At 40.4% G+C, this 113,850-nt stretch overlaps 5 protein-coding genes and 1 pseudogene across 13 annotated transcripts; 3 read left to right on the top strand and 3 right to left on the bottom strand.

The window, feature by feature from the left end:
* Positions 1–2,843: 2,843 nt before the first annotated feature.
* LOC122830278 lies at positions 2,844–8,994 on the bottom strand (annotated as a pseudogene).
* Positions 8,995–17,946: 8,952 nt separating this feature from the next.
* Positions 17,947–22,951, bottom strand: LOC122830279 (beta-1,3-galactosyltransferase 1-like). The gene is made up of 2 exons (XM_044115516.1): positions 22,626–22,951; positions 17,947–19,524 (listed from the first exon to the last, which is right to left on the bottom strand). The coding sequence occupies exons 1-2, from the start codon at positions 22,670–22,672 to the stop codon at positions 18,426–18,428; spliced, it is 1,146 nt and encodes a 381-aa protein (XP_043971451.1). The 5' UTR covers positions 22,673–22,951; the 3' UTR covers positions 17,947–18,425.
* Positions 22,952–29,011: 6,060 nt separating this feature from the next.
* LOC122829939 (zinc finger protein GLIS2-like) lies at positions 29,012–60,509 on the bottom strand. Of its 2 annotated transcripts, none has more exons than XM_044114869.1 (7): positions 60,077–60,509; positions 40,923–41,108; positions 38,630–38,844; positions 36,272–36,457; positions 34,153–34,286; positions 33,739–33,857; positions 29,012–31,460 (listed from the first exon to the last, which is right to left on the bottom strand). In XM_044114869.1, the coding sequence occupies exons 2-7, from the start codon at positions 41,086–41,088 to the stop codon at positions 30,775–30,777; spliced, it is 1,506 nt and encodes a 501-aa protein (XP_043970804.1). In that variant the 5' UTR covers positions 41,089–41,108; positions 60,077–60,509; the 3' UTR covers positions 29,012–30,774. The 2 variants fall into 2 exon arrangements, with proteins under 2 accessions (XP_043970804.1, XP_043970805.1); XM_044114870.1 differs by lacking the exon at positions 60,077–60,509 and adding an exon at positions 45,035–47,202.
* Positions 60,510–62,989: 2,480 nt separating this feature from the next.
* LOC122829475 (B-cell receptor CD22-like) lies at positions 62,990–70,242 on the top strand. Its single transcript, XM_044114047.1, has 11 exons — positions 62,990–63,041; positions 63,139–63,215; positions 63,298–63,600; positions 64,426–64,659; positions 65,767–65,871; positions 65,942–66,154; positions 66,999–67,331; positions 68,357–68,614; positions 68,725–68,821; positions 68,905–68,962; positions 69,038–70,242. Exons 2-11 carry the CDS (start codon positions 63,161–63,163, stop codon positions 69,074–69,076), a joined length of 1,695 nt encoding a protein of 564 aa, XP_043969982.1. The 5' UTR covers positions 62,990–63,041; positions 63,139–63,160; the 3' UTR covers positions 69,077–70,242.
* A 6,727-nt stretch (positions 70,243–76,969) lies between these two features.
* akap8l (A kinase (PRKA) anchor protein 8-like) lies at positions 76,970–86,419 on the top strand. Its single transcript, XM_044114040.1, has 13 exons — positions 76,970–77,152; positions 77,853–77,891; positions 78,265–78,502; positions 80,014–80,605; positions 82,311–82,419; positions 82,517–82,566; positions 83,244–83,274; positions 83,363–83,453; positions 83,657–83,798; positions 83,923–84,028; positions 84,117–84,247; positions 84,536–84,631; positions 85,306–86,419. Exons 1-13 carry the CDS (start codon positions 77,128–77,130, stop codon positions 85,750–85,752), a joined length of 2,097 nt encoding a protein of 698 aa, XP_043969975.1. The 5' UTR covers positions 76,970–77,127; the 3' UTR covers positions 85,753–86,419.
* Positions 86,420–87,453: 1,034 nt separating this feature from the next.
* On the top strand, positions 87,454–107,756 carry LOC122829478 (bromodomain-containing protein 4-like). Of its 8 annotated transcripts, none has more exons than XM_044114054.1 (23): positions 87,458–87,542; positions 90,058–90,129; positions 91,652–91,788; positions 93,491–93,765; positions 93,860–93,952; positions 94,708–94,845; positions 95,144–95,276; positions 96,389–96,948; positions 97,033–97,404; positions 98,330–98,458; positions 100,391–100,612; positions 101,019–101,242; positions 101,320–101,420; positions 101,683–101,922; positions 102,823–102,912; positions 103,022–103,420; positions 103,737–104,363; positions 105,475–105,575; positions 105,656–105,776; positions 106,559–106,692; positions 106,778–106,968; positions 107,276–107,519; positions 107,634–107,756. In XM_044114054.1, the coding sequence occupies exons 3-23, from the start codon at positions 91,743–91,745 to the stop codon at positions 107,700–107,702; spliced, it is 4,509 nt and encodes a 1,502-aa protein (XP_043969989.1). In that variant the 5' UTR covers positions 87,458–87,542; positions 90,058–90,129; positions 91,652–91,742; the 3' UTR covers positions 107,703–107,756. The 8 variants fall into 8 exon arrangements, with proteins under 8 accessions (XP_043969992.1, XP_043969989.1, XP_043969991.1 ...); XM_044114052.1 differs by having other exon boundaries at positions 87,467–87,542; positions 89,978–90,129; XM_044114053.1 differs by lacking the exon at positions 87,458–87,542 and adding an exon at positions 87,575–87,808 and having other exon boundaries at positions 89,978–90,129.
* The last annotated feature ends 6,094 nt before the right edge of the window (positions 107,757–113,850 follow it).

Raw genomic sequence — 113,850 nt, 5'->3', positions numbered from 1 at the left:
TATATATATATATATATATATATATATATGCCTATATATATATATATATATATATATATATATATATATATATATATATATATATGCATATATATATATATCTATATATATATATATAGATATATATATAGATATATATATAGGGCTGCACAGTTGGTAGAGCTGTTGCCTTGCAGCAAGAAGGTCCTGGGTTCGATTCCCGGCCCGGGGTCTTTCTGCATGGAGTTTGCATGTTCTCCCTGTGCATGGTGGGTTCTCTCTGGGTTCTCCGGCTTCCTCCCACAGTCCAAAAACATGACTGTCAGGTTAATTGGTCTCTCTAAATTCTCCCTAGGTGTGAGTGTGTGTGTGTGTGTGTGTGTGTGTGTGTGTGTGTGTGTGTGTGTGTGTGTGTGTGTGAATGGTTGTGTGTCTTGTATGTCTCTGTGTTGCCCTGCGACAGACTGGCAACCTGAGGCTGTCACCGTTTCAGCAGCAGATGTCACCAGTGAGTAATGAATGAAGTATGAATTGATGAACCTTTGGGCAAAGCAAAGGCCTGGAAGGCTCCGTTACTTCTCGAGGCTTCGTTTGGTTATCACTGGCGCATGCGCCTTGAGCCTATGAACAAACTGCACTTCTTGGCAGGGTTGCCAGGTCTGACAGCTTCCTTGGTCCATTTATTAACACTCTTAACTCTCCATAGATTCCGAGTCTTTCTTTAGGTAAGATAAGTTTACCTGTAAATTGTTTATTAAAAAAATGTACAGTAAAGTTTTGTCAAGTGTTTTTTTTGTTTTGTTTTTGATCAATTTTTACATCGATAAGTCAATAGATATCAATTAAATGTTCAATTTAGATTTAATTTCAATGCAAATCATGAACTTCCTGTTGTTCTGATGTTTCTGCTGCAGAAAGCTGGACCAGAACTTTATTTCCTCCTTAGCATCCTGAGTTCTGCAGATCAACACCAACTTCAGCTGTTGTATGTTTGATGGATCTGAATCCAGGTTGATCCACAGTAGATAAACAGCAGTTTACTGACCTTCAGAGCCAGACTTCACCCCAAACAGCATTAGCTTCTGGCTACTCCCTTCTAAAACCTATTGACGACGCTACAAAATATTTAAGGTTTTTTGAGGCAGCATCAGACGCTAACGCTTAGCTGCTGGTCTGTCTCTGAGAGACCCGATGGAGACCTGAGGGAAACGCGTCCAATCGTTAGCGGCGAACGCGTTTCCATCAGCCAGTACGTTTGAAGCTTCCGACAACCCAAATGCGGTTGACTGAGGTCACTGATCAGAACCAGGAATCTCTCTCGTGTGGGACCCACAAGCAGAAGAATGCAAATTCATTTCGTTGGTCAGAAACTGCCCGTTTCCACCGTTGGGTGGGGTTCTGCTGGCTGGTGCGACCCAGCTGACCCTGGGAGGTTGATCTGACCTCATGAGAGGTTACAAACAAAAGCTACGTTGTACTTTGAGGTCCATCAAACTACTGCTTTTTACTTTCAGAGAAGCTGAGGGATGGGTCGGTTAAAAGAAAATCTTAAGATTTAGACTATGTATGATTTAAATACCAGTAATAATAATAATAAAAGAAAGGTAAACCACAACAGCAACCGGTGAGCTCCTTCTCTTCATCTTCATTTTGCAGCTACAATCCAAACCATTTACGTCCAGATTGCATTCCTTCTGTTCAGAGAACAACTTATCGCTGCTTTCCTCTGTGTCTCTCTGTACTGGCTCCAGAGAGAAGCGCATAAACTCTCCCGGTGTTTTCACAAGACAACATCGACTCTTGAAAGTTTTACGCCGTGTTCCAGTTAACTCAGAAGTGGGAACCTGGAGCTGGATTTGTCGTCGGACTCAAGGTAACAGCGTTCTAGTAAAGAAGTCCGAATTTCCACATGGTGAAACATTAGCTCTTACAGACATTTTAAGCTTTACTTTCCATAAGCAAGCACCACGTTAAATTTAAGGTTAGCGTTGTAGGTACTACGTGCAACATTGATTTTTATTTTTTTCTTACCAGTGCGTGTCGATAGCTGAACTTCCTTCTAAGAGTTTCAACTGCTTAAACATCGGTCGACATCCATAATGGCGGATATGAAACTCTCATATCGTTTTTTAGCATGACCCAGTCGAAATCCAGAACAGTTAACACATCTAGAGAACATGTGGAAAATTGTGGCTAAAAAGAAAAACAATCTGAATACAAAACTCACTACTTTTACTTTTACTTGCTAACTTCAAGTAAAAGTCTTTGCCCTTTTTTCATGTGTAACATGTTAGTTATGGAGTTTAACATCCATTACTTGACAAAGTGCCGGCAAGCATTTCTACCATACCATACCATACCAGCTTTATTTATAAAGCACTTTAAAACAACCACAGTTGATACAAAATGCTGTACAATCCAAAAACACAATAAAATAAAAATAATTTTAATTAAAAGTAGTTTAAAACAAAGACATACACTTTAAACTAAATCTCATTTTAAACTAGATCTCACTGGTGTTGAAAGCCAAGTAAAGTAGATGAGTTTTAAGACGAGCTTTAAAAGTGGACAGAGAAGGGGCCTCTCTGACCTGCAAAGGTAAGTCATTCCATAATTTAGGGCCCATAACAGAGAAAGCCCTGTCCCCTCTGAGCTTCCTTTTAGTTCTCATACCTCCAAGAGCAGCTGATTTGCTGACCTGAGAGACTGATGGGGTATGTGGGGATGAAGAAGCTCAGAGAGGTAAGCCGGGGCGAGATTATGCAATGATTTAAAAACAAACATAAGAATTTTTAAATGAATCCTAAAATATACAGGCAGCCAGTGAAGTGAGGCCAGGACAGGGGTCACATGGTCCCTTTTTCGAGTACCTGTCAACAAACGTGCAGCAGCATTTTGTACTAGCTGCAGACGTGAGAGCAGCGCCTGACTGACTCCCAGATAAAGTGCGTTACAGTAGTCCAATCGAGTTGGAATAAAAGCATGGATCATTGTTTCAAAATGCTGTCTGGAAAGAAAAGATTTCACTGACGCCAATCGTCTTAAATGATAAAAGCTGGACTTAACCACAGCTCTAATTTGGCTGTCCATTTTAAAATCACTATCCACCTTAAAACCAAGATCTGTAATAACAGGTTTAAAATATTCCTCCAAAGGTCCCAGGTCAACAGAGGAGGACTCACAGGAGCCACTAGGTCCAAACACCACCACCTCTGTTTTGTTTTCATTAAAGTTTAAGTAGTTCAAGGCCAACCAAGCTTTAATATCTCCTAGACAAGCCAGGAGATGTTTGATTGACTGTACATCCTGCTGCTTTATGGGCAAATAAATCTGACAATCATCAGCGTAACAATGAAAAGAAATCCCATGTTTCCTAAGGATAGAACCCAGAGGCAATATATAAAGAGAGAAAAGCAGTGGGCCAAGAATTGAGCCCTGTGGGACACCATAAGAAATTGAGGCAAGAGATGATTCAGAGCCGCCAATATTCACCGAAAAAGTTCTCTCTTCCAGGTAAGACCTGAACCATTTAAGAACAGTGCCATCAATACCAACAATGTGGTGTAATCGCGATATTAAAATGTTGTGGTCTACTGTATCAAAGGCAGCAGTTAGGTCAAGTTTCTGTTTAAATAACAGTCAGTGCATTCTATGCAATTTCCTTTTTTAAAATATAACAAACCAGCAGAAAAGCTTATGAAACCATTTTACAAAGAATTGCACAACCATTCCAGTGGTGATTCACGTCCTGCAGGATCAAATGTAACATGGAGTACAGCTTCCCTTCAAACGATTTGAAGCATAAACACTCTTTTCTTTATAAAAGTTGATTGCCGTTCCCCTTTTCAACCTGCAGAATATCTAGAAATAAGTTACATGATGAGGGATTTCACGCTGCATCCGTAGCGTGAACGACTTTAGCAGTGAGGTCCAGGTTTCTTATAGTCTGTCCAATAATGGATCAGTTGTTCCGAAGAGCCAAGAATGTACGTAATGACCTTAGAGAATTGACAGCGATCATACTTAGAATTATACGCCTTAAACTGCGAAGGGTCCGGAGGAGACGTCGGTGAAAGTCCGAGTATTTTAATGCACATCCCAATATAAGCATCTTCTATGTTAAAAGGCTTGATAAATTTTGAGGCTTCCACTAATTTAGCGGGAAGGTCGTTGGAAAAGACGTACCCCATGCCCAGGGTGTATGTGGGATACCTGGGCTCAGGGTACAAATCCTCGGGAACGTACCACTTGGAGTTCTTGGACCGGACAACGGGTCTGTTCCACATGAGCATTCCTGTCAGGTAGTTGTTGTGGGGATCCTGGCTTCTTCAACATAATCACCAGGTTATCAACGCCAGGAACATGTCGAGTCCACCTTCATGGCGTAGGCTGCTCCAGGGCAGCGCGTGGCCAGCCAGTCCATGATCACCATGGTTTTGATGGTCAGGTTGTGATACGTGTCCAGGAAGTTACTCTGGATCAGGTCGTCGTGCTCCTGGTTCTCCTGTTGGAGCTTCTCAACGTCGTGACTTTTATCCAGACCCAACACGAACAGAGTGAGTACCGTCTCGCCCTGAACCACTCGGTCTTTGCCCCACGTTGCCCGGATGGCGTCCCGAGCCAAAACGTCTTTCGGCGCCACCGGCACCATCAGGACCAGGAAAGGGGAGTTGACTTCGCAAACCTCGGCGTTCTCCATGACAAACCTGTAGTTGTGCGGATAAGCTTCGTGGTACCGAAGGCCTTCAGGGTTCGGTATCGTCTTTTCCTTCAATTTATTTAGAAAAGCTTTGTGTTTTGGGTGAATCAGATAAGCAGACGGGTGCAGTGGCCTGCTCTGGTTGAAAAAACGCTGGTACTGTTTCTGAAGAGAGAACGTTTCGGGCCACGACAGGGTGGTGTCCGAGAAGGCCAAGAACGCGATGACCACGAGCAGAGACAGCATGAGCAGTCCCTGAAAACAGGAGAGAAACACAGGAGGCTTTTGAGGAGGCAGATGTTTGGCCAACTGTCTGGAAAAAGAAAAACAAAATCTGATTAAAATTCATTAACATTTCATCCCTACATCAATACGATAGGAAATAAATACATCAGCAGCATAATAGCTGTGATGTTGTTTTGCCCCGTTTCATAAAAAGTTTTATCCACTCAAAAAAATGTACACAAACCCAACCCATCAATCCTGATGCTTAAGTTCATTTTCATCAGGATTTCATGCAATCTATCAACACTAAGTAGGGCACAATGGCAAAGTACAAGAAAAGCACACACATTTCACTTTTCTTATTCAAGTAGAACTTTGTCCACTAACCGCGTTCAGTCCCATTTACTTACTAACCTGCTTAACGGCACTTTAACTTCAGAATCACATGTCCTGGGTACGGTTGTCTGACAGACTTTGTTCATTAACACAAATAAATGATCTTCCTCATGCACTTTGTTACTTGTGGAGTGCCACACGGTTCAGTGCTTAGATAAAAAAAAAAAAACAGGATGAAGGGGAACTGCCTTCTCACCACAGGATGTCGTGCCTCACCTGCCATCATAAATATATAATCATAAAGTAATTTAAATTGTTATATTCATCCGGTGGATTGTACTAAAAAATATTTATTTTTCATGTAGCTTCACCAATTTCGATTTCTATTTGTTCAAAATCGCTGAATTTTCTTATTTTCCCATTCAAATGCTTGGAAGCGATGCCGGTGAGGCAGCAGCGAGCTCTGCCTCACCTTGGATTGCGCAACCCCTGGCTCTGCGCTGGCTGCTAAGCGGAGAGAGCATGTTGCTGTACGGCGTCAATAAAATGGTTTAAACAAATTTAATATGTGAACTTATTTCCAATAATTTAACTTATGTATATAATGTACAGTGCTTTTGTCACCGTGTTTGTGTAACGTGTTTCGTGTAATGAGCGATTATAAACGGCAGAGAACAGGTTCGAGGTGAGGCAGGCAGTTCTCTTGCCTCATGGCAGGGGGCGCTCAAGATCCCAGACGTTCGTCTTGTTCACTCCTCAACTGCCGAGTAAGTGACAGCGAGCTAGGCTAAACGATTCGGGAAGCAAGTCAAGTGCAGCGATAGATTATAATAGAGATAGTGATTTTTTAGGTAAGGTAAGACAGTAATAACATTTATTTTGTTTTGTTTTTTAAGGAAATGTGTGTTTTGTGAGCTACAGTTTGTATGTGTAAGGATGCAGAAGTGAAACATAACCTGTAAACTGCTGTCAATCTATGCATCTATTTGCAAATCTGATTCTGATGACGTCAGTGCTGTCGTAATGCGAGGTGTTGGTGGCGGTGAGGCAAAAGCAGCAGACCCAGATGAGGTGTAAAGGATGAGTTTATTGGTGATCAATGTCCAGAAAACAGTCCCAGAACCTGGCAGCACTGCTGAGCGGAGGCTAATGCTCATAACAGGTAGCAACAGGGTAAACAGCGGGGTAAACAGAACAGGCAGACTGAGGGACGCGACAATCAACGTACACAGACTGACACAGACGGACGTAGACGGAGGACCCGACACTACAGACAGAGACAGGTGACTCTAAATCAGGGGTCTCAGACTCGTGGCCCGCGGGCCAACTGCGGCCCTCGGGACGATAGTTTGTGGCCCCCACCTTAATATGAAAGTTTAATGTTAGTGGGGCCGCGAGTTTGATATGATTGGCACTTTTCAGTGTTGTGTGCGGAGCTGAACTAACTTACCAATAACAGTGCTTCAAATGGAGCTCATTGACCCGCAGTGCCACTCTGAACTCAAAGCCAAATTCAGGGAGGTGAGTGGAAAAGCAGACAAGCTTGGGCAATTTTTGAGAGAATTGCCACCCATCTTCCCTGAGCTTTCCCAAATGTTCAAGCGGACCATGTGTCTTTTTGGGAGCACATACTTGTGCGAAAAGCTCTTCTCTACCTTGAACTTCAATAAGTCCAAGTACAGGTCCAGACTTACTGACGAGCATCTTCAAGCTCTACTTAGGGTCTCAACTGCCTCCTCCCTTAAGCCAAATGTGGCTCGGCTATGCGAGAGGAAGCGCTGCCAGACCTCTAGCAGTAAGAAGTAGGCAGAAGAAACAGTTTATAAACTGTTATATTCATAACAGTTCATGTTCAATGTTCCATTCATGTTCAGAAAGTTAAAGGTTAAAGAACTGTTAATACAGCCATTTGAATCTGAATTATAATAATTACATTTATCTAGTCTTCTATAGCTGCTGTGTTATTATTATATTTTATTTATTTATTACTGATTAATTTTTTTTCTTATGAATTGTTAATTTATTTATTTTTTCATCTTATTTTGTGTTTAAAAAATAAAAATAAAGACATTTGATAACATTGGAATGTTTTTGTGAGAGCTTTTCTTGTGGAAAACCCGATGCGGCCCAGCCTCACACAGACTCTACCTCCATCGGCCCCCAGGGAAATTGAGTTTGAGACCCCTGCTCTAAATACACATGAGGTAATCAGGGAACGAGACACACCTGGGAACTAATCACAGGGAGACAGGACAACACAGAGACTCGGACACACAAGAAAACTAGAAATAAATACACAGATAAACATGGAACCTGACAAGTGCCTCACCAGCTATGAACCTCACCGCACGTCACTGCTAACAAGATGAACAAGTTTAATTCAAACCATTTAATAGAGACTTTTCTCTTTGACTCAACACAGCTTGTTACCTCAAACAGTGAAAAAATGTCTTTACTTAATTTGGTTGCAAACTGAAAATAGACATTTGGCAGCTGGGCTCCCTGGTAAGGAAAGTGAAAATACGTCTCCCAGCAGATTGGATTTTCAGTAGATTAAGTGTTCAGGTTTACATTCTAGTCGCAGTCGGATCAGCTGTAACTACGGGACCCAACCGACTTGTTCTTAGACAGCAACAGAGAAAATTCAGCACCAGAGTTTAAATGTTTCCACTCAGTTATGGATGAAGGCATCAAAAGGCATGATGATGACGAACATCAGATTATGGGTTCTGAAATTTGTCCAGCGTTTGAAATAAAGTAGCATTTTTTTTTGATAAACTATCAAAGTACGTGCAGTTTTCTTTGGCTTCATTATGCGTCATGTTTGTGCTGGTAAAGTGCAACAATATCCTTAGATTAGTTAGTTTATGTGAACTAAAGCAGTTGTTCTCAATCAAAAAATGAAAACGTACCAATAAAACATCATACAGTAATTTGATCCGTTCAAAGCAAATGTATTTAGAAGCTAATAAACTTAAAAACAAAGTAAACAAACAAACAAAAAAACATCTAAACAAGAAAAACAGCTAATTATATTTTATTAAATATAGGCTACGTAACTAATATATTAAGGTACACCTTTTGTTTTACATTTGGGTTGAAACTACAACATAGCGACTGAAAGATCAATTCGTTTTCGTTGTTGTTTGTTTCTGTTTTGTGAAAGCCACACTTCTTGAATTCAAAGAAAATTAATAAATCCTTGAAATCGACGTTTAAATGCCGCTTGTACTATAACGGAGCTGGCATGGCCTAAAAATATGTACTTTTTTTTTTATCGCTTCAAAAATATTAAAGTCAGGCAGAGGCGATTTGACCAAGTTAAGATTCACGTCTGATTTGAAACGTAAAGCTGTTTCTGCCAGTGGAAGAGACACAAACTACGATTCCTTCTCCGGGTTTGTTGTCTAAAGGTAAGATTTAGCTTCTGTGTCAGCGCCTTCAATTATTCAGAACCTTTACCTTCTCAGGACAAGTCCTTCATCCGAACCGGCGTTTTGGTCCCCCATGGCTGCTGCTGCTGCTGCGGCGAACCGAACCGAACCGAACCGAACCCACCCGCTCCGACCCTCCGCGAGGCTCCGGGTTCAATTGTCGCCCCTCAGTTTTGTAGCCTCTCACCCGCGGGACTCTAAAGTGACGAGGGCTTGGAAGGACTGAGTAATTTCTACTGCCTGGTGTAAAACTGGCTGTAGTCACCGTGGGAGTGGACTGGTGGAGGGACACTTGTCTTGGGAGGGAACGGGTCTTCAACTTCTGTGAACACGGAAAACAAACAAAAAAAAAAAAAAATGCGAGGGGCGTGATACTGAACAAAAGAATACACCTACAATTGTAATAATAAAATAGGCTTTTCTAAACTAAACTTCCAATTAAATTCGCATTTACCATTGGTATCAGGTTTGTAAAGTTACGCAGTAAATACTTAACATTTGCTTTATTTGGGTGTTCATTTTTCAAAGTCACATTTTAAGGCCCACAGTTAAAAATGCCAGTGGCAAACTTAATATTTAGCCTACTTAAGTAAAATATTTGGCTTTACAAAACAAGTATTTCAAGTTAAGTATCTGCATCTAACTTTAACACCAACAGCGTTCACATCTGTCCACACAAAACAAGTATTTCAAGTTAATTAGTGAAGTTACGTGATGAGCCGAGGCTTCGAGGCGTGTGTCGAGTAATGGTGAGTAAGGTGAACTGAACATTTGCAGATGCATTAGGTTTGCTTATGAGGAACTGTATTTTTCACTGTTTCTTATTTTCTGTAAAGGTGAGGTGTTTATTGTGCACCAAGGAGTTGGGGTACAATAATAACACCTCATCCATGCTAAGACACTACTGTGCCTTGCATGAGAATAGGGAGGAAACTGGAGCTTCACCCAGCCAAGGTATTTCATTACTATACTATATACTATACTATAATCAACTATATACTGTACCCCAATCTGTACAAACTTGCACTTATTTATTTATGCACCCCAGCATTATCTGTGCCATGTGAGCGTGTCTTTTCAAAGGCTGGAGAAGTAGTGTCAAAAAAGAGAAATCCTTTGAAACCTAAAACTGTGGAGAAATTGTTATTTCTTAATAAAAATGAATGAAATCATCCAAGTTACACAAGCATTAGCCTATTCACTACCCCCTCCCTAGTTCCACAAGCACTTTCACTGTCCTCTGCCTGATTAAGCTCATGCCATTTTTCTAGAGTCACAGAAAAACATTATTACACAACATGCCATATCACATGACACTACTATTTTGGGAATAATTACACACAGAGAATACATTCAAACAATATTTTATTGTTCAAACAATATTTTATTGTACACATATGTACACCTTTTGTGAAGTCATTCCCAAGACCCATAATAGACAAAAATTCAATGCATCACATGTGTTAAGATACAGCGGGCTGTGATTGTACACCTGGCCAGCAGGTGGTTTCGTGTGCACATGAAGCCTCAAGAAATGAACCCTTTCTCGAACCAATTGGCTCAAGTGGTACAATGCCTCACGAGGCTTCATCTCACCATCACTAAAGTTAAGTATATCTGCATCTAACTTTAACACCAACAGCGTTCACACCTGTCCACACAACCTGGGGGTAATTAGCATTTGTGAAAGTGTTGCAAAATTTACACTCACTTTTTGTTGTTGTTATTGTTAAATTAACACCAGGCATCGTTTTATATTCAACTACACCGGGTGTCACATTAACGTGACAATGGCGTTGATGTTAAAATACAGTGTTAAAAGTAGCATCAGCGTTTCTCACAAAGCCAAACAAAACTCTGGACTTTTTTGTAAATTCATATTTTGAAGCTTATGAACTTTCCCGTGCGTTTTCTCTCCCCTACTACTTTTTTATTAGTTATTATTGTTTAGCTTCTATTAGTTAGTAGTTTTTAGTTTTAGTTTTTCTTCATACTTTGGTTCATTTTTATTCCAAAGTGTTGCATTGTGATTGACTGGGTAATGAATACTCAGCAGAAGACACTGTTTTCAACAAACAGACTCACTTTTTGACTCTGACTCCTCCCAACTGTCGCCATTTTCCAGACCAGCGTAAGTGGAAGTTGCCGTAGTTTGCAGACAGTAAACTGGTTGACTGGGGAAAGAGGAAAAAAATAAATATATGCATTTTACATCAGTTAAGAAGTCTAATAAATAGATTGAACACAAAACTGCAAAACACGTCTCTCATTTTAGCTAGTTTTATAAACGCACAATATAGTTCCAGTCAGTTGCAGTTTTTACGCTTCAATTACCACTTTTTATTTATTTCAGTTAACAAAACTCTCAATATCAATTTGGGTTATTTTGCTTGTTTTAATCATTTTCTTTTTCTTCATTAATTTGTCTTTTGCTTTTGGGGTGACTGTTAGGATTCAAGTTGGTGTGAGTGCTCTTCTGACAGCCGATCTTCGTGGGAGAGTTTCCGGCAGGCTGGCGCACCTGCAGCGGATTTCCCGTAATCGGCTGCAGGATTCTTAAGAAGCGGTGGAGCAGCTATTCATCGCTCGTTGTTCCCACTTGTTGGTCAGAGTCAACGGCAAGTTCTTGTCATTCCTATGAGCGTTCAACTTAAACTTGTTTCTGTCATCTCGCAGATCTCGATCAGTTGTCTGAATCAAGCCAGGAACCACGCCTATCACAGCGCGCAGCAGCGACTGCTCTTTTGTCACCAGGACTCCACCCGATCGTGCCCCTGTCACTCTCGCAGAACCCCTGTGCCTCTTGGATCCTTTCCCCTTCCTCAGCAACCCTGCATCAGACAAACTGTAAGCAATACTTTCCATTTCCCTGTCAAGATTCCCTCAACCCGGTTCTCACTAACCTGTCCCCTCCCAAGCAGAACCTGAGCCGCCCAACCACTGCCGATTCGGGAGAGTCAACCTGGAGCAAATTTCATTCAGCATTTATTGTTAATAAATAATTTGAATCAAGACTTTCCGGCCTTTGTGGTAGAACCTGCATGTGGGTAAAAAAAACCTCAAATCCAGCATGACAGTGACACTTTCTGCTTAACTGAATGACCTTTCACCCCACAATCAGGTCATGGTTTGCTTACATGCATAAACTGCTTCTGTTATGTTTTGTGCCTAATTTGCACAAATTTCACCAACATATTCTGAGTATATGCATGTTTTGTTTTTGTTTTTACCTGTGAAGTATTAAAGTGGCTCAATAATTATAAAAGCTTCTGGTTCGGAGCTGTCAGGCCTCCTGACGGCTCAGTGACAAATAACTAATATGCTCCTTTGTGGCTCTGACCTGGAGACTTTGATTATTTGCATGAGGGACCAGATGAACATTGACCTAATGGAAATATGATACACTACACAATGAAACTTCAGTACGTTAGTTTAAAAAAAAGGGTCAGATTTCCGGCATTCGTTCCTTTGCCGCGGTGAGGCTGCTGGTGACGCTCGCTAAAGTCTGAACAGCTGTATGTTGCAGCCTTCACAGATGGCTTCTGTCCTTGAAATAACAGAGAAACGGATGTTAGAAAGCAGAAAAGGAACATGCTGGCAAAGAGGAAATTTTGAAAGATAGCAGTGACTCATTTATTGTGCAATAAAGGTAACAAGGGTATTGAGAGATTAATACTAAAACTTCCAGGAAGCTGGAAAGCTTCACCCCAGTAACTGTCAAAGTTTATTTAAAACCTCTTTTAATTGGAGAACACTTTACCAGTAAAGTACTTGATGGTTTCCATAGCCTGGCCCCATAGATTAGTGCCAACAGTGCTAAATCACTTGCATTCGAATATCAACTAAAATTGTATATTTATATCTACAATTGCCTGCAAACTTAAAGGTCACGTACTATTTATACTCCTTGCACAGGTTAGGTCGATGGGCTATACAAAACATGTTTGTTGCATTTTTTAGCACAAAGTAAATCTTAGATAAGAGTTTAGTTGCTCACTTGAGCTCCTTTCAGAAAAAGATGTTTTAGAGCGTGTGTCAACATTTTCAGATTTATCGTTTTCATGGAAAATATGCTGTTTATGCTTTCCAGCAGGACCAGGTTCCCACGCCGAACATGAATTACATTATTCCCATATATCCACCTGAACCAGCTCACCCTGGTCTCTGCTTCTACGAAACAGAGTAGTCCCGATTCTGAAAAGCTTGTTGCAAACACCTGCTTACTTGGTGCTGCACCTTATCAGATTTCTTGCGTTCTTCCCCAGGCAGCGAAAAATTATCCTTCACAACTACAACGCATAAATCATAAAGTCCTTAAAATAATATAACATTTCTCTCTTTGGTGATTCTTATTTGTGTGCATTGTGACTTTACTGAGCGACCAAAGAGACAAAAATATCAAGACAGGTATTGGGTCTGACTGACTGTTAGCACATGCAAATTTTACATCCTCTGAGCAGTAAAATAACTAATATTTACTCTACCTGGGTGGAAATGCCTCAGTAGGATTATGTAGACAATCTCACATATATGGATAAAAATTGGTATATTTTTACTGAAACTTTCAGTTCTAGAACCTGAGACGATCGTTACGGATAATCATGATTGATTCGAGCTGCACATTGTCCGTAAAGGACAAAAACAAAGCATCATCCTCCTAACACTTTCTGTCATCTCATTTGTCGTTTCTGCCAGCACACTGTAAAATGTAATAAGTTCACTTTACTTAAAAAAAGTTAGGAAACCAATTGCCTCAAAATCTCCAAGTAAAGTAGCTAATTAATTTTAAGGTGTTATTGCTATAAATAACTATGTTTAGACAACTCATGCAATGGCAGTAAACTTGAGTGCCGTTAACTCAAAATCATTAATTGGGTTAACTGTAAAATATTCATTCAGACAACTCATGCAATGGCAGTAAACTTGAGTGCCGTTAACTCAAAATCATTAGTAAAGTTGACTATAAAATGTCAATTATGACTACTTCCAATTGTGAGTTATGTCAATTAAGCAGTACTCATAAAAATAAGTTATACTTACACGTTTAAGCGTTCACATTACTTGCAAAATATCAGGAAACCAATTGCCTTGATATGTTCAAGTAAGATGAACCAAAAGTGTTAAGTTATTGGAACGAAGAGCCAACAGACAACAGTTTGAATGGAAAAAAATGTTTAATAATTAAACAAGTTTACCTTAAATACAAGGTTCTCAAGTGTGGTTACATACACAATAACCTGGATACAAAGTTTTCCATAGACTTTTTTAGGGAAAAAAATGACACGACTTTTTTTCTAGGGTAGCCTTCAATCTAATATTGAATCCTTCAAATGGCCCTCAGTCTTTAAAACTTTGAGAATCCCTGCTTAAATGTCTTTGTTGACTGGTGTGAAACAAAAACTCAATTCTCAATACTAGAGCCTAACATTTATCATAACATTGATAAAGTAAATAGTGAAGTAGTGAAGTGAAGTAATGTTTCTCCTCATTAACATAAAACCATTTAGTAGTCTGCAAATGCAATGATGCTCTCTCCAACAAAAAAAAGAATCAAACAAGAAATAAAAATCACTTTTCCAATAAGGGTAAAGGTATCAACGTTGATCCATAATGTCACATCACATTCACTCATTGCATCAGAAGATTTTTGAGTGATTGTATTTTTGGTTTTAGGGATTTATGTCCAAGTGACAGAAGCACCCTTTGGATGAAGTCAAAGGTGTACTTCAGTTGTTGAGGGTACTCCAAATTCAGAGTATAAATAAGTCCAAAGAGCAAACACATGGCATGTGGAAGATTCCCAAGATCATTCATGACAAGACTTCCTTCCAAAATGATGGCAGTACTTGAAGACTGGAGGTGCAGTGAGTCAGTGGAGGCCTGCCTGTCCTCAGGAATGATGGTCAGGATCCCAATGGGGGTGTGAGACACATCTGGGTCTTCGCAGTCCTAACAACAATAAACACCACAATTACATATCAACATAACACTTCTTTAGGGTGACCAGACGTCCTCTTTTTCCCGGACATGTCCTACTTTTCAGTGCTAAAAAAATGTCCGGGGGGAATTTAAAAATCGTCCGGGATTTTGGTCAACTGCCTCAAAACACATTACATAGCTTACAGTGCATTGTGATTACATTGCCACTCCGTTCCACTACTCCATTCCAGGTTTCTTTGTATGGCAAAGAAATCGGTAGCACATGTACACACATGTCCCCCCCCCCACACCCCCGTCTCCCCCATCTCCACCCCCCGTTGGCGCATGTGTGTCCGCCGATTCTTCAGAAACCCAAATCTGGTGACCCTACACTTCTTCATCACGGCTGCTTCTCCTACAGTTTACAGCTGCCCTACCTATGGCAGTCTACTCATCATAAGCCTTCTATAACAGTACAGCGGCTTTTTTAACCCGCCAACATCTTTATCCTTATCCCTTTTCCTTTTTTTCTTTTGCGCCCCGGACAGCTTTTTTGCTCTGCCGCTCCATCTTGTCGCCACTAAATAAACATGATATTTTCGACTAACGTTAGTCCCAGGCATCGCTAAATCATTACACATAAAGTTAACCTCAAAACCTGGACTTACGGATGAATTATACGCCGAGATAACGAATATAAGTTTGCTAAAAAACAGTGGGACTTACCGTGACAAAACTTAGCTGCAGCAACGCCGTATTGTTGACAGTTTGGCGCTTCTTTCAAACACGCCGCCACTCGTCAGTGTCCAATGCGCATGTGCGTTCAACGAGAGCTGCCGAATGATGCCGAGTTTTTTGCTGGTTATGCAGATGCGTTTTGCTCACTCATAACTCCAAGTTCGGGTTACTTGCTGCTGATGAGTTTGATTACTTGCCTCAGTAGAAAGTTGTCTTTGCTAAGTTTAATTTAGTATAGTCAACAGAGTAAGCTGGAATGAGTTCAGGTCACTTTTCTTTTTGAGTAAGATATACTATTACATTTTACAGTGCAGTAACATCCGGCTGTAGATCACGTGATTTGAAAAAAGTGTTTCCATCTCAGTTTCCGTCCGTCCATCCATCTTCTTCTGCTTATCCGGGGTCTAGATATATATATATATATATATATATATATATATATATATATATATATATATATATATATATATATATATATATATATATATATATATATATATATATATATATATATATATATATATATCCATCCATCCATCCATTTTCTTTACACCCTTCTTCCCTAATGGGGTCGGGAGGGTTGCTGGTGCCTATCTCCAGCTGCGTCCCGGGCGAGAGGCGGGGTACACCCTGGACAGGTCGCCAGTCTGTCGCAGGGCAACACAAAGACAAACAAGACAAACAACCATTGACACACACACTCACGCCTAGGGAGAATTTAGAGAAACCAATTAACCTGACAGTCATGTTTTTGGACTGTGGGAGGAAGCCGGAGAACCCGGAGAGAACCCACGCATGCACATAGAGGCTGTCACCGTTTCAGCAGCAGATGTCACCAGTGAGTAATGAATGAAGTATGAATTGATGAACCTTTGGGCAAAGCAAAGGCCTGGAAGGCTCCGTTACTTCTCGAGGCTTCGTTTGGTTATCACTGGCGCATGCGCCTTGAGCCTATGAACAAACTGCACTTCTTGGCAGGGTTGCCAGGTCTGACAGCTTCCTGGGTCCATTTATTAACACTCTTAACTCTCCATAGATTCCGAGTCTTTCTTTAGGTAAGATAAGTTTACCTGTAAATTGCTTATTAAAAAATGTACAGTAAAGTTTTGTCAAGTGTGTGTGTGTTTTTTTTTGTTTGTTTTTGATAAATTTTTACACTAATAAGTCAACAGATATCAATTAAATGTTCAATTTAGATTTAATTTTAATGCAAATCATGAACTTCCTGTTGTTCTGATGTTTCTGCTGCAGAAAGCTGGACCAGAACTTTATTTCCTCCTTAGCATCCTGAGTTCTGCAGATCAACACCAACTTCAGCTGTTGTATGTTTGATGGATCTGAATCCAGGTTGATCCACAGTAGATAAACAGCAGTTTACTGACCTTCAGAGCCAGACTTCACCCCAAACACCATTAGCTTCTGGCTACTCCCTTCTAAAACCTATCGACGACGCTACAAAATATTTAAGGTTATTTGAGGCAGCATCAGACGCTAACGCTTAGCTGCTGGTCTGTCTCTGAGAGACCCGATGGAGACCTGAGGGAAACGCGTCCAATCGTTAGCGGCGAACGTGTTTCCATCAGCCAGTACGTTTGAAGCTTCCGACAACCCAAATGCGGTTGACTGAGGTCACTGATCAGAACCAGGAATCTCTCTCGTGTGGGACCCACAAGCAGAAGAATGCAAATTCATTTCGTTGGTCAGAAACTGCCCGTTTCCACCGTTGGGTGGGGTTCTGCTGGCTGGTGCGACCCAGCTGACCCTGGGAGGTTGATCTGACCTCATGAGAGGTTACAAATAAAAGCTACGTTGTACTTTGAGGTCCATCAAACTACTGCTTTTTACTTTCAGAGAAGCTGAGGGATGGGTCGGTTAAAAGAAAATCTTAAGATTTAGACTATGTATGATTTAAATACCAGTAATAATAATAAAAGAAAGGTAAACCACAACAGCAACCGGTGAGCTCCTTCTCTTCATCTTCATTTTGCAGCTAAAATCCAAACCATTTACGTCCAGATTGCATTCCTTCTGTTCAGAGAACAACTTATCGCTGCTTTCCTCTGTGTCTCTCTGTACTGGCTCCTGAGAGAAGCGCATAAACTCTCCCGGTGTTTTCACAAGACAACATCGACTCTTGAAAGTTTTACGCCGTGTTCCAGTTAACTCAGAAGTGGGAACCTGGAGCTGGATTTGTCGTCGGACTCAAGGTAACAGGGTTCTAGTAAAGAAGTCAGAATTTCCACATGGTGAAACATTAGCTCTTACAAACATTTTAAGCTTTACTTTCCATAAGCAAGCACCACATTAAATTTAAGGTTAGTGTTGTAGGTACTACGTGCAACATTGATTTTTATTTTTTTCTTACCAGTGCGTGTCGATAGCTGAACTTCCTTCTAAGAGTTTCAACTGCTTAAACATCGGTCGACATCCATAATGGCGGATATGAAACTCTCATATCGTTTTTTAGCATGACCCAGTTGAAATCCAGAACAGTTAACACATCTAGAGAACATGTGGAAAATTGTGGCTAAAAAGAAAAACAATCTGAATACAAAACTCACAGAGCTTATTTTATTTAAAAAAATAAGTCATTTAAAATCCATCGACAGGAGCACAGTGGATTTATGTTTTAATTCATTGGACATAGCCAACAAAATGCAACCTTTTCTCTGATAGTCATAGTTGAATTTACTAGTTTATGTTGTGCTAACTTCAAGTAAAAGTCTTTGCCCTTTTTTCATGTGTAACATGTTAGTTATGGAGTTTAACATCCATTACTTGATAAAGTGCCGGCAAGCATTTCTGTTTAAATAACAGTCAGTGCATTCTATGCAATTTCCTTTTTTAAAATATAACAAACCAGCAGAAAAGCTTATGAAACCATTTTACAAAGAATTGCACAACCATTCCAGTGGTGATTCACATCCTGCAGGATCAAATGTAACATGGAGTACAGCTTCCCTTCAAAAGATTTGAAGCATAAACACTCTTTTCTTTATAAAAGTTGATTGCCGTTCCCCTTTTCAACCTGCAGAATATCTAGAAATAAGTTACATGATGAGGGATTTCACGCTGCATCCGTAGCGTGAACGGCTTTAGCAGTGAGGTCCAGGTTTCTTATAGTCTGTCCAATAATGGATCAGTTGTTCCGAAGAGCCAAGAATGTACGTAATGACCTTAGAGAATTCACAGCGATCATACTTAGAATTATACGCCTTAAACTGCGAAGGGTCCGGAGGAGACGTCGGTGAAAGTCCGAGTATTTTAATGCACATCCCAATATAAGCATCTTCTATGTTAAAAGGCTTGATAAATTTTGAGACTTCCACTAATTTAGCGGGAAGGTCATTGGAAAAGACGTACCCCATGCCCAGGGTGTATGTGGGATACCTGGGCTCAGGGTACAAATCCTCGGGAACGTACCACTTGGAGTTCTTGGACCGGACAACGGGTCTGTTCCACATGAGCATTCCTGTCAGGTAGTTGTTGTGGGGGATCCCTGGCTTCTTCAACATAATCACCAGGTTATCAACGTTCAGGAACATGTCGGAGTCCACCTTCATGGCGTAGGCTGCTCCAGGGCAGCGCGTGGCCAGCCAGTCCATGATCACCATGGTTTTGATGGTCAGGTTGTGATACGTGTCCAGGAAGTTACTCTGGATCAGGTCGTCGTGCTCCTGGTTCTCCTGTTGGAGCTTCTCAACGTCGTGACTTTTATCCAGACCCAACACGAACAGAGTGAGTACCGTCTCGCCCTGAACCACTCGGTCTTTGCCCCACGTTGCCCGGATGGCGTCCCGAGCCAAAACGTCTTTCGGCGCCACCGGCACCATCAGGACCAGGAAAGGGGAGTTGACTTCGCAAACCTCGGCGTTCTCCATGACAAACCTGTAGTTGTGCGGATAAGCTTCGTGGTACCGAAGGCCTTCAGGGTTCGGTATCGTCTTTTCCTTCATTTTATTTAGAAAAGCTTTGTGTTTTGGGTGAATCAGATAAGCAGACGGGTGCAGTGGCCTGCTCTGGTTGAAAAAACGCTGGTACTGTTTCTGAAGAGAGAACGTTTCGGGCCACGACAGGGTGGTGTCCGAGAAGGCCAAGAACGCGACGAACACGAGCAGAGACAGCATGAGCAGTCCCTGAAAACAGGAGAGAAACACAGGAGGCTTTTGAGGAGGCAGATGTTTGGCCAACTGTCTGGAAAAAGAAAAACAAAATCTGATTAAAATTCATTAACATTTCATCCCTACATCAATACGATAGGAAATAAATACATCAGCAGCATAATAGCTGTGATGTTGTTTTGCCCCGTTTCATAAGTTTTATCCACTCAAAAAAATTTATCTAACACAAACCCAACCCATCAATCCTGATGCTTAAGTTCATTTTCATCAGGATTTCATGCAATCTATCAACACTAAGTAGGGCACGATGGCAAAGTACAAGAAAAGCACACACATTTCACTTTTCTTATTCAAGTAGAACTTTGTCCACTAACCGCGTTCAGTCCCATTTACTTACTAACCTGCTTAACCGCACTTTAACTTCAGCATCACATGTCCTGGGTAGACTTTGTTCATTAACACAAATAAATGATCTTCCTCATGCACTTTGTTACTTGTGGAGTGCAACACGGTTCAGTGCTTAGATAAAAAAAAAAAAACAGGATGAAGGGGAACTGCCTTCTCACCACAGGATGTCAACACACACAGTCACAGGCTGCTAGATGTTAAGACGGTTTTAACCAGTGGAGAAATGGTTACTCTGGCAGTGTTTCTACACCATAACAGAAGATCTCTGCTTTCGTGTCTTATCTTTTTAGTTTTGTTTTTTTTTAAGCGCAAGCAATCTTACCGCAGATCATCACATGCAGTTTCACAGCATCTGAAAGTTTAGTGCGTCCTTAAACACGCTATAATGGGTTTTGTTTGTTTCCTCAAAAAATACTTGCATGATAGAAACATTTTTTTTTTGTTTATGTGATGAGCGTTAGCCAGACTGAATAGTTGTTCTTTCAGTGGTCATCCCATTCACTGACTCCTTTTGTAACGTCTGCACTGTTCTTTGTGGAAAACTTCAGGACAAATCCCACTTCACTAAATATTAAAATCATGACATTTTAATATTAAAATCACTACAAACACACACACACACAATAATAGCTAAAAAAAAAAAGGAAGTTACAGTACATTAAAAAGCACTTTCAGCATTTTGGAAATGTATGCAGCTTCAGGGCTGTGGTTGGGTTGTGAAACGCCACCATTTGAAGCATACCAGTTGCAGCCGTGATGCTGCAACGGCATGCGAGCTTGACATAATTAAAAAAAAAAAAAAAACAGACAAGTTTTTCTCTAGATATAGTAATAAAAATAATAATAATCTTTTTTTTAAAAGGGGTGATGCAGAAAACGGTTTTCACCTGATTCTCGGCTTCATCGCCAAACGATGCAGCGATTATCTCAAAGTTATATACGACTATTTCCAAACCAAAGTGCAGAAACGCAACTGAACAGGAAGCACGTGAAATATGAACAACTTTGGAGTGGAAATGCCATGTGACTGGCACGATCACCTCCATTATATGCCTGTCTCAAAACCAAAAAAAATAATAATAAAAAATCCAGTTTTCTCTGCTCTAACAAGATGAACAAGTTTAATTCAAACCATTTAATAGAGACTTTTCTCTTTGACTCAACACAGCTTGTTACCTCAAACAGTGAAAAAATGTCTTTACTTAATTTGGTTGCAAACTGAAAATAGACATTTGGCAGCTGGGCTCCCTGGTAAGGAAAGTGAAAATACGTCTCCCAGCAGATTGGATTTTCAGTAGATTAAGTGTTCAGGTTTACATTCTAGTCGCAGTCGGATCAGCTGTAACTACGGGACCCAACCGACTTGTTCTTAGACAGCAACAGAGTTTAAATGTTTCCACTCAGTTATGGATTTTATTTTTATTTTTTTTAAATAAACACCGTCCAAACCACTCTGCCCCTTTGTGGAAAAGCAACTGCTCAATTTTTTTGGTAATTTTTATGTGGAAAATTTGCTCAGTTTCACACGTACATTTATTTTTTTAGGCTGTGGCTGTAGAATCAAGACATGTCTTCTTTTCATAGAAGCCGACTGACAACACGAAGTAGGCACAAAGATCTCAAGAGCCAACAAATTGCGCCCAGATCTTTGGAAATACAAATATCTTTGAGCAGCGAAGTGATTGAGATCCTTTCATCCGTAACGACCAGAAACGTTTTAAAGCCGTTATGGACGACATATAATAGTGGTGAACCTTAACAAAGCTAAGAAAACAGAAAAAAAGTCCCCAGGCTCAATCCTGGAGCCGCTCCTATTATCTGATTCACGGATGAATGAGTCCTTGCTCACTGCTGACCGAACTGAAGGAACCAACTTGAAGTGAGATGAGTTTATGCAGCAATAAAAACATCCACTGCCAATTAGCAATTATGAGTCAGTGGTAATCATCAGAGCCTGTTACTGTTACTCTCATCATTATTTTCTCACCTATCAATATATCTGTCTAAAAGAAAAAGGCATGATGATGACAAACATCAGATTATGGGTTCTGAAATTTGTCCAGCCTTTGAAATAAAGTAGCATTTTTTTGTTGTTGTTGACAAACGATCAAAGTACGTGCAGTTTTCTTTGGCTTCATTAGGCGTCATGTTTGTGCTGGTAAATATCCTTAGATTAGTTAGTTTATGTGAACTAAAGCAGTTGTTCTCAATCAAAAAATGAAAACGTACCAATAAAACATCATACAGTAATTTGGTCCGTTCAAAGCAAATGTATTTAGAAGCTAATAAACCTAAAAACAAAAAAACATCTAAACAAGAAAAACAGCTGATTATATTTTATTAAATATAGGCTACGTAACTAATATATTAAGGTACACTTTTTGTTTTACATTTGGGTTGAAACTACAACATAGCGACTGAAAGATCAATTCGTTTTCGTTGTTGTTTGTTTCTGTTTTGTGAAAGCCATACTTCCTGAATTCAAAGAAAATTAATAAATCCTTGAAATCGACGTTTAAATGCCGCTTGTACTATAACGGAGCTGGCATGGCCTAAAAATATGTACTTTTTATTTTTTTTATCGCTTCAAAAATATTAAAGTCAGGCAGAGGCGATTTGACCAAGTTAAGATTCACGTCTGAATTGAAACGTAAAGCTGTTTCTGCCAGTGGAAGAGACACAAACTACGATTCCTTCTCCGGGTTTGTTGTCTAAAGGTAAGATTTAGCTTCTGTGTCAGCGCCTTCAATTATTCAGAACCTTTACCTTCTCAGGACAAGTCCTTCATCCGAACCGGCGTTTTGGTCCCCCATGGCTGCTGCTGCTGCTGCTGCGGCGAACCGAACCGAACCCACCCGCTCCGACCCTCCGCGAGGCTCCGGGTTCAATTGTCGCCCCTCAGTTTTGTAGCCTCTCACCCGCGGGACTCTAAAGTGACGAGGGCTTGGAAGGACTGAGTAATTTCTACTGCCTGGTGTAAAACTGGCTGCAGTCACCGTGGGAGTGGACTGGTGGAGGGACACCTGTCTTGGGAGGGAACGGGTCTTCAACTTCTGTGAACACGGAAAACAAACAAAAAAAAAAAAAAAAAAAAAAAATGCGAGGGGCGTGATACTGAACAAAAGAACACACCTACAATTGTAATAATAAAATAGGCTTTTCTAAACTAAACTTCCAATTAAATTCGCATTTAGCATTGGTATCAGGTTTGTAAAGTTACGCAGTAAATACTTAACATTTGCTTTATTTGGGTGTTCATTTTTCAAAGTCACATTTTAAGTCCCACGGTTATAAATGCCAGTGGCAAACTTAATATTTACTTAAGTAAAATATTTGGCTTTACAAAACAAATATTTCAAGTTAAGTATATCTGCATCTAACTTTAACACCAACAGCGTTCACACCTGTCCACACAACCTTGGGGGAATTAGCATTTGTGAAAGTGTTGCAAAATTTACACTCACTTTTTGTTGTTGTTATTGTTAAATTAACACCAGGCATCGTTTTATATTCAACTACACCGGGTGTCACATTAACGTGACAATGGCGTTGATGTTAAAATACAGTGTTAAATGTAGCATCAGCGTTTCTCACAAAGCCAAACTAAACTCTGGACTTTTTTGTAAATTCATATTTTGAAGCTTATGAACTTTCCCGTGCGTTTTCTCTCCCCTGCTACTTTTTATTAGTTATTATTGTTTAGCTTCTATTAGTTAGTAGTTTTTAGTTTTAGGTTTTAGTTTTTCTTCATACTTTGGTTCATTTTTATTCCAAAGTGTTGCATTGTGATTGACTGGGTAATGAATACTCAACAGAAGACACTGTTTTCAACAAACAGACTCACTTTTTGACTCTGACTCCTCCCAACTGTCGCCATTTTCCAGACCAGCGTAAGTGTAAGTTGCCGTAGTTTGCAGACAGTAAACTGGTTGACTGGGGAAAGAGGAAAAAAATAAATATATGCATTTTACATCAGTTAAGAAGTCTAATAAATAGATTGAACACAAAACTGCCGGATAACACGTCTCTCATTTTAGCTAGTTTTATAAACGCACAATATAGTTCCAGTCAGTTGCAGTTTTTACGCTTCAATTACCACTTTTTATTTATTTCAGTTAACAAAACTCTCAATATCAGTTTTGGTTATTTTGCTTGTTTTAACCATTTTTTATTCTTCATTAATTTGTCTTTTGCTTTTGGGGTGACACTTTCTGCTTCACTGAATGACCTTTCACCCCACAATCAGGTCATGGTTTGCTTACATGCATAAACTGCTTCTGTTATGTTTTGTGCCTAATTTGCACAAATTTCACCAACATATTCTGAGTATATGCATGTTTTGTTGTTGTTTTTACCTGTGAAGCATTAAAGTGGCTCAATAATTATAAAAGCTTCTGGTTCGGAGCTGTCAGGCCTCCTGACGGCTCAGTGACAAATAACTAATATGCTCCTTTGTGGCTCTGACCTGGAGACTTTGATTATTTGCATGAGGGCCCAGATGAACATTGACCTAATGGAAATATGATACACTACACAATGAAACTTCAGTACGTTAGTTTAAAAAAAGGGTCAGATTTCTTGCATTCTTCCCCAGGCAGCGAAAAATTATCCTTCACAACTACAACGCATAAATCATAAAGTCCTTAAAATAATATAACATTTCTCTCTTTGGTGATTCTTATTTGTGTGCATCGTGACTTTACTGAGCGATCAAAGAGACAAAAATATCAAGACAGGTATTGGGTCTGACTGACTGTTAGCACATGCAAATTTTACATCCTCTGAGCAGTAAAATAACTAATATTTACTCTACCTGGGTGGAAATGCCTCAGTAGGATTATTCCCTGTAAATGCAGCAGTGTTTGCTCTGTCATTTAACCTTTACAAAGTTAAAAGCTCCAAGTCTAGTGAGAATTATATAATCTTCTTAATAAATGTCACAGTAGTGCAGTTAATATAATATACAACTACAAACTTGTTGTTTCACCAACAAGGTTTAGGTGCACAGGTCTGCTTTTAGTGTGAATTTTCTTCAGTCTAATCAGGATTATGTAGACAATCTCACATATATGGATAAAAATTGGTATATTTTTACTGAAACTTTCAGTTCTAGAACCTGAGACGATCGTTACGGATAATCATGATTGATTCGAGCTGCACATTGTCCGTAAAGGACAAAAACAAACCATCATCCTCCTAACACTTTCTGTCATCTCATTTGTCGTTTCTGCCAGCAGTAACATCCGGCTGTAGATCACGTGATTTGAAAAAAGTGTTTCCATCTCAGTTTCCGTCCGTCCTTCCATCTTCTGCTTATCCGGGGTCGGGTCGTGGGGGTAGCAGCTTCAGAAGGGAGGCCCAGACTTCCCTCTCTCCAGCCACTTCCACCAGCTCCTCTGGAGGAATTCCAAGGCGTTCCCAGGCCAGCCGAGAGTCATAGTCCCTCCAGCGTGTCCTGGTCTTCCCCGGGGTCTCCTCCCGGTGGGACGTGGCCGGAACACCTCACCAGGGAGGCGTCCAGGAGGCATCTTGACCAGATGCCCGAGCCACCTCAACTGGCCCCTCTCGACGTGAAGGAGCAGCAGCTCTACTCTGAGTCCCTCCCGGATGACTGAGCTTCTCACCCTATCTCTAAGGAAGAGCCCAGCCACCATACGGAGAAAACCCATTTCGGCCGCTTGTATCCGCGATCTTGTTCTTTCGGTCATGACCCAAAGCTCATGACCATAGATGAGGGTGGGAACGTAGATCGACCGGTAAATCGAGAGCTTCGCTTTTTGGCTCAGCTCTCTCTTCACCACGATGGACCGGTACAGCGCCCACTTGATGGCAGACGCTGCACCAATGCAAAAGTCAACCAGCACAAAGTTAGCAACCATAAAATGCATTTTATTCTAACAGAAACGGATGTCATCATCGTGATACAACCTGAAAACGGGCTTAAATAAAAGACAAAGTCTTTACTTTCAAAGATAGAAAGAGTGGGAAGTCATTGGGCCACACCCGATCTGAGGAGTTTTTATTTCTCCGCTTGTCATTGTGTGTGAGTATAAAGCATCTGGAGTTGACCCAACCGGATTGTTTACACTCTTTGACTTAGACGTTGTGGTGATGAAAAGGTTGTGAAATGTCCCGTGATGCTATGTTAAAACCAGGGCATGTGGTGCACCAATCCAAAATCACACTGAACCATTTCCATACCAGAGAAAACAACAACAATCTAGCAATGACGAGAACAGTGTTCAGTAAAAGTCCAACCTGCAGAAGTCTTTATTTGCTCAGACGATCCGCACCTGTTGAAAGTCTTCACATTTTATTCCCACCACAAATTGATTGTTTGTTTCATTTTCAGTTTTAAATCATGTTACAAAAGCAAACTTTTTTTGTAACATGATTTACAAAACGTTGCTTAAGTACGAATTTTCAGGCACATCTCCATAAAGCTTTTGGCTTCTGGGACTGGAGATATTCTCCATTCATATTTGCAGAGCCCATCAAGTCAGCTGGATTTGTGGAGTGTGTGGTTAGTAGCTCTCTACTCAACAGGTTCTCCCACCCGAGTCTTTGAAGCTCCTAACATCCCACTTTGAACCTCTGGGCTGTCTTGTCAAGTCTTGGCAGATCTGCTGATTTATTTGTTTTTAATTTTTCTTTTAAACATCTCTGTTGGATACGGAGCCAACTCCGGGAAATGCATTCATTGATTACATTGATCGTTTATTCATTTGTTGCCCTTTGGCAGTTTATGCCTAAACATAGTCTGGGTTTTTCAGCAATGTGACAAATTGACAGTTTAAACGAAACTTTGCAGCATTATAGTACGTAGGAAAACTCAGATCGTAGATTAATTTCCTGTTTGAGACCGCATGAGGATCCATCACTTAGAAAAGGGCATAAAAAATTTTTCAGACGTATTGGACCGTGCGCACATTTTTCTTTATCCATTCCAGTTTACGTGAAATAGCTCACAGCTGCCGGTGCCACGTGGACCGCGATGTTTCCGCCCTTCAGATGACATCAGGAGTTTGATACGGAGCCAACTATGGGAAAGGCTTCCTTAGGCAAAGGGAATTTCAGGATGATGACTCCTACAAGTGCGGTCCATCTTCTGAGCGTTGTTTGACTTCAGCTAAACTCGTCTGCGCCAGATAATGCGCGGTGATTATCGGGCACTGAAAGTCACCTAGGCGATCTTAGCCAGACATCAAAACCTTCAATTACCAATCTAATATATATGAAGCCAATGTCTGTGGAACAACACTGACAACTACTTCCAGAGACCAGCTTCAGCAGCAGCAAGTTACTGTAAAAACCTTTCCAGCATAAACATTTGCATGCTCACCCCTCAGTTTGAAGGTTTTTCATATTAGCCTTTGAATTTCAGGATGATGGACTTTTTTTTTCAAGATGCCATTTGTTTTTTAAAAGTTTTTGTTGGCTCTAGTGGCCTTTATTTGAAAGTAAAAGCCACTTTACTTTCAAATAAAGTAAAGGAAACAGGGGAAAGTTATGCTGCAAATGTCGCCAGGCCAGGAATCGAACCTGTAACGATTATGGCCTCAATATGTGGGTTGTGCTTTGCCACTGCGCTGCCACAATACCCAAGGTGCCATTTCTTTTTGAGCCTTTTTTAAAACCATTTGTTGCCATAAAATGTTACCCAATTTAATGACTTCAGTGTCTCAACTTTGGTCGTCCTGGTCAAACAACTTAAAAGTGATGTAGTGAAAACAGAAACTGAGAACTTTGCTCACACCAGTCAATAAGATGTGTGACACACGGACCATGAGACAGCCGTCTTAATGGTTAGCATTAGCTTCTGCTCATTTTCTACGCTGTCTTGCCCCTTTCCGCAGCCGTTGCCAATCACCTGATTGCCTCACCTGCATCCCATTTCATCTTCCACTCTTTCCTCAGTGCACAATGTGGCTCTCTGGTTTTGTTGCTCTTTGCTCTCTGCACATTCTCTGGGATTTCCTTTGTAGGTTCTCGCCTCTGTTATTGTTAAAACTTAGCTTACCGCTCTCCGTCCCTCTCTGTGCTTGGATCCTCTTCATACAACAATAGAGGTTACACTCCCTATCAATATAGACAGAGGAAGTTGTTAAAAGCAACATTTTAAGAATCATTATATCACGTGTGATAAGTGTCTTAAAATCCAAAACAACGTTCCCAAAGAAAGTGGGAACATTTCTAGTTTTATAGTGGGGAAAGAAAAGACAGTTTGAAATATTTTTAAGGCCGTTGAAGTTTAAAGCAGCGCTCTCTTTGGCCCTGTACACATAGAGACGAAGGTAAAGTTTTGTGAAAGATCAAGAAAAAATGTTGGTCATTAGCAAATGCTGTAGTAAGTATGCCGGGACAATGGGTGGCGCTGTAACACCGCCAAAAAAGGACAGAAAAAACAGAATGTTTGGTTTTTATGGCGTTTTGAAATGAATCCACTCTGGAATCGTTTCATTTCTAAAACGATCGTTTCTGCTCTCCCTAGACGCCGAATCCTTCTAGACGCACAGGCTGAACGATAAAAAACCTGAGGGCTGCACCTACACAAATCTTCTTCGAAATTGCACGAGGAACTCAAATGATACCAAAGCAACTTAAAACAAGTTTTGTAAAACAATAAATTAAAGCGGGAGACAGGCCATTTTGATTTTCTTTCTATGTTTTTATTGACAGATCATCAAAACAATTGTTGTCGATGAAAAGTGTTGCAAAGGGCCCTGATGTCTTGATAACATCTGCTGTCAGATTTAAAAAAAAAAAAAAAAGAAACTTCAACACTTGTACACGTGAGTAAATAATTCTCAGTTTATATAATTCAGATGAAACACAAGGCACTTGGAAAACGGTTGATATACTGGTTACCGTAAAATCATGTGCAAACAGGATAAATGAGCGCAGATACTGGCCGCCTGTGGCCATTGTCGAACTGTTCTATTTTTTAAGTTTTAAATTTTTTAAGAAAAAGATCCTTTTAGCATCTTTGGCATTGCATAAGTTGTAACTGGTGCCTCAAATGATTCCCTATATTTGAAAAAAAAAAAAAAAAAAAAAGTAATGATAAATGTACCAATTTCACACAGCAACAGACAAGTAAATAATTGCGATAGTATTAGCAGTACAACTCTGGGCACACCGGCAGTGTGTGCTGGTTTACGTAAAACATCCACATTCCTAACATGCAACTACATGCAGATGGGTTTTAATGTGGTTGTGGATGTTTGTTTGTTTGTTTGGTTTATTTCTTACACTCTGAGGATATTCAAGATATCATTCAGTGTCTTACAATCTGCTTTTCTTCATATTAACAGTCACTTGAAGCAGATGTGCATTTACACACACACACCTTTGTCTTTCTTGATGATCAATCTGTCGTTGAAAAGGTGCTGGGCTGATCCTGCCTAGATCGTTGTCTTTGAATGCAGCGACAAATAAGCTGTCGTTAAAAAAAAAGATCCCTAAATACAGGAGTTCACCATAACCCTACATTCAGTTGCGTCAAATTATTTCATTTTCCTGTTGTGATCTGAAAAAAGAAAGAAAAAACATCGCAATGTCGTCTGTATTCTGACTCGCCGTCATGCACTGTAGTCATGAAAATGTGCCAGTTTGATTCAGAGCTGTAAGAGAAAGTAAGCGACGACGCAGCTGAGATCCACAGTAGGTGGACTGGCAGCAAATCATAAATAATATTTTTAATTAGACCTTTCTGACTCTAATTAGTTTCCTTCCTGCGGGGCGGCGGCAGCGCTAAGGTGAGGTTTTCACACACAGCTGCTTTTGTTGACACGAAAACCAAAGAAGCCCTGTTACCATGGCACAGGTTTTCTGCAACACATTGAAAATTTAGATTTACGAAAGTTGTAAAGCTGTAACCGCACTGACCTCCCAATTAATCTCCAACCTATCTCATAAATATTAAATTTTCACTTTTTAAGAGGACTGTAATTTCTACAGCAGCTGCTTGTTTCGCTCGAACACTGAGATGCAGCTGGTATCTAACCAAAGGGTTTCAAAAGGCTGGACTGCTGCGTGATGAAGAGGACGGCATGAGACGAAACTGACGTTGAGAGCGACTGCAGACTTTTACGGACTTTTTCTTTTGTTTTTCAAAGTTAGTGGCCGTGTCTTTTATTTGGTTGCTCTCAGTGGTCTGGATGTTAAATCAGCTCAATTCGAATGACAAAATAATCAATGATCTTAAGTGACTGATGCTACAAAAGTACATTTTCATCATGTAGTGCGTTTTTGTTTTTTTGTTTTTTTTTCCATACTGTAACTATATTGCAAGTGTTTTTCCACCGTTTTTGTAAGTGCAAAGACGCAGACGATTTGTCAGGCAAAAGTCTAGGATAAATGTAACTGGAAATCACAAGAAAATCAAGTAAAGGGAAGGGATGTACGGTACTGTGCAAATATTGTAGACAGGTTCAGAAAAAGATTTAATTAGAATGTTTTCAAAATATATACATTATTGTTTTTTACAAGCAGAGGCCCAATTTCAAGGTGAGAAATTACAATGTCAAATTTCTTTCAAGTTATAATTTACATATATATCTTTTTTGTAACAACTGAAGTTAACTCAGTTACTTGATTGTGTTATAAAATGGCATTATTTTCATGAACACCATATCACACTGCCCCTTTAAAAACCAGGGTACTTTTGGGAATTGATGCTGCTTTGAAGGTGAACTCAAAGAGAACTCCCTCTTGCATTTTTGAAAACATTCTTGCCCAGGCGTGTCTGAAATGTTTGCACTATACCGTAACCGAGTAAGTTCATCCTAAACTCACAGACGTTCTAATCTGAATGTGCAAGCCATGCCAAGATGTCATTTGGTTGCATTAAAATCTGATGAAATTCTCCACAATGCTCCTCCAGAGCTGCGATGTTCACGGTGGCTCTCACAGCTTAACTAACAGCTGTTGGCTTTAGGAAAAACGTGTTTGAGGGAACAATCACCCAAGACAAAGAATCCCTCGGTCTGGGTCCCTCTCCGACAGACAGGTTTAGAGCCTCGCCCTCTTTATTCCCCTCGTTTGCATTGTCTCCCTCTGACTCCTTTCCTGTCATCTGACCCAGACCTCCCAGAGCCCCCAGCCCCAGCATAGACGCAGCAGAGAGCCTGAGGTGCAACAGCGCAGAATCGGAAAGGCTGAGTGGACTGATCCCACAGCGGCCGCCTCCACTCATGGAGAAGATGGGTGCTCCCTGGTGATCCAAGGCCCTGGAGTGGCAGAGAGCAGAGAGGGGCAAGGACGTTCCAAGGCCGCCAAGAAGAGCTGCCGCTCTTCCTGGAAGGATGACGTGCCCCCCGCCTACAGAGGACAGCTCTGCGGTGTTTTGGTGCCCAGAGAACCCCAGCCCCATTCCAGTCCGCAGCCTGGGAGAAGGACCCTGCTCCTGGGCGACAAAGTGGCCGTGGGCCTTGATGTGTTTCCGCAGTGAGCTGGGATCTGTGTAGCGTTTCAAACAGCCCGCCATCTTGCAGCAGTAAGGCTTGTCCACGTAATGGGTGCGCGTGTGCTTGAAGCGGTCGCTAGAGTTGGAGTAGCGTTTGTTGCAGCCTTCGTACGGACAAATGTAGGGCTTCTCACCTAGAAGCAAGAAGAGAAATAGCAAAACTTTGTAAGTAAAGCCTGGTGACCGGCCAGGCTTACAGTACACTGGGGGAGATCTAGGATTTGTTCAAGAATATTAATAAATGAACAGCAAGAAATTAACCAGACAATTGTGGAGAAGCTTAAAATGGGGGTCGCTTCTATAACAATATGCAAAGCTTTGAACATTTTACAAAGCTAATAGACTGAATAATGAGGAGCATTAATAAGAGAAGCAGACCTATGTTAACTCTAGAGGAGCTGCAAAGATTCACAGCTCAGGTAAGTCTATACATTAACAGTATAACCTATATACCCATATAATATATAGTTTGTTTTGATTGGTTGTTTTGGCCGACACCTGGACTGGGTGGAACATGAAATTGGGGGCTCGTCCGGGATTGAAACCTGGAATCCTGAGCACAATATGTCCAATTGGAAACATTATGGCTGCAGCATCATGCTGTAGGGATCCTTTTCTATAGGGAAGACAGGAAAATTGGTTTGAGTTGATGTGAAGATTGTAGGATCTGAATGCAGGGTAATCCTGGAAGAAAACGTTTAAAAAATTGGATTTTACCTGGAGTGGTGCTTCAGAGAACGGCTCTGAACATATATAAAGTTGCAAAGGAATTATATAGATCTATGCACATTTATGTGTTATAATGACCCAGAGTTAAATGAACAAAGAGGTTATCTGTTCAGTCTTACTGAGCTATTTTGTAAAGAAAACTTGATAAGCATATGGTGTGTAAAACATGTATTATATATATAAATGCAGCAAAAGTTGTTCAACAAAGGGTTGACTCAGGGTGGCTAAAAGAAAATGTATGTATCTTACACATATTCTTTTGTAAACAAACAGAAAGAAAATGTTGCTGTCTCTGATGCTTCTGAAGTCGCATCAGGTAAGTAAGGCAGGCATTTATGATTAGACAAGCAAAAACATATACCCATCATAGAAATAATAAATGGAAATGTTACAACAACTGAGAAAATTGTAACAGCTGGTTATTGTTAAGGTTCAACTCAACAAAAGAAGTTTATGTAGGAGGATGAAGAGAAATATTCTGCAGCTGTCCAGATCAAGATTACAAAGAGTCACTCTTATAAAAACCTGAGCAGCTGAAGGGGTGGCCAACAGGATCAAATTTACTTTAAATATTTACCAAAACAAACTGCTGAAATTCCCTGCTTTTAAGAAATTAAAACAGATGACAGGTTCCAAGAAAATGTACCACCGTTAACATTATTGTTAATAACATTATGAACAAACAATACAGTGTATAGCGATGACAATTTAATGCAATGCCAAGCATTACGGTCAGTGTAATGACAAAGGCTTTGTGGACGCATGTCTAGAGCATGTCAAGAAGTCTCACAGTAAGTCTGACATGGCATGTTTTTGTCTTTTGAGCATCCAACCCGTGTCCAGTGTGTCCAACGCTGGACATAGTGGCCTGTAGTCGGCATCCTGCCAGAAGACCTAGCTACTGATGCCAGTCAGCAGGTTGTCAAGCTGGGCTCTTGTGAGATAAAAATAGTGCTGATTGTGACCCTCATCAGTGTCCAGGTAAGTTGTGAAGCTCACCGAACTAACCACACCTCTGAATTTTCTTGTGTATCCAGACACACAGGCGTCCGATTACAACCTTCTCTTTCTTCCAGTAAATAAAACCAAGACACTTTCTTAGTTGTTCCGCTATTGTACTAAGAGACCGTGAGAAGAAAAAGAACTCATGTGGAACGCATGTCACTTTGCTCAGATAATTTTGATGCTTGATTTCAAGCGTCTGACTTCAAAGTGGACAATTTTTGACACACTGAATGCAGCACAGGGGAGCAGGTCGAAGTTAGTCCCTTCCTGTTCCAACTTAATACTCACCAGTTCACTCAGAAAGATCCAACAAGACATGAATGAATATTGAGTGTAAGACATTGACAGGCCTGCAACCAGATCTCAATTGGCTAAGGCACGTTTAGCATGAATTGGAGTAAGGCCAGACCTTTTTGGTCCAACATCAGTGTCTGACCTCACAATTGCACTTCTGAAAGAATGGTAGAACATTTCTAGAAAGACTCTTCTAAATCTTGTAGACATCCTTTCCCTTGAAGTTTAAGCTGCCGTCAATGCTAAGGGACATAATGAAATATCTTTACAGTGAACGTATGCATAAAGGCAAGCAATCTAATACTTTTGAAATACCATATAACGTTAATTTGAATAGTCTTTCGCCTTTCATATTCAGTTAGTTTAGATGTTAGGGTGAATCACCTGTGTGGGAGCGGGTGTGAATTTTCAGGTTCTCCAGACGTGAAAAGCTCTTGTTGCAGGTGGGACAGTGGTGCGGCTTCTCGTTGGTGTGGGTGCGGATGTGAATCAGCATTTTGTACCTGCAGCACAAACAACATATAGTTACAACCAGCATACGTGTGCTTTGCTGATGCTGTAGGTGTGTGCTTCACCCAGAAAGATTCGGCTTAAAGAATTTCTCTTAACTGGGACGTGACCTCTGGTGAGACACCGTACGTTTGTTTATTCAAACGCTTTCAAATGTTTTTCCTGGACAACTTCTCTTTAAAAACGTCATTAACGTGGAAGATCAGTCCACACCCAATGTATCCTGTTTCCAACAGGACATCTGGTATGAATAGCTTGACCTTTTGTCCCTGTGTTTGTGCGCAGTACCTGGCGTTGAAGCCTCTCCCGTTGCGAGCGCAGCCCTCCCACTGGCAGCAGTACCCAGAGTCTTTCTCAGGCTTGACGTGGAAGTCGTTGATGTGATCTACCAACTCCTGGAGTGAGTCGAAAAGCAGGTGACACTTGAGAGGAGAGAGATGGAGAGGACAGAAATTAGTGAGGGATGTTGTACAAGTCATTATGTGACAATAACTGACTGGTTAAGTCAAGTCCACCGTATTTGTACGGCTCATTTCAGCAGCAAGGGGGTTCAAAGTGCTTTACAGCACAGAAACATAACATGTAGTTATGTTATGAGTCATTTCCTAGTCTCCAGTGTACCAACACACACCATGACAGCTCCAGATTAGAGGACTTTAAAAAACTGGATGCTGTTTCTTCATTTTTGGTTCTGGTTCTGGGCAGCAGTCACCTCTTCTAGCGTTTTCTCAACCAACGATTGTTTTTCATTAAAACTGCATCTTACCCAGGATCCCCAGAGATCAGCTCTCTTCTTCAAGACACATGAAAGTACCAGAAATGGTTTTAACTATATATTTATATTGTATCCATTAGCTTTTATCTCAACGTGTAATCTCAATAATTCACATTTTAAATCAAAACACAATAACGTTTATATATTATTATCTAGGCGTTATCATTTCTAGGCCTTTCTATCTTCGTACTTTGACTCCTAATTTTTCAGTCACGTTTTTTGATATTCACTATTTTATTCCTCCATTTTTATTGATATCAAATATTTGATTACATTTTTTTAGCATTTACTTCCAACTCATTTCACCATGTGCTTTTTAGTGTTTCATGAACTGAAGAGCAATTGTATATAATATAAAATAACTTTCTAACTGTTGAATGAACATATGATGGGTATGTTTATTCAACTTGTGTTAGTGGTTAGACATTGTTATAACAGATATTACAAACACTCTTCTAATTAAATTTCAGTGGCAGGTGTTGGAAAATCCATCCATCCATTTTCCATTCACCCAAATGGGGTCAGGAGGGTTGCTGGTTCCTCTCCAGCTAACGTCCCGGGCGAGAGGCGGGGTTCACCCTGAACAGGTCGCCAGTCTGTCGCAGGGCAACACAGAAAACATACAGGACAAACAACCATTCACACACACACTCACACCTAGGGAGAATTTAGAGAGACCAATTAACCTGACAGTCATGTTTTTTGGACTGTGGGAGGAAACCGGAGAACCCGGAGAGAACCCACCATGCACAGGGAGAACATGCAAACTCCATGCAGAAAGAATCGAACCCAGGACCTTCTTGCTGCAAGGCAACAGCTCTTTCAACTGTGGCACTGTGCAGCCGTGTTGGAAAATCTGCTGGCTGTTTTCTTTAGACGTTTTTTCAAAGCGAGTAAAAGTGCACAGTGTCCCACCCTTAGCAAATAAATATTTCAATCTGTAGAGACTCAGATAGACAAAGGGTAACCATTAGAAAAGTTTAATGACAATATGATTTAAATCTTTAAGGACATTGATCATCGCAAACTTTGCGATGGGCTTGGATGAGCATTCCGTATGCTGAGAGGAACGTCTTCCCCCCGGGACCCGGCACTGGTGGTGGAGGCGATGAAGGATGTGGCCTGATGCTGAGCGAGTGGAGGTGAAGGGGTGGAGGTGGGTTGAGCTCTGCTGGAAAGCGCACGACGCCATGGATGGCGGTCCTTATCAGCTGGGGCTTGGACGGTGATTGGACATGACGAGTCTTCGACCGGCGTTGAGCAATCAACGGTGATGAGCCGGAAGTTCCGGCTGGATGATGCAGGTGGGGCTAAAAGAGTCTTCCAGATTGAATTTACGCCTAGGCTTCATAACTGATTTGACAAAGAGCAAACTTTGCTCAATGTTCTCCAACATGTTCCATATAAGTACCAGTTCAATTTTTCTTTTTCTATTTATTTGACTATTTGATATTCACGTTATTATTATTATTATTATTTGCTTATACCACCACCTAGTGGCCAGAGTTACAGCTGCAGTTTTTTCCCCCATCAAATGTATCAAAGATGACTTATTTCTTTATCATGGTTAAATATTGAAAGATAACTTTGATCAGATCTTGCACAGCTTGTCAAGCTGAGCAGGAATTTTACCTTCTTCCACCGACAGGCCAGCTGAGCTTCCTGTGAGGGCTCGGGGGAAACGGCTTTCTCTCTGTGCTGGCCGATGAACACAGAGGAGGAGAAGCCGTAGCCCCTCTGCAGGCTCCTCATGGGGAAGTAGAATGGAAATCCGGGCTGGGAGGCTCCACCGTCAACACTGTGATGCCACGACGCTTCCTACCAGAGAGAGGTTTGAAAGTTCACACAGACTGTCTGTCAACACGTCACACTAAAAATGAGTCATTATGTGAACAGAGGAGAAGTTTCTAACCTAACCTGTTCCTTTGTACTTTTAAGATGCTTTAAAAAATCTCTTAATACCTCCAAGCACTGTTAAGAATCGGTTGGATTCAGTAGGAACCTTTTTCTTCTTCTTCTTTGTTTTTTTTTGTTTTTTAATCCAAAATGTAACAGCCGAACAACAAAAACCTAAGGAAGAAGTGGAAAAAATCCATTGCTTTCTTTTTGCTAATTTATTTTTATAGTCAAAAAACACTTTTTCTTATTCTGCGGCGTCTACTGCCCCCTACTGTTAGACCTGATGTCTGACAGCGCCAAGAATTGTTTTGAGGCCGTAGAAAACATCCAAAGTAGGAACTAATATCTTAAAAAGAAAAAAAAAAACAGCAAAAATAATTATTCCTTTTGAAAAATTACAGATTGATCAAATTAATTTAAAAACAGAAACTGAGGTTTGGCTTTTGGAGTCAAAAGACAAACAAAGGAATCTGTGGAAAAAACCTCCTAAAGTTGTCAGCTTAAAGTTTAACGGGTCAAAGAATGTTCTTGGGAGAGATTTATGACGTAGTCTTCTGTAAAAATACATGTTTTATAATTCATCTTTGAAGCACGCCTACAGTTTGACAGCAGCTGTTCAGAGATCGGGGATAAATCAGACAAATTAAATTGCATGTTTCCCAATTTAGAAGAAGAAGTCAGCGGTCAACGTGACACACGTCAAGTGGATTTCTGCTCAAGTTTACTGGATCAATCAAATGAGGACATGGATCTGGAGATTGTCGGGTTTTGTGAAACTTTGCAAGGAATATTTTTTTCATTAATGTTTGTGAAACCAAATTAAAGGCAAAATTCATTTAGAAGTTTAAAGATGCGACTCGGACTGCTGTGCAAAAGTGACAATTCAAAACAAAATCCAACCATAGTCTCCAATTGTATAATTTAATGGAAATGAATCAAATAAGACATAACATGGCATGCTTTACTTAGACTAGGACATAAAGTGATGAGCGGCCTGTTTTGGTGTACACGGCTTGCATAACTGTATTTTAAACCACACATGGTGTTCTGTGATCTAAAAACTCTAAATTTTATTGCGTAATCTAAGTGTGTTTTACCTGACTTGATCTTTCCTTTGTTTTTGTGCAGCTCTGCAGAAAGCAGCTGAAGCATTTTCCTGACACTCAAATCCAAGAGATTAGTTTTTGAAACGAGAGATTAACTTTTTCTTTAGGTTTTGTCCATTGGAGCCACATTAAGATTAGTTTTTAAATTTACCTACAGGTGTAAAAAATAATTTTAAAAAAACCCCAGCAAAATGCAGAATCTGCCATTTCATAATTTATCAAACAAAAGATGTATTCACAATGGAAACGTGAGTTTTAATTAAGTGTATGTTTCTTTTAAGCTGATGGTATGCTTGTAAAAAAAGAAGGAAAAAGTTCAAAATGAATCCCTTAAAACCAGTTAACATCCGTTCAAAACCTCAATTAATAGAATTCAGTCTTCAAGTTTTATTTACAAAATTTATTTTTTACATTTTTGCTAAAACTGTCACCAGTTTGAGACAGATGATTTGATGTCCGCTACTACTGCCTTTTGAAGAAATGCACCGCTTCCGATTTGTCCCAAATTAAAAACAACCAATCAGAGCCTGGAGGAGGGCCTTGGTGCTGTCAGTCCGCCTCATGTACGCGCTGCTAAATGTGCTAATGGCCTAGAAACAACTCACTGTTACAGGAAAACCATCACTGGTCCTGCTACCTAGCCTAGCATTCACAACACGCTCTGGCAGCTAGTAGAGAGCAAGTGGGGAGCTGGGAAGGGGGTGAGCAACGCCACACAGATTGTGATTGACAGCAATAAGACCCGCCTAGTTAGCACTGAGAGAAATCAGAGGACACAGTTTCACTATATGTGAAACTACATATAGTGACAGTTTCAACACACATGTAAAAATATACATGTTTTATGGTTTTTTTTTTAAGTTACGTACTGCAGCTTTAAAGTCAACAGTCAGAAGGATTTCAAGGTAATTACACATTCAGTGGTGCTGTCTGATGTGACTCTGTGCACGTTGCTGTGTGTCACTGTGCAACCAGCGCCTCTTACCCGAGAGAAGAGGTGAGGCTGCGGGCTGCTGCTGCTGCTGCTGCTGCTGCTGCTGCTGCTGCGAGGGGACTCCAGGGGCGAGGGAGGGCAGGGCGACGAGGGGGAGGACGGAGAGGGAGACAGGGAGAGGGCCCGCTGAGAAGCCAGGGACATGCTGAGGTCCATGGCTGGAGGGGTGAAGCAGCAGCCGGGTCGCTCCTGAGAAGACTGGGAATCTGGATCGGAAAGTTTAGAGGTTAAAAAAAGATGGCAGCTTTTCATGTTTTACGTCAGACTATACAGCCGCGTGCAGGTGGCTTTGTAATCACATTTACACTAAGTGGTTCCTGCGGGTGCTTTAACTGACCTCTAACTTTTAAGTGTTTTCTGTTTTTTTGTCGTTTTTCTTTCTCACCTCAGCTGACTTTGACTAGTCAAACTAGTCAGATAGAATTTTGTTAAACTTTTCAGATTTTTTTTTTTAGCAGAATTATTCTTGCAGCAGCACTTTTGTTTGACTTTAAATGTATTAATAATCCCAGACAATCAATATCCCATCGAGCCGAACTTAATAATGACGAAAAATATTTTGACTGCCTGAATTCAATTCCAGTTATAAAAATAATGTGTGTTTGGTTGTTGAGCCAATACTAAACTAAGTAGAGATTATTAATTTGAATGTAGCATTTAGTTCTAGTGAACAAATAGAAAAATGAGGAAAATCCTCTGGTATTCTGGTGCATAATAAAATACACTACAAAATATAGAATATGCATATTCAACACTTGGGGGCGCCATATCTCCATAGATTGCACATACATAAAAGTAATAGAAGATTTCTTCATGATTAAACTGACAGATAATTTCTATAATTTTATCTGGAGTTTGTGTAACCCCCATTTCAGGCGTTAGTTGTAATGTAGCACTTGTCAGTAGGGTTAATACTTGAATGTTAACAAGTTGGTCTCTGAAGTTGCTTTGAGTCAATTAGATTCTCATAAGCTCAGAGTTTTGATCCGTCTTCAGACAGTAGACATGTTGGAATTTAGTACTTTAAAATCACATTAACATATTTTTCTTTCCCTTTGGTGGTGTTGGGATAATAGCCCCTATGGGGAAAAAATTAATTCATGATTCTCCACGTATTTCTTTTGCTGATCGGAAGGAGTTCCTTTTTCTTGAACTATAGTACTGATTGTGTGGGCCTTCTGTTTTTAAAAACTATTTATGGTTCCATCTGTTTTGGACCGGAGCACAAACAGCTTGTATGCACATGTGGGGACTTACTTAAGCTAACAAGAAGCACCTGACTGCAATGTGGAGCTGCATAGACCTGCGGCATTTTTTATTTACAAAAGAAAACGAATGAATTGTTTGATTAGAGCATAAATTAAAGCAAAAAAAAGGAAAAGCAAAGTGTCTCTTGTTAAATGTATTTGATAGAATGGTGAAAAGGCTCAAGTACATAATCTGCCATACTTGAATATCATTCTGCCTTTGTCTTTCCAATTTTGAACACTAGATAAGAGAAAGTAACCAGATATCTTTATATTAACATGTTAATATTCTATGGATATCAATAAAACTTCCTCAGTATCAAATTCATTACATTGTTTAAATATATTGAATAACGCTGAAAAAATTATGCTTTAATACATAATGAAGAAAAGTTATTTCACAGTACTATTGGTGATAAAAAACCTAAACTTTAAAGAAATAGACATAGATTAGCTGTATGTCTGCCCCAGTAAGAATATTAACATTAATCCTAGATATAACCCTACATCCTTATTTAATAAGGATTAATTCCACATAAAACACTTATAGAAATATCTACACAAATCTCTTTTTTTAGCCTTACATTTTGTTCACGTGTCACAGCTGCAGTCTGACAAAGTTTTTCCACTTCTTCCTAATTAGCTTGAAAACGACATTTTAACAAAAGCCATTCTCCGGTTCGGCTTCCACCTCTGCCCAGGGTGTAATCTGGACGTGCCTCGGTGCTTAGTGGGACGCCTGGTTTGGAGACGAACACATGATTCTGTCTGCCTCAGCCGCAGTTTTCTTTGGGCCGCTTCATGTCGGTGTCACGCTTGGCTCGTTAGAGCCGACGCTTCCAAATCTGCTGACAATCCACCTCTGTGTGAGGACAGAGAGGAGCGAACTTCTATTGGATTTACAATATTGGGTTACCGGAGAAGTGAGAACACAGAATCGGTTTTGTTAAAGACTCACGGTGCCACGCGGGCGCCTGACTTGACCCAATCTTTCTATTAACTGAGCTTGTAGAGCTCCAGCCGTCCTGGTTGGTTACCTGGTGAGGAGGGTGGCGATGGGAAGGTGGTGCACTGCAGGCGTGGCCGCGAGGCGTGGATGGGAGCACAGATCGATGAGGGACAGGACCGCTTTCCAAACTTCACAGGACCGCCTGTTCGTCCGGAGGGAAGCTTCAGGTCCAGCGGCTCGTCCAGGGAAAGCATGGCTGCTGAAGACTGGTGCCCTGAGACGGGAGAAACAGGGGCTCGTTTTACAAAGCACTCAACGCAAAACAAAGGTAATTAATTAAGTATTACTCAGTGAGAAATACTTTGAAATACTTTCAGCTGAGGCATCAACAACATGGTGGTGTCTGAATCTTGTTTTGATATTTTAATGGTTGAGGCCTTGTTTTCCTCCACATCTGTATCGTGTGTGTGTCAACAGGTTAGTTTTCCACGTTAAGAACATTTTCTGTCTGCAACAATGGATTTCAGATCTCATGATGTGCAGAAGTAGCTGCGTTTCCATTGACCATGTAATTGTCCAATTTGACATTTCAAAAATAAATTGGATTAATGGAAACACGGCAATTTCGCAAAACTTTTTTCAATAAAAATCTCGGCACTAAGACATATCAAAGTTGGTTTGTTTAGCAGAACTGCATTGGAAACACTTTTTTTTCCCTCGCATCAGACGAGACACGTGATCAACAACTGGATGTTGAAGACGACAAGGAAGAGGTAGGAACCAGGTTGTAGCTGTTTGTGTCTGGGATCTTGCTCTTTTAGTCACAAACCATATCTCATGAACATAGACTATGGTCAGAAAATAGGCAGAACGGAGCAAACCCTCACTCCCTCTGTCCATCGTCAAAGGAGGGAACCCTTTGGTAGCCCACACCATCCTACAGCCCATGAACAAGACACTACAATCTACTAACTGAGGTTGAGACTAACTTCCCAGCAGCAAGGAGCAGTCCCCCTTTCTCCAGTTGATCACAACATCCTCATCCCTCCTCAGGTTCTGCTGCAAACCACCGTAGGGCACCCTGAAGGTCATGACTTAAAGATCCCAACAGAACTACTTCATCTGCTGATGGCTCATTTTAAACCTTGAGGTCACCAGATACCCTCCTCTCCACGGCAAGTGCTGAGATCTCGTCCATAAAAACCACAAACAGGATTTGGACATAAGCTCCAGTTTACATCACGAATGCAGCCGCAGAATTTGCCTTGCTTAGACAAGGACCTGATAGTCCTTAAAGGCATCGCCCCGAATGCCCCATACTACTACAGCCTCCCCACAAAATACCTTGGGGGGGGGGGGCAGGATTGAAGGCATTTCTCCAGAACCACAAAGTGTGTGTGGACCGGAGAGCTGAGCTCCTGTGACGCCGTCGGCAGCTTTGCAAGCGATAATTATCTTGTCCACCCGAGTCGCTCGGATTCAACCAGATGCTAAAGCTTCCTTCCTCAGCCCGAGAGCCATGTTAACACAGAAACCCTAAAACACAGGCAAATTAACTTACACAGCTTCCAAAAACGTTTTACTTTCCAAATAAAGGGAGTATAATTGTGTAAATGTTGATAGATTTTCTCCTCCTTCCAGATCTGAAGGTTTAAGCGTGCGTGTTAACGTTTATCCGAGGTCAGTCTCTCATTCAGCAGGATGAGGAAAATCTGATTCATAGGTCAAGCTACATGTCTGGTGAGCAGCTATCAAAACAACTTCATTCTCACACTCAGGGATGTTGGCCAATCACAGGGTTAGTTGTGTCAGATTTGTGCTAAAAGGGACAGTCACATCCAAACAGGGATGTTTAGAGAACAAATTATTTATTTAGCATAGTGTTAAAAGTAAATATACTTTCTCATGTTACCGTGATATTAAACTGTTGCTCTGCATTTCTGCGGTCGGCCCTTAAGTGGCTCGACAAGATTTTGCAGTAGTGTTTTTATTTCTTAAGGTTAAACCCTGCGACTGAGGCATGAGTCAATCAAAACAATCTCTTTGCTGCGCTCTAGTGGAACAGAGTGACTCAAGATTCAGAAATCGGCTTCAAAGCAAAAGCGTCGCGGGGAGAAGCCAAAAACGAGAAGAAGCCGTGGTGAGGTGGAAAAATGTAGCAGGAGAGTAAAAATGGTGAGCAGCTGCTGGAAAAGCTGACAGCACCGATGGGTTTATCTTTGCAATTGGTGATAGTTCCCCTGTTAATCCTGTTAGCGGCCATCAGTCGCGTGCATGGAGGAGAAGATGCACTCTGAGCTTTACTTCATGTAATCGAGTTGCACGAACGGTGCAACATCTAATCTTTTGCCTGTTTAAAATGCATCATGAAACTGGAGCTTCCCCAGATTTTAAAGGGGCAATAGTGTGTACTTTCCATTAATATAGTGGCATTTTATAGCACAATCAAGTAATGACATATAGAGCATTTTTATTTCTATAAAAATGCTCTATATGTCAAATATGACTTAAAAGAAATTTGACGTAACTTTAACGCTGTGAAATTGGGCCTCTGTCTCTTTAAAAACTCCTCCTCTTTCTGAAAGCTCACCTTCAGGCAGTCATCACTACATCGCTCCTCTATTAACCTTTCAGCAGCGTTTCAATGGAAGCAGCTCGCATAATGAGCTCAGCTGATGCTCAGTTCCACCAGGCGGTTGCTAATTGCTGCTGGCTAGTCTGAAGGAGCTCAGTGGGTAGAAGCTCAGCTTGGATACTGGAGCTTCGCTGTCGAAGGCGACTCTCGTTTTGCACAGTTGAATTGTTGCTACGGGAGATTAACGTGCGGGAAAGAAGGCATAACACTGCCCTTTTAAAACTTTTGTACTTTTAACTCTGTGCTCATTTCTCCCTTAAGGCGTCAAGTTGAATTAGTTAAACGGTTTTACTGACCACTTCTGGTTGTTATAAAGTCATATTGTGACCATAACAGTTCCGGCAGTGATTGCTTTGGCTGAACAACATATCGACAATATACTGTTGTTTCAGTAGCAGTGTTAAGAACATGGCCAAGGACATCGGCCTGTTTGGAACCTAATATTCACCACCTTTTATATTTAGTGGGTCTTAAATTTGCTTCTGTCCCAAACCCGCATTGGAGCCAGTCTCTGAGCTGCCTGTCGTCATTTATGCAGGGTTCCTTCGCAGCTTTCGTGGAGAAATTCCAGACCCAGTTTTCCGGAGATGATGTTGGAGTGAGGAATAAGAGTTTTGCCTTTACGTTCTTTAGTTATGCAGACAGATGTTTCTAAAAATGTATAGAGGATTGAAAACACATGGAACATGGATGTAATCCGCCTCCCGACCAATCGGCACCAGCCTGAAAAAAATGGCAAATGGATGGATGTCGTGATAAGACTCAAAGTCACAAAGTATCCCGGGGAAGGAGATTTTTACTCATTCTGAGAGTTTGAGAGATATGGGGTAAGTTCAACCTAGACATAAAAAAAACCAAACATATTTTAATGTTAGCAACTTCCCCTATAATTTGGATTGAACTGAATTGTCCTTCAGGATGAAACCTCAATAAAAACATAATCTGAAGCTGCAGAACACTGTAATTCATTCCCCGTCAGAATTTCCATGTAATCTCTCCCATGCCACAAAGGTGAGTGAATGCAGGATTTATGAATCCTTGAAATTAAAAAAATACAAAACTCCTCATTATGGTTATAAGTAACCATAGAGAGAGGATACTGCTAAAGGAATCTCTCTCCCAGGTTTTATTATCTTATCGACAGCAGCATTTTTCCCTCCCTCACACACTTTGCAACACTCTGAGCACTCAAGCTGGTACAAACGCAAGAAACAGCCCAGGGGAGATTAAAGATTCTCGGCCGATACTTTTTCTGGGGAGAAATGTTTAAGGTGGCATTCACATTTAGAAAGTTTCCTCCTGTGAACTAAACCCATTCCAGAGCGCTTTACGTTTTCAGGACAAAATGTTACAATGATGGCACCGTTTAAGAAGAAAACTAACTTTGTCATTCTGCAAAAACTGGAAGTTGACCTGCGTTTAAACCCCCATCAGCTATTAGATAAAGAGGAAAACTACAACAAAACAGAGCTCTAAAGAGAGAGAGAGAAAAAAAACTCATTAGTCCACCATTGCTCACATTGTTGACTAATGCAGCCCAGTCCGCCATGCCAACTTTAGATTACCTTCAGATGTTTATTCCAAATTCCATCCTGGAATGTCACAAAAAGACCAACGAGGCAAAGCAGCGGAGCGACACTCCAGCCTTTCTAAAACGCAAAGAAGCAAAGTCAGAATTTGAGCTGTTATTGGTTTGTTTTTTCTTCAAAATTTGCCAGCAAATCTGTCTTGGAAACTTTTTTTTTTCTTTTTCTTTTTACTTTTACTTGAAACCCTGCACCCCAAGTGGAAAAGTTTCAGCAGGCATCTGTTTTTTCTGGACACAAGTTTTTCAGCCTCTTAAATGGCGCCAGACACCTTCGTTTGAACGTAGTTTTATTTTATTTTTTTCAGTTAATTTTTTTTGCGACACAGCTGCTAAACCTCGACTGGGTGTCCCTCTGCACGGCTCACTAATGACAGCTGGCAGCGACGACATTCTTGATTTACGTTTTTTTTTTTATACTGGCTGGATTCAAACCAGCAACCTTCCAGCCACATGCGCGCCTCCTCCCTCGGGCTCCCAGAAACTAGCTGTCGCCACAAATTCTTCCGCAATCACTGACACAATCCCCCGGCAGAATATAAGGCAGAGGCTAAACCACAATGAAGTCAGTGTTTAGGGTCCCGGCTGCTCTCTATGCCAACTTCTTCACCACACTGGTTTGTCGTTCCGCTGCAACCTCGCTGACTTTTCTCATGCGCACACTCGCACACGGGCTGCTGCTTGGGAGCACCGTTGCAGCACGCACATACGCCGTCGGACCTTCGCCACATGCGTCCAGACACGCACGCCCGCCAGAGTCACGCTATGCCGGAAAGACGCTCAGCAATGCCTAAACCTCTAACCTCCAGCAGCTTGCAACATGTCTCACAACTTCCATCCCCAGCAGAGCACAGACTGTGACTACAAGAAAAACTTGCATTTAAGAAGACTGCATTTGGTCCTGCAAATGTGCGCTCTCAAACTCTAAGGCCTGCAAACGTTTAGGTGTGCATGTCTCTAGAAACTTGCGCAAGGTTAGCTTCGAGACACCACATGAGCTTTTTTCTCATGAACTCCTACACAGTTAAAACATACATGACATGTCACACTTAATGGAGTCCTCAGGTACGATGCACACACTCATCAGGCTTTCCTCCTCTCACAGGAAACATTTGCTTCTACAGTCGCCCTGGTCTGGCCTCTCCCTCCCTGTAATTTTTTTCTACTCCCTCCTCTCTTGTCTTCCCTCCCTCTAACTCCTTCCTGTGGTTTTCCTCTCCCAATTCACCAGCAGAGCATACCTCTCCTGTTCCCCGCTCCTCCCACTCCTCTCTCTCCCCCTCGCCTCCCCTCGCCTCTCTCACATACTTTATTCTCCAGTGCATTTTCAACTCCCTTCTTTCATTCCTTTCCAGTTTCTTGGATCATGTGTGTATTTGCAGCTTTGCCTATTGCTTTATGTACACAGCGCCACATGTAATGTTTTATAAGTGTTATGAAACTTAATACATTCTGTTAGAACTCTATAAACGTGCAGGACGAAAATGGTCAAGATTGCTTGATCTGCCAAGCAAGGAAGGGTTGAGGGAGATTGGGATCAACAACAGCTCGTCAAGTCGTTAAAACAAAAAGAAGTCAATGTTCAATTTTTAGAAGTGATGTTCTTTGATCTTTCCAGTGCAAGTCCTTTTAAGGAATTTCGGAATGTCCCCGCAACTGCAAGGATCACGGAGGGAGGCGTGGGGGCTGTGTTACTGTGATCTGAAGGCATAAAGAGGCAAGAAGAAAGAGGGCATTTATAAAGGTCCGAAGTGTCCGCACGAGACTTTGAAATTGGATACCTGCTAGAAGAGTACTGGGCACAAACAAAAGGACTAAATGAGTGGAAATGGGCAGAATCACGATGGGAGTCATGAAGGGGGGGGGGTCAGTCTGCTCACACCACAGAGTGAGGAGAAATAGAGTGAAAACATCATTCAAGCGAGGCATAACTTTTGGAAGCGAGCAAACAGACTAGGAAAGTGGTGTGTTATTTCTTGCGTGAGAAATTTTAACCCAGTGAATAACCTCTGGATGAGTAAGACTAGAGGGTTTTTGTTTTTTTATGGAACAAGTACCATCATCTCAAGCCCAGGTAGTCCATTCACTTAAAACTGATTGGCTGGGCGTGCTGTGGTGGCGTAGGGGATAGCGCGACCCACATTTGGAGGCCTTGAGTCCTCGACGCGGCTGTCGCGGGTTTGATTCCCGTACCCGGCGACATTTGCCGCATGTCTTCCCCCCTTTCCTTCTCCCTTTCCTGTCAGCCTACTGTCATATAAGGGACACTAGAGCCCACAAAAAGACCCCCTGGAGGGCAGAAAAAAAACCTGATTGGCTACATGTCTTGCATTTTTTCAGTTTGTTGTGTTAAGATTCCATCCATCTGTCTATCCGCCCATCTGTCTGTCCGTCCACCCATCCATCCATCCATCCATCCTTCCATCCATCCATCCTTTGCCTCCCTAATGACACTTTCCAATCACTCATTCTGGGGTATTCCAAGATGTTCTCTGTTCAGAAACAAAGTTTAATATCTCTAGAAAGTTCCAGGCCTTGCCCATGATTCCTCTTATGAGTTGATCTCGCATAGAAAACCTCCAGGGGTCGACGTCCAGGACTCATTCCGATCAAATACCCAGACTACCATCGCTGACTCTCTTTGAAGCCGAGTTTTTCTCTGATCTCATCCCTGGCCATCGTACAGAGGAAACTTGGTTCAGCCGCTTATATCCAAGATCATTCTGCCATAATCCATATCCTACAACATGGACTAGTAAAAACAGAGCTTTGCTCTTTGACTCACCAGTGTTTCTCAGCGCTGCATTTGAAGCCCTGATCCTTCAGTTGATCTCTGGCTCCATACTACCCGCACTCGGTAACAAGACTATAAGATACCTGAATGTCTCCACTTGACTCAAACACTCAACATTGACTTGGAGGAAGCAGTCTACCATTTGTCTTGTTAAGAACTATTGCCTCTGCTAGTCAATCTTTAATTGGTGGAAGGTTGCAGTTGAATTATCCACCAAAGCATCGATAGTTTTCCATTTCTCCAAGATTTTTCACAAACCATTTCCAGGGTAAGGAAAGGGTCTTCCCCAGGGTATTATAATTGAGGGGCCTGCTTGGAAAACCTCCTTTTGAGAAGCTGGAGTCCAGACCACCTGACTGATTCCCTTCAAACTAGGGACGCAGTAGCTCCATTTGTAGCTCCCAGAGAGCTTCTCACCCCTCATCTCTATGACTGAATATAACCGCCATTCAGAGGAAGATCGTTTTAGCTGCTGGTCATTCATTCTTTCTGTTATAATCCATATTTCATATTCGTAGGTGAGGATTGGAACCAAAGCAGATTAGTAAATCAAGAGTTTGGAAACAGATCAGAGCAGCACCTGAATCTTCTGATCCATAGTTTGGTCTGAAACTATAGAAGAAGTGACTCTCATCTCACACAGACAAAAAAATCTATTTTAATGTCATAGTATTATAGTATTTTATTGTCATAGCAGAAAACTATTTAATTATCCAGTCCACTCATTTAGAAGCGGAAATTTCCAGAAAGGTCGATAAAATCTGAAATTCCAGTCTGTGGTTTTATCGCCAGCACCATCGTCTGAAAATCCAACATGGCTGACTGCCGATGCATATAAAATGAGCTATAGATGGAAGAGAAAATACACATTTGTTTGCACTCTCCACAACGTGTCACTCATTTAGTTGTTCACAAACTCGGTATGCTTGCAACTTTCCTCTCTAAGCACGTTGATCAAATGTCTAAAAGCAAGAAAATGTTTCTGGTTTAGGATGCTAACAGTAACTAGTGTAGCAACAGCTCCGTGTTTCAAACCTGGAGCTGAAATACTGTTAAGTTGGGTTGAATGTAATTCCCAGATATACAAGTTGACAGTTTAAATCTCTCCCCACTGTGTTTCGCTCTCAAGGTCTTGATAAGGCAAACAGAACCTCCAACGTTTTGGCTCATCCAAGCCCCGGTGTTGGCGAGAACTACGGTGTAAACGGGCTGCCTTCTATTATGTCAGGTCTGTTTCTCAGTATGATGTCAGTGTCAACATCCAGGATGCTGACCTTCCCTCATGACGCAAAACATGGCTGCCACAGGAAAACAAGCGAGAGAGGAGGAGATGAAAACCTCAAACAGAAAACGCAGGACGTGGACTCCCACCCTTTCCTCTCCTCACACTTTTCCCATTATTCGTCTCAGTTCTTCCCTCCCACCCTCTCTCCCTCTGGCTCTCTTGCATCTCGGCAGAGCTAAATGATGCAACTCTGCAGACCGAGTATGCAATAGTCACCAGTAGAGCCTGTAGATTGTCTCGCACTGACACTGGCGTCTTCACCCCTTAAAAAGGGAGTGGCGGAGGTTGTCGGGGCCAGAGGAGTGGGGGAGTAGCCTTACGAGAAGGGGCCTATTTTCCTCTTAAAAACTGTTTTACTGACCTTCTGCGCATTTTTAAGGAAGGTACAGCAACTTAAAACGTTAAACTCATCCAACAAGAGAAGCTATAAAACACAAGCCGAGTCAAATTGAGGGAGAACAAATTCTTTAAATTCAAACTAAACTTAAACAACGATCAACAGGATCATCACAGCTTTTGATTATGAAACAAGCTGAACTTGAAAAATGGTAAATTTTGCACACCTACACATGTTAATGGAAAACAATTTGTTTCAATAGACAAGCTAGCACCAAAGGAACATGGACATATTATGGATGTGTTGAAACTAGTCGAATTGTTCTTTTTCTAGCACGCCACCCTGGTTAACATCACATTTTCTAACTACCACCGTCTTGAGAGACATTTGGAAACAGTGTTGCAACAGGACTTTGAGTGTTTTAGGTTGTCACGTTATGCCATAAAAACAACGGCAAAAACGCTGTGTACTGGCACGGTTTGATTGGTTTAACATGTAGTTTTTACTCAGAAGTTAAAACTTTTCTTTGGACAAATAATAAAAGCACGCCCACATCTCTAGATGCTGGTGTTCTGAGTGGGAAAATTTAATTCTTGACAATCAGAACCTCAAAATGAAACATGGCCGCCTCTACCAAACGAAAGGAGAGACGCAGGCAAAAAAACAAAAAAAAAAAAAACAACGTCTAAATGTTGTTTCTCATTAAAATATTTCAAACTGCAAAATTCATTTTAACAAACACGTCGCTGCGGCGTTTGAAAGTACAAGAGCAATAACTATTAGCTTGTATTGCTAATGGTGGTTAGCCTGGTTGTTGCTCAGAGCAAATAACACTGGCTTCTGAACTTAGAACTAATAAACAGTTGAGTTTATTGCCATTCCCACATTAAAGCCCTGACTTCAGAGGTAAATGGACGACCACACAGGCAGAGACTTTTGATGCTTACCAAAGGAATATAACAGTTTATTTTTTACTGCCACAAAAGGTAGTCCACATGCAACCATTGGAATCTACGACTTTACCTAATGACAACACAGATTGGACCTCTTAGCCACATCAGGACATAAAATTATCTACGCATTTTTATAGAAAACTTCCATCGTGAGCATTTCAGTATTTTTAACCTGTTAAGATGCAAAAGGTTCATGAACTCAGCAAAGGAGCTCAGTGTTCCAGAACGTAACTCTTAAATGGCAGGACATCCAACACCACAACACCACAACAAAGAGAGTGGAGAAAACATCAGAACCAGAGTCAACAGCGTGACGCTAGCCGCTTGGACCTTGGGGACACTCACATGGCCCCATTCGTTCTGTTTTAGCTCAACCAGGCAGCAGCAAACTGAAGTGTTCGGTTTTCAGTAACGCTTCAAATTGGGCACAAAACAAAAGACCCGAATGAAGAAGTAAAGAGATTTCTCACCAGAATATCAAAACATGATGAAGATAATCATCTTTATCGTCAACTAAGCTAAAAAAAAAAACAGCACATGTTGGCTCACTGCTTTTCACATGTTTCTATTCCTGTTCTTCAACTTATCTGACCTGGTATTTTCCCCGTCTGTTGTGTTCTTATCCAAATAAATCCAACACACCTCTATTCATTCTCTTGCTCGGTTTGACCCTGTCATACTCCGTGTATTTCAACAGACCCAAGGTCAGTGTGAGCGCTTTTAAGATGTGCAACGGGTAAGGAAATGAGCAGCGTCAGTCTGGTCAACAATCATTCGTGTGCCTAAGCTGACAGGCGACGGATAGAAAAAAAAAGAAAAACTAGAACTCCCTTTTCACAGGAAGAAACCTCCAGGAGAACCCGACTCGGGAGGGACCCCGTCTTCATCAACCAGCTGCGGCGGCGAGGACAGGAAAGAGACACAGACGAACACAAAAGCAGGGAGCAGACTCAGGAAAGGCGACCATCTGCCTGGACTGACTGGAGGTGAGAGCGCAGGAAAGGGCCACAAAGAGACACAAACACACCAGGATGTGGATGCCAACTGTGAAAAGAGAAAAGTGTTTAAGGTGTGTGGATGGAGAGAGCAGATCAAGGAGTGGTGGCCACTTTGTTATGTAACGTGACGCCGCAGAGCCACACAGCAGCACGAGCCAGAGAGGTTACTTTAAGCCATTCCTAACTATGCTAAATGGTTGATGATCTTACAGTCTACCCACCTCTCAGAGGAAAAACTGGGTTATAAATTGACACTCTTACCTTTTTCTCTATTTTTTATTTTATTTTATTTTATTTTGAAAACCTGACTTTCTAATTATTCTTAGCAGCATAGTAACCGCCACAGTCGGCCCAAGCAGGAACGAACCATTTCATGCAGATCCAGGGGGGTTTCAGGGCAAACATGAATGTGTGTTTTTTTGGTCTGGGAGGGGTAACATTTAATTTTTACTCATAAAAACAATCTTTGAAAATACAATATGATTAATTTTGTAATTGACAGGGCCCCAATTTTTTTATAGATATTTTTTTATTTCTATGAACAAAAAAATAAATAAATAAATTGTGGATTGGCCCCCTGTTGGTCAGGGGCCCTCAGACTTGTCATAACTTTTCCCCCTGCTCTGGTCAAATGAGCCCAAAATGACACTTTGTGGACTCCATGCAAAACACCTCCAAGGTGAAACATGGCGGTGACAGGATTATGATGCGTTTTCCTAGCGACATAAAAACTAATAAGAGTTGGTGGGAAGATGAATGGAGAGAAATACACAGATATACTAAAGTTCAATGTAATCATTTCTTTTCTTCTTCTTTGTTTTGTAAAGTACCTTGAGATGATATGTTGTGAAATGACGCCATTAAATGAACTGAATCAAACTGGCCACAAAGCAAATGAGAACACTTGAAGAATCTGATAAAAATCTGTAAAAGATGATCTCTGCAGGTGTGTGAAGCTCATACAGAGAAAACAGAAACAGTTTTTCCAGATTTTTCTTTCTAAGATGGCTGAAAACGTTGCTTCCATTTTCCTATTGTGCACTAATTTGTGTCCCTCCATCACACAAAATCCCAATAAAGTAAATGAGCCCTTGTGGAAAAAGTGGTGAAAATGTGCAGGAGGCATTAATACGGCTGCTTTCAGCGAAAGTTTAAAACGCAAAGGCTAGAACCTGAATTCTCCTCAGTATCACAGGGTTGCATTTAAAGAGCGGAAAATGATCGCAGATTGCAACAACTCTCACAAAAACACTTCTGTAACCAGTAACAGCAGCAGACCTTTGTTTATTTCTGTTCTTAAAATGAATTTTCTCTTAAAAGGAAAAGAAATCACATTATTGCTGGGTGTTTTTTTACCTCTCTCTCTCAGCAACACATCTAAAAAAGACCATTAATGTTTCTTTGCAACCATTGGTCAGACGGATCAGAAGTCGCCTTCTATCCCCTTCAACTTTTCTAACAATTAGTGGAGCAATAGTTACTGCCGAAAGTTAACCACCGATGATTTTATTCACAGCCACTCCAGGTTTTTTGGGGGAAAGTAACAAAAAATGATATAAAGAAGAGAATGAGGGGAGACAAATAGAAAAGAAAAACACAATCGCTTTGCACGGAAAATGGAAAAGTTACTGAAATAAAAACCGGAATGAGGAACCAAGTGAATCTCTCCACCGATCGATTGGAGCCAGACAAGCCCAGGAATAGCCTAAGAGCCGGACACTGAACGCAGTTTTTGCAATATTTTCTTTCCACTTCCATTCAGATTTGCCTTTGGTTTTTTTCCTCTTTCCGCATTTCTCTCTCTCTCTTTTTTATTTCCTAGTATCCCTCTTTCATTCCTTCTGTCATCCAGACCCAGAACACATAAACACATGTGTCTCACATTCCTCTCTGCAGAGCAGATTCACCCAATTTATTTTCACTGTGTGTGTGTGGGTCTCCTCGCGAGTGTGTGTGTGCCAAGCAAGTAAATAATAACCAATCCCAGCTGCGTACTGTAGCCTGTCCGTCTTGTTTACGGTTAGGAAACGTAGACGAAGGTTAAAGAACAAGACTGGATGGATGGATGGATGGATGGATGGATGGATGGATGGATGGATGGATGGATGGATGGATGGATGGATGGATGGATGGATGGATGGATGGATGGATGGATGGATGGATGGATGGATGGATGGATGGATGGATGGATGGATGGATGGATGGATGGATGGATGGATGGATGGATGGATGGATGGATGGATGGATGGATGGATGGATGGATGGATGGATGGATGGATGGATGGATGGATGGATGGATGGATGGATGGATGGATGGATGGATGGATGGATGGATGGATGGATGGATGGATGGATATTTTTTTTCAATTGTAAAAGAAAAATTTAGGATTACAAAAAATTATTTAACTTTGTAAAGAAAAATGTTTTCTCTAGGACTTTTTCCGAAGTGATTATTTGTAATTCTCTCCAAATACAAAGTTATTATTTTGAAAATGCATCAGTAGTGTTAGTCACTAGGGGTTACTTGATGCCACAATATTTTATTTTTCACCTGCAAAAATCTTCTGCAGTACGGACCGGATATTCCTGAATTGCTTTTTTATCTGTCTGCCATATTGGATTTAACAAAAACATTCTTGCACTTGCAGTGGATGGCCAGTAGTTGGCAGTGTATTGTATGACGCACTGGTTTCCACTTCATTTATAAGATAAAAATCCACAAGAAACACAAGGAAATGGCTTTTAGATATCTGCCCACTGCAGTGGCCACTATGCATGAAAGCGATAAAATCACACATGAATTAGTTTGTTCACGCAACAAGTCATCAAAAACCCTCATAGTCCACCAACTACTTCCTGTCGTCTTCTTAGTTTTTGTGCTCTGCGCCAGTGGCAACATCTGCTTGTGGATCACGACGTGGAAACGTGATAAACCACCTTCAATACGACCAAAAAACCCAAAACTTTTTATGGACAAATGAGTTGTTTTTTTTTTGTTGTTTTTTTAAATTGGTGCGTTTCCATTTAGCAAGTTTATTTTCAGACGGTCAAATCGCGCAATAATATGGCTGATGGAAACGCAGGTACCACATCGCTCAGTTTGGGTTTCCCGTCTTGCAGGCCAGGTCCAGACTGTTTCATAAAAAACCTTGTGAAGGAAGATGGTGTTTTTGATTTTTGATGGGTGAGAAGAAATCTGCCTTGTACTTTCAAAGCTCTCATCACGTCAAGCTTAGGATCTGTGGGAGGTAGAAGTAAGAGCGCTCACTCTGTTCCTTTTGGTAGGTTGCCAAAATGCATCCAGGCATTCTTTTGACAGTTAAAAAAGTGTTTTTTTTTTGGTGACTAAAACGATCCGTTTTCTGTTTTCAGCGATGGTAGTCGCTTGCTGTTGCTCCAGATGACAGACCGTCATCCACATATGGTAGTATAACTTTGCCTTTCTGTGGGGGGAAATCACTTCCAAAGGTCTGAAAAGTGGATTTTCTTATCTGCTTTCAAAACGCTGAAAAGACGGATTGTTATTTTATACTTTAACGTTAAAAGAAGAAGACCAAGACCAACAGGCCAGGAATGGGTGGGGAGTGGAGAGGCAAATATGAAGGGGTGGGAGGAAGAGATGGAGGAAGGGGGGTGTTGAGTTGGGGTTTTTGGAATTCGGTCTGTGTTTGGTTTGGAAGCGAAGACCCCGTCTCTGGGCTCTCTGGAGGATAATGGAAAAGAGAGGGAGAAAAAAAGAGAGGTTTATGGGTGTGTGTGTGTGTGTGTGCGTGTGCGTCTGTGTTCCCTCGCAGGTGGTCGGTACAAGCTGATGGAAGGGGTGGGGTCTCCATGTGTCTCGAAACGTGTGCGTTCGCTGAACCGCGTCGACACGCCGGCGTTCAGGTGCCGCAACAAACAGATGGGAGTTGTGATCGTGTCAGAACGAGAGCGCGGAGACGCACAGAGGAGGTGAATAAGACATTCCTGAGACGGCGGAGGAGGAGGAGGAGGAAAGGGGGGATGCAGGGAGTCAGTGGTTAGTTGGTGGTTTGAAACTAAGAGGAGAAAAATGACTGCCGGGTCCAGGGTTGGGCCCAAAATTGTTACCACAACCAGCCAGCGAGCCAGGGGGAAGCAGAGGAAAACACAGTCGAAAAATTTTTTAAAAAGAGTTATATAGGAGGAGAAGCGAAAAAGGGCCTCCTCCTCCTACAGGAGGGCCTGCAGACTCCGTCCTGTGCCGCAGGGGGAGAAAAAAAGGGGGGAGCGGTGCTTTTATAGCTGGGCTGAACCCACTGAACCCATCATGTACAAACAGCAGAGAAAGTATGGAAACAACAGAGGCCTGAAGGCCGCAGTCACCCAGGGAGCTTCCAACGAGGGGCTGCAGGTTAGGGACCAGGACTGGACATTCGAGAGCGACGACAACAGACTGTCATTGTAGCCAACAACTTACTTCAACTGATAAACTTCATGTTGCTTTGATTTTGTGTTTAAGTCTACCTTCCTTCGTCTGTCAGTGTGTTTCATTGCCTTTTGTCAAATTTTTGGGACTATTTTGCTTTCTTCATATCATTTCAGTACGTGTACTGTCTTGCCAAGGTACACACATCAATATATATATATATATAAACAACTGTTAACTTCAGTTGTTATAAAAATACTGTCCATCAAAAATGACTTAAAAGAAATTTGGCTTGGTAATTTGCACCTTGAAATTGGGTCTCTGTCTCTTTAAGAAGCTCCTGCTCTTTCTGAAACTCCGCCTTCAGGGAGGCATCACAACATGGCTCCTTTAACAACGTTTTTACCAGCGACGAGCTGAGAAGTAGGTCATATAAAGATGCGCAGTTCCTCCAGGCGTTGGCCAATTGGTGCTGGCTAGTCTGAAGGAGCAGAGTGAGGGAGTCGCAGAAGCTCAGAAGCTTCAAAACTTTAGCTCAGAAGAGGGGCTCCATCCTTGAAGGTGAATATCTCAACGGTTGCCGTGGGAGATGAAAGGATTTCTCAACCAAGCATGACAGAATCAAAGCAACATGATGAGAGAATAACATTATACCATAATGTAAAGTTAAAAAAAACTTGATTTTACACGTTCCTTACTTCAACAACACTTCTGCTGTGTTTTAGCTTATCTATTTTCTTCTCTATGTAGATTCTGGAAGAGGTTTACTTAGGAAAAATATTGCAAAATTCCTCGCAAATACTTCTAAGGCAGCACACAAAAAAATCTGTGATTTTGATGTCACTAAAATCCTGGAGGGACTGCTTAGTGAACAAACAGCCTCCTGAAAACCAAGCAGCAAACAAAACAGGGAGAAAGTTTAAAGCAGAAACAAATGCAAAAACCACTAGAAGAGACATGGAAACTCTCAGGTGGAACAACATGCTGACAAACCAGCTGTTACCGTGCTGTCCACAGAGCTGGCTTTCATTGAAGGGTGGTGGAAAAAAAATATAAGAAGTCCCATTTGTAGTTTGCTACAAGCCATGTTGGGGACACAGTGTGATCACATTAGATTAAAAAAATTTAAAAAAAATCACCCCAAACAAACCAGCCCCACCTTGTTCGACCACTACTGTGGGAATGCTTCTCTGCAGCAGTGAAAGGGAGATTGTTGAGAGATGGTTGATGGAGCTAAATACTGTAAATAGAGCTGAGAGAGTCCTGGAGGTTCACCGTCCAGCAGGGCAACAACCCTTCAACATACAGCTCCGGCCATAAAGGAATGGTTTAGAGCAAAGATGATTCTTGTATTCGGTCTCATTGGAAATTTTTGGCATACCTTGGAAGCGTTGCTGTCCCAGAGCGCTTTCCTTCCGATCCGAGGTGGAGATTTTTTAAAAGAAAAATGGGCCAAAACTTTAGTTACTGGATGTGCAAAGCTGGTAGAGAAATACCCCAGGTAAGGGGTATTGCTGTAAAATGTAGTTTTCTAATGTGTAGCAAAAGTTTAAAGACCACATTCAATCATTGGTCTATCACGTGGAATTATGATCAAATATATTGAACTTTGTGGTTGCAACATGATGCAAAATGCAGAAAAAAACACTTATTGGCACAAGATTATGTCACATCTATAAAAATTTATGTTCTGTCTTCTACAACATTTCTTCCCTAAATCCTACATTCCTCTCTCTTTCTTCACTTGTTGACTGACTTCCAAGATCTTCTCTCTTCTTTCTGCCTTCTCCTCTATCTTGTTTTCTGCATTGACCTGACTCTTTACTTGCTGCCAACACATTATCGAACGCACAAAAACAGACCAATCCCATATGTACCCAAACAGGAGTGTTCCTCGCAGTTGGATAAGGGCAGTAAGACAGACAGATGGAGGAATTACAGGAAAGGAGATTGCTTGGCTCTGATTCTTTTAGGAAAATCCACACAACTGTGTCTGGCCCAGCCTTTAAAGAGCTACATGATGCAAGGAGGCTGCAACCTGCACATTTGGGGCTTTACAAGAATCGCCCCCACACAGCCAGCTCTGGCCACCTTGTTGCAAAGTTTGGGGAATTCTGTGGCGCCGATTAACTCATAGGTCATTACCAACAAACGCCCTGCCTTTTGGGAATGAGTACGGATAAAATTCACATGTGTTATGCTCGAGGAGGTGTTAAAATTTTCAGGAGTGATGACGTCAAAGGTTGGGGAAGTCCGTGTTTGCCCATCTGCCGACCTTTATACATACATTAGTGCAGGGGTCTCAAACTCTAGTCCTCGAGGGCCACAGTCCTGCAACTTTTAGATGTGCCTCTGCTGCAGCACACCTGAATAGAATAATTAAGGCTCTGGAGAAATGATCTACACAAGGTGGAGGTAATTAATCCATTTCATTCCAGTGTTTTGTACCTGCGGCACATCTAAAAACTGCAGGACTGCGGCCCTCGAGGACTGGAGTTTGAGACCGCTACATTAGATGCTACCGTTGAAGAAAAACCCTAAGACAGATTGGGTTGGAATCTCAACAAAGGTGTTTACTTCCCAATTTACTTATTGTAAGCCTACTAACAACTTGGTAGCATAACTGTGTCCTTCTGGCTGCATGTTAGTGGTTACTGAGCATTAGTGTCACAACAAAAAATGGGTTACTCAAAGTTACTGCCGCTAACAAGAAGTTTAGTAAGCTGTTGAATCATTGGGTGTATTTACTTCACACACAGTTGTTCAAGTTTGGCTTCATCTCCATTAAGGAAATATTAAGATGCTTGAACGTGGTGTGTGGTTTCATACACTTCGTCTCAGATTTAGCGGAGGCTGGACCAAGCCATTGTTTTGGTAAGTTTCAGGTCTCAAGTCTTTATCCTGAAGTCCTGAGTCAAGTCTCAAGCAAAGACAGCCAACTGTAAGTGTCAAGTCCCAAGTCTGCAACTTGAAATTTCAAGTCCTTTCAAGTCTTTTTTTTAAATCATGTTAAAAGTAAATAATAGACAATGTGTTCTTCTTTTTAAATCTGTGTTTATCTCAAATTATGATGAAACAAGTTCAACTGAACGTACAAAATATCTTTAAAGTCATTCTAAAATGACATCTTTATGTTGTCTAATTAAACTTTATGTTTCCAAATAAAAATGTAATAAAAAATTCTGTGAAAAACTGTCAGTATGATTTCCCAAGGCGGATGTCTTCAGATAAACGACCCGTCCTCTGATGGAACTGGACCCGCTTCGGCGTTATGATGGGGGACCGATAGAGAGAAACTCCTTTCCCTGAGTTCAGGTACAGAACCCGCTTTCTGAAACGGACCTCTGCTCACCATCCACCGGTGATCTTGAGCTAACAAGCTAGCAAGTTTTAAAATGGCGCGACAAAAAGAAGCATACACGTTAGAACTCGGACTTGACTCAAATCCAAGTCATACGACTCGAGTCCACGCCTCTGATAATTAGAACCTGAACAACTCTGAATCCTTCTTATACGTTCATTTAAATAAAATACTAAAACTGAAATCTGTAATCGTATCACAACTGCAACGCGGTTGTTAAGGTGATTCCCACTTTCTGGGGAGCAGGACTCATGGGTAGCATCATTCCTTTCAGTAGAAGTACAAGCAGAAGCACGGAAAAAATGTTGGTTTCCATAAATCAGTATAAAAATTATAACTTATAGAAAAGTCCCAGAAAGGTAGCTTTTAATCAACGCAGGTTTTTTATTTTGTATGACTGAGAAAAGGCTCTGTTTTCAAAACTTTTCCAGTCAGTAAAGTTTTGTTTGTTTTGTTTTATGTTTGAAGGGAAATAAAACATCCCTAATCCTACCCTGCTCTGAAACAACACTAGTGGGCCGGGAATACAAGCTTGTGGAACTCCTTTTTTATGGCGAGCAAGTGTAAAATGTGAACAGTTGCAAATGTATCATTCCCAAAAGAATCTGCACGTTTGACGCCGTTCTCCACAGAAATGTCTTTCTACATCACGAAACTGTACAAAATCAAATAATAGAAAAACAGTACAGAATGGGAACCAAATTTTAACTTTTTTACCTTTATTTTTATTTTTTTGTACTTTTATGTTAACATTTTTTAAAAGAAAGAATGGATTTTCAAGGTGATTTTTTTTCTTTTTCCTTTTTTTTTCATCTTCTAAACAAGTGTAGTAACCTATAAGCCGGATTTACATGTTTACATATTTAAGGGGGAGTAGCCTATACTTTATTAGTGATCGAGTGTTTACCTTTTAGGAGCGCCTCCGTTGCTTTTGTGGTTTGTTAGGAGATGCTGTCGATGTCTTTGAGAACAAAAAAAATAAAAATAAAAATTTAAAAATCAAGCCAGTTTGTGTGGCTCTCCTTGTAACATCTCCCAACCAGTTGCAAACCGGTTCTCTTTAAAGATAAGAAAAAATGTTGGAATTAGTGTCTCTGCAGTGAATAAAGTGGTCAGTTTTCAGGTAGGTAACCAAAAACCTTGTCAAAGAAGTAGTTTCTGTCAAAATTACACTGCCAAAAAGTAGAAGAAGAAGAAGAAAAACGATTCAAAGGAAAACAAACACAAGAAAAACTGTCACTCGGGTTTGAGTGATTTAAATTTGAAGTCGTCCACAGATAATAAGGCGGAGGTTTTTCTAGAGGTGCATCGCCTATTTGCGACGCTGGTCAACTGAAGCAGAGAGGAGCGGGGAGCGGAGAACAGGCTATCCGAGAGGAGGAGGCCTCCAGAGGGCGGAGAAGAGGAGGAGACGCGGCATCTGCCAGCTGTTTTTGACTCGGAGTGGGAGGCAACAATACATACCTTTAAGTTGCATAACGTCTTTCAATCCAAATGATTTGGAAGAATTTTAGAAAAAATATGTTTTATTAAACTTAAACACTTCAATGCTCTAGATGTCAAGGGAATAATTTTCACACGACAAAGATCCATCCCAGACAGACTCCGTTTGTGACAGAAAATATGTAGTTCGGTATCCAAGTAATTGCTTCAGCGCGCGTTGCCACCCCCTAGTGGTTAAAGTACAACACTACACCAAAACACTATAAAATTAACTTTTTTGGTCTGTCCCAAAAGAACAATAACATAAAATTGTGATTTTTTTACTTTAGAGGAATGCTTTTTAAAGACATTATTCGAACGCAGATGGGTTAAGAGATATAAAATCATACTTTTCAGAATTCTACTTTTGGTTTGACTCCAGGTAAACCACGTTTTGCATAAAGCAGACTATTATTCAGTTAAACTGGAAAGGTTTGTGCTATGTATTTTTTGTATATTATTATTATTATTATTATTATTATTATTATTATTATTATTATTATTATTATTATTATTATTATTATTAATTCCAAATAATAGTGTCATTAAGTTGGGGGGAAAGAGGGCTGCCAAAAATTTCTCTTCCTCTTGAAAAGTGACCACACTCTGGCAATAACCTTTTCTTTTAGGCTGAAGTTGAAATCCATCCATCTATCCATTTTCTATACACCCTTCATTCCTAATGGGGTCAGGAGGGTTGCTGGTTCCTCTCCAGCTGCGTTCCGGGCGAGAGGCAGGTTCACCCAGGACAGGTTGCCAGTCTGTCGCAGGGCAACTCAGAGACATACAGGACACACAACCATTCACACACACACTCACACCTATGGAGAATTTAGAGAGACCAATTAACCTGACAGTCATGTTTTTGGACTGTGGGAAGAAGCCGGAGAACCCGGAGAGAACCCACCATGCACAGGGAGAACATGCAAACTCCATGCAGAAAGACCCCGGACTGGGAATCGAACCCAGGACCTTCTTGCTGCAAGGCAACAGCTCTACCAACTGCGCCACTGTGCAGCCCTTGAAGTTGAAATCTTTACTGTTAAATTGGTTTTATCATCCAATTTAACAGAAATAAACACTTGACAGCAATCCAGCCACTTTTCAGACTCATATTACGTGGCTGTTCAGTCACGTCCACTCAGTTCTGAGATCTTTGCAACATTTTGCAGAACATACTGAAACCACTGGTTGCCAAAGAATTTCTAACCTTCTGTAGGTTTCAATGAGCCCATTATGCGGAAGTGGAAATAACACGATGAATAACGTGGATGTTTGTACACAAGTATGAAGATATACAAGGTGAACATTTCCCAAACACATAGCAAAGGAAACTCTAAACTGGTTTTAGAGTAAGACAAATAACTCTTAAACCAGACTGATACAGCTCAGTCCTTCCCTCATCGGCCTTATCTTGCAACCCACTGTCGTAATGGTTGCATGTATCGCAACTTCTGCATAAATACTTGCTGATTGTGGCCACACACACATATCTTTATATACATTTGCAACATTTGCTGAATTGAAGAAGACTTTAGCTGTTTGTTGAATTCAAGCTCAGTTAAAAGGTCGCTCATGCAAACTCTGTTGTCTCCTGGTAGTCTTTAAGTCACTTCAGAATCATCATCATCACTTCAGTTGTTTTGAAAAAAATAGACTGATTGAACTCCGTAAAACAAGAATCAATCTTCTTCCAATTCATGTTCCAAAGTTGTGGTAAAACTAGTGCTGTCAAGCGACTGAAATATTTAATCAGATTAATCAGATTGTTCAGGGGACATATAACAGGAAGATTTTTTTATTTCCTAGTTCTTGGGTGTCCCTCCAAGATGGTAAAGATATATTCATGAAGGTATAGAAAAGTCCTTCTCTGTTCATCAGAGAGACATCTTGGGAATTGAATCTGTGACTGTGGAGGTTTGTTTTACCAAAATAGCACATTGTATTTGCTTGTGTCCAGAATGTGTGGGGTCTGCAGAAATCTTACCTACCTTTTTCTGACACTAAGAAGTCCTGTCAGCATTTTTACAACCATGCTTTATAATCGGCCCAGACTGTTTGCTGCTTCTATGTCGGAATTTCAATATTAAAACAAACAAACACCTTTTTCCCCATAATAGCTCTGCACCAAGAAAAAAATATATTCTGTGTTTACTGACACGTCCAAATAAACACAAGAAAAAGTAACTCTTAGATGCAATCAGAATTTTGAATCTAAAAATATTTTGTTCGCTTAGCAACTCAAGGCGCATACGTAAAACGGGAAGGAAGAGTCACTTCATTATCGTGGTTACATCTGGTTTGTTCGCCTCAATTTCTTCATCAATTGATCCATCGACCGGGAGGAGACCGACCGCATTTTGCAACACAGCTGCTGTCGATGTTGGTTGGTGAGTTGCATTTTACATTTACCGTATCACTGGTTTAAAAAAAATTATTTACTTTGTTTTTTTAAATTTTGTTTGTTGGTGTGTTTTCTCTTACTAGAAATTGAGGGAACACTTTGGCCATGCTGTTTTCAAAAGCTGAACGGATGTTTTTGGGCTTCGTCCTCTGTGTCTCAGGTCTGAAACAGAATCTGCGTGTAGTAAGATGGAGACACAAACTGATTCTCTAGCTGACATCAGTTGTTGTGTGCTTTTAAAGGGGCTCTGGGAGCAGAGAGAAGCATCTGCGTCCTGAAGGGTTCGTCCGTCAGTCTGACTTGCTTTGCTGAAGATCCAGCCGCGCCCAAGACCTGGTACTACCGCAAGGAAAACAAAACTCTGAGTGCCGTGAAAGAGACTTCTGACAACTCTACGAGTGTCAACTACAACATAACTGCGGACGGGACTCTAACTATCAGAAATGTAAACAAGAGTGATGAGCAGAGCTTCTGCTGCCAAGAATCAAACAAGAATCCTAAAGGATTCTTTTGCTTGGAGAACAGTACGAAGCTCCACGTCGCAGGTACAAACAAGGTCTATTTCTTTAATACAGAAGCCTATTGCAGGGTACTTAAGTATATTGATATATAGGTACACCTGAAATCAAATGTTTTTTAAAAGTTTTATAAAAAAGACAGACCCTCTTTCACACCGTCTGATGTTAATTTAGACTAAAGAAATTTTTTGAAGCAGCTATGATTATCAAAAAGATTTTCCTTTTCTAAATGCTGAGAGGTCATTGTTCAGGAGAACTTTTTAAGCAGTCTGACTTGGGTCAAAGGGTTTTTTTTTATTTTTATTAAGGCCATTGTAGATAGAAAAAAAAGGAGAAATACATTATTGTCAATTTTGAGATTAATCTCAGAAATTTTCTTGGAAAAAGAAAAATGCTAGAAATACCTCAGAAATTTTATAGGGGGAAAAAAAACCTTAGAAATGTTTAAGTTTTTTTTTTTTTTTTGAAATAAAAAATTTGCTTAAATATTTTTTTTTTAAATTTTGAGTAAAAAAATGAAAAGTTAAATTTTTCTACTTTTTGAAATGATCACAATGATGTTCCTTAATTCCAAACGTTTAAAAAATATTCCAGAGACTGACCTACAACACTTCCTAGTTTTTTCTAGTAAACTTTTGATTTCTCAAACTCAGAAATTCCCATGTTTGTTTGTTTTTTCAAGCAGTTTGCTGGATTTTTTCGACAATTCCTTCCGACAGAACTAGTGTAACTGAGCTGCGTTTTTAGGATGCCTACCTTATACAAATGTTTGTTTTTTTTATCTCTGTCAGACAAATTTTCTTTTGGACAGACGTGAGAGCTTTGTCATTTGGCCATATGCTGTCATTTCAGACCTCCAGGTAAAGGTGTTTCCTGCCTCAGAGGGACAGAAAGTGACTCTGATGTGCTCAAGCAGCTGTCCTCTGACTGAAAGCCCTGCAGCCTTCATCTGGTACCAGAACGGAGAGTTCCTCTATGAGGACTGGTCCCCCTGGTACCAAGAGCTGGTCAGCAGCGATCAGGCAGTCAGATACTCCTGTGCTATCAAAGGCTACGAGGATCTCAGAGCTCCTGACGTCTCAGTGGGTCAGTGACACCAGAAAACGTGATGAAACGGGTGAAATAAGTAGTAAGTTATGTAAAATGAGACAGGGAAAACGTATTGAGCACACGCAACAAGGAAGGTGGAAAAAGGCATGGAAAGCCAAGACAGCAATCGGAATCGATCCGTGATTGGAAAGTCATCCTGGCCCTTGACAGAGGAGTGAAAAGAATCAACAGAAGAGTTGTCCAAGAGCCAAAAGGTCACATGAGGAGAGTTTGCTCACCACGCAGGACTCAACTTCTAAAAAAAGAGCATGCTGAAGCTTGTTTGCTGCATCTCCACAAATACCACCAGTATTTGTTCTGCTACAAACACTGGAAGAACACAGTCTGGTCAAGATTGAACTCTTTTTTTGGCCTTAACACACACCATGTTTGGAGGCCAAAATGCACTGTACGTCACCCCAAAAAAACACCATACAGAAAGTGAAGTTTGGAGGAGAAATATCACGGTGTGCGGCTGTTTTTCTGCATACAGTACGAGCAAACTTCATGTAAGTGAAAGGAGGATGCATGGAAAGATGTACCCAGACCTTCTAGAGAAAAATCTGCTGCCCGTCTTCCACAATGATGAAGTTGAAACAAGGGTGAACTTTGAACGCTTCAGCAAGACAGTGATCCCAGACCCAGAGAAGAGGAGACTCTCAATAAATCCACTTCAGTCAATCACCTGGTTTAAATTCAGTTGAAAAAAAACTTAAAAATCAGAGTTCACAGAAAGAAACCCATCAGACCTTCAAGATTTAAAGAATCTGGACTCTGTGTTGGAGAATGGATGCGACTATAGTTCCTCCAAACAGGAGGCGTCATGAATCATTACCAACACAAACTTTTGGTTCAAAGTATAAAACCAATCCATCGTGTTCAATACTTTTTCCCCCTGTGCCATTTCACATTAATACACATAAACCTCTGTACTTATTTGTTTTGGTTTCTTTCTATGTCAGGATTACTTTGGTTGTCACCGACACCTGCTGAAAATGTCATATCAGGATTTCCTTCAGGAATATTGTTTACTATGAAGAATTGTGGCGCGTTTAACCGTTGGATTATTTATCCAAGTTGTGTTTTTTGTTTATTTCTCTACAGACCTCATCCATCCAGGATGTTTCAGCGTGACGTATTCAAATGGAGAAATGTGTCAGGAGAAACTGAAACCAGCCGAGGGGCCGTGCTCCATCACGTACCCCAGAGGTGACGATTCCTCGCAGAAACACACCATCCAGTCTGACGTGTAATAAGTTTGTTTATTCCCTCCTGACAGATGTACGTGTTCAAATAGTCGATGAAACGGATTATATCACAGTGACCTGCAGCACCAGCTGCCCCGCCGCTGACGCTCACACTGGCTTTATTTGGTACTGGAACAGAAAGGCTTTCATGGACTGCACCAGTCAGGACATTATGTTATTTAAATCTGAAGACTATGTCTCCTGCGTTGTTAAAAACAATGAATATATTTACTCTGCTGAGATGTGTAAGTAACTTTTTTTTTTGTGCGCCCAGTTGCTTTCTGGATGGTGCATTAGGGCCGATGTAGATAGAAAAAAAGAAAAGAAAAAAGTACTTTTCAGCCAAGAAAGAAGTTCAGAAGTTTTGAGATTTAGCTCAGATATTTTCAACACAATCTTGGAAATGTCTGAGCTCCAAAAGTCGACAATTTGCAAGGAATAATACTCAGACATTTTCTAGAAATTAATATTTGGACATTTTTGAAAAGTCAAAAATTTGCACAAAAAAAAAATCTAACTCAGAAATGTTCAAGAAGTAATCTTGAACATTTCTGCGTTTGAAAAGTGGAGAAATTGCTAGAAAAACATCAAAATTTTCAAGAATAATTTCAAAATTTGTAAAAATAAATCTTGGAAATTTCCAAGCTCTAAAAGTTGACAATTTGTGAGTAACAAAACACAGAAACTTTTAAATTGATCTTAGAAATTTTCTGGAAAAAAAACATAGAAGATTTCTGAATTTCAAAAGTCGAAAGTTCAGATTTTTTTTTTTCTTGCTAAATTGTCGACATTTGACGATCAAAAACTTCACAGATTTTCAAGAAGTTCTGGAAGTTTCAAAAATGTGTAACTTTTGAAAATCAGTTGGAAAAAAAAAAAGTTGAAATTTTTCTAGAAAAATCAAAAATAATTTTTTCCAGAAAAGTTGTTCCTACAAAATGTCTGAGATTGATCTAATAATTTGAGTTTTTTACTCGCAGCCTGTTGCAACTCAAAAATGTTCTTGATTTTTTTTTTTCTGTCGACAACGGCCCTAATACGTCGTTGTAGTGATCACTTTTCACTAAGTATTCTAATTTCATTCTTCAGGCACAAACTCCGGTAACCTGAATTATGTCAGCAGGACCTTGTGCATGCTGGAAGGAGATTCTGTAAGCATTTCCAGCAAATACACAAAGAAGCACTCAGCTCAGGCCAGCTGGTTATCGTGGTATAAAGTAAAGCGAGACATGAAGGAGGAGGCTGACGCCACCCTGATAGAAGCTGGAGGCCGGGTGGAGCAACACAACGTTAATAATTACGAACACACACTCATAATCCACAACCTGATGAAGGATGACTCTGGTGAATACATGTTCACTCTCAATAAGTATCAGAAATGTGAGCGGCCTGACCTGCTGGGAGCGATCCTGGTGGTCACAGGTAGTACTTGTTCTTTTCACAATTTTTCGCTTTTTTATGTATTTGTTTGTGTGTTTAATTTATTTTATATTTAGATCGTATTTAATTTTCTTGTAATTCCCCACTTGTGTAATGAAGGTTAAGGGTAGCATTTATATTTACTGATATTTAACACTTTGGATAGGAGTATCTTCACAACAAATAATCCATTTCCTCAGTTAAAGAGAGAAATCACACTGACAAACAACATCCTGTAGGGTTTTGTTTAACATTTGAAAAACGCTCCATCATGTTCCTTCAACTTCAAGGCCACGTTCCACATGGTGTTGGTCTACCAATTGAAAACGCTGTGGAGCCAAATTGGGGCCATAAAGTTTGTTAAAAAATTTAAAATTGAAACTAAAAAAAAAAAGAATCTGAAACAAAACCTTTAATCTGAAAAGAGGTTTTGAACTTTTTTTCAGTTTCAATTTCTTTTTTTTTCTGAAGAAACTTCATGACCCCTCTTCAGCTCCCATTAAACTCCTGACGTTTGGAGTTGTAACGTGACAAAGTGTCAAGAGCTATGGATGCTTTTTGCTGAATGCTGTAAAGTAGGAGTGCATGATATATCGGCACCAACATCGGTATTGGCCGATGTCGGTCTTTTTTTTTTTTTACATATCGATATCGGTCTGATTAACAAAACTGGGCCAATGCAAACATCCGATATTTATTTTTATCAGTGTCTGGTTGATTTGGTGTTGAAACGGTACTGCAATATATATATATATATATATATATATATATATATATATATATATATATATATATATATATATATATATATATATATATATATATAAATATAACAGTAAATGTCAGTTATCGGTCATAATAGAAATGTTAATATCAGATATTGGATATCGATATCGGCCAAAATTTTCATATAGGTGCATCCTTACTGTAAGGGATATGAAATATTACAATACACCACCCTGCCAAACTTATATGCTTTTGCTTTTTGACCGTTTCTCATTAATCTCCCGTGTCTCGACGTGTTTCAGGTCTGAAGGTGACCATGACTCCCTCTGACGTGGTGACACAAGGTCAGAGAGTCACGCTGACCTGCAGTACCAGCTGCCCTCTGAGTGAGGACATAACCTACATGTGGTTCTTCAATGAGCAACCGCTGCGCCTCGATGGGGGCTACAACAAGCACGTTGTTCTAAACGCAGTCAGAAGACGGCATGCGGGAAACTACTCCTGTGCGATCAGAACCCCCCAGAACATCAACTCGGCCGTGGAGACTCTTACTGTCAGAGGTAATTCAAGGATTGGCCGTGTAAAAAAGTAGATTTCGCAACAATGTGGAATCCATTAAACCAAGTGAGTTGCGCTGAAATCAAGCAGTTTGTATTTATCTTTTCCATAGATGGAGATAAAACTGCGATAGTAGCAATGAATATAACAAGAATAGTGTTTTTATTGCTGCTTCCTCTTGTTGGATGTAAGCTGTACCTGATGCTGAGGTAAAACACCTTCAATTATTCCACGTATTGATGCCTTCTTACCATTACATTAACACATTTAACTTTCATTTTTACGAATTAAGAAAAAGAAAAACTGCAACTCGCACAGCCAAGCCGAGTGAAAAGGTGGAAATGGAAGAGGTGAGGACAAGCTCTCAAAGCAAAATGGCTGCTTTTGTGTCTTTCTCTCGGCTAAGTGTTTTTTTTTTCTCACAGGAGATATCACTATATGAGATAGTCCCGCAAACGGCCTAAAACCCTCGTACTGAAGAACAGCAGGAAGACAGGCAGCAGGGCATTGCGCAACAACGTGACTTTATGGTCTGCGGTGTTTGATACAAGCCCTGAAATTAATTTACAGAGGTCATAGAAAAAGCAACTTTAGATGCCAAAGATAAAGCCTTTTCCGTTGATATCACTTCTTGCTTATGGGTTGGTTGCAACTTTTTTATCTGGAGATACGTTGAAACGGCGATGTTCAGATCAAGAAAGACGATCATTACCTTTCATGAAACAAGATTCCACAAACCGCTGCAAACTAAGTAGTAAAAATAACATCACGTTTACTAAGGTTTTTGCAAACCCTCTTTAAAAGTATCTGAACAATTGAGACTTAAAGAATGGAGGCAATGTTTATCTTCTGCCATTTAATGTGGCATTTCATTAAAGAAACACAAATATGTTAGAAGATAAAGATTAAGAAAAATGAAAAACACACAACAGGCTGATAAAGTAGGTGTGCACACCCTTAAACAAACACTTGTTTAAAGCACTCTTTGTCTCCGTTTTAACCTTTAATTTGCTTTGGCAGAGTTCTCTCTGCATCTCACATCTTGACTTAGTCGTATATTCTCCACCCTCCTGTCATGTTGCGGGTCAAATTGACCCGTTTTAAAGTTTAACATTTTTTTTAAATAGTTGGAAGTACTTTTTTTGCATGAAACTTTCTCTACTTTATGCATAGATACTGTTCTGGTCAATTTGTCAAGTTAAAGTGCAAAAAAAGATAAAAAATGTCCAATTCTATACGTTTTCTTGCAGCTATGAACCATATTTGACCACACACACACGCACACGCACACACACACACACACACACACACACACACACACACACACACACCTTCTAATTGAACTCAATTAGAAGGTGTGTCCAAACTTTTGGTCTGTACTGTGCATGCACACGTCCTCACACACAAGCCCATTTCTCACTATTTTCTTTACTTTACTAGGAAACTGTGAGAAAACAGATGTTCATACAACTTTTGACGGGAATCTTTTCTGTTCCTGTGGACAAACTTCACCCACTCTGAGTGACACTCAGCAGAAGTGGAGGGAAACATAAATACTCTCTGCATGACTCATTTATCTTGATTTTAATCAGCGGGTCAATTTGACCCTGAGCAGTATGTGTGTCTCAAGTTCAATTATAAAGGTCACCCATTGAAAAAAAAAAAGTGTAATATAAATAATTGACCAAAGATCAATTTCAAGGAAATTTTTGTTTTTCTGTGTCCAGGTTTTTATCAGTGGACATAAAAAATGTAAATTCCACTTTTTATGTCCAAATGAGTAAATGAGTTGGTTGTCGTCATTGATTCTTAATTTCTGGGAAATAAAAAAACATCATTGCACAAATATTGATTGAAATGAAATGGTTACTACTGGAGTTAATAATCAGAAGCAAAGTGTTTTGGAGTTATTTTGTGGTTTCTGACACTATTGCATGCTTAAACATTCCCTGGGACAAATTGACCCACGAACATTATTGCTGCACCTCAGAAACGAACATAACAGAAGGGTTTTAATCTAGCTTTCAAAATTTCTCCATCTGAAAAAGAGCAACATGATATCCTGTTCCTACCAGGCATGCAGTGCCTTTGTGTTGTTTCTGTGTAGAAACTTCCAGTTTGGTTCCTCCTATTCCTGAAATCGAACCCTTTTTCTCAGTCCAGTCATGCAGAGCAGATTGTTTTCACGTGTAGAAATCAACCAGAGCTTGTTGGAAATTGCTGCAGCTACTTTAACCGCTTAGCAGGACTGTTGATGTTTGACATTTTTATCAATTCAGAAGAAAAAGAAACAAACAAAATACGTCCAGTGTTTTTAAAAAAAGATTTTCTCCAGTTATTTTTGATTGACTTTACTGTTACATAGTGTATATAGTGGATTGTTACCTGCATCAACAGATGGCAAATATGAAAATGTAAGGAACGTCCTATTAGGATAACTGAGCCTTATTTCATATATCATTGATATAATTGAAGAAAATTCAATCAAACTCTATTTAGTCAAAATGGTGCTTAAACAAAGTACTACTTCAGTTTTTAAATCTCAAAGTTCTTGAGTTTTAACAGGATTGTGTATGCTGATGAAAAACAAAAATAGTTTTCTTGTTAAATTGTCCTTTAAATAATTATGCTTGTGCTTAATAACATTGCCTTTATGTATTAACCTGTTTGATATCAACACATATTTAACTTAGAACCATTTTCAACCGTTTTGCAAGCATTCATTTAATTTTGCTTTGGGATCAATAAAGTATTTTTGAGCTTCACTTAAATTGAATTTTAGGCACAAATCTGCCAGTGTTCCTTCACTGCTTACAGAAAGTATCATGTACAATATTTATATTTATGTATAACTTTTGCACTGCCTTTGAATCAGTCGGCACCAATCAATGATTCTGATAACTGTGTTTTGATTAAATTTGATAATATACAAAACTGATTTACGTGTTGTACTTTCAGAAACAATTATTTCATAACGTTTATTTGAATTTCAAAATGCTTAGAGTATTTGTAATGACTTTTGCCTTACCAAAGCCAATTTCTTGTATAGAAGGTTTTTTTTATTTCATTTTATTTACAATAATATCTACAACAAGTTACACTGAAGAAATCTAAAGTGCCAAAGTGTGCTGGTCGGTTTGGACCCAGCGTTCTGATGCTAAAAATTAGCATCAATGCTAAGCTAAGCTAAAAAAATTACACTGTAGCATGTGGAGAATCACAAGAATGTTGACTAACATGGACTTGCAGCATTGAGTATGATAAAGTAAGTGTATCAGTTGAAATTAGGCAAAATGCTAATGTTAGCGTGAATGTTTTCAGTAGCATTTGGGAATCACTAGCATGCTGTCTTACATTCACTTCCTCCTTTGAGTATACTAAACATAGCTAATGTATAAGAAATATCTAACATGCTTATGTTAGGGAAAAGGCTCATAGTGGGAGGAAGTGAAATGCTAATATTTGTGCTAATGCTAATGCATTGGCTTGCTGTGCAAGGCAGCACATTAACCTGAAAGAACAAGATAATACAGGCTACTACAATATTGAGGCTTTTATTTTGAAATTTTCAGTAAACTTCATTTTAAATGGAAACACTAATCCGATGTGTAACAGTGGTTGGGTTAAATCAGTTATATAACACTCAAAACATTCTGCCGTGTCTGTAGCTCCAACATTCAGTCTTTCTGTAGTAAGTCAGAGTTCCTCCATCTTTGTAGTTTTCTAACTGCCAACTCAGCCCTCCTCTGTAGTAACAGTTATAAAATTATTAAACCAAAATTATTTCTTTGTAGCTCTTCTCCAAGAAGCAAAATTTCTTGTCACATTTTATAATATCAGCAGCAAATGCCTGTAATTAAATTTTACTTTTAAGATATTTTTAAGTCATGATTCAAAATTTTAAGCCTGATAGAATGATTAAAAAAAATCCTAATGGTTTTAATATACCATGGTCAATCTAAACTTTATATTTAACTATTAAAATCCCTGTTTTAATCCCCAGCCTCCTGAAATATAATCTTCCAACATCTCTCATGATTAATCATTCGCCTCCAATGATTGACGCAGTTGCAAAGGGTTAATAGTTTGAGTCATGCAGAACTGACCTGACCGTTTCCATAGCAATGATCAGAAGCAAGACATTCTCCCAGAACTACAGTGAGGTCATTGTAGCTATGACATCTTCTATAACATTGATCTAGGCCTGTTACAATAGCAAATTTTGCTGAGCGATTAATTGTCTCAAAAAAATATTGCAATAGATAATAATATTGTTTGAAGACCTTTGTACACTGAGTTAATGGAAATGACATAATAATGCATGAGATTTCCTGCCAAAGATAGATGCACTTTATTTTCAAAATATCACTTAACACTGGAACTGATAATCAAAACAACCAAAAACAAAAGTGGATTCTCAGTCTCCATTAATAAAAATGTACTTGAATAAAAAACACCAAAGTGTAAATAAATACAGCATTTAACCAAAAGAGTGCAGATTAAGAAGTCTGTATACCATATTGCCTTTCAGTAATCATTAGATTTAAATAGAGAATATGGGCACATCCGACTACCTGATGCAATAGTTCACACTACACGTTAGTTCACACCTACATTTTCCCCTTATGACAATCTTAGAACATTGGGTGTTCTAAGATTGTCTCTTGTGATCATCCTGTAGTGTGTTATGGTAGATCGTTGTGGCGCTCAGATCTAAATCAGGGGTTTTCCCCGACTGGGATCGTTAACGCAGCCTGTTGAATGTGACAGGTAGCCAATCAGAAAGCTCGGATTCTCCTCCTGCTTTCTGAGGGGAAATTACAGAGGGGAATCCCAAACAGCTGAAACAGCGCAACCCGAAGTCCAGCGGACATTGGAGATGATATGTGGAAACAACATTAATGTTTATAAAACATTTCATTCAAAGAATATAGAAATGACGAGGGGAGGAGTTGGAGCGATTTCGCTACCAGTTGATGAACCTGGTAACTTTTCAGCTGTTCTTCGTTAACGTGACATAAATAGATTATAATGATTTTCATTCAGTCAGGACGTTATCCTGACACTAGAGCCACGTGCACTGCAGGTAGATTGCAGTAAAGAATTTATTAATGCCTGGTTTTAAAATTAGTTAGCTGGACTTTTAGCCATTATTTTGTGCTCATTGTTGGACATCACACTGCACATCGAACCCGACATTAACCGACAGGATTTCTGTCGGTTAATGTGTGATCTCTCGGGTTTTGAAAATGGGCCGACAATCGGCCGACAGTTCTAAGATCGTGTAGTGTGAACTGGACGTTACACTGAGGAAATGAAGGGAGGGTCAGTCGAGAGCACCGGAGTTGAGCCTTTTTCATTTAGTGTCAACAGAAAGAGAAAAACGCCGGAAGAGACAATAAAGGCGATAATTAAAATGACGTCAATAGTTTTAATTTATGTATGATTAATTGATTTATCGTTTATCGCCACAGGCCTACATAGATCTATGTCATACATCTAGAGTTATGAATGCCTCCATCTCAAAACATCAGGTATTATACAAGCAGCTCTTCCGCCATTAGCACAGTGTTTTTCAAAGTTTAGTATGGAAAAAGGTTTGGGCACTTTTTTTTCCCCCTCTGACTTTTGCCACTGGATATTTGGTCACCACAGGAGTGAGGAAGGTTTTTAACAAACTACTTCCTGGTATCAAATTTGAAACCAGTAACTATCAGGACGAGTGCACCGAATATGACGAGTTCGATGAATATCTTTCTGTGAGAAAAAACCATGCTCTGAGAAAAATATTAGCTCTCAGAACGAGTGCACTGTCTCTCCTCCAGCTGGGAGGACGTAGCAGGGAAAACGCAGCAGATGTTAGCAGCGAGTTTTCAGAGGACAGTACCTTTGAAGAGACCGCTTTAGTAGGAAATGAGTTCTCCACTCTTTCTGAAGAACAAACTTCCTCAGCTGGGGGAGTTTACTGTGATTTATCAAGCCAATGTGTGAGTTTTCAGGGAGAGTTTTCTGATTTGACAAGTAAGACATTAGGAGACAATAGCCAGGTAGAGACTGCCCTGCTAGGGAACGATTTTTCAGATTTTTCCAAAGAGCAAACTTCTCCGGCTGAGGAAGTTTGCTCTGAAAAGGAGACAGTTGATCCCAAAAACTCAACTTCTCTGACAAAAGTGGCATTACAAGACCGGACCCATGGAAAGACATCTGTCCCAGGGGACGATTTAACCAAACTTCGCCAATCTCCCAAGACAACCAATTTTACCAAGCTGCGACATCTGCACCGAAGGGAAACGACGTCGTGCTGAAATGACCAAAAGTCAACGCAGACATCAGGCTAAAAATCATTGTTGCACCTTATTTTGACTCTCAGCATGTTCCTTCTGTCGCGCTCCTCCTGATTTTTAGTATGGCAGGTTTGCATGTTCTATTTTAACTAAGCTTAATTTTAAATGTCCAAACTAATCCCATGAGTAACAGTGATTGGGTTAAATAACTTATATAATGCTCAACAGAGCAATAACTGTTGTAAAAGCTTTTATTTTGACATTTTTATGAAGATTAATTTAAAATTGCCACACTAACCCTGTGTGTAATAATGGTTCGTTAAAATTAGTTCTATAATGCCCAAAACACAAGTAGTTCTAAAAGCCAGCTCATTCCTCCTCTGTAGTAACTGACAGTTCTGCCATGTTGTAGTTCTAACCTGTATGTTCTGCCATTGTTAGAACTACAGTGATGCGTTTTTGTAGTCCTAATGAGCTGCTCAACTCTGGCTTTGTTCTGTTGTTATGGTAATGAAGCCTGTCTGTCAGGCTTCGATTTCTTTGAGCCAGCCAGTTTGACTGAGAAAAGCAGTCCGAATAACACCTTCCCGTTCGGGAACCGTGCTACGTATTTTAAAATCATTTGACGAGTCTGAGAGGACTATTTGTCGTCTCTGATAGTACCGCGATTCATATCTCTACCTCACTCACAGTCAAAACAGTGATGAGAAAAAGATGGTGTGCGCTGAGCTCAGAAATTTTTCAGAAATACATGGAATTCAATCTGTGACTATCCTCAGAGGGATATTGAGGCTTTTATCTTGAAATTTTAGGTAAGCTTCACATAGAATTGTTGTTAAATGAGTTATTTACTGGCAAAACAGCCAGTAGTTCTAAATGGCAGCTCAGCTCTCTGTTTTAACTGAGTGCTAGTTAGAACTACAGATATGGCGTCTTTGTAGTCCTTTTCATTAGCATTAGGTCAAACCGTTTGAAACGTATGAGGGCTATTTGTCGTCTCCAATAGTACTACATATCAACCCACTGAATTTCTCCTGCAGTGTCTCAAACTCTATTGTCATTTCTTCAAAGAGACAATCCTTCTCAGCTCTCAGTTTGCCCATTTGCTGGAGGTCCTGCTCTGCTCTTTCTGAATTGGCTTTTCTCTCCTGGTCCAAGATGTTCTGATATATTTCCACCTCTTGTTTCAGTCCAGGAACATCTTTTTCATACTTGCGGTTCAGTTCTTTGTATGAAAGTCTAATCTGGTACAGAAGTTTCTGCAAACCTTTCTTGCTGCTTTGCAGGAGTTTGATCTCGCTCAACATTTTGTCAAATACATCATTTGGGATGGGTCTTTGGATCTCAAAGAGCTGCTGTTCCTCGCTAGCCCTCTGTCACAAAACTTCTGCGTCTCGGCCTCCTGCCTCACCAGAGCAATGTCAGCTTCAAACTTAGAGCGAAGCTCCTCGTAGAAAGTCTGGAGTTTGTCCAGTTCTTCTTGTCCAGTTTCAGTTGCTAATAAAGTTAAATAAAGTGAAAGAGAGCAAGTAAACATAATAAGATTCACAATTTTAGAGTAGAACTTAGCTTAGCTATCGCTTGTTCTGGAAAAATTGAGTAAACAGGAAATGTCCAAGGTAATAAAATACACATATTATCTTACTTCACCATACATAGACTGTAACTTACCAGTCTTATGGACGCACACTCTCATAAAACCACAAAACTACCTAGGAAATCAACTTCTGCTGATCTGCACTGCTTCTTGAACAGCATTTTGAACAAAATACTACTCACAAAACTGTCGTGCCACCTAGCGGCGAGGCTAAGCACTACAATGCAGTCTTCACAACATTTTATTTCTGTACTCTCTGGCATAGACGTTGCTTTGCGTAAATAGGCAGTCCTTTGTGTAAACAAGCTTTTAGGCACCCCTTAACGGCTGCCATGGGAAATTCAACAATTCCACAAACTTGCATAAAATACACAAAGAAGAACTCCAGGTATGTTTTTGATGACGGAATAACAGTATAACATAATATAAAAAAAAAAAAAAAAAAAAACGTCGATTTTTACATAATACCTCTCTTTGGGCCTGGTTGGTCACGTGGTTGGACTCACATCCCGTTTTGTGTGGAGTAACCGCTCCAATCAGTTTGCTCCATCCTGTCGCAGAGCAACAACGTCGACCTACTCACATTTGGCCGTTGGTTTCAACTGCGCTTTTTAAGCGGTGGACTAAAAGTACCATGGACAACAGAGGTTACGGCTCTGGTAAATATCCACAGATTGTTTAGTACTTTTGTTCTTAAAAAAAAAAACAGTATTTCTCCGTGTTACCGAATAGAAAGCAGCTACATTGTGCTAGCTGTGGTTATGCACATTTGTAGCTTCCCAGCTAAGCTAACGAGGCCCACTAGCTGTAGCTTTAAACAAAGAAGTTAAATATTGCTAACGGACGTTGTTTGGTGTTCTATTGTCCATAATTAACTTGGCAGTTTTAATTCAAACTTACGATATGTTGCTAGTTCTACCATAGGCCTTTTCGCTAGCATGAACGTGACAGCACCGTTGTCGTTAGCGATCATGATTCTGCTTTGCTGTTATGTTTTATTTTTATTTTTTAGCTGTGAATGATATAGTGGTGCTGTGTGAGGATTATGGTGTTCAATATTTAGAACAGGAGCTGGCATTTAAAAAGCCTAAGTTTAAACACTGAATGTTAAAATGGCCGCTTCAGTGCACAGGGGAAATTTAAATGTATCGTCTGGTCAAAATACTTGTTAGGTCGTTTATGTTGGTCACGTATTGGTCCATCATTTGATGACGGTTATTATGAAATTGATTATTTTTCTTTACTTTTTTTCCTCTTTGTGCTATAATATTTTACAAACAAGTCTAAAGTAAACAAAGGTATGTGTTGGTTTCCTCATACTTACGCATTTTCTTTCTTTCTTTCTTTTTTTTTTTGCAGGTTATTCCAGTTGGGGAAGCGGAAGCTCAGGAAACAGAGGTGAGGAAGTTAATAATCAAACAAACCTTAGTAGCAGACTGAAGTGCATTGTTACACATTTTCATTGCTTAAGGGTATTTAATGCACAACTAATGCATGCCATAGTGCGTGTATGACAAGCAAGTTGGATGGTAGTGTTGTGAAATGCTTTAAACTTCATGAAGTCGGAGTTTCTTAAAGAGACAGAGGCCCAATTTCTGCAGCATTTCTATATTAACTGAAGTTAACATAGTTACTTGATAGTGGTATGTAATAGCATGATGTGCCTGAGAAATGCATATCACTGCCTTTTCAAAATCAAATGTCCAAGCCAGTTATTAAGGGATGTTGGAATAGGGATGATTCTTGTTTTTGTTTCCTTTCACTTTTGAAGGTTCTGGTGGTTTTGACATGTATGGAGGAGGAGCAGGAGGAAGTTATAAAGACTCCGGAGCTGGAGGATACGGAGGCGGAGGTGGCGGCGGCGGAAGCCATCTAAAGAGAGGGCCGTCAGGGGGATCTATGCTCACATCTTCTGGCACGCACGCAGACGCAGTCATTGCCAAGATTAACCAGCGCCTGGACATGCTCACACAGTTAGAAGGGGGGTTTAGGGGTCCTCGAGGAGACAGGTAACATTGTTATCCTTTTTAGTTTATTTATTTTAGGTTTAAATACCACAGTATATATTGTAATGCACAGCATAGGAATGGTGTGAAGGATGCCTACTTATGAGTTAATCTTGATAAATTAGTATTTATTTCCATTATTCAATTAAACTCAGTCTTTTGATTACACACATAAGGTAAGCTTTAGTTTTCTTTAAATAAAAAAAAAACAAAACTTAATTTATCCCAAAGACACATTGTTAATGTAACTCAATAATACGAAAATTCTTCAAAGTTATTGTTAAATTAATCAAAAGCTAATTTCTTTGAGAAATTAAGAACCAAAAATCTGAATATTCCCTAAGACCAGTAAATAGGTGTTATTACAAAAGTGTTGTATTATGACCTTTACAATCATGGGGATAGTTTGCTAATTTAAGATATATCCAGTAGATGGCCATTGATATTCTCCACAGGGTTTTAAAAACATGAAAAAGTTGGGTGGAAGAAAAAAGTCCCAATATGAAAAAAATGCACAGAAGTAACGGTGATAATTTCCTTGGAATTTAAGTGATTACACACACAGTGAGGGAATGTTACTGTGTGAGATGAAGCTGTGTGGTAATGTTTAACTTTGTGAATGAATTTCCTGAAATTAGATTATTTCCAGTCCAGTTTATTGAGCTTTCTGTCAGTATTCATGGGGTAAAATTAGCTTTGGCTGGATTACAAATGATCCCATTAAGTTTTCTAATGCCACTTGAAACATTGACAGGAAGATCCTGTATCTTTTTGTTTTTTCTTTTTTTGATTTGATCTTTAGTGATTTAAAAAAAACAGCTTTAAACACTTATCTTTGTGTAGTGCCATGGGCTTTTGTTGGAAGTGGATATATAAATCTTTCAATTTGTTTAAAAAAACAAACTCTTTTCATCTGAAGTCAGGAGTTCCTTTGACTTTCTCCCCAGACAATTTTTATTTTCTGGTTTATTTCCCTCATCCTCCATGTGACCTAACCTGTCTTCCGGCTTTAGGTTACCCAGAGCGACGAGTTTACCGCTTTACAGAGATTTTATTTATGAATGACAACCCCTTTTTATATACATTATAAATATATCATCCCATTTCTTTGGTGTTCTGTGTAATCTGCTCACATCTCAGGATGTTTCACCGCTTGCCCCTGTCTGAACACGTTGCCGGTGGAGTTTTCTTTCCCAGCCTTTAGCCAGTAAAAAAACTCCAAACTAAATTGCATTTCTTTAATCTGCAAGAGTTTAAAGTCTAAAGGCTGACCACAAATTGAAAACTCGCTAGTTTCGGATCATCACGTTTTGATCTAATGTGGTTCTTGTTATTTTATTTTAATTTTTTTTTACTTTTTGCATACATCTGGATGTGACAGGACACTCTGAGAAAGCAAGATGATTGAGCAGAAGGAAAGAGCAGGTGGAGAAACCTCCATCCTGGCTTGCCCTCCCTGCCTGTCTCGCTCTCTGCTGTGCTATCAACCCTCTTCCCTCCCTCCCTTCCTGCAGGTTTGACGAGTACGAGTCTTTCGACTCGCGCCCCTCCGGGCTCTCCTCCTCCCGAGATCTCTACAGATCTGGCGGCGGTAGCTACGGTTTTGGGGACAGCATGCTGATGACTCAGCGAGGCGGCTCCGGCTTCGGAGGGGGAATTGGGCTCGGGGGAGGAGGAGGCTTTGACAGCCCCTCCTCCTCCTCCTATGGCGTCGCCAAAATGCGACCGAATATGAGAGACTCCTTCGCCGGTGGCCAGGGAGGCGGCTCCGGAGGCGGCGGATGGGTCGGAGCCGGCCGACGTTCCCCCAGAAGGGGCGGGGGCGCCGGGGCCCGAGGAGCCGCAGGAGGGTTTGGCGGCCGCAGGTCCGACCCCACCCCACTAAGCGGGGGTTTGCGGGGAAGCGGCGGCGGGGGCCAGTCCCACCGGGGCCACTCTCCAGGAGGTGGTAGAGGCAAGCTCCCATCCCTCCTGTCCAACCGCATGTACCCCGAGAGCGGTGGCTTCCAGGGCTCTGCTCCGGGGCCTCAGGACTTTCCCGGGAGGCATTTTGGAGGGGGGCCACGAGGCGGTCGCCAGCGAGGCCGCAAGAGACCCCTCATCAAAGTAAGTACCTCCAGCCAAATGAAAACCCCTCCCACCCCACCACCTCTCAGACGCTGGGCGAATGCTGAGCCCTTTCTGACTCCCTCCTTCTTTTACTCTTAGCTGGAACATTAGCCCCACGTGCTAATCCATGCTAGCTTTCCAACTACAGCAGTTTGTGAAATATAACACAAATAATAGTAATAATAACAGTAAAAGAAATGTTTGCACTTCTAAAATTCATCTACTTTTGATTTTAAAGTGGCCTGAAAAGTTCAGTGAAGTGCAACAAATTAGTCCCAGCTGCTTAATGCTTTCTAATTAGCTACAGGTTGGTTATTTTTTCACTGCAATTATTTTTTTTTTTTGTTCATTTGTTTTTAAAAATATACCATGTTTAAGTTGAATATTTTAAAGAAACATTTACAGTCTTGTTGTTTTATGTTTTTAACTAAATTCACACAGTACTGCTTACTAGCTGGGTCTCTTTTTCTTTTTGTCCAGTTGAAGTTGTGGGTGACCTGCACTAATTGTTAAGCCGAAATGGGGCATTCATGACCCGTCCGGAAACTAGAACGTTATTGGAAAATAAAAGAAATTTGAACTCCTGAGTAGGCATGGGCCGGTATGAGAAATGTTCCTGGAAAAGGTTGGAATTTCATGTGTGTTTTCCAGGTCTGGATAAATAGAGAGAAGGAGCTGTATTTCCAAACTTTATTTATTTTACTCTTTAAAAAGTGATTCAAACGTCAGTGTCTTGGTCCTTCCATCTTGCCGTACTCATTTGTCCACTGAATATTTGAGCCGTCTTTTATCAAATCTCTCATCAATCTTTCTTTCTATCTCTGTTCATCCTGTTGTTTCTCCTTCATTGTTTTATATCGTCTTGTCAAACCGTTTATTTATGTTTTTATTTGCACTTTAAAGTTATCCTAAATGAAAGAACTGGACATAATTTGGGTCTGGAAAAAAACAAAATTTTCTCACAAATTAACAAAATTTTTATGGTCTTGAGTCCAAAAATAACAATTGTACATCAAATTATTAAATTTTTACATTTCTACTTAAATCACAATTAGAAAAATTACCAGTCTGTCATAAGCCAGAAGCTGCATTTCCATTGGCTGTAAAACTGTGTAAACTGGAATTGCAAAAATAAATTTTCTTAATGGAAACGCTTCAAAAAATGTTCCCCGCTGTCTCAAAATTGGTGTATTTAGCAAAATGTCATAAGTATTTTTACGACTTACCACTTTAACAAACTTAATCAGGTGGGATTTTTTTATTTTTTTTTTTTTTTTTTTTTTCATTTCTTTTTAATGGAAACGTCTCAATTGCACCCATTTTCGACAAAGTTTTGCACACATTTGTCATAGAAACATTTCTTTAAATGTCTGCTGGGTAAATGGTAATGCAAATGTTGCTCTTTGTTCCATAAACTCTGTTCATTTCTGTCACTTTTTCTGGCATTAGAGGGAGTTGAAGCAGTAGAAACTTTGATTATAGAGAATCTTTCGTCATTGTTTGAACCCAGTAACCGGCCCATGCCTAAAGACACTGAAAGTCAAATGAGTTCAAAACGCAGGTGTGTAGTTTGCATGCCTCTGCCGCATTTCTGCGAGGAACTCTCAAGACGATGAGAACAGAAATGCAGTGCGGGTTGAAGTCTAGAAATGTGTCATGATTTTATTTCATCCAGTCGTGTCGTTTTAATTTGGCCTCGCAGCAGCAGGTAAAGCCACAGCGTGACGGACAGAAGAAGAGGAAGACCGGAGGCGACGAGCCAGAGTCGAAGATGAACAAGACGGAGGGCGAAGAGGCGGAGGGAACGCAAGGTTACTCCTCAGAAATCCGAGATATAATGATTTTAAAGAGATTTTCGCAGTCTTGTCTCATCTTTCTGTGCCTGTTTATTTATTCTATCGTAAACAGAAGAACCAAACCCAGAAGGTGACGACAACAACCCGGAGGCTGCTACTGAGGTGAATAGGGAAAGCTTTTTGTCTTGATGCTCAATCCTATTTTTCTTTTGTTATTTATTTTTCTGCAATCCATACTCATTTATTTATTATTGGTTTACTGTGACTGCAACCAAAGCCCCGTGTGAACGGTTTGACCCCAGTGTGACCTGCATTCACAGAATGAGAACTAAGACGTCACACAGCACTGCACATCGAATCAAACATGGATGTCGCCATTTGTGGATTATTATTGTTTTGTCTCATAAAGTTGAGCAATTTTGGTTGCTTGCAACCGAATATATTACATCTGGCTTCTTCTGGTGTAGAATTATGAGGGCTGTGTCACATTAATGATGTTAACTACAAATGGTTGCAAAACTACTAGATGTGTGTGTAATAACACAACATAAAAAAGTGGCACAAATGGTTTATTTTTTTTCTCTTTCTTTTTTGTGAAAAGATTGGAAGTGGGCTTTCCTGCTGCCATGAAAAAGTGTAACATGGGTCGCAGTTAGCAGAAATTAAATCAGAGTTGGATGATATTGTGTGCGAACACAGAATTTCACACCGGTGCACCTGAAATATTAGCTCTTGTGACATTAAGATAAACTTTAAACACTAGCACATAAAATTAGGAATTACTGTGTGTGTCACAAGCTAAACTTGATATTTTATCAAATGTATTTTATTTAATACAGGAAGCGACTCCCTCTGAAGACGGGAAAACTGGTAATTCCCAATTAATATTTTTGTCGGAATCTATATTTTTGAAGCGTGAACCCGTTTTCATTCGTGTTACGTCTGAACTGTTGCTCAGCTACGGCCAAACAGGAGGAGAAGAAGAAGCCTCCGACCCAAGGACAGGAGAAGCAGCAAAAAGCAAGAAAGAGAAGAGGCTTCATGGACAGGTGAGGGGCGGGGCTTAAATAAATGAATCTACTTTCATTTTCTTAATTCGTTACGTGAGCAAAATAGGCCTTTTCTTTATTAGAAATGTTTGAAAATTCTTCATTTTCTGGATGTAGGTTTATATGGCGCTTTTGTTTGTTTTGTTTTTGCCTGGCATCAGTAGTTTTGATTTGATATTTTCTTTCTCTCTCTCTCATGGCAGGTTGATGTTTGCATGTTCCGTTTGCAAGTTTCGCTCCTTCTACAAGGAAGAAATGGACGCTCATCTGGAAAGCCGCTTTCACAAGGACCACTTTAAGTTCCTCTCCAACCAGCTGTCCAAACCAACCACAGACTTCCTGCAGGTGCCGTCGCATGCCCATGAAGTTCATTCGCAATTTTAAAAAGTAAACTGGGTTCCTATTAATCCGTTTCCTTCAAATCCTCATTTTTAAAAAAAAACGCTGTTTTTCGTGCGTCATTTTGTAGGAGTACATGCAGAACAAATTCAAGAAGACGGCAGAGAGGGTCGGCCAGTTGGAGAACCACAGCGCCACCATCTGTCAGATATACAGAGAGCAGGATCTCACCCGGGGTAAGAGCTTCCTTCGGCCTTTAGTGCATCAGAACGACGACAACGCAGCAGCAGCGGTTGTGTGCTGATGTTTTCTCCTGCGGTTCAGAACTCGGAATGGAGCACTTCATGAGGAAGGTGGAGGCGGCGCACTGCGGAGCCTGTGACCTCTTCATTCCCATGCAGCCCCACCTCATTCAGAAGCACATCAAGTCTCCAGACCACAACTACAACCGGAAGGTACGCTCTCCCTGAAACCTGATCCGATCATTGACGGCGCTGGAATTGCATTCGGCTTATTGTTTCACACCGTGATTTTAAGCTTTTCTTTCTTGAGCTCCAATGGAGAAAACGTATAAAACAAATTGTTTTAATACGTTCCATCTTCTGCTGTAAAGTTTTGATTTTTCTAGATCTACATTTTTCTTTTACTTGCAAGTGTTTTGTGGAGACTTATTAATATTTTACATGTAATTCCTTTGTTTTTGTGGGCCTCTGTGTAAAATCTGTGAAAACATTGTTTTTAAGGGCATGATGGAGCAAGCAAAGCGTGGCAGTTTATCAGTGGCTCGAAGCATCCTCAACCACAAACTGATTGGGAAGAAACTGGAGAGCTACCTCAAGGTACCTGAATCATTTTTTTAATTTACATTGAATTTATTCTCTCTTTTTTTTTCACTGTTTGATTTTCCTGTTTTATTATATATTTACTATTTTTTTATTTGCTATGTTTTAGAATTTTTTACTTACTATTATTATTTTATTCACTTTTACTATTTTATATTTGCAATTCTATTTTATTATATTTTCATATACTGTCTTCTGTTTAAGTATTATTTTTGATTTATATGCCGTTATATTATGCATTATAATTTTAATAATTTATTTACTGTTAAATGAACTACTTCGGTAACTGTTATGCTTATTAACAATTATGTTTTGTTTGCTATTTTAGCATTTTATTTACAGTTTTTTTGTACTATTAGATTTGTTTGTTTACTATTTATTTAGTCTTTTTATTTACCATTATATTACATTAAATTACTGTTTACTGTTTTATTTACTATATGTTTTATTTACTGTTAATAAAACATATTAACACATTTTAAATATACATTTTAAACATATAAAAAGCATATTTTATTAACAGTTAACCGTTATTTTTCATCCATTATTACTGAAATGTGAAATCTTTGAACATGAAAACCTGTTTTCTATTCATAAAGTAATCATGACTGTAATTTATTTTCTTATTACCATTGTAGTAAATGTGCATTGACGTATTGTCTCGTTGCCAGGGTGAGAACCCATTCACTGGGAACCAAGATGAGCACGACCCAGAGGACTCCATGGCGATGGACGTGTCAGAGCTGGAGCACACCGGGGAGGCGGCTGAAGGTCAGCCAGAAAACCCAGAGGTCAAAGATGAGTCTGTGGCTGAAGGAGAAGCTGCTCAGGAGGCAGAGGGGGAACAACCAGCTGCTGCTGCTGCTGCAGGGGAGGAAGAGGAGAAAATGGAGGATGAAGAGCAGCAGCAGCTGGAGGAAGAGAACCAGGAAGAGGAAACGCAGGAGAACCAGGAAGAGGAAACGCAGGAGAACCAGGAAGAGGAAACGCAGGAAAACCATGGAGTAGAAGAAGGTTTCGAGATCGGCGAGGAGGAGGACGAGGGATACGTAGTGCACGACGAAGGAGAAGAGGGACTCCATGGCGACGAGGAAGGAGCGGAGGAATGTCAAGAATGAGCTCTCCTTCCTTCCTGTGAGTGTTTTAATGTGAATATATCTGGACCAGCTGCTGAATCAGTCCAGTTAAATCAGCTGTACATACTTCTGCTGTTTTTCTTTGGTTTTTATTGCATTAGGAATACGTTTTCCACTGCAGGTACTACTATTCACTAAGCTCTACTAAAAGTGGCGACGTTCCTTTATGCAACTCTGATGCATGACTGTGTTCCAGTATGTTTAAGGTGAATTTGTAAAGTAGCTTTTTTCGGGACAAACAGGTGGCCTTGCTGGTTCCAGTCTTAAATTGAACAATAAATGCTTGTGCTGTCTTCCCTCTCAATGCAACAAAAACCTGGATTTCTTTCTTTTTTTTTTTTTTTTTATTTAAACCTCAAAGAAAATATTTGTGAAAATATCAAACTTTTATCCTTTTTGTTAAATATTTCTAATTTCTTTTACAAGCTATCAGTATTGTAACGTTCCAAGATTTTTTTTTATTTTATTTTATTTTTGTAGTTGCATGGTGACCCAGAATTGATCTATTTGTGATCTGCATTTGAAATTTTACAGCAGTGTGAGCTTTTTATCTTCCAGTGAATTTAACTGTTGACATTCAGAATAGATGGGGGGGAAAAAAAGATGTGACTATTTGTTTCACCTGAGAAATAAACTTGTTCAAAACAAATCTCTCATTCTTTGCCATCTTTCAGGATTGTTGTATCTCAAAGTGTGTCTCAATTAAACCTAAACTTAAATAGTTCCTTTAAACTTTGAAGTTTCAGATTACTTTTTAAACCTACATTATGGTTGAGTGTTTTGGTGCTCTAACTTTTTACGCAACCCTTATTAATTGCTTAAGTTTGACCTATTGATTAAAAATTATGTTGTTTGGATTTGAGGCGATCATCTCAAGGTAGTATATAATTAAGTGTAAGGAGAAATGTTTAAAGGAATTATTCCAAAATGCATCATGCATATGGATTAGCCTCTTTTTAGTCTGATACTCCAATAAAATCTAGATCAGTTTACCTACAGATGTCACCTTATTAGTAAATGGATCCCATCTGTTTTTAAGACATTTTTCATACTTTACAACTATGTCATGTGGTTTGCATAAATTTCCAATAAAAATTTTTTAATGAGTATATTAAAAAAAAAACATTTTAACTAACAATATTATATTTTGCATGTAAAAACACATTTCACATGTGTTTGGATCATAATTGTCTTTGTTTATTAAATAATGGCTATTAGAACATAATCAGCATGTTTTTTTTTTTGTGTGAAATTAAACAAACTTGTCCTTGAACTAAAATAAAAATAGATTATTTAGTAATCACAATCTGGAGGTGACAATGCATGTTTTTAATTTATTACCAGTTGAATTTATTGAATAAGGGTTACAGGAGCTTTTTGGCAGTTCTTTGTGCTTTTATGTCACTTGGAACAGTGACATAAATTGTAAATTGGAGTAAGAGTAATTACATAAATAAGCATGCGTTTATTCACTTTTTGTGTTGTGGCTTGGTCTTTTGTTCTCAGGAATTTATCTGCAGCTGTTAATTTATTGTTGAGGCAGTTTTCTTCTGGTTCGCCTAAAGTTTACACCAGCCTTTTTCTGGAAGGCAGCTATTACGAGGTGTTGCGTGATCGCACCAGTGGGAGGAGCGAGCCTGTAGGTGACATTTTCGTCTGACACACATTCGCCCCGCCCCCTTTACGTCTGGCGTCATCGACGTCGAACGGGACTGTTTGTTCTGGATTTGGGGCGAGGAAGGTCTACGGGCGCTGACAAGCGACTGAACAAGGTAAAAATAGACTTTAATGGTCCCGTTTGGATGACGGCAGCATATCAAACGAAAGCGTACAACTGCGGTGGTCTGCTAAAGTGTTTAAAATAGTCATCGTTGGCGTATTTTCCGCGCTGTCAGTGAGTGCTTCAGCAAGCGGAGCATGAGCTGTCCTCGCAGGCCTTGTACCGGTTTGGCTACACGGGATATATGTCGTTCTGCCTCATATTTGAGTGCGGGTTCGTCTCCTCGTGCACTTTCTGTGTCGTATCTTCCGCGTCTAGGTACTTTTGTTGAGGTGACTTACGTGACAGGTGTCACTCGGTGCTGTCAGTGTACATGTTAGCGGCAGGTCGCTGGGACGCTAGTCAATTAGCTGCTAGGCTGTTTGTTTGTAGCCCCGTAGGCCGTATTCGTGACATAAGCTACGTCCTAATGGGTGCGTAGATTATGCACTATGGCGCAGAAACTCATGTGAAGGGCGACGTACGCTCTTTCGCGAATACCACCAGTGCTGTCGGAGTGGTATTCTAAAACGCTGTTTACGTACACAGCTGTCACTTTATCACGGTGAACACGGCGACCCACAGTCATGGAAGGTTAGTGAGGAAAGGTTTGCAGCAAGCTGGGTTTTTAAGTTTTTGTTTGGGTCAAATTGAGTTACGAATTTTAATAGACAAATATTATGGTGGCGAACCGAGTAAATGTAGTATTTTTTATTACCTCAGTGTGTGGCCTTCTTTAAAGTACGCAATGTAGTGTTTACCATAGAATCTTATTTTTTCTAAATAGCGCTATAAACCTAACCATATTTAAAAATTAAGTGCTATATTAAACATTGTGCTATTAATTTAAGAGTATATCACAATTTGTCACTCTTAAAATACCTGATTTGTCTAGACTTTGCAAAATTGTCTCCTTTTGACAAAATCATCATTAGTAGGTTAACAAAATATTGGTCTGAAGTTATAGTAGGTTATTGAAAAAAGGATTAAAAACTTTCATGATACCAAGATTATGTGTGTATTAAAGTTAAATTCAGTGTTGAAGGCTGAAATTGTGAAATATGTAGAATTACGAAAACCAAATCATACAAAAAAATGTTAGAACATGATTCATCATCATCTTTATTACAGACACAAATAAGTCCACATGAGAATAAAAGGAAAATAATAATTTATCCAGTTTATTCAGTCCATATATCATGGTTATTCCGCAAGATAATTTCACTATTTATTTTTTTATATATTTCCAGCAATAAAACCCTCAAAACTAAGCGTGAACTTTAAAAACCAAAACACCAAACCATTATTAAATTGCTTATTAAATGGCTTTCTGTTGAGAAAATTTCCAAAGTGTGCTTGTGACAATACATAACCGGATTTTATTTTTACTGAGCTAAAAATGTTTGGAAATAAAGAATTAAATTCTACTTTAGTCACAAGTAGTTGAATAAAATGGCCAGCAAAAAAGTAGGCCATTTTAAATATCCTTTAATGACATACGCAATAGTAGAGGACTGAATCAAAATGGACAATATACACCTGCTGATGTAGTTGAAGCATTCAAATAAACAAGCTTGCTGTTATTTTATAGAACGGCACTGAACATAGAGAAAATATACATTGAGCAACGGCAAACAAATGATAATAAGATGTTAATATCACAGTTATACATTTTAATATCATCCAGCCCTAACCAGAAGCTAATGCTAGCCGGGCGATTGGCATTGTTGGCTAACCTGCTCTAATTTAAAATCACGCACTGCTCCAGATTTTGCGCTTGCAATCTTTTGCAATCTAATAACTGTAATAGACGGGACTCCTGTGATTTGAACGATGAACATGATGCATGTCTTTCTCATAAGCAAGAGAAATGACTTTATAGTGATTCTATATTGAAAGAAGAGCAAAGTGGGAAGCGTCACCACTGCTCAAAACATTAAATTTGACTTTTATTAGACTGAAAAACTCGGTGAACAGTATGTTAATCATTTTGAAGACATACCTTTTTAGAACTGTGGTTGAAAATAGAAAATGACTGGAGTAAAAATTACAGTCAAATTGTGAAATAGTTTGTTCCTGTTTTGGTGGAAACTGGATTTAATGTTCATTAATTAATATTGCATGTTCTGTTATTGGATATTAAAAATTACAACTTGCAATAGCAAGTAAAAGAGATCTCAGAAATTGAGAGATTTTAGCTGCATAATAAAATGAATGTATTTATCAACAAATCTCTCTAATTAAAACTCTGATCAGATCTTTTTTTCTAACACAACTCGGTCTGCTGGTCACAGTATCGTGTAATTATTCCGTTTTCATGTAGTACGCTAGATTGCACCACCATTGGTTAACTCAACGTTACCCTCTTTGGTTACTTAACGACATCGGACATGTCTCGTCTTAGACCTCGGGCGCTCACTCTTGTGCCTCTCTCTCTCTCTCTCGCAGGTTTGACACTCGCCTTTCTATGTGTTGTGGTTTCCCTGAACTCACAGCGTGTCGCTGACCAGCATCCCGTGTTTCCTCAGAAAGGTGCTGCCTCACCAGCTGAGATATGATTACACTAGTGGAGTAGACCACAGCGGCACAGCATCAACCATGTGAGTTTCACAATGATCGTTTCTCAGATCAGGTCAAAATTAGCCACACAAAAGTGCAGGAGATGTTACACAATCTGGGTATTCAAGTTTTATTCAAGTTTAAAGCATAAACGGAGAGGAGCTCATCAAGAACCTATTACATTGAAAGCTGCAGCAAAAGTTAGCTCTGCTGTCACCTCTAGCATCATCTAATGAAATCCAAAGTTTTCGCTTTGATGATTTAGTCAGGCCAACTTAAAGTTTGCTGTTCAGTTGCATCGGAATGACAACTGGCTGTTACAGAGTACTTCACGTTATAACGGTGTCTCCTGGGAAATCCTGTATGGAATTGATGCTTGATCCAAGACCAAGCAGTGCTGTGTTTATTTTAAAGGGGCAGTTTTATGTAAAATCAACTTTTTTTTTTTTAGCTTTACAGCATGTTATATTGTTCATTCCCTCATCAAAAACATACCTGGAGTGTTGCCTTGAGTCTCTCATGTATGTTTGAGAAATCCTTTAATCTCCCATGGCAACCATGCAGCTGTGCGAAACACCTGGGTGGACCTAGCCCCACCTTTGAGGACTGGTTCCTCCTCGGAGCTGCAGCTTCTGAGCTTCTCAGCTCCTTCAGACTAACCAGCAGCAATTGGCAAACACCTAGTAGAACTTGAGCTCATTATATGAGCTACTTCTCAGAGCAACGCTGGTAAAAAATACTCTTAGAGGATTAATAGAGAAGCAATGTTGTGATTATTTCCTGAAGGTGGAATTTCAGACAGAGCATGAGTTTCTTAAAGAGACAGAAGCCTGATTTCAAGCCGTGAAATTTCTTTTAAGTCATATTTGATGTATAAGCATTTTATAACAACTGAATGTAATGTAGTTATGCTATAAAATAGCACTATGATAGCACCCCTTTAAGCTATATGAAACAATTGCATAAATGTTGACATTACCCTTTCCTGCTAAAGCTAACAACACAAACTCCAAAGCTTTACACATTCAATATTCTGAATGATAGACACTACTGCTGTAATTTTTAAAGCTATAGTGAATCAGATTTAACACACTGACATTACATTATCACTTAAATTTTGAAATATTTCCATTGTAGATTGAGGACTTGTACGGAATAATTTAGTTTTAGCTTGGTGTTTTGCATGAGAGACCAAATCCATCTGGATTCAGTTTAATGCCTGTTTAGTGCTGGTTTGTTTTGATGTGTCCACTTTTTATGTGTGTTAATGCAACATCACTAGTCCTACGTCAAAAAGCAAGCTGAAAGTATAACATTTTAGTAAGCTCCCTTCAGCTTTTCACAAGTCGGCAACGGAGAAGCTCGTGTTCTGCGCTCATGGGAGTTTTCACATCTAAAGCTGGCATCACAGAACCACATGGATGCAGAGCGGAAGTCAGCAGACTGGGTTTAGAGAACTACATGTAATTTCTGTGTCTTAAAATGTTAAAAAGTTTAAACCCCATCGGTGACGTGTGACTCCATCTCGATTTTTTTGGATTTTTTTTTTGCTTCCACTTCCAGGCGTCACCTTTACTGAAGTAACTACCGTTGGTTGAGGTCCGGCGGTCTGATCTATAGGTGCACGTCACCTCAACAAGTCAACCGTATCTTTATGGAAAGAAATGAGGCGCACGGTGCACGCCGCTGCACTAGTCCCGGTGTGTTACGTTTTAAATCAGCCGATCAGCTGCTCACACACACTTTTGTGACATCTCTGCATCACACCTTCAAACCAGATCACATGTTTGGTTTGACGTGTAATCTGGTTTACCACGTCAAACCAGATGAGATGATAACTCGCCTCATACAAGAGAGATGAGAAAATGATAAGTTAAATCGACTAGCGCCATACATGTAAACACAAACATTTTCTTTACTGACTGTTTAATAGGTTTAAATGCCTGTTGGAGATCATTTAGAATTACTGAAATCAATTCTGTTTGCTAAATTCTTGAATGATTGAACAGGATTCAGAGTATTTAATTTGAGCCATTTATTGGCTGTTATTATTCTATATCTATATTTCTATATCTGTTATTCTAAGAAGATCATATTCTTATGATCTTCTTATGAGATCACAAGAACAAAATGAAACAATAAAGAAGAAAGTATAAAAATACTCTTGTTTTTAGCACACGAAAAAATGTTGCCAACACTGCCAGAATTAAAAAAAAATGTTTTTTATAGAATTGATGTTAATATCTGGTGGCCACTGTAAGTCGACCAGCACAGGGCTGTCACTCCCTCATCTGGCAGCTTGGAGGTTTTATTGAAGTGTTTGGGTAACGCTACAATTTTTTATTTTGCTTTGTTTTATTTATTTTTTGGGGTGGGGGAGGATAGTCAGAATTCACCCTTGCTTTTCATAAATAATAATACATTCTGTGAGTTTGTGCCATGCTTTATGCATATTGAAACGTTTTTTGCTGGGGGTTTTTTTGTGTTTTTTTTTTTTGGTGAAGTTGAAATTACGGTTACTGACATTATTCTCTTGTCTTTGCATTTTATCTGGAGTCGAAGCTGTATTTACTCCTCTGTGTCCAAACCAGCAGTAATATTTGTTAGTAGGGATCAACCGATTCGCTTTTTTTATTTTTTATTTTTTTACATCCGATAGTGCTGAATTGACAGGTTTTTTTGTTTTTCTTTAAATACAGACATAAATGTACCAAATTAAAAATTCATTTTCTAGCTCTGCGCCAGTACAGCACACTTAAACACACAAACAGATTCACAAGCTTGGTCAAACATGTAAAAACATATCTTTAATTTGTTCACTCGATTAGTGCAATTAGGAGAAGAACAGCCAATCTAAAATATATAATAAACTGAAACTGACAAAAGCAACAGGCAAAAAATAAACTGCAACAAACCTTCTTTCAAATGGTTCAGAAAGTGTAATTAAAAATTATAAATGTAATGTAAAATACATAATAAAGCATGACGTCACTCAGAGCATAAAGCATAGAATTAGATTGTATAGATCTGCCCTTCTGGATTGGGCACATTGTCACCAAGACCCTATGTAGACTTTATGTTGATATCTGTATTGATACAGATATTAATATCAAATCGGTACTTAAAATCAGCACTTTTTAGTGAAGTTTAAAAAGTTCACAGCTTTTATTTTGTCATTTTCTTTAGCCTTGTTAATTGATGAAACACAAAGTACATAAACACAAAGTTAGCTGCAGTTTCTAGCTCTAAGTTGTTACGTTTTCCTCAGAAAGTTGAGGTTTTTTGTTTGTGTCGCCAGAAGCCTTTAAGGTTTGAGCAGAAAACCAGCAGTAAATTATTAAAATATCTGCTCTATCTAAGCGGTGGCTTTCTGTAAGTTCTGCGTCTTTCCGTCAACTGCAGTGCCCTTGATGTTGTTTCACAATCGTCCTTTCAGAGGGTCAAAGGAGGAATGTAATGGCCTGAGGGGGTTCCCCCCACTACAACCTGCCCCTGCCAGGTCCAACCCATCTCACCTGTCTGCTCGCTCACTGCAACCCTCTGCTGTGATGGGAGACGGACTGGAGGCGGGCAGCAGCCAGCGCCTCCCTCCCGCCACGCCGCCTCTCCCCTTCAACCCCCCCCCTCCAGAAACATGGAACCCTTCCAGGCCCAAACGACAGACCAACCAGCTACAGGTAGCTTCACTTCAGCTCGTCTTCATGTCCCCGTTAGCCTGCAGTTCCCCTCGGACCAATAATTTTCCTTTTGTTTTGTCTGTGCTCTTTTCAGTACCTGCTTAAAGTGGTGTTGAAGACATTATGGAAACACCACTTTGCATGGCCCTTCCAAGCACCCGTAGACGCAATGAAACTTAATTTGCCTGTGAGTCGTGTTTTCTTTATTTTTTACGAACCTGAAGTCTCAACGTAAAGCCAGTGTTGCCACAGAAGCTGCTGCCGAGTTCATTTTACATGCAAACACCACACAGCCGTGCAAATAGATGGCTTCTACTCGTAAACAAATCAGAATCGAATTATTAAAGTAAGTAAATACTTAAATGATTAGCTGAAAACAGATTAGTTTGTTGGTATGATTATAACTACTTTAATCTTGTTTTTGTTCCTGTAGTGGTTGGACGTTTATATTGGATTAAGAATTGTGAAAATATACAGCAGAAGCTTTTAGTTTCAGTAATGATTAGTTTAATTGATCAGTTTATGAACAACTGATCAACTCGGTTTTATTATATTTTGTGGTACTTTTGTGATTACAATAAAAGCGGCTATAAGAAGAATTTATTACTACTTTTTCATGTAGGAACTGTGTTACAGCAATTATTACCCTGCGAACACAAATACTGCTCTTGAAAAACATTCCCATTTGTATTATGCTTCTCTAGGACATCACCCACATTAAGAAATATGATTTGTACCATTAAACTGCACAAAGTAACTGCATTTAATCATATTTTCAAATGTATTGCTACTCCTATTGAACATACAGTGGAGAAAATAGTAACAGGAACAATCCTGATAATATGGACAGTTTTTAATTCTAATTTAATTTGGAATTCATCAGTCCACCTTACACAGAGTTGTCAATTTCTTTACTTTTCTTTTGTTTTTTTCCCCCCAAAGGACTACTACAAGATAATAAGGAGTCCTATGGACATGGGCACCATAAAGAAACGTCTGGAGAACAACTACTACTGGAATGCCCAGGAGTGTATCCAAGACTTCAACACAATGTTCACAAACTGCTACATCTACAACAAGGTTAGCCGAAATCACACGCTGAAATCACACTTAACCTTCACGAGCGACACATTGTGTTCTTCTCTTACAACATGACAGAAAAACAGGCTTTAGTTCATCTGTTATGAGCAAAGTTTTAAAAAAAATTTTGTAAGAATAAGCGTGTGCACCACACAATATCTTGCAAAATTGTTCCATTTTTAAACTTTTTGTCGTGTCGCAATCCCAAATCCCAATGTATGTGTTTGGATTTCATTGTAAAAGTATGCTTTCAGTCTGAAATGAGCTCTGGTTTTCATATCGTCTCTCACTTCTTCAGCCTGGGGATGATATCGTCCTTATGGCCGAGGCTTTGGAAAAGCTCTTTCTGCAGAAGATCACAGAGATGCCGCAGGAAGAGGCGGAGATCACCGTGGTCACTAAGGGGCGTCGAGTCGGGAGGCGAGAGCCCTGTGAGTAGATTTATCTTCAAATGCACATTTAATTTCTGGCAGATGTAACGTGGAAAGTAGCTGAGAAGACTTGTTTTCATTGACGTGTAAATGGTGCTAACCTGACTCTTTAAGCTTGTCAGGACACATACAGGCTTAAACTTGCCTTTGTGGAACAAAATTCTGATGGTGAAATCAGGTTTTGTTTGTTTGAAGAACTTCAGGTCTGTAATTTCCTGTTATTTGAAATGATGTCATTTGTCTTACATGTGTAAAACACAGGGTTCCCGCCGATCCTAAAAAGTCTTGCCAGGCATTGAATTCATCGATCTAAAATTAAGGTCTTAAAGCTGCAGTATGTAACTTTTATAAAAGAATACTTTTACATATTTGTTGAAACTGTGATGGTATGGTAGGAGACAGATAATCTGTGAAAAATCCAGCTTCTCTGCCTTCTCACGTTGCTCCCAGTGGTAACTAGAAACATCCAATCAGAGCCAGGAGGCTGGTCTTCACTGGGGTGTATTTCAAATATTTAAATAAAAAAACTAATCAATAGTCACCTATTGACTGATTACACCTTTATTTCTTGCTATGTTTTCAGCCAAATTGTCCAGCCCTATGTTAAAAAAATGAGGAGGAAAGGGTTTCCCCCAGTGTGTTACAAGCCTGGCGGGCCACCAGGCTTTGCTTGTGCCCCCACCAGGCTTAGCATTGCTTATTTATTTAAGTCTTTTTTTAAATGTTTGCGTTTTTTATAGATGGTGTTCAGGCATTAATCTTCCAATCTTTCAATAACACATGATCATCAAGTGATATTTTTAAATTTCCTGCCAACTTTAACAAATTTTTAACTCAAAAACACAACGGCCCGCTGGATGAATGACTGCTGAGCGCCCCAACCACCAGGCTTCGCAGGTTTTCTGGGGGAAACCTTGTAGGACATATTTGCGTACTGGGGTGTTTTTATTTTTCATTTGTTATATACTGTGAAGTTTGTCTTGAATGTTTTTTAAAGTGGTATTAAAAAAGTCTTAAATTTAACTTTCCTTAAGCTGTAGGAACCCTGAAAACAGCACTCCATTTGGTATTTCTCTTCTCTCTTGTCCTCATACATCCATCCTTCGTTCTAGCGCTGATGACTATGTCGGATTCAGGCCAAGAGTCGTCCTCTCCGTCAACGACCCCGCACACGAGAGGCTTTTCATCGCCCTCAACCACTCCACACACCCGTGGTACACCAACCCTCCCCTTAACCCAACCTTTACCTCAGCCCCTCGTCCAGCCCTTAACCCAACCTTTAACCCACTCCTTATCTCAACCATTACCCCAAACCGTACCGCAGCCATTAGTCCAGCCTTTAGTCCAACCTTTAGTCCAACCTTTAGTCCAACCTTTAGTCCAACCTTTAGTCCAGCCATTAGTCCAGCCTTTAGTCCAGCCTTTAGTCCAGCCTTTAGTCCAACCTTTAGTCCAGCCTTTAGTCCAGCCTTTAGCCCTGTCCCAAATCCAGACACAACTCCCGCGGGTGCCTCCCACACCCACAAACCACGCTTCACATCCTGGACCCCAGTTTGCCCTCTCTACCCCAGACGTTCTAGCCCCAGGCATGACGTCTGTCCCCCCTCTGGCCATGACGCACCCAGGCCTCCATCCTCCACCGGTGCTGCAGAGCTCCCCGGCCCTCATCAAGGTAACCACTGACTCCACATTTCGTTGTGTTACACGCATCTAAATATTTCTGTTCTGACGGAAAACCCCAACTCCACGTCAACAGCAAAAGAAAAGCCAGAAGAGGAAAGCGGACACCACCACCCCCACCGCCAACGACCAGTTAAGCGAGTCGCCCCCAGTGTCCGACGTGACCCGGCCTCGCCGAGACAGCACCCGCCCGTTGAAGCAGCCCAAGCGGGACTCGTTGCAGCCGGACTCCCAGCATCACATGGGCGGAGGCCTGGAGGTGGGCGCCACGGCGACGTCCAAGCGCCAGGATCAACTCCGCTTCTGCGCACGACTCGTTAGAGAGATGCTGTCCAAGAAGCACATGGCGTACGCCTGGCCTTTTCACAAACCCGTCGACGCCAAAGCTCTGGGCCTGCATGACTACCACGAGATCATCAAGCACCCGATGGATCTCAGCACCATCAAGGTGACCTCTTTTTATTATTTTTTTTTAAAGTTTGGGGGTTACTTGTGCAATAACTTTTTAGGATGGAGTGAATCAGCTTTTCACAGTTTAATCCAGATATTTACATACTATATAAAAACAGACATTAGCTGCCTTTCCATTACAAATGTGTCCAGAACTTTGTCGATATTTCGCTAATGCCGCAAACTAATTCATCGCGTCGTCATGCTCCTACCACTTCCTGTCGTCTTCTTCTTTGTTTCCTCCAGTAGCAACATCCAGTTGTTGATCACATGACTCGTGTGATGTGAAAAAGTGTTTCCAATTCAGGTTTGGCAAAATATGTTGATGTCATCACAGCTGAAAAACCACCTCATACTAGCGCATAAAACTTTTTATCAAAAAAAGTTTTGTCTAAATTGTCATGTTTCTATTAAGCAAATTTCTTTGCTCAACTATATAGTGAATGGAAACGCAGTTAGTGTCTGACATTAAAACACTGCCTCAGGTGTGTGAGGAGAATCAAAATTATTCACCGACTGGAATATGTTTTTAAACTACTTAAAATATTTTTCAGATTTAGAGATTATGTACTACTACCTCTTTGAATAAATTGTGAAAGCCCAGCAATGATGTCAAGGCTTTGGAACTTTCTGATTGGTTGATTCTATTGGTGGGACTCAATTAAAGATTTTAAGTTAATTGCAGGATTTGTAATTAATCTGAATTTAATCCAAAATGACTATCTAGAAAAAGAACTGAATAATTTGAGTTTATAAATAATTTCACAATTCTAAATGACCTAAAAGTTAAGAGATTTAATGTTAGACTGTGTGAATTTCTGTTGACACAAAATCGTAGAATTATACATTATTATGAAATAATATTTTTAAATGTTTTATCATAAGTATTTTTGATCATTTTAAATGGTTTTTGTCTCCTTCAGAAAAAGCTGGATAACAGGCAGTACAGAGACGCCGAAGAGTTCGCTGCAGACGTCCGGTTGATGTTCTCCAACTGTTACAAGTACAATCCTCCAGATCACGACGTTGTTTCCATGGCGCGTAAATTACAGGTAAATACAGCCGCACGCAGCGGAGAGACAAAAAATCAGGCATTATGAATTTATTCATCTGATTTTGAAAAATAAAAAAATCCGAAAGACTCCAGACAAACACAACTTACGATGTGCTGCTGTTTGGGATTTTACGGGAAAAGATATTCTGTTCGCATTATTTCTGGTGGGATCACCACCAATAGTTATTTTCAAAACGGTAATCAGGTGGCTCGTTTTTAAAATAATCAAGGTATTCTACACCTTTGTTTTTCCCTGTTTAAAACCTCTTTTTCTTTCAATCAATTTTTTTTTTTTTTACAAAGTGAATTTATTTTTCTATCCCACAAGATAAAATGTACACAAAACTTTACGCTTTAAAAGGGGAGTTATATGTGAAAAGCACCATTGCAGCTTGACACAAATGAACATGTGCATTTCAGTGTAATGTGTATTTAAAAATAAAAATCCTAGAGACTCAAATTGTCAAAAATTATGAGGCTTAACTGGAAATAAACAAGTAATAAGTCTCAGGTTGGCGTGAAACTCCAAAGAAAAAAAAAAGACTTATGTATTATTTTATAATGTTGCTTGTGGAATTTGTACGACATGCACATTATCTACACTAATAAATGTTATTAAAGTCAGGCGTAGAAATTTATTTTGGGTTTCCGTGCACGAAGACACAAACTAACACAGTAGCAGGAAACTGTAGCAGACGATCGGTCTAACTTCAACTTTAAACACTTTCAAGAGACAAACGACTCATGTTGGAGGTTTTTCTGTTTCACCTGCACTCTGCTGCAGTTCACTTAAAAAAAAAGTTTCAACTTCAAACCATTAAACATTAAAATGGTTTTAATCCTCATTAGATGGTAGTTAGATGATCTGTCTACCATGTTTGTTTCGATGTAGTTGCCCAGAAAGGGAACACGCTCTCTCCACACAGCACTTTGTAGGAAAACTGTCTCAACGTCTGTTAACCATAAAAGGAGAAATATAAAAACATAAAATATTAAAGCTAAAAATCCTCTGATGCCGTTTGCAACCCAGTTTCCCCGTTCATCTTTACTTGCGCTGCACTGACTTCACCTCATTTCTGCATAGATGTTTGTGGAAGCTATGATTTTTTTGTGTATTGTTTTTTTTTTTTTTTTATGAATCCGTAACATTTTATTTCAAAGCACAATGCAGCAGCAGTCTGATGCGTTAACGCCACCTTGTGGAAGCAAGCAGGATGGCCACAGGAGAAAACAAGACAGTTATTTATTAGAACATTTAATGTTTCAATTTAGTTTTAATTTCTTTACAGATCTGTACCGAAACACTTTTTTAAACTTCCAATACCGATATCTGAGGTTTAGTATCAGTCAATCTGATACGGAGAAAAAGTGCTGAATTTGCTTAAATTAAAATATAAAAAAAACATTACAAAGTTATTTATTAACTCTCCGTCAGTACACCAATAGTTTCACAAACTCGGTCAAACATGTAAAAATGACACAACCTTAATTTGTTTAGTCAGTGCAAATAGGAGTAAAACAGCCCATGTAAAATAAATGAGAGAGAAACTTAAAATGACCAAAATAATGGGTTGAACGTCCTGGTCAAACATGGAAAAATAAACTGCAACAAACCGTCATTCACATGGTTCAGAAAATGTAAATATAATGTAAATAATAAAGCATGACGGTAGTCTAACAAAGCATAGAGTTAGACTGAATAGATCTGCCTTTTTGGATCAGGCACATTGTCACCGAGATCTAAAAGTATCTGGACCGATACAGATATTAATATCAGATCGGTGCATCTCTTCTGATCTGACATCCAGACATCACGTTAACACTTTAGCATTCATAACAAACAAAACGTCCTCAGTCCGTCTCAGTCCAGTTGTCTTGAAGTGGGAAACCGTTTGACCTGAGAGTTTCTGCTGCTGTCCTCCACCAAAAGGATGTGTTCGAGATGCGCTTCGCCAAAATGCCAGACGAGTCCGAAGGGCCCACCCCGGTCCCCACGCCGTCGTCGGCCCTCCTCTCCGTCCCCCCCACTCGACAAGCCCCTCCTACGTCTGCTGCGTCGGAAAACGACAGCTCGAGTTCCTCCGACTCCGAGTCGTCCAGAGGAGACTCGGAACAGGAACGACAACAGCGACTGGCTGAGCTACAGGAGCAGGTCAGAGCGGCGCCGACAAACGTTTTGCAACCTTTGTTGTTTCTTTTTTGTACATTAAAATGTCAAAACCATTTACGATTTTCGGTCAGCCTGTTGCAACAAGCAGTTAGTCACATGATGAATTAAAATGAGGCAGAGAACATTTCATCCTAACATTTGTCCTATACTTCTATGTGCATCGACCGTCTGAGCTGACAGGCTGAATTTGTGGTATTCCTGAATTCAAGTCACTTCAATTCATTTATATTCCAACAGTTATAAATGTCATCATAAAAGAAGAAGTCAGTTGAATTCAGTCAGGAACATTCTTTGGCCGTCCTGGGTTTGAGGACGCAGGCTGGCTTTACACAACCACAGAGGGGATTGTTCACATCTTGTGTTTTCTGTGTGTTTTTGAACCTCCCAGCTCAAAGCTGTTCATGAGCAACTGGCGGCGCTCTCCCAGCCACCGACCAGCAAGCCCAAGAAGAAAGAGAGAGACAAGAAGGAGAAGAAGAAGGAAAAGCATAAAAAGAAGCAGGAACCCGAGGAACCCGCAGAAACCTCTCCTCCCGCGACGCTTCAGACGTCTAAGAAAAGCAAGAGTAAAGATCCCGTCACCATAAAGGAGAAGAAGAAGAAGCAGCCCAGGTACGTTTTCCTTTGCAGAATTCAGTCTCGACGTCTCTGCTTGAAGTCGGACTAAATCAATCATTTGTCCATCGCAGTAAGAAAGAGGACGTCAAAAACAGCCGGCCACCTCCGCCCCCTCCGTCAGGACCCGTCGCTCTTCTGCCTTCAGCGTCTCTGGAAGCGGAGGACGACATCGGTGTGTTTAATACGGAGCAGAGGCGAAGCATGACTGCTTCTGGAAGCATCCGGAATATGATTTCATGCAAATATTTACATTTACAGACTCATTTCTGTCCCATTGTCCCATCCAGTTTCAAGATTGTATAAATTTATATCTAAAGTATTTTTTTACATTTTAAAATGAACATCAAATACCTGAATTCTTATTTGTGGTTAATCAAAGACTCAGTGTAAACCTCTGCAATGTTTTTTTTCTTATTATTCTTCTTCTTCTTCAGATCTTGGCTCTGGCAAGCCGATGTCGTACGAGGAGAAGCGCCAGCTGAGCCTGGACATCAACAAACTGCCCGGCGACAAGCTCGGCCGAGTCGTGCACATAATCCAGACGAGGGAGCCGTCGCTGAAAAACTCGAACCCCGATGAGATCGAGATCGACTTTGAGACCCTGAAGCCGTCTACGCTGCGGGAGCTGGAGAAATACGTTTCTGGTTGCCTCAAGAAGAAGAGAAAACCATCAGGTGGGTTTTTGAACAAAGTTCTGGTTGAAAAAGATGGACATCAGAAACCCAGTCTGTGGGCACAGTCAGCATTAATTCTGTTGTCAGGAGTTTGTCTGGGCGATATGTTTTAAAAATAAGCATTTGATTTCCTTTTTTTTTTTCTTTTTTCTTTTAATCAGGGTTTTTTTCTCAGTTTCTTGAAACAAAATTACAAAAGACAGAAAATATTTTCAAAAAAGTGGCTTTTGTTTCAGTCATCCCATCTGTCTGTTCAAAGTCCAAATAATTAGAAATTGCAAAACAAGCTTGACAAACAAGATGGCGGCCCACGGTGTGCTGACATCACTCTGAATTATAGAAACTCAATGAATGCTGTGGTGAAAAACATCCACAATTTTCTAAAAGTAAATCTTCTAAAACATAAAACATTGATGAATTATTGATCACATTGATTATCAAGTGGCTTATGGTCTTTTGCCAGCGGCAAAACCAAAATCCTACAACCGCTAAAATCTGACGCCTCGCCATTTTTGTTTACATTTTGTGATTTTGTTTGCATTTTGTGATTTTGTTTACATTTTGTGATTTTGTTTACATTTTGTGATTTTGTTTACATTGCTCTCAGTGTCGCTTCCCTCAGGTTTTTCCAAATTGATTGGTTCATTTGGCACAGTACAGTGTTCACTGTACATTTATTAATTAAAACTGAACTGTCTTTGATCGACTCTGATCCAAAATCTACAATACTTACACGGCTGAATTCTGAATTATTTTGTTCTGCACAGATTATTTGAACGCAGCTCAATTTAGGATTTGTTGTGTTTGTGCCGCTCTAATACGGATATTAAATACTTGTATTTAATACATACAGACACTTGTATTTATATAGTTGTAAATGTTTGGTGGCTTTTGTTGCAGTAGAGAAGTCTCTGGAAATGACCAAGGTAAAGACAGGATCTTCATCTTCAGGCAGCAGTGACTCCTCAGACAGCGAGGACTCTGAAAATGGTAGTGTCTTTACTTCACTTGTGTGTTTTTACTGATTGGCCTTCAATTATTGAACCTGTAAATGTTGTCTTTCGTCCTCCCTTGAACCTCATTTGTCCCGTGTCTGCAGGGCTGGTTCCCAAGCAACAGAAGAAGACGTTACCCAACAAGGACTCCAAGAGAGGGAACCACCAGCCGCTTCCTCCTCCTCCTCTTCCTCCCAGTGGGATGCTCCCAGTCGCCCCCGCGCCTCAAACACAACCCCAGCTGTTCCAGTCCAAGCCCCCGTTTGTATCCGCTCCCTCTGTCCCGCCGCTGGACTCTTCTCAGCTGCTGTCCTCGGGATTCGATCCTCTGGCACATTTCATGAATTCCCACCTGACAGAGTCAAACGCAGAGTCCGGCGCCGCCGTTACCACCGCCGGGGCGGGTTTACCCCCGGGCCTGCTGAATGCAAACGCAGCCCTCAACCAGACGCCGACAGACACGCATCCCTTCCTAAACCAGCATCCCATCGTTCCTTCCCCAGGTTGGTATTTCAAAGCTGTGGCTTAAGCATATCCACAGAGCAGCCTAAATTATCCTTTAAAGAGAAAGTTTTATGTAAATTCAACATTTTTGAGCTTTGCATCATGTTATAAATGTTATATAATCATCAAAAACATGCCTGGAATGTTGCCTTGATCGTTTCATGCGAGGCGATATGTTTCTCCGCCGTACCGTCCAGTCTGAGTCGAAACCCTAATTTCCGCACGTTGCTACGTTTTTGATAGAATACGTCTTGATAGATTGTTGGATTACGCTTTAAAGGTTGTCCCCTCTTTCTTTGTCTTCTATGTTTGCAGCCCTCCACAACGCTCTCCCCCAGCAACCATCCAGACCTAGCAACCGCGCCGCGCCTCTTCCGCCCAAACCGCCGCAGCCTCCTCCATCCTTGCTGCCTACCCTGCCTCCTCCGCCGCCCTCCACCCCCGCGCAGCTCCAACCCACACTTCCCTTGAGCCTCCCGCAGCCAGTCCACCGCCCACGCGTACCGTCGCCGCCGTCGCACGGCATCCTGGGTACCCTCTCGGCTCAACCTCCTCAGGCGTTGCTGGAGGACGACGAAGAGCCTGTGCCGAACAGCTCCGAGACGCCGCCGCTCAGCCAGGTTCATAACCTGCTGCAGTCGCTGCAGCCCCGGTCCACCATGCCGCCGCAGCTGCAGCAGCCGCTGCACACACACTCGCCCGGCCAGCCCGCTTCCCAGCTCCTGCAGTCGATACACACGCCGGGCTTGACGGCGGCACCGCCCACCCAGACGCAGAGACACGTCCCGGCTCACGTTCCCCAGCTGTTCCCAAATTCCCAGACGGCGGCGCCGCAGCAGCTGAAGGGCGCCGTCTTGCAGCAGAAGGTCCAGCAGCTCCAGCATCAGCAGCAGCAGCAGCAGCCGTCCCCACACAACACAGCAGAGGCCTTCTCAACTAAAGGTACCACATTAAACACGTTGTTTGTTTTTTTATTTTGTTAAACCTTCACGTAACCAGGTAGGTTGATTAAGAACAAATTCTCACTTTCAACAGCCTCCGACTCAGAGAACATTAAAGGGGTGGTATTTTTGAGCTGATGGTATTACTCCCTAATCAAAAACAAACCTGGAGTATTGCTTTGATTCTGTCTTGCATGTTTGAGAAATCCTTTAATCTCCCATGGCAACCGTTCAACTGTTCTAAACACCTGGGTGGACCTAGCTCCGCCTTTGAGGACGAAGCTCCTCCTCAGAGCTGCAGTTTCCAGGCTTCCGCATCACAGAGCAGAGCAGAACAACCCCACCACTCAGCTCCTTCAGACTAGCCAGCAGCAATTAGCAAACACCTGGTGGAACTGCAGATCTACTGACCCACAAACAATTTCTCAGTGAAACGCTGGTTAAACTGTTGCTAAAGGGTTAATAGAGGAGCCATGTTGTGATGGCTTCATAAAAGTGGAGATTCAGAAAGAGCAGGAGCTTCTTAAAGCAACGGACGCCCAATTTCAAGGCATGTAATTTCAAAATAAAATTTCTTTTAATTCCTATTTTATATGTATATATACAGTATATTGCATTTTCATAACTTCAAAGCTCATTGTACTGAGCTTTAATGTTTATTGCAGGTTGTCTGGTTTCCTTTTTAAATATTTTCTTTTTCTGACATTTTACGTGGTTGAAGTTTTATTTTATTTTATTTTGACTTGTTAAAACAGCTGAAAACTACCAGCGTAGTGACAGACAACAGATTGGAGATAAGCTGGAAAGTTCCACAGCTCTTAATAACATCAGGACCTTGATTCTAATAAGATACATGTGTTTTGAGTTTTACATTTTGTAGCTAGATATTTTTTATTGGTTTAGTGTTGTTGGGGTTTTTGTGTGTTTTTTTTTTTTTTTTTTTGTTAAAGTTCAGTGTAAATGTTGCTTAAAATACACAGATTTTTCCTTTTCCACGGCCCTGGTGTAATAACTACGCTTTGAAAAACAGTTGTCATTCCGGTGTGCATCCATACGGTGGTGCTAGAGAGCTCGGCTGTAGATAAACTGAAAGTCTTGTTCTCTGTGTTTAGGCTGCCTGCGTGAAAGCCCCTCTCCTCTAATGATGCATTCGCCTCAAATGCCTCAGTTTCATCCAGTGGGACAGCAGTCACCTTTACAGACCAAGAAGCATGTAAGCAAATCAGGAAGGTTGCATCACTGTGTCGATGTGTGGCGACCGCACTGAGTTCTGTGTGATTCGGCTTGGCGTAGGGGCAGAGGGCCAACCTGGTGGGAGTTAAAGAGGAGAAGCCTTCACAGTCTCCAGGTCCACCTTCATCACCTTTCAGCCCTGCAATCCGCCAAGACGCACACAAACATGACAACAAACTCGGTGAGTGAAACGTTTATTCTCTGCTAAGGAAGGATAAAGCAGCGTTTCTGTAAGATTGGTCAAGTCCAGAGAAAGTTTTTAAATGTTTTAAGTTTTATAGATTTCAGAATGAAGCAGATCCGAGTCCAAACACTTTTAAAAAATAAATAAAAAAAAGTGCAATATCCCTTTAGTACTCAAATCTGTAGAAGGCCTGAAACGATTGAACGGATTAATCGACTAATTTAGTAATTGATTAATTATCTGGATTACACAGACTAAGAAAGAGAGGATTGAGCCAAAATTGTACAAAACATTTGTACATTTTGCTTTAAAGATGTTAAAAATTCTTCCTCTTTTAAACACATTTCCCCCAAAACTCCTCTAGTGGCAAAGTTTAACGTTCCTCTGGTTGCATTTTAGGCAATAAAATGTTGATTTCTTTATTTTTTATTTCAAACGGGAACTGAATTTTTTGTTTGCATATTTTAGTGTATTTATAATATTGTATTGTAAAAAGTCGTCCTACGTAGTTAAAAGAAAACAATTTGTTTTATCCGATGAATTGATTAATTGTAATATTATAGAATAATCGATTATGAAAATAATTAGTTAGTTGCAGTCCTAATCTGAAGACGACGTAAGCGTTGTGTTTCAAATTAAATGGAGTATAAAGGTGCTAAAATGTTAATATTCTTAAATATCTGGAAATTTGAGGGAAAAAAAGCCATAAAAATTTAGATTTGAGTTTGCAAGAGTTGGCTTTGCTCTGGTTCCTCATTTCTCCCTAAATGTGTGTTTAGGTTTGGAGATAAAGCCGCTGGATGGTTCTCGTCCCGTTTCCCGCCTCCCTAACTCCCCGTCGCCGCCCGCCTCCCAACCGGAGAACAAAATCAAGCAAGAACCCAAGACCCCCATCGCACCCAAAAAGACACCGGTACGCACAAAAACACTAAATAAAATTGTGCCACACCCAGTAAAACTCTTTATTTCCCTCTAATCCTGCTGTGTTTCTGTCCCAGGATGTGAAACTAAAGAACATGGGCTCCTGGGTCAGCCTGGCTCATCGCTCCCAGTCTGCACCGACGTCATCGCTGCGCTCGTCCAGCGACAGCTTCGAGCGCTACAAGCGTGTCGCCATGGAGAAGGAGGAGCGGGAGAGACAGCTGAAAGCCCAGGCGGAGCAGGCCAAGAGAGTGCAGGAGATGCTACGGTAAGTAGGAGGGACATACGGAGATGAGTGCACAGAGAGCAGCTCACTCCTAATGATAAAGAAACGACTCAGAATTAGCAAAAAGCGCCCCCTAGGGGAGGTGAGAACATTTTTTTCTTTTGAATTCCCTCTCAAATTTCCTTTGCATCCCCATGCAAAAAGTTTTCATTTCCTTACAGAACTTATGTTTGTGTTGCTTAATTTTGCATCGTTTTGAAAAGCCCTTCATCAGCATCAGTGATACCAGGTACAAACATGAACTTGATAGAATGAAAACAAACCGCTGCCTCCTGTTTCCGTGTCACAGCCGCGACGACGACGACACAACGGAGCACAGTCGCCGGGGGCGACAGTCGCCCCTCGCTCCGACCCCTCCACCCGTCTCCTCTCCGCCCACTCACTCCCCTCAGCCGCCCCCGGCTCCCGCCAAGCAACAAGCTCCGCCCCCTCCGCCTGCGGCGGCGGCAGCACCAGCTGCAGCACACAGCGCTCTGGACCAGCAGAGGGACCGGGAGCGCCTCCGCGAACGGGACCGGCGCTTCAGAGAGGCCGTACGCACTTTTTGTTTGTTTGTTTGTTTGTTTGTTTTTTGCTTGTTTGTTTCTCACATTTTTTCTTTAAATTGCGTTTTATCGTCCTTTCACCTTTTCGGTTTTCTCTTGCAGATGGCGGACAACATCGACATCAATTTCCAGAGCGACCTGATGGCGATTTTCGAGGAGAGTCTTTTCTGAAAAGGAAAAAAAAAAAAAAAAAAAAGCACGAGACGAGGACTTGATAAGTTACAACAAATGTACAAGCGTCACAAGACACAGGGCTCTGACACACATGGTTGCCGCCGCCGCCGACACAAACCCACATCAGCGAGCGGACCTAGCAGAAACCTCTCCGCCCTGTTAGCTTGTTGTGATTGGGAACGTAGAGAAACGTCTTTTCTCCACCCCGGGTTTCCTGCTTGAAGTTCTTTGGTTACTTATTGATCTCCGAGGACGACGGGATGAGCAGTCTGACACTTTTAGCAGAGAATCGAAATTGAATCCCCTTCATTATGTTAAATTATAAACTGGAGCAACTTCTTCTTCTTGTTTTTTGTTTTTGTTTTTTATTTCTGTGGAACTTTAGCTAACAGGAGAACAACTAGAACAACCTGCTTTGTTTTTACTTTTCTCCTCCCCTCAGATTTTCACTGGGGGAATCTGGACTCTTGTGGTTAATTTGTAAGGTTTTCGTCAGCTATCATTTAGAAGCTTATTGTTTTCTCAGGATACAGTGTGTTTTCTTTGTTTGTTTGTTTTTTGTTTTTTTTTAATAAGACCTCATTTCACCTTCCACTTCCCCCTCTGCAACAATCAGGAGTGACCACGGAAGAAGCAACCATGTTTCAAAAGTTTTCAAAGTGTGTCCCTTGCCTTAGCGCTCTGGCCTGTAAACTAATCACGCCCTACAAATTATACATATTATATATATATATACATATATATATAAAAATAGATACACAAATATATATATTATATATGACAAAAAAAAAAGAAATAAGTCATTGAAGAATATAAGAGGGATATCGTTTGTGGAGAGCAAAGCTCGTGTCTGTGTTCATCTCTGAGCTATGGTTTTGATTTTGTAGACTTTACTGTAAAGAACAAAAACAAAAAACAAAATACCTTTTTTTATGATTCTATTGAGAGGATTGTTTCGTCTGTCTTATTCTCACATTTTCAGTTTTTGTTTTGTGGTTTGTTTTGTTTTTTTTCTTAACTCTATGCCAAAACAAATCCATTGAGTGCTGAAAGTTGTTTCACGTTTTTTTTTTTTTTACATGTAAATTGCATTGTCTCTTCACTTTATATTAAAGACTGTCATCATTGCTATTTAAAATCTTTGCTCCCCCTTCCCTCCCCTTCTTCCCGGCCTTTTAAATCGAAAGTTATGCAACAGGTTTTCTCTTTCTTCGAAGGAGTTTTACGCGCCTAGGTCCCATCATTTTGTACTTACTGGATAAATCTGCACTTAAGTGTTTTAGTCTGTTTTTATTTTTTTACATATATATATATATATATACTTCTTTGATTTTATTTTTTTTCTTCTTCTTCATGTGGATACTTTTAGTCGGTCTTGCCCATCTCGCCTGCCGCGATCATCACAGCTTCAGTAGTCTCTGATGGACGTCTCTTCAGTTTGTCCATCACTCCTCCCCGGCGCTCGTCGTCCGCAGTGAGAGCGTTTTGTGTGCCATCGTGTTGATCTGGAAGCGGGAGATTTTCCCGCTTCCTTGAGGTCTGGCTCGGAGATCCAGGAGTGTTTTCTGCTCTTTTTCTTTTTCTTTTTTTTTTTTCGCATCTTCAAGGTGTCCTATTTCTCTTTTGCTGTTTTTTTTTTTTTCTTTGATTTATTTTACCCAGAAAAATGTGTTGGTATGTTGGTGAGTGAGGCATTGAGGTCAATAGATTCATCTTCATATAATGGAGTACAGCATCTTTGTTTTTTTCTTTTGTTTTTTTTTTAAGAAAAGTATTAAAATATTTAAAAACCTTACCCCTGGTCCTCACCCATTTTTCTTCAGAATCGGCCTTTTTTTTATGACAAAATTAGTTTCGGTACAGAAAAAGTTGAACCACATCATACACAGATAGACAGGTGACTAAATGTGGGAGAGAAATTGGGTCAGTCATTGAATCCATTTTTTTGAAAATGCTACTTTCTGTTCTTGAGAAACATCCATTTGTATTACACTTCATTAATAAGTGATTTTTATATCAACAAACTGCACACAGTAACTGTTTTCATCATATCTTCAAATTCAGTGGTGTTCATAGATGGACCTTTCTGGGACAGGCAGTGGAGAAAATAGCAATACAGACAAAGTTTGGACTTTTTTAAAAACACAATTAATTGGAGATCAAAATTCTTCTAAGTAAAGTATCACGATAAACGATAATAAATGCCCACCCTAACTTCCAGTCGAATTATCTTGAAATTATCCCATCACTGCTGACTTCAGAGGCAGTCAGGGATTTCTAAAAGGAGCTATTAAAATAAGTGTTGATTCTGAATATAATGTTGCTGTTTGCGTGGAACTGTACGCTCCATAGATTCAAATCCAGACATTTTTAAGAGTCCCACATTGAGGAACTGTGTTTTACAGTGGTGTTAAAATCAAGCTGAGGTAGCATCAGCTGGGGACAAAAGAGGAAATACAAAAAGAAAAATGGGTAACATAAAAAAAATACATGCATGTAAAAAAAACACAGACGACCAGCTTGAATTAAACAATCAGAAAATACTCTAACAGCTTACAATGAAACTGACATGGTTGGTAAATAGACACACTTTCACTTCATTCTGCAGCAGCCGAAATTAGAGAGTAGCAAACGAGAACGTGTGAGAGGAACCGTTTGGTGGCTCTGACGGGGTCGCTTTAGTTTTCTATGCGCCGCTACAGGATGTGGAGGTTCAGACCAGTTACAGGTTGGAAACACGCAGCAAAGACAAATTTCACACCCGAGATACAGAAGTTGTCGCTGTGCCTCCTTTGCTAAAGAGAAGCCCCTCATCACGTATTATCACAAATTTGCTCAGCGCTCAGAAAGACTAGAGATAAAAAAGAAAGCTGCCTTGACCTTGACCTTGGACAGATAACGCCCGGTGGGCGAGTCACGAAATATTTTTATTCAATCTTCATCTATCTCCTGCAGTGACGGCAAATGTTTTTATTTATTTACGTGTTTTGGGGGTTTTTTTTCTCAGGTTTTGACTTTCAAATGAGGGGCTTTCGTGGTTTGTCTCTTATCAGAGACATCAGTGAAACTGAAGAGCAGCAAACTGCTAAGATGGCCTCAGGATTTACCAGGTGAGAGGACGAGGAGAGTTCAGCCTCAAGATAAGGGATACCGCTAATCTCTGCACTGCTGCACATGAGAAACTTCTTAAAGGGGCAGAATTATGTGTTTTCCAGCCACATAGTGCGACTTTATAACACAAGCAAATAACTATGTCAACTTGAGTTGTTATAAAAATTCTTTACTTATCAAGTATAACTGAAAAGAAATTTAACGGCTTGGAAATTGACCTCTGTCCCTTTAAAAACTCCTGACTCTTTCTGACACTCCGCCTTCAGGAAGCCATCACAAGATGGCTCCTTCATTAACCCTTTAACATTGTTTTTCCCAGCGTTTCTCTGAAAAGAAGCTGATGTGAGGAGCTCAGCAGACGTCCCACCAGGTGTTTGCTAATTGCTGGTGGCTAGTCTGAAGGAGCTGAGTTGGGGCGTCACTAGGGAGCTGGGATTTGTAATGCAGAATCTTGCAAGCTGCAGCTCGGAGGAGGAGCTTCGTCCTCAGAAGGCGGGGCTACGTCCACCCACAGCTGAATGGTTGCCATGGAGATGAAAGGCTTTCTCAAACATGCGTGAAGGCATCAAGGTAACACTCCAGGTGTGTATGACGCGACGTGAAGCCGAAAAGAATCAATTTTGCATAATGCTGCCCCTTTAAAAATAGAGTTATGAGAGAAACGGACAGATTTTGTTGTCATCTGTAAAAAAAAACAAAGCAAAACACAGAGGGTTTGTGGGATTGTATGTGTCAGAATGAGGACTGCTGGTGGAAGCAAAAAGGTTTTCAGAGACGATTTAGTAAAAGCAAAACACTCGGAGGCAACAGTTCGTACTGTGTGTGTGTGTGTGTGTGTGTGTGTGTGTATGTGTGTGTGTGTGTGTATCAAGGAAACTGTGTGGTCACGGCAGAGTCGCATGACTCTGGTGAGCAGCAGCTCTTCTCAACCTTGACTTTTAGTGTCAAGTTTGTTTGTCTTCTGCCTAAACAGGAAACTCTATTTCTCACTGCTCTGCCGCTTCTCTTTATCTTCATTTTCTTTATTCTCACTGATCTGGATTTTTTTTCCTCTCCTCCCCCCTGAAATGAAAGTCAGTACTCTTCAATCTTCATGCTCGCATCACCGCGTTCTGTGCGTGCAAACCCTTTGCGGGGTTTGCACGCAAAGGGTCCTGCAGATTATTTGCAGGAAGAAGCAGAAAGAAAAAGCTGCCATAGTCGTCAAGAATTTGATTTGTACACATTCAAATTGTAAAATAAAAAAGTTAAAAGTGTGATTTCCACAAAGCTTTACCAAAAAGAAACACAGTCAGCGATTAGAGGATGTGGTTAAGCTCAAACGACATGATTTTTTTTTTCTTTTGTAGGAAACTAGTCAGAATCTAAATGTGGTTGTTTTGCTTTACAACCACACTGAACTTTGTCCCATTTCAGTCACTTGCGCTTATATGCGGTTTTTTGTTGTTGTTGTTTTTAGGCAACGAATCAACGCAACAATTTGCATAATTGTAAAGTGAAAGAAAAAAAATGCGTACGTGGTCATTTATTTATTTCACAAATTACAAACGAATAGCACAGCATCCATTTCTATTCCGCCTCTCTGCTTTGCAACCCAAACTGAAGTGGTTTCTTTCACATCAGCGATGTCTCCAAACGTCGATTTTCAAGCCTTACCACAGTTTCGAGGTTGGTTTACGTCATTACTTGGACTGGACCGCTGCAGCGCACGAATATGCTTCGATCTAAAACATTTTGTTGTTGCTTTTGTTGCACTACTTTGTGTTTGAGTCTCGAGGAGACAGGAGAGGATTAGGGCCACGGAAATAAACATTCCGACTTTAATCTCAGAATTTTTAATTTTTTTTCTCTCTGAATTCCCACAAATCGTCTGAGATCAAAGTCAGAATTGTGAGGGAAAAAAAAGTCTTGTTCTTTTTTTAGTGACCCTAATCTCCTTCCGTACCAATAACATAAAGGCAGGAAGGTGACAATATGTTCTAAATTTAGTTGGAGAGCAACTATTGCCGCTATTCTAATTTTATTTATTTATTTATTTATTTTTACAGTTGGAGGTGTGCTATAAATCTCGCGAAAATCTCACTTTTTCCAACACCGGCGCACGCAGAGACTGATCCAGAAAACACGAGTTCCCAAGTTCATTTACCTTCACAATCTTCTGGCACGAAAACTTGACTTCTCGGCTCACCTCCTCGACGGAGCAAGCAGGGTCACGCCGAGTTCCTGATCTCATTTAAAACATATTTCCCCTTCCTTCCACCCTGAGCAGGAAGGATGTGTCCATCTGAAGAAGAATGGTGGAGTTGGAGGCACATCCAGCGAAGCCCCACCGCCGGCTTGGAACAAACACATCTGGGCCCGCCTGGAAGGCCCCCAGTGTTCCCGTTAGCTGCGCTAAAAAGAGATGACAGGGGAGGAGTTGGAGGATCGCTAATCCCTAAAATTCACGCCAGACGGCAATAAGCAACCCCACGTGTGATTTATGGACACGCAATCCAATTCGAGCCTTTCAGCGCGTTGCACAAGACCCCCATATAATTGCGTGGAGAGCACACGCACTTATGGCTGACACACACTCTGCCGCTTACACGCAACTCGCCCTCACGCTGCGCCGTGTGCTGCACATGGTTCGCCTGTGGGAAGTGGTCTGGCTGTCGTTTGGGCCTCCGCTCATATTTCTGTCTCTGCTGTTTCTGCGCTCGGCGCCACAAATCAATTCCGAAGCGCTTCAGCTTCAGGGATCCTGGAGCCTTTTCCTTTTCCCGCGTCCTGGACTATATAGCGGGACTTCCTTTTGTCTGTTCAGACCATTTTTTTTCTTTGTAGTAACTGAAGAGGTTTTTTTTTCATAGTTTAGATTTATTTTTTCTTATTACGGAATGTACAAAAATAGAAAACTCTGAAGGAAAAGTGTGGGTTTATGGGGTTCCTCCAATATTTGTAGGAACTGCCTTAATAATTCAATATGTAATTGTACAACTAACAGAAACCTTTCTGTTTTTGGTTGCATTTTTTTTTTACATTATATTCAGTC

This window comes from Gambusia affinis, linkage group LG04, assembly GCF_019740435.1.
Source record: "Gambusia affinis linkage group LG04, SWU_Gaff_1.0, whole genome shotgun sequence".
NCBI classification, from domain to species: Eukaryota; Metazoa; Chordata; class Actinopteri; order Cyprinodontiformes; family Poeciliidae; genus Gambusia; species Gambusia affinis.
The sequence above is the reverse complement of the archived record's forward strand: the minus strand, read 5'-3'. Positions and strand labels throughout refer to the sequence as shown.

Coding starts and splice junctions, on each gene's coding strand:
- LOC122830279 (XM_044115516.1), bottom strand. CDS start 22,672: ATGGGGGACCAAAACGCCGGTTCGGATGAAGGACTTGTCCTGAGAAG. Junction 19,525..22,625: donor GAAGGACTTGTCCTGAGAAG/GTAAAGGTTCTG, acceptor TTCTTTTTCCAG/ACAGTTGGCCAAACATCTGC.
- LOC122829939 (XM_044114869.1), bottom strand. CDS start 41,088: ATGCTTTCCCTGGACGAGCCGCTGGACCTGAAGCTTCCCTCCGGACGA. Junction 36,458..38,629: donor AGCCTCACCTCTTCTCTCGG/GTAAGAGGCGCT, acceptor TCTCTCTGGTAG/GAAGCGTCGTGGCATCACAG. Junction 33,858..34,152: donor GGGAGAGGCTTCAACGCCAG/GTACTGCGCACA, acceptor TTTGTGCTGCAG/GTACAAAATGCTGATTCACA.
- LOC122829475 (XM_044114047.1), top strand. CDS start 63,161: ATGCTGTTTTCAAAAGCTGAACGGATGTTTTTGGGCTTCGTCCTCTGT. Junction 64,660..65,766: donor AGCTCCTGACGTCTCAGTGG/GTCAGTGACACC, acceptor ATTTCTCTACAG/ACCTCATCCATCCAGGATGT. Junction 68,615..68,724: donor GGAGACTCTTACTGTCAGAG/GTAATTCAAGGA, acceptor TCTTTTCCATAG/ATGGAGATAAAACTGCGATA.
- akap8l (XM_044114040.1), top strand. CDS start 77,128: ATGGACAACAGAGGTTACGGCTCTG. Junction 80,606..82,310: donor GCAAGAGACCCCTCATCAAA/GTAAGTACCTCC, acceptor TTGGCCTCGCAG/CAGCAGGTAAAGCCACAGCG. Junction 84,029..84,116: donor AGAGCAGGATCTCACCCGGG/GTAAGAGCTTCC, acceptor CCTGCGGTTCAG/AACTCGGAATGGAGCACTTC.
- LOC122829478 (XM_044114054.1), top strand. CDS start 91,743: ATGGAAAGAAATGAGGCGCACGGTGCACGCCGCTGCACTAGTCCCG. Junction 91,789..93,490: donor ACGCCGCTGCACTAGTCCCG/GTGTGTTACGTT, acceptor CGTCAACTGCAG/TGCCCTTGATGTTGTTTCAC. Junction 93,766..93,859: donor GACAGACCAACCAGCTACAG/GTAGCTTCACTT, acceptor TGCTCTTTTCAG/TACCTGCTTAAAGTGGTGTT.